At 39.7% G+C, this 144,179-nt stretch overlaps 3 protein-coding genes, 9 non-coding genes and 1 pseudogene across 34 annotated transcripts; 9 read left to right on the top strand and 4 right to left on the bottom strand.

The window, feature by feature from the left end:
* Positions 1-24,713: 24,713 nt before the first annotated feature.
* On the bottom strand, positions 24,714-46,789 carry LOC109676306 (ester hydrolase C11orf54-like). The gene is given in 10 exon segments (XM_074056264.1): positions 24,714-25,039; positions 26,105-26,221; positions 32,997-33,143; positions 34,767-34,943; positions 36,507-36,608; positions 36,766-36,839; positions 38,925-39,002; positions 39,163-39,261; positions 41,162-41,314; positions 46,700-46,789. Coding segments are annotated over 9 exon segments (1,062 nt in total). The 5' UTR covers positions 41,217-41,314; positions 46,700-46,789; the 3' UTR covers positions 24,714-24,826.
* Positions 46,790-46,821: 32 nt separating this feature from the next.
* Positions 46,822-57,074, top strand: LOC141410410 (TATA box-binding protein-associated factor RNA polymerase I subunit D-like). 23 transcript variants are annotated; one of them, XM_074056269.1, is made up of 11 exons: positions 46,847-46,995; positions 48,595-48,691; positions 49,425-49,815; positions 50,654-50,829; positions 51,108-51,190; positions 54,508-54,528; positions 55,451-55,621; positions 55,835-55,882; positions 56,266-56,346; positions 56,636-56,664; positions 56,865-57,074. In XM_074056269.1, exons 2-7 carry the CDS (start codon positions 48,621-48,623, stop codon positions 55,489-55,491), a joined length of 783 nt encoding a protein of 260 aa, XP_073912370.1. In that variant the 5' UTR covers positions 46,847-46,995; positions 48,595-48,620; the 3' UTR covers positions 55,492-55,621; positions 55,835-55,882; positions 56,266-56,346; positions 56,636-56,664; positions 56,865-57,074. The 23 variants fall into 23 exon arrangements, with proteins under 23 accessions (XP_073912367.1, XP_073912370.1, XP_073912372.1 ...); XM_074056271.1 differs by having other exon boundaries at positions 56,875-57,074; XM_074056270.1 differs by having other exon boundaries at positions 56,266-56,664; positions 56,875-57,074.
* On the top strand, positions 52,881-53,000 carry LOC141417761 (small nucleolar RNA SNORA40; annotated as a pseudogene).
* LOC141417721 (small nucleolar RNA SNORA18) lies at positions 54,067-54,200 on the top strand. Its single transcript, XR_012442362.1, has one exon. It is a non-coding gene; the product is annotated as a small nucleolar RNA SNORA18 (small nucleolar RNA).
* Positions 54,337-54,408, top strand: LOC141417775 (small nucleolar RNA SNORD5). Its single transcript, XR_012442403.1, has one exon. It is a non-coding gene; the product is annotated as a small nucleolar RNA SNORD5 (small nucleolar RNA).
* On the top strand, positions 55,245-55,382 carry LOC141417691 (small nucleolar RNA SNORA8). Its single transcript, XR_012442335.1, has one exon. It is a non-coding gene; the product is annotated as a small nucleolar RNA SNORA8 (small nucleolar RNA).
* Positions 55,609-55,741, top strand: LOC141417709 (small nucleolar RNA SNORA1). Its single transcript, XR_012442353.1, has one exon. It is a non-coding gene; the product is annotated as a small nucleolar RNA SNORA1 (small nucleolar RNA).
* LOC141417688 (small nucleolar RNA Z40) lies at positions 55,976-56,032 on the top strand. Its single transcript, XR_012442332.1, has one exon. It is a non-coding gene; the product is annotated as a small nucleolar RNA Z40 (small nucleolar RNA).
* Positions 56,381-56,501, top strand: LOC141417714 (small nucleolar RNA SNORA32). The gene has a single exon (XR_012442358.1). It is a non-coding gene; the product is annotated as a small nucleolar RNA SNORA32 (small nucleolar RNA).
* On the bottom strand, positions 56,638-93,846 carry LOC141417257 (centrosomal protein of 295 kDa-like). The gene is given in 27 exon segments (XM_074055409.1): positions 56,638-58,194; positions 58,478-58,788; positions 58,791-58,839; positions 58,841-59,115; positions 59,765-59,942; positions 60,359-60,480; positions 61,053-61,298; positions 62,034-62,136; positions 62,556-62,574; positions 62,576-62,657; positions 66,744-66,896; positions 71,975-72,121; positions 72,240-72,417; positions 73,621-74,795; positions 74,798-74,943; positions 75,031-75,570; positions 75,572-76,262; positions 76,265-76,291; positions 76,294-76,804; positions 76,806-77,061; positions 77,340-77,437; positions 78,101-78,238; positions 86,045-86,138; positions 86,775-86,899; positions 88,335-88,535; positions 90,110-90,243; positions 93,625-93,846. Coding segments are annotated over 27 exon segments (6,306 nt in total). The 5' UTR covers positions 93,764-93,846; the 3' UTR covers positions 56,638-58,026.
* LOC141417697 (small nucleolar RNA SNORA25) lies at positions 56,697-56,828 on the top strand. Its single transcript, XR_012442341.1, has one exon. It is a non-coding gene; the product is annotated as a small nucleolar RNA SNORA25 (small nucleolar RNA).
* Positions 62,224-62,293, bottom strand: LOC141417750 (small nucleolar RNA U2-30). The gene has a single exon (XR_012442385.1). It is a non-coding gene; the product is annotated as a small nucleolar RNA U2-30 (small nucleolar RNA).
* Positions 62,386-62,465, bottom strand: LOC141417751 (small nucleolar RNA U2-19). The gene has a single exon (XR_012442386.1). It is a non-coding gene; the product is annotated as a small nucleolar RNA U2-19 (small nucleolar RNA).
* Positions 93,847-144,179: the final 50,333 nt, after the last annotated feature.

Below are 144,179 nucleotides of genomic sequence, written 5' to 3' on the forward strand. Positions count from 1 at the left end.
AGGTGGGGCTGGGAGTGGAGCTTGCACAAGGTGTCCCCATCCTCCCCATGCCCAGGACGAGTGACCCTGTCTGCCCAGGCCCACTCTTGTGGTCTGTCAGTCCTTATGTATCGCACCTGTTTTTTTTCCATCCTCCCCTTGTGAGGGCGTGTTTGTGGCATGGCTGCAGTTTCCTGCAGGTGCTTTCACCTCCATAGGCACCCAGCAGCCAATTTAAAGTTGGTGTGGACTGAGGAGCATGACAAATTTGGTGTGGGAGTAACTTAAGAAAGTCATCAGGTACCATGGTACAAGTTTCCCTCTTCTTGATTCACCCCCAAGCCCTTCGCCCTCTCCTTCAGCCTGGTCCAAGACCTTAGGAAACTCAACGTGGCCATAGTCCCAACCCATCTTGTGGTACCCAACCCCTGCGCCCTTCTGTTTACCATTTCACACACCACCACTCATTTCTCTGTCCTGGACCTTAAGGATGCCTTCTGCACCATTCTCTTGCACCCTTCTTCCCAACTGCTGTTTGCTTTTACTTGGACAGATCCTGACACTCAAATGTCACAGCAACTAATATGGACAGTACTACCACAAGGATTTCGGGATCACCCCCCACTACTTTGATCAAGGTCTCCAAAGGGACCTCTTTCCCTCCAACTTAGCCTCAGTCATTTAATTCAGTATGTAGATGACCTCCTTCTCTGCAGCCCCTCAATCCAAGTATGCAAAGCCCTCACCATAACTCTCCCAAATGCTTTAGCCTCATGGGGGTACAAAATCTCCAAACAAGAGGCTCAGCTTGTCTCTTCATCAGTCACTTAACTGGGCCTCCACCTTACCCTGGGTAAGCACTCCATTCCCCTGGAACTACTATCTCTTATACTAACACCCCCTTACCCACTACAAAACAGGAAATCATCACTCTTGGGTCTTTTTAATTACTTCAGAATCTGGATCCCCAATATCTCACTTATAGCACAACCCCTTTATGAGGCTACAAAGGGATCCCCAGAAGAGGCCCTGTTGGACCCCTCTTCCTTTGATTCAGCCATCCACTTCCTTAAAACCTCCCTCAGCAAAGCCACTTCTTTATACCTCCCTAGTCCCCTCCAATCTCTTTTTTCTCTTCCTCCACTCTATAAAGAACAGCCTCTAGGCCTCCTCTGTCAAAAGGCAAGTGATACCTTTCATCCCAAAGCCTACCTCTCCAAACCACTTGACCTGTGTATCTGCTATGTCCTCTATGCCTCTTGGCCATTGCTGATCTTATCCCCAAGGCCAACAAGCTAACCTTACACAACCCCCAGACTGTCATAACTTCCCACTCTGTCCAGGACTTATTAAGCCATCAGGCGTTTCTCTCTCTTCCTCCCTCTTGACTCCAACTCCTCCATGCCTTCTTACTAGACCCCTCAGTAATCTACCAGCAATGTAAAAACCCTCTACCCAGCCACCTTACTCCCAATTCCTCACCAGTCCAGAACCCCCTTACATTCCTGCATTGAAACTTTAGACCTAACTCTAGGTATAAATCCTTTCTCACACATTCTAGGTCAGCACATTGTGGGAGCTCCCAACTGGTTCATCGATGGGAGCTCACATAAAACTTCCCTGAATCAGGTGGGATATGACATCATTGAAGGATACCATGATGATCACTCCTGTTTCCCTCCTCATTACTACCTAAAACTTCATCTCAAGGGCAGAACTGATAGCTGCAACCAGAGCTCTCACCCTAGCAAAATACAAGGTTATTAACATATATACAGACTCCAAGTGTGCCTATAACATCATCCACTCCAACAATCTCATCTGGAGGGAGAGAGGTTTCTTAGCACAAAAGGGAACACCCATTATTAAATGTAAAACTCATAGAAAAACTCCTAGAGGCAGTTTTACTTCCCTCAAAGGCTGCAATCATTCACTGTAGAGGACATCAACACGATGGTCACTACATATCCCAGGCCAACAATGAAGTTGATAAACTAACCAGAGAAGCTGCACTGGGGCTCCCTATCCCTCATTATCTCTTCTTGGCCCACCCTCCTACAGCTTTCCCTTCTTACTCCTTAGCTGAACAGGACTTTCTCTCCTCAAACCAAGGGAGTAATATAGAAGGGCGGTGGTACCTACAAGACAAAGTGGTCCTTCCCCATAACTACTCAGTCTGCTCTGCAATACCTTCACAACCTCTTTCATCCCAACTTACAGTCATTTCAAATATTTCTCAAATCTCAAATCTGTCTAACACCTCCGGACCAGTTAACTTTACAGAATCTGTCTAAGACCTGCTCTATTTGTCTAAAGGCCAATCCCACTTCTAATATCAGACCCCCATCTTTCCCCATCCATCAAGCTCTAAGGGCCCTCCTGGCCTCAGACTGGCAGAGAGACTTTACCCACACACCCCCTGTTAAAAAATTTGAATACCTCCTGGTCCTGGTAGATACCTTCTCGGGGTGAGTGGTGGCCTTTCCTACCACTAATAAAAGAGCCTCTACAGTGGCTTCCATCCTAATATGGGACATTAGTCCCCATTTTGGGATACCTACCTCTGCAGTCAGATAACAGGCCCGAGTTTACCTTCACAATCACACAAGAGATAGTCCAATATCTAAACATCCCTTGGAAATACCACATTCCCTACCATCCACACCAATCTTCTGGTAAGGTGGAACACATCAATTGGACCTTAAACCACCCTAACCAAACTGACCTTTGAAACCCACCTAGATTGGATTAAGCTACTACACTTAGCCCTCCTCAAAATAAGGGCCATGCCTAAGAAACCCCTCCAAATCAGCCCCTTTGACATTCTGTATGGGCAACTTCTCCTCATACCAGGCTTCTACCCTCTCCCCCAGCCACTCTGCCCCCACCACTGCTTCAACCACTCCTATCTCAGAGCTGCCCTTTGGGCCCACTCAGATTCTCACTATCCCCAGTCTCTGCCCTCCACCAAGACCCCTTCCTCAATCAAAATAGGTGACTTGGTCTGTATCTCCACACCTCACTCTAGAACTTCCCTAAAACCCAAATGGATGGGACCGTATAAAATTATCTTAGCCACATCCACAGCAGCCAAATTGAAAGGATACCCAGCCTGGGTCCACATACCTAGACTTAAACTATATCCCCCTCATTCATATCACTCCACCCTTATTGGTCCTACTTCCCTGAAGATCTCTTGGCTTCAGTCCATCCTGGACAAGAAACCCCTAACTAATGTTCTCTATTTCCCACTTTCTACAATTCCTAACTGACCTTAGTATTGACCTTCAAAACCTCTACTCTCCTTCCCTCAACCTTTCTATCTATCTCACAGACCCTAGATGTGCTTGAGGACTTATGGCTCCAGGGAACTTTCCTCTACTGCACCCCAGACCAAATAACCTTCTATTCCCTTTGCCTTATATTCTTCTTGTTTTCTCACTCAGTGCCTCACTGTCACCAAGCAATGCATAACCAGCACCACCACTGCTTCCTGTCCTGAATTCCTCTGCATCATTATTGTTTGAAACTAACCCCTCCTGGTCAACATGCTGGATTTGCACTGGGCCTTGACCACCAAATGGCCCTTTACTCCCATACTCCCCTGATGTCTGGACCACCTCCCTCTTTGCTCTTTCCTTTCCAGATCCATTCTCACACCAAGACTATAGGTTACTTCCCAACACCCCCTCCAATACCCATGTTTTCCTCCACCAAAAAGAACTGGAAGACTGGTGTCAGAATAGCTGGTAACCTCCACCAGCTCACCACAGGTACAACCCCTCACGGCAGCACATCTGAACTCCACCTTCAGCTCCTACCACCAAGAGAGCAACACAGACTAGGTAGAATTTCTTGTTGAGATCACATCCTGGAGCTGCCTGGAGTTAAAACAGGGAATATTTTTCATTTGATGATATCAAGCTTACATATGACTGCCCTCTAACTGGACAGAAACCCATACTCTGGCATACTTACTTCCCCCTTTATCCTACACCACTGATGCCTCAATCTTCCCCAAAACCATCCTCATTTTTTGAGACAACAAAGTGCCAGCTCCCTCACTATTTTTGGTAACTTTCCCCCATAGCTCCTGCCTGTTATCACCCCTCTCTTTGTAATCTTGTTACTATTAACTTTTCTTCCTTGCTTTATTAGCCTTCTGCAAAGATTTTTGATCAATCGAGTGACTGCCATATCCCAGACCACAACAAGCAAATAAGTCAAGATCATGATCCTCCTCCAGACTTTTAGGGATCCCCATGAGTCATCTGTGCCCCTCGATCAGGAGGAAGCAACCAGAATATAATGCTGTCCCTGCTCCTTCTTATATCCCTTTAGAGTCTGGAATAATAGAAGGTTATAAAAGACTTGGACAATCAACTCCCTCCCTGAGGCTACCTCAAAATTCCTCTCCTCCCCTGAACTGTGGCACAACTTGCAAAACAACATATTTCGCCCACCAGACATCTGTTCTCCCTTCCTGGAACCAGCTACCTAGTGACCTTTTTTCCCTCCTCCTTCCCTACTTAAGGACTGCACTTTACCACGACTGAGCACCACTTTTGGATTTGTCTGGGCATATTTGGTGCCCCTCACTTGCTTTTAATAAAGGCCTGTCCAGTCGTTGAGGTAGGTTCATTTTCTTTCTCATCTATCCTTGCTTTGTTGAATAGTTTGAACTTAACAAAAAAAACCCTTGTAGGTAGATGCAATGACTTTCTTGCAGTACTGGGGCTTGAACTCAGGGCCTCATGCTTGCTAGGCAGTTGTCCTTACCGCTTGAGCCATTCTGTATGACTTTCTGAAATAGGACTTCAATAGCCCAGGAAACAAGAGCAAGAATTGGCAAATGGGACTGCATAAAATTAAAAAGTTGATGCAGTGCAAAGGAAACAATTAACCGAATGAAGAGATAGCCTATTAATGGAAGAAAATCTTCACCAGCTATCTGATAGGGGACTGATATCCAGAAACTATAAAGAACACAAAACATTAAAAAGCAAAAGAACAAATAATCCAATAAACAAATGGGCAGATGAACTGAGCAGACTGTTTTCAAAAGATATGCAAATGGCCAATAAGTACATGAAAAAATGCTCAGCATCCTTAGCTATGAGGGAAATGTAAATCAAAACTATATTCCATCTCACCTCAGTCATAATGGCCTCCATAAAGAAGAAAAAAAACAACAAATGGTAGCAAGGATTGGGAGGTGGTGACCCTTATGTACTATTGGTATAAATGTAAATTAGTGCAACCATGATAGAAATCAGTATGAAGCTTACCTAAAAAAAGAAAATAGAGAGCTGCCAAATATAAATTTTGCTAAACCACCCCTGAGTGTATACCCAAAGGAATATAAGTCAGCATAAAAAGAGATACCTACACACCCCCAATATTCATAATAAGCACAATAACCAAGTATAGAATCAGTCTAGATGCCCATAAATGAATGAAGGGATAAAGAAAATGTGGTATATATACACAATGGAGTATTATTCAACCATAAGGCAGAAAAAATGTGTGTCATTTGTAGGAAAATGGATGGAACTGGATGGAGATCATTATGTTAAATGAAATAAGCCAGACTTGGAAAAACAATACATGTTTTTCTCATCTGCAGAAGCTAGATTAAAAGAAGGCTCAGATATGAATCCATGTAGCTAAGCTCACCTGATTTTTGACAAAGGTGCCCAAAACATATGATGGAGAAAAGATGGCCTCTTTAACAAATGTTGCTGGGAAACTGGATATCTGCATGCAGAAAACTGAAAGTAGATCCATGTCTTTCATCCTATACAAATATCAACTCAAAGTGGATTAAGAACCTAAATATAAGACCTGAAGCTTTGAGGTTAGTGCAGAAAAGAGCATTGGAACTTATAGGCATAGAAAATGACTTCCTAAACAGAACTCAAATGCCTCAGCAGGTAAGAGAAAGTATTGACAAATGGGACTGCATGAAACTAAAAAGATTCTGCACAACAAAAGAAATTGTTACCAGATTGAAGAGGCAGGTCACAGAATGGGAGAAAATCTTTGCTAGCTATACATCTGACAAGGGACTGATAACCAGAATATACAGGAAGCTCAAAAAACTAAACTTAATCAATGAGTCAGTGAAGAAAATGACAAATGAATTGAACAGAGATTTCTCAAAGGAAGAAGTCCAAATAGCCAAAAAACACATGAAGAAATTATTCACATCCCTGGCCATATAGGAAATGCAAATCAAAACCATGTTAGGCATCTATCTCACTCCTGGTAGAATGGCTACCATCAAGAACACAAACAACAACAAATGTTGGTGAGGATGTGAGGGGAAAGGACACTCATACACTGCTGGTGGGAATGTAAATTATTACAACTATCATGGAAAACATATGGAGGCTCTTCAAAAATCTAAAAATAGAACTGTCATATGATCCAGCAATTCCACTTATATTCCATAAGGAATATAAGTCAGGTTACAATAAAGGCACCTGCACATCCATGTTTATTGCAGCATTATTCACAATAGTCAAGCTATGGAAACAACCATGATGCCCCACAACTGATAAGTGGATTAAGAAAACATGGTATTTATATACAATGGAATTTCATTCAGCCATAAAGAAGAATGAAATTTTATCATTTGCAGGTAATGGATGGAACTGGAAAACATTATCTTAAGTGAAGTCATCCAGGTTCAGAAAGCCAAAGCCTGCTTGTTTTCTCTCATATGAGGAATATAGACCTCATACAAATGCAGCAATATTATGAAAAACAGATTATACTAAGGGGAGGTCACTAATGGGAGAGAGGGTAATAGAAGAAAGTTAAGGTCAACATGGTTGATGAACTTTCTATACAAGAATGAATATAGAATTTTTAAACCTGTTGAAATCAACATAAGAAGGGGAGTAAGGTAGGAAGGAGAAAAATAGAGGGGATGAACCAATTTGGGTTATAATACATAAATATATGAAATGGTACCTGTATAGCTATCTGAAACAAACAAAAAAAAGTCTTTTTTTTTCAAAAACAGAGAATAAGAAGGCAAAACAGGTCCTGTCTGGGAGGGTTGGAACCAGTGTATGTGTGTGAGGGGGATATAAAGAAAGGGCAAAGGAGGGTGAATGTGGTGGATTTATTATGTACTCATGTATGAAAATGAAAAAATGAGACCTGTTGAAACTATTCCAGGAATGGAGACAGGAAGGGTAAAGGAGAGTGATGAAGTGGATGAATTCAACTATGATATATTGTAAGAACTTTTGTAAATGTCAGAATGTACCCCCAGTACAACAATAATATGATTAAAAAAATAGAATAAAAAAATTTAAAAAGACATGACAGTAGAAGGGAATTATTTGAGAAGAGGAAGGGGGAGGAGGAGAAAAGAGGGTACTGGGGTGAATATGATCAAAGCACATTACATACATGTATGAAAATATCATAACGAAATTCATTACTTTGTACAAGTGATAACATGCTAATATGAAATAAATGTTACATTAAATAACTACTTTGTAAACTTCTTATAAATTCCTTCTTAATGATATAAAGTTAGAAAGCTCCTATCTATTTTCAATGCCATTGACCAAAATCTAGGCGATTATCTCAAACTGAAATTTATGTAAGAACTTCTAACCTGCTTTCAGATTTTTCTTTTCAATGTATTCTATGTTCTGTGCTAAATTAACTTTCCAGTATAAAAGACTGACAGAATAGGGCTGGCACTCTTAAAAACCCACTCCAGCAGCAATAGACCTAGCAGTAGTGCTATGGTCCTTTGCCTAGATGCTCCCACCATTTTCTTCTCTTTTAAATGGTGTTTTAATAAATCTTTGGTTTCTCCTAAAAAAGACCCATTCTGGGTCTGAAGGCATGACTCAAGTGGTAAAGTGCCTGCCTGGAAACTGTGAACCACTTACACAGCCCTTTTGGCGGGGACTGAAGAGGGAGAGACCAAGGTTTGAACTCAGGGCTTCATGCTTGCAAAGCAGGCACTCTAGTACTTGAGCCATACCTCCAAGTTCATTTTGCTCTGGTTATTTTGGAGATGGGGCCTAATGAACTATTTGCCAGGGCTGGCCCCGAATCATGATCCTAGACTCTCAGTCTCTTAGGAGCTAGGATTACAGGTGTAAGCTACCAGCACCCAAGTCATATGTGGACATTAGATCAAGGGCAAACACAACAAGGGGATTGGACTATGAGCACATGATAAAAGCGAGAGCACACAAGGGAGGGGTGAGGATAGGTAAGACACCTAAAAAACTAGCTAGCATTTGTTGCCCTTAACGCAGAGAAACTAAAGCAGATACCTTAAAGCAACTGAGGCCAATAGGAAAAGGGGACCAGGAACTAGAGAAAAGGTTAGATCAAAAAGAATTAACCTAGAAGGTAACACCCACACACAGGAAATCAATGTGAGTCAATGCCCTGTATAGCTATCCTTATCTCAACCAGCAAAACCCCTTGTTCCTTCCTATTATTGCTTATACTCTCTCTACAACAAAATTAGAGATAAGGGCAAAATAGTTTCTGCTGGGTATTGAGGGGGGGAGCGGGAGGGGGTGGAGTGGGTGGTAAGGGAGGGGGTGGGGGCAGGGGGGAGAAATGAACCAAGCCTTGTATGCACATATGAATAATAAAAGAAAAATGAAAAAAAAAAATAAAATAAAATAAAATGTAAAAAAAAAAAAAATAAAAAATAAAATAAAATCTAATATCAGAGCTTACCCACTGGGACCTGCCTATCCTCCTTCTACTTTCACCCTGGGCATTTGTCAAAAACAGATGCAACAAATAGGAAAGTGACCAAAATACTTAAGCAACAAAGCTGGGAAATGAGATAGCTCCTATTGGCATTGAAAAGCTCTACCACAGACCACACAATAAGTATAAACCATGCTCATAGCAAAGCATGGTAGCTCACAGGAGAATAGCAGTTTGAGGCCAGTCCAAGTAAAAAGTCCAACAAAGAAGCAGGACATGGTGGTTCACACCTGTCATCCCAGCTATACAAAGCTATGCAATAGGAGTATTGGACAGCCTGGGAAAAAATATGAGATCCTACCTGAGAAACAACTAAAGCAAACAGGGCTGGAGGCAAGGCTCAAGCAGTAGAGCACCTACCTAGAAAGTTCAAGACCCTGAGTTCAAACCCAAGTATCACCAAAAAAAAAAAAAGTTAAAAAATTATCTCAATAGATGCAAAAAAGCATTTAACAAAATTCAACAGCCTTTTTAATAAAAACACTCACCAAACTAGGAACAGAAGCGAACTGCCTTGGCCTCATTTAAGTAGTCTGCAAAACACGTATGGTCAACATCATCCTTAATGGTAAAAAACAAATGCTTTCCTCCCAAGATTGAGAGCAAAGACAAGGATGTCTGGAGTGCCTATACTCAGCACATCTATTCAACACTGTACCAGAAGTTCTAGCCAGAGCAATTAGGCAGGGGAATGAAGTAAAAGGCAACCAGATTGGAAAGAAAGAAGTTTTGCAGATGATATGATCATGTATATAGATAATTCTAAGGAATCCACTAAAGAAAGCACTAGAACTAATAAATAAGAATCTAAAAATAAAAATTAAGAAAACAATGCCATTTATAATAGAACCAAAAAGTATCAGACCTATGTACTAAAAACTATAAAATATTATTGATAGAAATTAAAGATTTAAGTGTACATGGATCAGAAGACTTAACATTTTAAAATGAGAATATTCTTCAAGTTGGTCCACAGATGAAATTCACTTCCTACCAAAATTTCAAGAAGATTGACATGCTCATACACACCTGTAATCCCAGCACTGAGGAGGGTGAGGCAGGAGGATCACAAGTTTGAGGCCAGCCTGGGCTGCATAAAAATGACCCTGTCTCAAAAGAAAAAAAACAACAACAACAAAAACAAAAAACCCTCAACTATCTATCTTTCTTGCAGTAAGGAACACACTGATCCAAAAATTCATGTGGGAATGCAAGAAACCTAGAGGAGGCAAAGCAAGATGAAAAAGTTCTGATTTCAAAATTTACTACAGTCAAGTGCCAGGTGGGTGGCTCTTGTCTGGAATCCTAGCTTGTAGGAAGCAGAGATCAGTAGGCTAGCCTTTGGAAACTAGCCTCAGGCAAATATTACTAGAGACCCTATCTTGAGAAAACCCATCACAAAAAAGGACTGGTGGAGTGGCTCAAGTGGTAGGGCGCCTGCCTTTCAAGCATGAGTACCTGAGTTCAAACCCCAGTGACACACACATACACTTTACCACAAATCTTCCACGGTATTTTCATAAGGATAGACATACAAATAAATAGAAGACAATTGAGAGGTTAGAAGTAAGGTGTCATATTTGTGGTGTTTCAGTAAGTGGAGGCAAGATAACTCAATGGAAAAAATAATCTTCAACAAACAGTCCTGAGAAATATGGACATCCACATTCAAAGTAATAAAACTGGACCCATAACTCATAACATTCACAAAAAATTAACTCAAAATGGATCAGAGATCTGAACTAATAGCTACAACTTTAAAAGTGTGAGAAGAAAATAAGCCAATCTTTGTGACAATGGTTTCTTAGACATGAAACCCAAAGCACCTACAAAGAGTAGGTAAATTGGCTACACCAAAATCAAAAGCTTTTGAAAGAATCACTAGAGGTATCAAGAGGGGCACATCTAAGAGAGTCATCAGGATGAAGACCCTCCTGCTGCACTCAGTAATTGTGGCCTTTGGTGCTATGCCGCCACTATTGTTGCTATGGCAACCTTCTGTGCTGCAAACCAGGACAACAGCTGTGTGAATGTGATAAAAATGCTGCCTAGTGTTTTGCCAGAAACAAGAAAACCTATACTAAGAGGTACCAGTTCTATCCCAGCCTGTGGTGCCCCTTCCTCCTAGAAGCTTTGTTATCCAATGCTGAATCTCCTCTAACACACTCCCTCCCTCCTTCACAAGCTCTCTGGCAATAAAGAACACTGCTCTCCCATTCTAGTACAAGACAGGAGAGGAGCCCTGTCTTCCCCACCCAAAACAGAAGTCCAAAGCCTGGATCAGGTCTCCCCTTTCTACCTTGGGAGGCTGGACATTTCTCCAGTTCCATTCCACTGTTCCACTCCATGTCCAATTTCCCGCTTAGAATTAAAGCTACATACCTAGGGTTCTCTTCTGAATCATACAATTCATTTGTGACCATTTGTGTGTGTGCACACACATGCACCCTGTGCATTATTAATGTAAGAACATATGGGTATCACACCATATACTGTAGGGGTTTGAGAATCTGGAGCTAGGGACGTAATGCAGTGGTAGCACTTGCCTGGCATGTCCAAAGCCCTGACATGGACAGAAATCCAAAAGTGTGACAATGTGCTCCATTGGCAAGGCTGTGTGGGAAACCAGCACACCATAGGTAGCTGGTGGGAGTGTGAAATGCCCACAGCAGGCAAATTGGCAATAGCCATTTAAGATAAAAATGTTTTTTTTTAATTAAAAATTTTGGCCAGCCATGGGTGACACATGACAATAGTCCCAGCTATTGAGGAGCCTAAGGTGGGAGAATCATTTGAACCTGGAAGTTCACTACCAGCCTGGGCAATAGAGCGCAACCCCACCTCAAAACAAACCATGAAACTTTTATAGTGCAAACCATACCATTGAGAAAGTAAGAAGAGTGCCTGCTCTCAGAACAAAATAATAAAAGGTCAAGAACCCAATTATAATGTGGGCAAGAGCAGATATGGTTAGCAGCTTCTAAGATGGCTCCCAAAGATCCCCAACTCTTACATTCAAGCCCGGTATTATCCTGTCCTTTGAGTATGGGCAGACTTATGATTTGTTTCTTTTAAAAAATATTTCCTAGGGCCAGTGGGGTGACTTCAGGGGTAGAGTGCCTGCCTAGCAAGTATGAAGTCTTGAGTTCAAACCCCAGTGCCACCAGAAAGTAAATAAATAAAATATTTCCTTTTTAAAGCTTTTACATACAAAAAGCTATACACAATGAAATCTATGAAAAGTTGTTTAAAATGTGGGGGTGATAAGACAGAGTAATTGAGGGAGTGAATTTGATCAAAGTATGTTGCATGTATGCATGGTTATCACAATGAAATCTCTTTGTACAATTAATATACACTAATAAAGAAGAGAAAAATGTAAAAGAAAGCTATCCACAGCTAATGTGTACAACTTGATAAGTTTAGAGATAAGCATACACCCATGAAGCCATCACCAGAATCCTATGCCATAAGCTTATCCGCCCATGTCCAAAAGTTCCCTCCTCTTATCTTGATCATTTCTGTGCAAGTGTGTGGGGATTTGTTTCTAATGAATGCAGAATTTGGATGTCATTTCCAATACTAAGTTATATTCTGATTTGAAGACCTCTGCATACATCTTGCTTTTTTTCTCTTTCATTCACTTGTTTCATGGATAGATGAGATATCAATTGACTTGTTGAGCACTGCCCTACAGAGATGCCTTAAGCGGTAAGGTATTAAAGGTAACAGGTTTGGAGAAACTGAGGGCGTCAGTCCAAAGACCCACAAAGAACTGAGTCATGTTGACCCGCTACACATGAACGATCTGGGAACAGGATTTTCCTTGGCTGAGACCACACACCATACTCCAACACCTTGACTGCAGACTTGTGAGACACTGAGCCACAGGTGCATTTCTACTCCAGACACACATAAATTGTGAGGTAATAAATGCTTGCTGTTGTAACTTTGAACAAAGGATCTGAATAAACATTTCAAAGAAGATACACAAATAGCCAATAAACAAGATGGTGGATGAAAGGAACCCAACCCTAGAATCTCCAGGGAAGTAGCTGGAGAACAGTTACCTTAGAAGGTGGGTGACAGCAGGAAGACATTGAGGTTTCAGGAGCAAATAGAACCAGATTTTAAAAAGGAAGGAAGACAGCTTTGGTAAGCAGAACAGAAGGAGAGATGGACCACTCCACTGCAGGTAGAGAGTCCTGTGTGAAACATGGAGTGTGGGCAGCTGCAAAGAATAGGAATTGAGCCAAAAGAACAAATAAACCAAAACTTCAAAAAGCATGCACTGTGGTTTCAGCGTAAACAGATGGAATTTAAAAAAAAAGAGGGGGGGATAGTAGAACTGGGAAAGACAGCATCCACAAGTGGTTTGAGCAGAAGTGTCATGGCACAGAGGAGTAGAGAGTAAACAGAAAAAATAAGAGACTTAGAAAACATAACAATGAACATCAAGAAGGATACTGGAATCTGCAAAGCATTTAGGCACCAGGAAAATTCTCTGTTCTCTGAATTCAATCACAGATCACTGGTGGGAAGCCATTGTGTAAGGAGCCTGATCCAGCAATTGATATTAGAGATTAGAAGTCTGCATCATCTGGTGTATGTGAACACACAGCAAGGACTGGGAACCATTTCTTGTTGACTTCGTTTTTATACACTTTCTTTTTCTCCTTTCCTTGCTTTTATAGTTATGTTACTTCTACATTTAATGATTTCTTTGATTTGTTCATCCAGTTTTTTTTTTTTTTTGTGGAACTGGGGCCTTGAACTCAAGACCTTGCACTTGCTAGACAAGTGCTTTATCACTTGATGCATGCCCCTAGCTCTTTTTGCTTTATTTTCAGATAGGGTCTCATGGTTTTTGCCAAGGGCCGGCCTTGGACCACCATCCTCTTACCTGTGCCTCCAATTGGGATTACAGAAATGAGCCAGAATACTTACTTTGTTTGTTGAAATGAGTCTTGCAAACTTTGCCTAGGCTGGTCTCAAACAGCAATCCTCCAATCTCTGCATCTCAAGTAGATGGAATTACAGGTGTGTCCCACCATGGCCGGCCTTTGTTGGTTCACCTTTTTTCTGTCTTTGAGATAGTCTCTCCCCATAGGGTATAAGCTGGCCTAGTTTGTGATCTGCCTGCCTCTGCCTCACAAGTGTAGGGGTTGTAGCCAACTTGTCTTGTAATATTCAATATTTTAATCTTCCTTTCTTCCTCCTTTCTCCCTCCCCATCATTTTCAGCTGGGTGTTTGTTTGCTGTGTCTTTTTTTTTTTTTAGTTTCTTATCCCCCCCACCCCAAATTACATCTTTAACTAGATCTCTATTCTCTTCTTCTTTCTCATTCCTCCCTTCTATTTACTTCAGCTTCTTCTTCCATTTTTATACCTGTTTATATTCTCTAACTATTCACTAGTATAATTCTTCCTGTTTTATTTCCATTCCTACCCTAAATGAACTACTATCATCTTAATTTATATAGTGTTACCTTTGCTTCTTATTCTGTCAAAGTTACTAGAGTTCTGGTGGTAATTGTTCTTAATTAGTTATCACTGTTCTTCCATATTATCACATACCCAGTCACTTCTGCAGCTAGTTTTCTTCTCTCAGAGTCGTCCTGGAGTGCCATGAGTATGTTGGGTAAGTGTTTGGCTACTTAGATGAACTCTCAGTCTAGTGGTGAGAAACAATGGCTCACCCATCACTACCCAGTCCTGCATGAACATTGCAAATACTTCAACTGAAAGAACAAAGCATATAAAACATCCAATCAGTGATGTGGCCACAGACACATAAATGTCAATGTAGAAACACAAGTAATATGAAAAAACAAGACACAAAACTCTTCCAAACATCAATAATTCAACAATAATGGAATCTAATGATAGTGTTTAAAAAAATCCCAAAGAATTCAAAATAATGATTATAAGAATGATCAATGAAACTAAGAAATAAACGCATGAATGAATTCAAAGGGAATACAAAAAGCAGCTTAATGAAATAAGGAAAACAATGTGGGATATAAAAGAAGAATTCAATAGAGGTAGGAATTGTGAAAAAAATCAAAATGAAATTGTAGAAATGAAAAGCTCAATAAGTCAAAAACCTCAATTGAAAGCACCAATAAACTGGATCAAGTAGAAAACAGATTATTAGTGCTTGACCACAGACAGATGAATTAGAACATTCAAACAATAATGAAAAAAGAAAGACAATTTGAACAGAACATGCAAGACATCTGGGACACCAGTAAAAGAAGAAACCTACACATCATGGGCATTGATGCAGGATGAGAGATGAAAAAAACATATTGAGTACAACAATGACTGAAAATATCCCAAATCTAAGGGGGAAAATGGTCATCCAGATATAACAGGCTTTTAGAACACCAAACAGATTACGCTAGAAAAGAATGTCTTCATGTCATATTATAGTTAAAACATTAACTATACAGAACAAGAATATTGAAAGTCACAAGAAAGAATTGATAACTCAAATATAAATTTAAAGCCATCAAAATAACAAATTTCTCAACAGAAATTCTAAAAGCAAGATGGATGTCAAATGATATACTTCAAGCCCTAAGAGAGAAAAACTGTCAATCTAGTTTACTGTATCAAGCAAAGCTATCCTTTATAATTCAAGGAGAAACACAAACTTCCATGAAAAATGAAAAATAAATGGGGCTTGTAGAGTGACTCAAGCAATAAGAGCACATTTGTAACAAGTGTGAGGCCCTGAGTTCCAACACCAATGCCCCCCCTAATTAATTAATTAATTCAGGACCACTAAGTCTGCACTTCAGAAGATACTTAAAGCACTTCAATACTCTGAAGAGGAAGATAAACACAGCCATGAGATTATGGGAAAGAATAAATCCCACTACAAAAGTAGATCAACAAATGAGGAATAGGAAAGAACTAAACATTACAAAAATTATAAAATGACAGGAATTAGGATATACATTCAGTAATAATTCTGAATGTTAACAATCTCAATTCTCCAATTAAAAGACACAGAGTAGCAAAGCATGACTATATATAGATATAATTCCAGCTACTTGGAAAGTAGAGATCAGGAAGCCAGTGTGGTGGTACCCACCTGTGGCCCTAGCTATAGGGAAAGCATAAGTAAGAGGATCACGATCTGAGGCCAGCCACCAGCAAAATGCATTTGACTCTAAGAGCAAAACAAAAAGGGCTGGACATGGCTTAAGTGGCAGAGCACCTGCCTAGCAAGCATGAGGTCCTGAATTCAAACCTAGTACCACACACACACACACACACACACAAAAAGGATAAGACAGGCAAATTAGATTAAAAAGCTGAACCATTTGTTGCCTGCAAGAATTGTACCTCACTGGCAAAGACAAACAACTTTAAAGTAAAAAAGATGGAAAAGGATTTTTCAAAACAAATGGGACCAGAAAACAAGAAGGAGGAGCTATACTCATATATGACAAACCAGATTTCAATCCAAAATTACTCAGAAAACACAAAAAAGTCATTTCATCCTGATAAGGGGAAAAATCCATCAAGAGGCTATAGCAATTGTAAATATATATATATTTACAATTATATATATTGTATACAATTATATATATTGCTAATGGTTGAGATTATATATATATATATATATATATATATATATATATATATACATATACATATAATCAGCACACCCAGTTTCATAACACAAGTACTACAGGACATTAAGGCACAGATAGACTTTCAATATAATAGTAGGTGAGTTCAATACCCCAATCTCACTGATAGATGGCTCTTCTAGACAAAACAAAAAGAAAATCAAAACAAGTCTCTTCAGAATTAAATGACATACTATAGATCAAATGCTCTTAACAGACATCTACAGAATATTCCACCAAACAGTCACAGAATACATTCTTCTCAGCAGCTCATAGAAATTTCTACACAACAGCTCATGTTTTAGGACATAAGCCAACTTTTGCAATTAGAAGAAAACTGAAATAACTCCTTGAATCTTATATTAGAAATCAACATCAAAGAGCTGGGTGCCAGTGGCTCACGCCTGTAATCCTAGCTACTCAGGAGACAGAGATCAGGAGGATTGCAGTTCAAAGCTACTCCAAGCAAATAGTTCCATGAGACCCTATCTTGAAAAAACCCTTCACAAAAAAGAGCTAGTGGACTGGCTCAAGGTGTAGGCCCTGAATTTAAGCCCCAGTACTACAGAAAAAAAGAAGGAAAAAGGGAGGGAGGAAGGAAGGAAGAAAAGAAAGAGAAAGAAAGAAAGAAAGAAAGAAAGAAAGAAAGAAGGAAGGAAAGGACACTACAGGAAATATACAAATACATGGAGACCAAAAAAGAAATACACTTTTGAATGATCAGTGGGTTCTCAAAAAGTGAAGGGGAAAATTAAAAAATTGCCACAAGCAAATAAAAATGAAAACACAGTATGTTAGAGCCTCACTTTTTTGTGTTTCTCTGTGCTCTCTTCTCATTGGCTCTTCTGTAGGTGGTCTCTTCTTCAATATCCAAACTCTTATTCTTGGGCCCTGGTGGAGAAAGCTTCTACTCTTCCATCTTTTCCCCTCAAAAGGTCATTATTTTACATTTTACACATAAGTAAGTTTATAGTCACACATAAGTTCCTAACTTTATATCATATTTTATATTTTCAAATAAAACATTTTAGTAATTTTAGTAAGCTATAAAGAGATAGTGTTTTGAGAGTCCTAGTGCCAGGAACCCAAATTTGAGTGAGTTTACACAGAAAGGAAAGGAAAGCAGCTGGGATATGGCAAAAACAAGACCCATGAACTGAACACCTCCCTCTAGGGGGAAGAGGTTCCTGCCCCCTCACTTCTAGCTTCAGGCAAGAAGCCTGAAGTATGCAGTGCTAAAATCCCCTAATAAATGGGAGGGAGTGACCTGGAGCACAGTAGGTGAAGAATCAACTGCACAAAGTGGAGGCATTTGCTTTGATTAATGAACACTTCATCACATGATAGGAGAAAAAGTATAATCCATGGGGATGTGGGTACATTAGTTTGATGACTTAAGGTTCAAACATGGAGGCTTTTATGAAGAGGGAAAGGATAATTTTCTGGAAATAATGAGGACACTTAATGAACATCAAGATCCATTGGTGTCTGATGTGCAGCTCTGGTTTCCTGGTACTATTCTAGTCCCTTGATCACATACAGTCTGGTTCTACCATATACCTAAGAAATTCCCTACTGTCCCCCCATCTGCCTGCTCTGGTTACTCAACTATTTTCCTCTATTCCTGTAGTTTAAAGGCATTTTGATCTACGTGGTTTTCTCTGCCAATGTTGCCTGCTTTTCCTCTTCTAACCAGTATTAGTGAACTCAGGTTGCCATGATGAGTACCAGAAACTCAGTGGCTTGAAAAATTTATTTTCTCACAGTGTGGGAGGCTAGGAAGTCCAAATCAAGATGCCAACTGATTCAAGTACTGGTGAGGTCTCTCTGCCTGTCTGAGAAACAGAAACCTTCTCATCATGTCCACATAGGAAGGAGGAGGAGGAAGAGAGAAAGAGAAAGAGAGAAAGAGAGAGAGAGAGAGAGAGAGAGAGCAAGCTGTCTCTTCTTACAAGGCCACCAATCATATCCTCAAATCAGATTGTGCCCCATTCTTATGCTACTATGACCTTGATTACCTCTCAAAAACCCAATTTCAAATATAGTCACATTGGGAGTTAGTGCTTCACCACATAAATTAGTGGTGGGAAGGGGGGGATTGCAATTCAGTCCATAGCATTATCCATCCTTTTATAGAGTCATTAGCCTCCAGAAACCAGTTTTTTTAGACTTCCACACTGGTATAAATTAAAAAATGGTCTTGAGTGAAGTAGGCAAAATAAGCTGCCTTACCTCATTCTGTCTCAATGAGGTAAGGCAGCTAACCTGCCTCATACATGGATTTATTACATGTGGTTTTGACCAAGCATGATCCAAAAAATATGAAGAAGAAGAAGAAAGTCAAAAGAAATTACAAAAACAAAAAATTTAAGTTCCTGCATGCACATTGTGTAGCTCAGTGCAGAGAAGCTCTCAGTCAGCCCTGTGTTACCATCAGTTGTGTTTAAATCATTGTGTGATCTGCTATTTCCCTGCTCTTTGTTTTGTGAAAATCTCCCTCCTCAAAAGCAAATGGTGCCCAAGAAGAAAAGTAAAAGTTAATGTGCTTAATTTAAGTGATAAAGTGACAATTTGAGATTTGTTGATAGTGGACATGTCTTTAGCAGAAGTTGGATGGCATTATGGGAAAAAAATGAATCAAGTATCTTAAGTACATCACTGATCATTGGAACCAGGTACCCCTTAGATACCAAGGGTGTACTGTATCATTCTAAGGGAGCTGAGATGATTGCCTGAGACTCATGTAAGATCTAGGTTTATTGTACTTCTGTGGAAGGAGCACTGGCTTTGTATCAACAGAGCTGCATTTGAATTAGAAATTGTGTGAACTTTGATAAACTACTTATCTCTCTGTCTACATTGTAACATGGTGACCAATTTAATAGAAAATTTGAGAGAATTAAATGAAACAAAGTATGTAAAAACTCTTAAGTGGGGCTGTAATAAATTGCCATTACCTTTTAGTTTACAAAAACATAAAATTACAATAAGACAAGCTCACTCTATTTGGAATCAAAACTTAGGTGTTATTGGGAAGCCATTTCACACAAATGATAACATTTATTTCCCTCAGCCTTTGAGACATTTTAGGATCTAGGAACAGATTGTTTACTAGCCATCTAACATGAGAAGAAACAGAAAAGAATGAACACCATTGTTCTGATTATAACTAGATGTTAGAGGGCTCCTATTTCCAGGAACTGCATATAGGAAACAACTTCCACAAGGTAAAAAACAGAAATACTGGGCTTTGTCCCCTGCTCATGTCTGTACCCAGAAGATGGCTGAAGGTGGACTGAGTGCTTACTCTGCCTCTTCCTATGACACATCCCAATTATAATAAGAGAAATTTAGTAATACTATATACAATTAAAAGTAACTAGACTGTTATATTAATTACTAAACTGGTAACCAGTTTAAGTTTTGTCATTATAGTTCTAATCTTACTGGGACATTTAAAGATAAGCCCATGAAAAATGACAGACATTCTTAAATATTGGGATCATTTTGCATTTTCCTTGTACAAACTTCATAACCGTTGCCTGCTGACACTTTACAGCAACTTAAAGGTGTCAGTACATCCTCCACGGGACAATTAGATTTAATTAAGCCTACCCTAAGAGCCATTTTTAATAAATCTCTTTGTTGCTTAATTTGACCAGAAAGGTTGCATTGATTTGTTTGATTTGTTATTTTTCCTCCTCCGTGGAACAAAATCTGACTTTCTAAAAGAAGCTATGACTTTGCACGAGAGGCTACTCCTGGGTTTGAGGGACAAAACTGCCAAATTGGCAGAATCTTTATAGATGACCGTTCAGAGAAACAGTTGAAGAGGATGAGGCCCCTGAGCAGTTAGCTTAGCATCTTAGAGGGACAAGTGGTGTTCAGCCACCTGAGACAGTTCAAAAAGACTACACAAATGAGGGCACTTCTCCAAATCTAGATGAAGTCAATTATGCCAGACCTCTGAAAGTAACCAAAGCAGAGAGATTTTTAAAAAGGGGCTCTTACACATGTGCTCTAATATTTAAGCCCTCTAGCTTCTGGCAAAAAGCAAACTCACGTCTTTGGCTAAGGCCTTCTTTTTAAGCAATGGCAATAGAACATTTAATGTTATCTAACTTCTGCTTAGGGACGCTGTGAGTCTCCTTTCTGTGTTGGGTATTTTTGACATGGAGTCTTGAGAACTATTTGCCTAGGCTGGCCTCAAACCACGATCCTCCTGATCTCTGCCTCCTGAGTACCTAGGATTACACGCCTGAGCCACTAGTGCCTGGGTTGGCCCCACTTCTTAAAGGCCCTCTTACCTCCTAAAATAGTGCCATCAGCTAGGGATCATGGCCTCAACACATGAAACTGTGGAGTACTTTTCATATTCAAGTCCTAACACACAACCTTGTCCCTATGTATTCTTAAATCAGTCATCAATTGCTATGTAACAAAGCACCCAAAAAGTCACAGGCTTAAAACAATGATAATTCTGTTTGTTGAACCATCTGCAGGCCCTGGTGGGGTAGGTAGGCTTCCATTCTGTCCCAGATACTCATCTAGCAAAACTTCACTGTAACTCTTTGGTATCTTCAGGAAGGTATTTTTTTGTTTTTCACATTTTAAATGTTTTATTTTATTTTATATGGTACTGGGGTTTGAGCTCAGGGCTTCATGCTTGCTAGGCAGATGCTCTACCACTTGAGCCACTGTGCCAGCCCCTCAGGAAGGTACTTTTTGTACTTCTCCAGTTTTTAAATGGTCTGTAATGAGATGGTTCACCTGAGTCATCTAACTCACTATTACTGGAAATAAAAATCTTTTAATATTTAACATTAGTCATTGGTTTTTCCTCTTCTGCCAAATGCCAGTTCATACTTTTTGCCTATTTTCTATTGTGTTCCTCTTTCCTTATTGATTTGTAGATGACTTAATGCATTCTGAATACAAGCTGAATTTCATCAGCTGTTTTGAAAACATATTTTCTGACTGTGGTCTTGTAAGGGGAGCAATGACAGAGTGACTCAATTTTGGATGAGAGAGGCACTTTAAGAGCAGACATCTAAAGAGGCATGGGAAACAATGGACGTCTCAGAGAAATAACAAGCTTCTCACTAAAATAGCAAGATGCAGCTGCGCAATGTGGATAGTGGGCCTCAAAGCCAGGACAAGTTGAGCAAACTTCCAAGGATGAGCTGACCAGGCCCTCTGGAATGTCCAGTTTGATAAGGAGAGGGACAGGTGGTCGGATTTAATGAGAAGTTGACTAGGCGCCAATCAAAAAGTATAGTTTCAAGGTAGAATAGTTGTACCTAAGCCAGTTAGTGCTCTTTATCATCTCCTAGACTTCAGCCTTTTTTTTTTTTTTTTTTTGATTTGGCTCTTTCACTAAGTCCCATCTTCAGGGTTCTTTTCTATCCTATTAGAAAAAATTGTGCTTGCTTTACACTTAACTTTGGTTCAGTGTCTTTGATCATCGACCATGCTAGGACACACACTTGGGATTTCAGTATCAGTCTGACTTTCTTTTTGAGCTATAGTTTGACAACAAAAGTTTTATGTATTAATGTCATAGTATCTGTCTTTTATAGCTCTTACTTTGTTCCTTAGGAAACATATCCAATGTCATAAAGATATACTTATGTATTTTATTGTAAATATTTTTATTAAAGTGTCAGCATTCATTCACATCTAGGTGTTTATCTGGTATTCAGTCCAATGCAAATGATTTTTCAGTGTAAGTAATTGTGTCAGCCATACTTGAACACAGTTTCCTTTCTCATTGATCCTATGGAAAAAAATCCAGTCTTTGCATGCAAGGATCTTTTCTGGCCTTGGTTTTCTGTTTTATTGGCTGAATGTTACCACTACTAAATCTATACCGTTTTACTTATAATAAGTTTAGTTATTTTTGTTATCTATATATCAAATCTCCCTGACCTTGTCTTCAAAATTATTTTTGCTTAGATTAGTCTTTTGCTAGCTCACATATTTTGAGGTCAACTGGTGAGTCTATGAAAATCCCTACTGGGATTACACTGGCATTGAATTAGATTTAGACTTGAGAAGAATCTAAGTGTTATCTTCCTAGATATGAATATAATTATTCACTTTTTACATTTTCAATAACTTTATAATTTTTCATAAAGGTTTTATATATATAAATATGTACTAGGATATAAAGTGATCCTATTTTGTTTAAAATGGTCTCCTTGTTGGTGAGACTGGGGTTTGAACTCAGGGCCTTACACTTACAAAGGAGGCGGTCTACCACTTGAGCCATGCCTCCAGTCTGTTTTGGTCTGGTTATTTTGGAGATGGAATCTTGCAGACTATTTGCCTGGGCTGGCCTGGAACTCCAATCTTCTCGATCTCAGCCTCCCAAGTTGCAAGTGTTACAGGCGTGGGCCACATGCACCAGGCCTCTGCTGTTTCTTGAATGTACGAAGTACTCTCTTGCCACTGAGCCTTTCAACTTGCCAGGATGGACATCAAATAACTTCATGGTTCAGTCCCTAATTTTTTCAGGTTATTGCTTATGTGTCTCTTTATCAGAGAAGTCTTCTCTGTTGTCCTATAGAAAATGTGCAATAGTCTGATTTCATTTTGATGTTTGCTGACAGCTTTTAAACCTTACTCTTTCTCCTTTCCCATCTGCCTCACACATTGGCAAGCAAAGAGTCTGATGCTCCCTTCTTTGATACCTGTGGGAAATTCAGACCTCATGTAGGAACCATCACGTTGGCTTTACCATGAACCTCCAAAAAATCCTAAGCCAGTCTCTTTCCCTATTCTCTCAAGTCAATTTTGGACCAATTTAGGAGTTGCCCTGTTGTCCCCAGAAAATTTCCTTACATGAGGACTCAAGCTGTTGGTCTGTGACTTCATCAGCTTTGACATGCAAACCAAGTCACAGCAGGGAGTGTGAGATCACCACCACCAACCAGCACCCTCCTTTATGTCCATCTGTACCCCTTGATACCACCTCATGTGTATTTGTTTACTGTTTTCTCCCACTACCCAGATCCTCAGTTTCTAGTCAAGTGTCTGGCATAATCATCCATTTATTCACTCATTCAACAAATGTAGTGAGTGCCTACTTTGTCCAGGCACTGTTAGTGGCACTACTGCTAAAGTGGTAAACAAATACCTTGCTACCATGAAGTTCATACTCCAGAGGACAGAGTTAGTGTACTGACCTATTTGCTAAATAAAATAATGCTAGTGCTGTTTTTGTCTGGAGGTGAGATACATCAACTTTTTCTTTCTTTCTTTTCCTTTCAAAATAGTGCTTATTTTAAAATAATACTTGGCGGGGGAAGAAATGACCCAAGCCTTGCATGCACATATGAACAATAAAACAATAAAAAAAATAAAATAATACTTGGCAATTTATACTATCAAGACATGTTATAGTTAACACCCAAAGTAAATAATCAAAGTTCATTATTTGAAGATTTGCTTAGTATTAAAAAGTCCTAAATTTGCACCTTGTTGATGCTAGCAAGATTGGAGAATTGACTTCTGGCTAATGATTATTATAGAACATCCAGGTAAATTTCAACCATTATAATGAGTAGAAGAGTGTCATTTTCATTTTTTTTTCTGGGGGCAGGATGGGGTTTGAACTCAGGGCTTTGCAGTTGTGCAGCAGGCAGTCTATCATTTGAGCCATACCTCCAGCCAAGAGGGTCATTTTTTATTTCATATGGACAGTGGTCAACTTCAGCAAGAGCCTGAAAATAAAATATGCTCCCACCAACATTGTATTTTGATACTGTTTCTTTTTCTTTCTCTTCCTGCAAATAACCAATAAGGTACAAACTGCTTCTGACTGGCAACAGACAAGGGAAGAATCATGGCTAACCAACTCTTTGCTAATGCTTGTGAAAGGCAAATTACAAACTCTGAGTATGGTTTAACTTCACAGAAAGGGTGAAGGCCTCCTCCTGCCTACCCTGTTCAATGAAAAAACTATGCTCATTTCTAGAATGGATTTTTAAAATTCAGTACAAAGATTCAATGAACATAAAGATTTAAAAACAAAGACTTTTCTAAAACCTGGAAATAATCCACTTAGCTGTTGTGGGACTAATTTGAAAATTTTAATAATGTTACTCAAATGTAAGTTATTATTAGATAGTAGGAATAATTACATTATTCCTGTTCATGTTTATATTTAAGGTATAAACATTATGTTTATAAAATAGACTGATATTATAGAAAAAAAAATGAAGTTGGTTCAATAAATGTGAGTATATAAAAAAAGAAAATGAACATCTCAATTATAAATTTTGTTCCCAATAATCTCTTTCAAAGAGACTGTGAAATAATCTACAATATTAACATAATCCTTTATTTTAAATCACAATAAAATAGGATTTCAGTACTGAGATAACTTCTAATAGATTTTGTATTAATACCAAGCATTGAGTTAGTTAATTAACCTTAGTTAATCATTTCTTTTTTAAACACACATTGGCTGATGTAATCTCTCCCAAATGAATAGGTCTCTTTCGGTTGATCAATGCGATGGAGAAACTGGGTGGGAGTGAAGTATCCGAGATATTCCACTGTATCTGGAGTAGTGTCATGGTGGTAGTGTCCACCTTCTCCATGACGACTAAAATAGTGGGTGTGTTCCAGCCGCAAATCAAACCCCTAGGACAACATACAAGTAGTTTGTTAGTAAACACTCAAGTTACCTTTATTAGAATCTGTTGAAGGGGGAAGGAGAAATTTTTAATTTTTGTTACAAAGTTTTTTTGTTAATTATGCTTTTTTTGGTTGTTTTTTAAAACGGTCTCAATGTAGCCCAGCATGGCCTCAAACTTCCTATCCTCCTGTCTCTTTTTCCTGAGTGCTAGGATTACAGTCCTGTACCATTCCTTTCCCAGAATTTTTTTTTTGCAGTGCTAGACAAGTACTCTACCACTGAGATACATCTCCAGCCCCCCCCTTTTTAAATATAGGCAATTATAGTCACATGACTCTAAAATTAAAGGATGTAAAAGGTTATATTCAGTAAAATGTTCCCCTCTCCTTCTTGCATATCCTTCCAGAAATATTTACTTCCATTTTTTTTTAACTCCAATTGTACACTCTGTACACATGGTTCCACATGCCGCTTTTTTTCACCTAACAAGACCTTTGTTTATCAGATAATAAGAGAGCTTCCACATTCTTTTATGTACATAGTATTTCATTACATGTACATAAGTTCTCAACTGATATTTACATTATTTTCAACTCTTCTGGCATTACAACAATGATGTCATTAATAATCCTTTAACTACTGATTTTATATAGTTACACATACATCTAAAGATAAAATCCTAGATATGGAGTCACTGGGATCAAAAGGTCTGACCAATCAGTATTTTGGTAGATATTTACTTTGAATTGGTCTATATTAATTTTTTTTAGTGTATAGAATTAGAAAGTGAACACCAAATAAGAGATATGAATCCAATTTGTGTTTCTACTATTTAATAGCATGAATTTAGGTGTTACTTTAAAATGCCTATTTTACCTCCTCAAAGCTAAAATCTGATCTTCCAAACTCATAAGGTAGAAAGCCACATAGTCCTTTCACTTTAAAGAAAATTCTAAAGACTTAGGTCTTAAACAATAGAAACAAAAAAGTACCTAATTCTAAAAGAATACTTGAACAATGAAGCATTATCATTGTAGTACATTGTAATATAAAAGACAGCAAAGACATACCGGGTCTCTGGAGACAAAAACTGGTAGACAAACCAAAGGAGCCTTCATCTCATAAAAATTCAACCATTTATTCACCTGTTCATCAGTGGTCAATGGGCAAGGAGAAAATTCTGCAGGCTACAATGCAAGATCATTAAACAGGTAAACACACTGAACTTTATTGAAAATTGAGAGTTTTTAAAGGTATGATTTGAGTGTTACAAATTTTAAGCTCTGTTGCATACTCTACTGACTGTTTTTGGCATCAATTATATATCCTAGTTTTCAAAAGGATAACCAATCAATTAGTACAAACTAAAAGTTAGAAATAAATAAATGAAGAAATGAGTCAATTACTATTTTCCCTTCCTCCTTCCCTCCCTCCCTTTCTTCCTAGCCCCCCTTTTTTTTTCATAGCCTCTCAGTTTTCCTATGTGTATGTGCCCATCCTAATCTTTAAAAAAGTTTTTTTTTTTTTAATCTGGGGAGCAGGAGATTGAATCCAAGAACTTACACATACTAGGCACTATCTACCACTAAGGTAGATTTCCAGCTCTTCCATCTTAAACTTCATTACTGATACCAGGAATGATGGGATGGAATGAGAAAAGCAAGGCACTAGAATTAAGTAGAAACATCAAGAACTGTAATAAAAGACTTTGGAATAAACTTGACCAAGGAGGTAAAAGACTTACACACAGAAAACCGTAAAACACTGCTGAAAGAAATTAAAGAAGATTCTTATGGGGAAAGACATTCTGATTTTAGGGACTGAATGTCTTAATATTAACACATCAGTAATACCCAAAGCAATCTATAAAGATTCAGTGCTGGATTAGGCACAGTGGCTCATGCCTATAATCTCAGCTATTAGGGAGGTAGAGATCAGGAGCAATACAGTTGGAGGCCAGCCTGGGCAAAAGTTAGTGAAAGTCCCACCTCAACCAATTAAAAAGCTAGGTGTGGTGATACATATCTGTCATTCCAACTACCTGGGAAGTGTACATGAGAGGATTACTGTCCAGGTCCACCTAGGAACAAACGTTAAGATTCTATTTTAAAATAACCAAAGGAAAAAGGGCTAAGGGTGTGATTCAGGTGGTAGACCACCTGCCTTGCAAGCAAGAGGACGAGTTCAAGTCCCAGTACTGCCAAATAAATAAAGAGAAAGAAGGAAGGAATGAAGGAAGGAAAGAATAAAAACTCAATGCTGGGCTGAGTATCTCAAGGGTAGAGTGCTTGCCTACATGTGGAAGGCCTTGAGTTCTATCATTAGTACCACAAAAAAAAAAAATCATCTCATCACGGAATAGGGGGCTATAGCTCAGTGGTATTAGTGGTAAAGTGCTTGCCTAGCATTCTAAGGCCCTGGGTTCAATAACTAACAGAAAACACTCAATGTAATCTATATTGAAATTCTTTTTTTTTTTTTTGGGCAGTAATGGGATTTGAACTCAGGGGTCATTCTTGTTAAGCAGGTGCTGTACCACCTGAGCCACCCTACCAGCCCTTTTTTGTGTTGGGTATTTTCGAGATAGGGTCTTGTGAACTATTTGGCTGGGCTGGCCTCAAATAGTGATCCTACTGATTCTCTGCCTCCCAAGTAGCTAGGATTATAGGTACAAGCCACCAGCCCCCAGCTCTATTGAAATCTTAATGACTTTGTTGCAGAAATAGGAAAATCCATCATAAAATTCACATAGAATATCAGGAGACCTTGAAATTTTCAAAACAACCTTGTAAAAAAGCTAGAGGTCTTAGTGTGGGACTCAAGAGGAAGAAGTGTTTGCCTGACATGTGTAAAGCCCTGGGTTAAATCCCCAGTAACTAACACACACACACACACATACACACATACACACACACACACACAAGAGTCTCATATTTCCTGACTTCAAAACCAACTACAAAGCTATAGTAATCAAAACAGTGTACTACTAGCATAAAGACAGACATTCAGACCAACAGAAGAGAATAGAGAGGTCAGAAATAAACCCTTGCATATAGGATCAAGTAATTTTCAATAAGAGTATTAACACCATTCAATGGGAAAAGGAAAGTCTTTTCAACAAATGGTGCTGGCAAAATTGGGTATTCCTTGGGACCTCATAAAACTAAAAAGCTTCTGTTCATCAAAAGAAATGGTCTCTAAACTGAAGAGAACACCCACAGAGTGGGAGAAAATATTTGCCAATTATACATCAGACAAAGGACTGATAACCAGAATATACAGGGAACTTAAAAAACTAAATTCTCCCAAAACTAATGAACCAATAAAGAAATGGGCATGTGAACTAAACAGAACTTTCTCAAAAGAAGAAATTCAAATGGCCAGAAAACACATGAAAAAATGCTCACCATCTCTAGCAATAAAGGAAATGCAAATTAAAACCACACTAAGATTCCACCTCACCCCTGTTAGAACAGCCATCATCAGCAACACCACCAACAACAGGTGTTGGCGAGGATGCGGGGAAAAAGGAACCCTCTTACACTGTTGGTGGGAATGTAGACTAGTACAACCACTCTGGAAAAAAATTTGGAGGCTACTTAAAAAGCTGGACATCGATCTACCATTTGATCCAGCAATACCACTCTTGGGGATATACCCAAAAGACTGTTACTCCAGAGGCACCTGCACATCCATGTTTATTGCGGCACTATTCACAATAGCCAAGTTATGGAAACAGCCAAGATGCCCCACCACTGACGAATGGATTAAGAAAATGTGGTATCTATACACAATGGAATTTTATGCAGCCATGAAGAAGAACGAAATGTTATCATTCGCTGGTAAATGGATGGAATTGGAGAACATCATTCTGAGTGAGGTTAGCCTGGCTCAAAAAACCAAAAATCGTATGTTCTCCCTCATATGTGGACATTAGATCAAGGGCAAACACAACAATGGGATTGGACTATGAGCACATGATAAAAGCGAGAGCACACAAGGGAGGGGTGAGGATAGGTAAGACACCTAAAAAACTAGCTAGCGTTTGTTGCCCTTAATGCAGAGAAACTAAAGCAGATACCTTAAAGCAACTGAGGCCAATAGGAAAAGGGGACCAGGTACTAGAGAAAAGGTTAGATCAAAAAGAATTAACCTAGAAGGTAACACCCACGCACAGGAAATCAATGTGAGTCAATGCCCTGTATAGCTATCTTTATCTCAACCAGCAAAACCCCTTGTTCCTTCCTATTATTGCTTATACTCTCTCTACAACAAAATTAGAGATAAGGGCAAAATAGTTTCTGCTGGGTATTGAGGGGGGGAGCGGGAGGGGGTGGAGTGGGTGGTAAGGGAGGGGGTGGGGGCAGGGGGGAGAAATAAACCAAGCCTTGTATGCACATATGAATAATAAAAGAAAAATGAAAAAAAAAATTGGGTATTCTTTAAAAAGGATAAAGATGAATTCTTACTTTATACAATATATAAAAATTAGTTTAAAATGGATCAAAGGCCTAAATACGCTAGCTAAAATTTATAGAAACAAAACAAAACAAACAACAACAACAACAAAAAATAGCTGGGCACCGGTGGCTCACACCTGTAATCCTAGCTACTCAGGAGGCAGAGATCAGGAGCACCAATGTTCAAAGCCAGCTGGAGCAAATAGTTCATGAGACCCTATCTCAAAAATACTCAAATACTTGAGCTGGTGGAGTGGCTCAAGGCATAGGCCCTGAGTTCAATCTCAGTACTGAAAAAACAAAAAACAAACAAAACACATGGGAAAAGTTTCAGGGCACTGGGTTTGGTCATGATTTCTTGGATATGACAACAAAAGCACAGGGAGCAACAACAAAACAGATATATAGGAACATGGAAAAATTATAAATTTTTAGGCTAGGAATATGGCTTAAGTGATAGAGCATCTGCCTAGCATGTGTGAGGTTCTGGGGCTGCAGATATAGCTCAGGGGTTGAGTGTTTGCCTAGCACATGTGAGACCTTGGGTTTAATTCCAAGAATTGGTTTAATCCCAAAAACTGAGGTCCTGAATTCAAACTCCACTACTGCAAAAAAAAAAAAAATCACAAACTTTTCATCAAAGGACACTATCACTTAAGTGTCCATGAAATAATGAATGAAACTGAAATAGAAGTGGCTGACTGTAATCCTAGCACTTGGGAAGCTAAGGCAGGAAGATTGTAAGTCAAGCCCAGCCTAGGCTATACAGTGAGATGTTGTCTTTAAAAAAAAAAAAAAAAGCCAGGTGCCAGTGGCTCACACCTGCAATCCTACCTACTCAGGAGGCAGAGATCAGGAGTACTGCGGTTTGAAACCAGGATAGTCGTGAGACTCTATCTTGAAAAAAACCCATCACAAAAAAGGGCTGGTGGAGTGGATCAAGGTGTAGGCACTGAGTTCAAACTGCAGTACTGCAAAAAAAACCCAAAAAACAAAAAACCAAAACAAAATGTATATATGTACATTACACCAAAATGTGTATGTATATATATGTACATATATATATATATATACATATATATGTGTGTGTGTATGTTATACCAACATACAGATATACATACATACCGTGGAATATTATTCATCCAAAAAATGAATGAGGTACTGGCATCTGTGACAACACAGGTGGATTTGGAGGTAATTATTTTAAGTGAAATGAGCCAGGAACAAAAAGATATGTATCACGTGATTCCACTTATGTGGGATATAAGGAAGTTGATCTCAGAAGGTGAAAGTAAATAGCAAAGGATGAGAATTGTGGGTGAAGGACGGATGGGGAAATGTGATCAATGGTTACCAAGTTACAGTTAGATAGGAGTAAGTTCTGGTGTAATATTACACAGTAGGATAAGTGCAAATAATGATAATGTGCTGTATGTAGCCAGAAAAAAGGAATTTAAATGTTTTCAGCGTAAATGAATAATGTCTGAGCAGATACTTTTAACCTGATTTGGACAATACACAATGCATATATGTACGGAAATTCAGAAATATGCATTCTTGAAATATGTATAATTTTTATGTTATCAGTTAAAAAATTTAGTAAAAAAAAAGCATGTGAAAAGATGTTCAGCACCTTTACTAATCATTAGGGAAATGCAAATTAAAATCACAATGAGAATCCAGTAAGACTGTAATTATAAAAACAAAGCAAACAAACAAAAGATAAGTACCGGCTAGGATGGATAGAACAGAAATCTTTGTGCACTGCTGACAGGAATGTAAAACGGTACAGCCACTATGGGAGATGATATGGTGTGCCCTCAAAAAATTAAAAACAGAGCTGAAGCCATGAAGAAGAACGAAATGTTATCATTTGCTGGTAAATGGATGGAATTGGAGAACATCATTCTGAGTGAGGTTAGCCTGGCCCAAAAGACCAAAAATCGTATGTTCTCCCTCATATGTGGACATTAGATCAAGGGCAAACACAACAATGGGATTGGACTTTGAGCACATGATAAAAGTGAGAGCACACAAGGGAGGTGTGAGGATAGATAAGACATCTAAAAAACTAGCTAGCATTTGTTGCCCTTAACACAGAGAAACTAAAGCAGATACCTTAAAAGCAACTGAGGCCAATAGGAGAAGGGGACCAGGAACTAGAGAAAAGGTGAGATCAAAAAGAACTAACCTAGAAGGTAATACACACGCACAGGAAATCAATGTGAGTCAATGCCCTGTATAGCTATCCTTATCTCAACCAGCAAAAACTCTTGTTCCTTCCTATTATTGCTTATACTCTCTCTACAACAAAATTAGAAATAAGGGCAAAATAGTTTCTGCTGGGTATTGAGGGGGTGGGGGTGAGAGGGAGGGGGCGGAGTGGGTGGTAAGGGAGGGGGTGGGGGCAGGGGAGAGAAATGACCCAAGCCTTCTATGCACATATGAATAATAAAAGAAAAAAAAAAACAGAGCTCAGTGCTAGTGCCTCATGCCTGTACAATCCTAAATACTTGGAAGGCTGAGATGAGGAGGTGCAAGTTTCGAGGCCAGTCACAACAAATAGTTCACAAGACCCCCATCCAAACCAATAGCTGGCCACAGCGGTGTGCACTATCATCTTCAGGAGGCTGAAATTGGGAGAATTGTGGTTCCAGGCCAGTCTGAGCAAAAAGAAGTCTGCAACGCTCCATCTCAACAGAAAAAAGATGGGCCTGGTAGTATGTGCCAGGCCAGCTTGCGCAAACAAGTTTGCAAGAACCCATCTCAGTGGGAAAAGCTGGGTGTGGTGGTGTATGCCTGTCATCCCAGGCATGCCTGGGCAAAAAGTGAGACCCTGTCTCCAAAACAATCACACCATAAAAAGCTGGAGGCAAGGCTCAAGCAGTATAGCACTTGCCTAGCAAGCATAAAGCCCTGAGTTCAAACCCCAATACTACCTCCTCCCTCAAAAAACTAAAAATAGAAGGGTAATAGCTCAATAATAGGCATGAGGCCCTTGGTTCAATCTGAAGCACTGCAAAAACAAAACAAAAACAAGCTGTTCACCACTGGCTCATGCTTATAATCTTAGCTACTCAGGAGGTAGAGATCAGGAGGATCACGGTTTGAAGGCAGCCTGGGCAAATAGTCTTGAGAGACCCTATCTTGAAAAAACCAAGCACAAAATAGGCTGGTCGAGTTGCTCAAGTAAGACAGTGCCTGCCTAGCAAGTGTGAGGCCTTGAGTTCAAACCCCAGTACCATCAAAAACAAAAAAACTCCAAAAACAAGACAAAAAAGTACATCAGAAAGAAAACTTCTAATATGTTAACATGAAAAAGAACTCTAACCTCACAATTTGACTGGCAGTATGGTTTGTCATTTAAATTTTAAAGTAATACACTCACAGTAAAAGAATTTGTTGAGGGCATCTTTAAAGGTATAAATATCTAAAAATCCTGAGAGCATAAGCGCATACACACACATCCCAATACATGCAGGCATACACCCAAGGCCCTTACCATAATGTGAGCCTTCACGTTTCCCTTCTGCACTATGAAAGTGCCTCCCATCCCTATGGGCTTGTTTCCGTAATGTTCTTCCAGAGTCTGTCTCATACAAGTCACAAAGTTGAGCTGTCCAGTTCTTTTGGCTTTTACCTCAATGACCTACAGAGGACATAAATATACACACCACTGGGTAAACTGTAAAATTTTGTGTCAGAAACTACCAAAATGTACCATATAATTTAGTGGCAGCAAGGTAAACATTCTCTTATTTGCTTAGTGTACCCAGATCTGAGTTGAAATGTCTCAGTCCTCTGAGTCTTAATGACATATGCACCTGCACATCTCTCTCTCTCTCTCTCTCTCTCTCTCTCACACACACACACACACACACACACACAGACACACTTTAATAATAAGTCTCCCTTCCCTTCCTTTCTTACTTCCCTAGGATATGGCATATACCACCACTCATCACTTATTAGTTGAGATGGGGTTCTCACTAATTTTTGCGCTGGCTGGCCTCAAACCACAATACTCCTGATCATTGCCTCCTGAGTAGCTGGGAATAAGGGCATGAGCTACCATGCCTGGTCTTTATTTATGCTTTCTTCATTTCTCCTAAATTGAACTCTAGAGATTTAATATATATGTTATGGTGATAAAAGGTTAAGAATTCCCTGGCTTAAAGAGATTAACATGGGGGTGAGGTAAAAATGATTACATTTTCCTATAAAGTTCTGGACTATGTTTTGACTGTTATGTATTTTTACTTCTCTACCTCATTTCTCAAAGTAGCTGAAGTAGCTATCTCACAAATGCTAACACTGAAATCATCCTTTCTGCATACAAACAGAGAAAAATATGAAATTCTCCTTATTTTCTTGCTATAAGTTTTTGTTACTACCATTTCTATCTAGCACAGTATGTGATTAGTCAGAAATAAGCAAATTAAATTGCCTATTTGTTACCAAAAAATAAGCATTTTTTTTCTGCAGGGTACATATAAATGTGACTAATTCACCCCCCAAATTAATACCTTGTTATCATTTCATTATTCAGAAAAAGATATTGCTAAGTATTCTTTAATTTGAGACAGGGTCTCACTGCATAGCCAGGCTGGCCTCAAACTCCTAACTTCAGTTTCAAATTAGACTTTCAGATCTTTCATATTCAGGGCAACATGACACTGGGCTATGTAAGAGCTTTCACTTTGGTATCAATGATTTTCTTAGGAAAACTCTCTTCTGAGAACATCCGAAGAATGCTGTTTTTATGAACACAATCACCTTGCCAGAACACAACAAGGGGATTGGACTTTGAGCACATGATAAAAGCAAGAGCACACAAGGGAGGGGTGAGGACAGGTAAGACACCTAAAAAATTAGCTAGCATTTGTTGCCCTTAACGCAGAGAAACTAAAGCAGATACCTTAAAAGCAACTGAGGCCAATAGGAAAAGGGGACCAGGAACTAGAGAAAAGGTGAGATCAAAAAGAATTAACCTAGAAGGTAACACACACGCACAGGAAATTAATGTGAGTCAACTCCCTGTATAGCTATCCTTATCTCAACCAGCAAAAACACTTGTTCCTTCCTATTATTGCTTATGCTCTCTCTTCAACAAAATTAGAGATAAGGGCAAAATAGCTTCTGCTGGGTATTGAGGGGGTGGGGGTGAGAGGGAGGGGGCGGAGTGGGTGGTAAGGGAGGGGGTGGGGGCAGGGGGGAGAAATGACCCAAGCCTTGTATGCACATATGAATAATAAAACAATAAAAAAATCACCTTGCCAGGTTGGCCCTCACTGGCAAAAAGATTAGCCAGTAATGCACATCCAAAATCATGATGTTTTTCACTGTACTTCTCTAGAAGGCACCTTCCATCTTCAGGGTTAACACAGGCAAAGTAACTCCCATTCACAGGAGGGTTGTGCTCACTCTCTGCTTGTACAACTGGCATAAACTGAAAAGAACAGAAGACAATTGGTCAATCTTGGTATTCCTGTGTAGAGAGGACAGCTTAACACAATGACATGTTTTATTTCAGACTTCAAGTATTTCCCATATATACACAAACACAGAAATTATTAGGTATTTAATTTTCTATACAAAAAACTGGAAAAAAATGCTACAGTTTTTGTCTTAAATGTTCCCCAAAAGCTCATGCTTGAAGGCCTGGTCTCCAATGTAGCAGTGTTCCAGAGGTGGGGCCTTTCGGAGGTGATTCGATCACGAGGGCGCTGACATCATGAACAGATTAATTCACTTATTGATTCATACCTTAATGGGTTTGGGGGGAGGGGCTTTGTTATAAAAGGGATTCCTCCCTCTCTTTCTCTTTCTCTCTCTGCTTACTAGCTGCCATGCCAAAACCTCTAAAATTGTAAGCCAAATAAATCTTTCCTCATAGGCTGGTTATCAGGTATTTTGTAATAGCTATGGAAATCTAAAATGTTTACAGTAATTCATTTTCTTTCCTGTCTTCATCCCTTCATCCACCCCTTTTACCTTCCTTCTTTTTTTTGAGACAGGATCTCACTTCGTAGCCCAACATGGTCTCAAACTCACAATCCTGCCTCAGCCTCCGAAGTACTGGGATTACAGGTGTGTACCATTACACTTGGCTATAATATCTCTTTCTCTGAGGGCCTTACACTTGCTAGGCAGGCACTCTACCACTTGAACCACTCCACTAGCCATTGGCTACAATATTTCATACAATGGTTCTATGACATTGAAATATTTGCTTTAAAATTTCTAATTTATCTTTTTACTATCCTGAACACTATGGAAATTAAAGCTCTGGACAAGAACTTGTATGTCTATTGATTAACAGTTATATCTGAAGAGGTTATAAGAGAAAGGGCAGACTGAAGAGGTCATTTACTCTTGTGCTCATGAAGAAACAGTGATGTTTTATTAGCATGTTTACAAGTACATATTGCTAGTATAGTCATATATGGTATAGTATTTAGTAATAGCTATTAACTTTTTTAAGTCACCATTGGATTACTCTTTGGTATGCAAGAAAGAGTTGACTAGATCACTAAATATTCTATTCATCTTCTAATCCAAAGCTGCCTTTATATGAATAGGAAAGATTTATAGAGAAGTGAGGAATCCTATGATATGTAAGAATTGTCAGGTGTGGTGGTGTATACGTGTAATCCCAACACTCAGGAGGCAGAGAGAAGATGATCTTGAGTTCAAGGCCAGTCTACATATTGAGACAGTGTCTCAAAAAACTAAAACCTTTTACACTTCGAAATACATTTTAAAGTCTTCACAGAATTCCCCAGGATCTTGGATATATCAAAGACTGAACCTATTCCCTGATAAAATCTGAAACTAAAGGTTAGTGTTCCACTACAGTTAGACAAATTGGAGCATGTACTATAAATTGTAGCAAATCTGTAGCAAGATATGACATCAACCACTTATAATTCACCAGAAAGGATTTTAAATGGGTCAGAAAAAGAAGGATAAAACAAATGTGAAATCAACATAATGAGATATGGATGCTCACCTCAGAAGTGAACCCAAGAGTCTGAAATGGGCCTGCCCCCGCTCCAAGAATAAAAGCTCCAGGTAACTAGATTTCTTTTGCAATCGTGTTCAGATCATAAACCTATAAAGAGGAAAAAATTATTTAAATCATAACTCACACAAATTTCCTGATTTACATTTTATAACTGAGTTCAGTAGCACTTGCCTGCCACATAATAAAGAGGAATAAACCACCTTCTACAATCTTCATGGAATGTGAAGCGTAAATGCACACTTACTTTTTTTTTGTTTACCAGAGGCATTAAGTAAGGCACATCTCCTACTTCTGCAATTCTAGTTTTCCCACAGATGCCTAAAAAACACAAGCCATCTTACAAACACACAAACATATAATTCAAGTATAAAATGACAAAAACAGTAATTTATTAAAATTAACTTCTCCATTCTCATACAGTTTTACAAATAGCAGGGGTTGGAAGATGTATAAGTAGCTAGTACTCCTGTGCTATTTTATTTATTTATTTATTTATTTTGAGGTGCAAAGTGACAGAGTGTTATTAGGAAAGGAAGGAAAGTAAAAGAAAGAGCAGAAACTCCTGCGTGGGGGGGTGGCGCTAGAGAAAAGCAGTCAAGCCCAAAGTCAATTTATTACTGTTATTTTGTTTTGTGTGTGGTACTGGGGTTTGAACTCAAGGCCTTGAGCTTGCTAGGTAGGCACTCTACCACTTGAGCCACTCTACCAGCCTCTTCTGTCCTATTTTAACTGTGTTCCCAATGTCATCATATGGAAGCATGGCTTGACATAACTGACCTATAGGGCAACTAATAGGGCCAAAGTTTGGTTTGGGTAAGGTTTCTAGAATTAATCTATAATGCCTTACTCCCTTAAAAATCTATTTTGTCTGGGGGTGTGTGCTTGTTTCTTATTTTGGCTAAATTTGTTTTTAAATTTAAATCATTTTATTCCTGTAGAATATATGTTCTTTAGATCCACATTGGGAAATTCTCTCCTAAATTGTTTACTCCCAAGACTGTTATGCAAATGACAACCAATAACAGATAAGTTTAGAGGCTAGGAGCCTTCTACTTGTTTTTTTTCTTTTTTGTGCTGGGGATTCCTGACTCCAAGCCTTGAGTCTACTGAGAACAAGTTCTACCACTGAATTACACCTCCAGTCCTCTGCTTACATTTTTAATTATTATCATAATACAGCTAGAGATGAGTTGGGCAAAGGAACTTTTTAAAAGTGTAAGGTGGCAAATAATTATCATTTGTTTGAGAAAAAGTAGTCTTGCCTCTTTTATGCTAACATATTACACAGCAAAGTACAATTAATTGCTCTATTTCTTCAGCTATGCAGATAGGTACATAAAAGTCTTATAGGTCCCTTTTGTAACTGGGGATTTAGAAAATGTTTTCCATGGAATCAGCAGAAATGCATAGACAAGACTTTCATTAAGTGACAGTGATGCTGAAGTGTATAGAAACCATTAGGGAATTCTTTTAGCAGTGCAGAGAAATAATAGCTAACCATGATGACTGTAGAGATAAGAAGAGGAAATTACAGGTGAGATATCCTACAGGCAGCCAGAAATACTGATTTATAACTAAGAAAAAGAGATCTATTACACATATGATTTAAAAATGATTTTCTCCAGGTAATGACTGAAACCACAAGATAAATGGAAAAACCTGGAGAGATTATACAAAATAAGAAGCTGAAGAAAACAATACTATTCCAAATAATTTCAAGGTGCTAAGAGAAATTGCTATCAGATACACAAACATTCTAGAATGCAAACATGTAATTATAGAATGTTTAAGCTGCAAACACCCAAGAAGGACAGTCATCTGAAATCCCTAATTTTAATCTATCTGAGGTAAGCTACATTAAGCGGCTTATTCCGGGTAATGAAATTTGTATGTGTCAGAACAGAACTAGGCTCCAGGAATTCTATGGCAAATAACCCTTAAATAAAAGATGTCAATTTCATAATAAGAGAATAATGCGTTTACCTCCAAACTCATCATAGTAAGGTAATGGGAGAAGATTAGACTTCTGAAACAGATAGACCTGCATTAAATCCTATGACTCACATTGAGTCTTCTCAGCCTCACAGCTCTCACCTATAAAATGGAGTTAGTATTTTACCTTGCAGTATCACTGTAAAAACTAAGCCATCAAATATAGTTATCTATAACACTGACTATTTTACTCAACCAATGTTATTTTCCTTCCCTTCTCACTTCAAACAGTGGATGGTAACGTGGCAAATTTGTTAAAGGGTTAGAAGTATTTAATAGATGAATCAAATATAGCCAGTATTGAATAAATAATAAAACTAAAAAGTAAAGTTAGTTTCCATAAAAGTCACTTGAACAATTAAAAACAAAACTTTCATGTGGTATCAAGATTGTAGCCCATTAAGTACCTACTATGCAGCCAGTGAAGGTTTTGAAAGTACATAAAACACAATCTTTTCCCACATGGGTATAAAATGAAATTTCCAACATCTAAAAGCAATAAGCATAGAAATTAGTCAAAATATAGCCTAAAAGTTGTAACAATATAGTTTTTTTATAGATAAAAATAACACTGGCTTTAGAAAAAGATTATGATTGAAAACCAAAAGCATGTAAAAACACAACAAACAAGAAACAAAAACCTGCTTACCTTTTACAGGAAAGGTAAATGGTTCTTTAGTCAAATCAGGGCAATCAACTACAGAGACCTGCACATCAGCAAAGTTATCTTTTAGCCCCTTTTGCATAACTAATAAAGACATAAAAAAGGATTATTTAACATTAGGTAAAAATATGGCCACCATATACCAAGTATTCCTTTAAATTTTCTATGTGTCACACTGTTAGCCTAAATTTATGTAATAAAAAAAGGGGAAAAAACTTTTTTGTGTGTGGTACTGGGGTTTGAACTCAGGGCCTATACCTTGAGTCACTCCAACAGCCTTTTTTGTGATTTTTTTTTTTTTTGAGATAAGGTCTCTAGAACTATTGGCCTCAGCTGGCTTCGAACCAATATCCTCCTGATCTCTGCTTCTTAAATAGCTAGGATTACAGAATCACTGGCACCCGGCTCTTTTCTTGTTTTGATGGTGTTGGAGATGGAACCTAAGGCCTTAGCCATGTGCTTCAGCACATGTGCTACCACTGACCTACAGCCCCAGAAATGGTTTTATTAATGAATATAATTAGACTTTGGTATAATTAGAAGATATACTAAAGCACATAAATATTTTATCCACAGTGATTACCAACCACTGAAGATAAACAGACTGCACACCTGTGAGGGCTTTCTTTGGGGGAAGGGATTCTAAAAACCTATTGAAATGTAAATATTTAAGTTTTTTAAAAAGTAAGGAATCACATGCCACAACTTCAATGAAGGTTACAGACAAATGCTGAACTAAAGTAACCAGACATAAGCTGGGCATAGGTGGCTCACACCTGGGAGCTACTTGGGAGGCTGAGATCATGAGAATCATGGTTTGAGGCCAGCCAAGGCAAATAGTTTGAAAGACTCTATCTCCAAAACAACCAGAGCAAAATGGACTGATGGTGTGGTTCAAGCTGTAGAGTGCCCTGAGTTCAAATCCCAATACTACACACACACATACAAAAGCGAGAGAGAGAGAGACAGAGAGAGAGAGAGAGAGAGAGAAAGGAGAGAGAGAAAGACACTGAAAGAAAAGATCCCTAGCTATATTGAAAGGGAAAACAAATGACTGGTAGGTCAAAAAATACTAGCAAGATGGATTATTTACTAGCTACTACTCAATTAGTAAACAAAACAGGAAGCTTGTAAGAGGAAAGCAACAACAAAGCAAAAAATGAGTATATTTCTTGACTTCATTCTTATTAGGAGAACAGAGAACTGATTAACTATCTGGGAAAATACACTCTTGAGAAATAAGGGAGAGTTATACATAAAGCTTAAAAGGCTGTCAGGTAAATGTCAGAATTCTAACAGACATTACAGTTTTGGATTAGTAGCATTCCTGGCTTAATTTTATGTCCCCATTTTTCCTTTTCTCATCTATCTCCCCTCCTTCTAAATGATCTCGGGAAGCTGCTTTAAATTGTTTAACAAGGTAAAATACATAAAACACACAGAGAGGAATCTAAGCAGAGTACTGGCTGTCTCTCAAATCAGAAGGAGGGGACTAGAGGGTGTCTCTCTGCAAGCTCTAAGCCCTGAGTTCATTCAAACCCCAGGACACCAGGAAAAAGAAGCATGCTTGGGAACATGATTAAAACACAATAGGACATTATGTATCTGCAGAATATTGTAACTGGCAAAAAGTTATCGCAAAATTCTGCAACTCTTTGGGCATTATACTTACTTAAACCTTGGAGTACTATAGTCATTTTCATTGTAAAAGTTGGTATCAAGAATCTATAAATGGTGAGTTTAGCTTTTTTAGAGGGACAGAATTTTGAACTTTCCCATCCCCCTAAAACACAACCCCAGAAATTGAACTTTCTCAGTAAAATCAGTACAGAACAGATAATGAAATGGAAAACTCTGTATCAAAAGTGCCATTCCAATAAGTAAAATACAGGTAAAGATAAGTAGTAGGCTACATATATATGTTAGAATCTTTTAATTTTTTTCTTGGACTACTTCTTAGAAATGCAGTTAGTATTGTTTTTACCTTCAGCAAACTCCTCTAGACTTGGCATATGAAAAGAAAATTCAGTACAAGCCATTTTTCTTTCTTCTTCAGGTGTGAGATTGTACAAATAAAGCTATTGCTGGAAAATGATCACAAAAGCTCACAGTGCACCAAGCTTGATCAGTCACTGCTCTGGAAATGAGCATTTAAGAGTTCAGTTACCCAAAGACAGCAAAGGGCATTTAGACTCTTCTATCCTCACAGAGTCTAATTACACAACAAGGGAAACCATAGATGCTAGCATTCAGTGTTCCAAATGAGCAACAGACAAGTGACCTCTCTTAATACTTCTGTTTTCCTTTTTGTAGTGCTGGGATAGAACTCAGGGTTTCATGAACACTAGGCAAACACTCTACCACTGAGCTATACTTCTAGGCCAATACTGTTATTTTAAATGATTAATATTTAAAACAGACTGACAAGAGAAAATGCCAAAGGAGAAATAAAAAAGAAAGCACTTACGATTCATTTCTTTGGTCACTACCTTGATAGAACCTGCAAGTTTCTAATGGATGACCTAAGGAAAATGAGTCAGTCTTTTTTTTTTTTTTTTTTGGCAGTACTGGAGTTTGAACTCAGGGCCTCATGCTTGCAAGGCAGGCACTCTGCTACTTGAGCCACTTCACCAACCCAGGAAAATGGGTCGTGAAGCAAAAAGTACTTACTAAAGATTATGAATAAATGTTTAAATGGTTGTAACAAATGTATGTTTTAACATATATGAAATATATACCTATATATATATGTAACAACAGATATATAAGAATTTCTATAATAGATAATTTGTGTATCTTATCTACATTTGACTTTTAAACTAAAAATTAAGTTTCTTAAACTATTATTTTTACAAAAGAAATTTTAAGTTACCAATAAAGATGTAAACCTATGGCACAATTAGCTTCTGAAATTCAAATTTTTACTTTAAGTTACAAATAAATATACTTTCATGGCAAGCAGATTTAATATTCAATTTTTCTGATAATATAACCAATTTGTTATCTTACACTAAGATAGTAAATAGGTATACATATATAAAGATTATAGCAAATAGGTATACATATGTAGAGATTAAGACTTACCTGAAGTGTTCAAGTGATGAGGTATATAAGCACAGTAAAACAAATAAAATGAAACAGGGAAAAGAAAAAAAAAAAAGAGGTGGGTGGAGGAATTTCACCCCAGACCAATCACAACAGGAAACAAGGTGCACAGACAACTCTTAAGGGCATTTGTTTCTAAGAGCACTGCTGGAACATGAGCCAAAATTGTTAATAGAACACCTCACTAATCTGAGCAGTCTCAGTTTTATCATGCTTCCTCAGCAAATGTGGTCCCTCACAATCACTTGAAATAGTCTTGCAAACTTTTTTTAAATCTTCCAGACTCATAGGTTCTTAGAAACTGGATTTCTACTTTTGATGACGTTTCCAAACAATGTATCATCCATAAATTTGCTATGGCATACATTAAGGACTTGATATTTAACTTGTTTTGTTTTGTTTTGGTAAGAGACAGATCTCCCTATGTTGCCCAGGTAGCAGGAACTCCTGGACTCAAGGCATCCTTCTACCTCCTTAGCCTCCAGGGAAGCTGAGACAAGTGACCTTTACTTTAGCACTTTATCAACCACTAGTTTTTATTGTCCTTTTGTTATTTAATATACATAAACTGAGGTGGGCATAGTGCATTCCTATAATCTAATCTACTCAGGAGGCAAAGATCAGGACTATTGCAGTTTGAGGCTAACCCAAGGAAAAAGTTAGTGAGACCGCCTCTCAACAAACAACATGGGCATGGTGGCACAGACCTGTAAAGAAACACGGGCAGGAGGATTGCTGGTCCAAGGCTAGCCCTAGGCAAAATCCCTAGACCCTATCTGAAAAATAATTAAAGCAAAACTCTGAGGGCGTGGTTCAAGTGGTAGAGTATCTGCCTAGCAAGTGCAAGACCCTGAGTTCAAACCTCAGAACCAACAAAAAACAAACAAATAAATAATAATCTGTCTTCTAAATTAAATATAAATAATTATTGATTATAGACCCCAAGTGCTATATAATCATATTTCAATTACCTTAAATACATTTTTGAGTTGAATAATTTAAAATTGTTTTTAAGAGTAAGACATTTCCATTTTCTTCTGAAACACTTTCAGATTGACATATTACAAATAATTCCTATAAAGCTGCTGGAGTGACTCAAGTGGTAGAGCACTGCCTAGCAAGCCTTAAGGACCTGAATTCAAATCCTAATACCACAGAAAAAAATTCCTGCATACTTTTAACTCAGATTTCCCAAATGTTAACATTTTATTATATTATTTATGAGGCAACCAGCAGGTACTTACTTATTTATGAACATGTCAAAGTCTACACTCTATACAATGAATAGTATATTCATTTAGTGTCTTTTTTTTGGAGACAGGGTCTTGCTACCTAGCAATGACTGACTAATACCTCCCCCAACCAGTGCTGGGATTATAGGCATGACACCATGCCTGGTTTTAATATATTTATCCATAATGAGGTTAATAAAAAGCACTTTAGAGCTGGGCCCTGGTAGCTCACACCTGTAATCCTAGCTACCCAGGAAGCAGAGATCAGAAGAATCACAGTTTGAAGTCAACCCTGTGCAAACTGTTTGTGAGACCCTATCTCAAAAAAGCCCATCACAAAAACATGTTGGTGGAGTGGCTCAAAGTGAAGGCCCTGAGTTCAAACCCCAGCACTGCAAAAAAAGAAAAAAAAAAAAAAGGTACTTTATGTATTTATGCTTAATACATACATGTAGAAATAAGAACTGAAGTTAAATTCAGATAAAATCCTTTATTATCTCTAAAAGGTCAGTTTACTTGTTTTATTTCCATTCCAAACAGAAACAAAGTTCAACCCTGGGAGGTTACAGCCTGCATAACTGGATTAGAAATGCAGAACTTCAGGTAGGCCAATGGCAAACAGGGCAGGGTGGTAGTACAGGTATAGCACTCTTGAGTTTAACTGTGATTATGTTTGCTTTGCTTGTTCCCCCTAGACTGTGATCTCTTATCAATCTTCCATGTACCTAGCATGAAATGGGTACTAGTTCAGTCTCTTTGTCTACTTATATTTTTACTTTTTTGTTTTTAGGCAGTACTTGAGTTTGATCTCAAGGCCTTGTGCTTGCTAGGCAGGTACTCTACCACTTAAGGCCATGCCCCCAGTTTGTGCTTTTTCAGATACAGTCTTCTAATTTTGCCCTGACTGGCCTCAAATCACAATCTGCTTGATCCCTGCCTCCTGAATAGCTGGGTTTATAGGTATAAGCCACTGTGCCTGGCTCTCAATTATTTATTAAATGTTCACGATCTACCAGACTTGTAAGGCTCTAAGACAGGGCTCTTTGTGGGTATGTAAGTAATGCAGTCAGTCATACAGGGTCACCATATTTATATATGAATATGCTGTCACCGTATTAAAATTCTTAACTATGCATGAGTGTGCACAGTTAGATAGGTAGGTAGGTAGGTAGATAGACAGATAGATAGACAGATAGATTGTGTGTATGTGTGTATGTGTAGTGCAGGGGATCAAACTCAAGGCCACACATGCTAGGCAAGTGTTGTATCACTGAGCTAAACCCCTATCCAACAATGTTACATTTGAACTTGGTTTTGTCTAAGTGAAGTCTGTTAGGTCAGTGAAACATGAGCAGGACCCAAGGACAGAGGTGCAGTGTGTGGGTCTTCCTATGGTTGCCACCCCATTCATATTAGGTGACTGTAATGCCCCACTAGCACAGAATGCTGTTGGATCTACAAGGTGTGGAAGCTCATGAAGACTCAATGTTGTCAGGAGCTGATGGCTCATGTCTGTAATCTACCTACTCAAGAGGCAGAGATCAGGAGACTTGTGGTTCAAGGCCAGCTTGGGCAAATAGTTTGAGAAACCCTATCTTGAAAACACCCAACACAACAAAGGGTGGTGGAGTGGCTCAAGTGGTAGAGCCTTTGCCTAGCAAGTGTGAGGTCCTGAGTTCAAACCCCAGTACTGTCAAAGAAAACCCCAAAAAAGACCCAGTGTTGCCAGATTCCATAGAATGTTGATAGAATGTACCTGTATCAAGAAGTAAAATTCTTTTGAAATAAAATGAAAACATATGGATTTAGAGTTTGAGACCAGCTGGGGCAAAAGATAATGAAACCCAATCTCAAAAACAAAATAAAAAGAAAAGGGCTGGGGACTTAGCTCAAGTGGTATAGTGCTTGCCTAACATACAGGAGGCCCTGGTCCAATCCCCAGTACTGCAGGAAAAAGAAGTAAAATAAAAACAGGTGAGTTAGTTGTGTACTGCATTTCCACTGTTATAGCAAGAACAAAATACATATGCTTGTATGAGCTATGAAATACTGGGACATGAATACTGTGACATTTCAGTGATTATGCATACAAGCTAAATGTCCTTATACCTGTATTTAAAACTAGTATTACATAATATAAAGAAAATGGTAAAGTAATGATAATAATTTTAATTTTTCTTTACTTGAAAAGGCATTAAAGTAGTACTTTTTTTTGGGGGGGGGGTGGGACTGGAGTTTGAACTCAGCTTGAGCTACACCTACAGCCCATTTTGAAGATGGAGTCTCGCAAACTATTTGCCCAGGCTGGATTTTAATGTCAATCCTCCTGATTTCAGCCTCCCAAGTAGCTATGATTAGGTGTTGAGCCACTGGCACCAGGCTAAAATACCAAATTTTAAAACACCAGAACACATCAGGGCAATTCCATAGGTGAAGGAGCTTATATTTTAGTACGTTTCTGGGGGGACAAGACCTCACTATAGGGCAGCTTTGATCCTCCTCAGCCTCCCAAGTGCTGGGACTATAGGTACCCGCCATCACACCTGGCTATTTTCGTACCTGTAATGACACTTCTCCCCTTCTTTTCCATTGTCATTTAGCATTGGGCCTTACAAATCACATGGCTGGGCCTGCAGGCAAGCGTTCCTGCTTGTGACTAGTGTGAATGTGACAGCGGGACACGCGATGACGTCCTAGAGCTGACAGTGATTGCAGAGTGGATGCAATGCCCTGGTCTGTCCGGATCAGACTTTTTGTCCTGGAATTGTTCAGTATTTGAAGCAAAGAGCCCGTATTTCTTTCCATGTCTGTCCTATTCTAAAATGACATTCGCTATTAAACTAATAGACAATAAACTAAGAATTTCCTGCTTAATTGTACAAGAGGCTTCAAGGGCAAAACAAACCAGTTTATTCCTGCATTAAAAAAAACCAAACTGCTTTTTTTCGGGGGGTGGGGGAACCGACCTAAACTAAGGTAGTGTAAAACTTACACTGTAACCCAGAAGCCTCAGGGAGGGCTGGCTGGGCTCCGGCCGTCCTGGAACGTACGAGCTCCACCTAACACGGACTGCGTGCGGGCGCCGCGCACACTCCAGAAGGCCGGCCTGGCACAGGCAGGGGCCCGGCTCCGTCAGGCTCACCTGACCCAAGACTTGTCAAAACATGACTGTCAACTGCACTTACCGCATCGGCTAGAAGAGCCCACGGCCACAGAGCGGCCTCCTCTGCTCAGTCAACTCCGCCCCCTCTGGCGGGGGCTTAGACTCCGCCCCTCATCGCTCCTCCCCTTCCGCCTCCTCTCTCCTCCCCCTTCCCGAAAGCTGAGTAGTCTCGCGAGATTTCGGGGGACGTCTTAACTGGGTGGCAGGTGCTGCGCGTGGTTTTCTTCCGCGCGGTCTGAGGAGATTGGCGGCTGCGTGCGCGATGGCGAGCTGAGGTGGGTGCGGCCTGGTTCCGACCTCCGCGGGCTCAGGAAGCAGGTCAGCCAGCTGCCGCTACCGAGGGTGCGCCTGGGGGTTCCCGTCTGGGGAGGACGAGGCGGGGCACCGGGACTGCGGGCTCCGGGGCACTAGGGGTGAGCTGAGCCCCCGTGGCGCGATGGCGGTGCGGGCGTGACTCATTGTGCCGCCCAGGTGGTAAATGTCTTAGGTCTTAGTTGATTTTCAGGCACCATTATCGGCGCCGTATTCCTTGCAAGAGGGTAGGTGCTTAAGGGAGGCTTTTGCCCAAGGTAGTACTTGATAGCTCCGGGAAGGTGTCACTTCTGGACACGTGGCCTGTAAAAATCTCACAATTCCAGAAGAGGGTTTGAGCTAGTTCAAGGTGTATTTGTCATATGCCTTTAAAAAGAAATGTAGCCACAGCTATTCCATTAGTGCTAACGGACCAAATGTTAGGGGTTTTTTGGCGGCACTAGGGTTTGAACTCAGGGACTCATGCTTGCTGGCAGGCGCTCTACCACTTGAGCCACTCACTAGGCCTTTATTGTGATAAAGATCTTGCCAGCTGTTTTCCCGGGCTGGCCTCTAACCGCGAGCCTCCTGATCTCTGCCTCTTGAGAAGCTAGGGTTATAGGCGTGAACAGTTGGTGTCTCATAACTTTGAGAATTTTGCCTTTAAAAAAACTAATAAAATGCCCAATGTTAAAATTGTTAAGTGACCATGTCGTCTTCCTGTATTTGGAATATTTTGTCATTTTCCAACTTGTTAGGACTTCAATGTAAATTTTCAATTACGTTAAAGAATAAACCATTACAAACACAAAGACCTAGGGAGATGCAATAGTGAAATAGTGACCATTAGCTTTAAAAAACTTGGATTGCAGTGGGAGGGGGGAGGGCGAATATGGCGGATGTATTTTATATTCATGTTAGAAAGTAGAACAATGAAAGCTGAAATTGTTTTAAGAAGGGGAGAAGTGGGATGAGAGAATGACGGAGGGGTGAATGTAATTAAGATAATACTGTAAGCACATTTGTAAATGTCACAGTGGCTCCCCCCACAGCTGTTACATGCACTGCATTGGGTACAAGGTGGAGACAGAAAACATCAGTATGATTAGTTTGTGGAAAAGTTATGAGCTCAGTTTCTGTCAGTAACAGCAAAGATATAATATGACACAATTCCATACCAGAAATTTTAAAGTGCATTGGATGGATATTCAAACCTAAGGATATTTCCTGGTATACAGCAGGTCCATTGTGCCTGTAAGTTTTTCCTTGGAGTTCCCCTACCTTGGAAAATAGCTTTTTGGCCACATTATCGTATTATCAGTAATTGTACATTACATTATGGCTGGTGATAAAATCTTTTGTACTCAGATACATTTCTTGGAAATACAGGACTTGGATTGAATACATTTAGAGAACAAAAATGGAAAGAGCTTGTGAATGGAAATTCATCTGAAGTGGACTGTTCTAGATCTTGCCTAGGAAATGATTTTGGCCCTGATTCACATAGTCATTTGATCTGCCTTTGCTGACCTTGACCTTGAATATTAGATGTGTTCAGTACTACTGGTATGCTTTAGCATTTACTTATTGAAGCTACATCATGTACACTGTGTTTCGTAATTTCAGAAAGCTTCAAGGGTAAAGAGCAAGTGATGGTTAAATCAGAAATGGATTCTCTTGACTACATGTCATCTGATAGAGCTGTGGAAATTGAAAACCAAAGGTAAATAGACATTTACAAGGACTGAATAGCTCAGTCAACATTTACTGTATTTGATTATTAGGGAAAGTACATAATTGTATATGATTGGTGGTAAGGAATTGGGAAAGAAAATAGTGGGTAACACTGGCCTTTCTAAGTTTAATTATGTCGTTTAGTTATGACAAACAGTTTAATTCAAAGTCTGAATATATTATAGAGGAACACATTTTTAGCTTAGGGAATCAACACATTTTCTTGGTTATCTCTTCCTGACTTAAGCTTCGCCATTTACTGTGCTGTTGAGAAGATACTAGACAACTTTTAGGGAGGTTGTATTCCATAAAATAGTCTTTGTGGAGGGAGGAGGAGCAGTACTGGTAATTGACCTCAGGGCCTGGCAGTTGCTAGGCAGGCAGTCTACCACTTGATTGAACCACAGGCCCTTTCCTCCTGTTTTGCTTTCACTGGAGCTGGCAGGTGCATGCCCCCAAGGTTTTAATGGTTGAAATGGAGTCTCACTGAACTGCAGATGCTCCCAGTCTCCACCTCTTGAGTAACTAGGATTTACAGACATGAGCCACTACATCTGGACAATTGCTGTGTTCATTTTGGTTATGGTCAGTACACAGTGGCTGGTTGGTTCTCAGCCCATTGTTCTAAAATTATTTATTCTAGGCATGTGTTAATGAATTGGTCTTAGAACTATAGACGTGGGATTGAGTGATCATTCAATAAAAAACTTTTGTTTTTCTAGTGACAGCTCTTCATCTGGTAGCAGCTTATTTAAAACACAATGTATTCCTTCCTCACCTAAATGGAGACAAAGAAATTCCCTTAGAAAATTTGATCATTCACCTGAAAGTCTTCATACAGATTCATCAAGTGACTCATCTTTAGAACCAAGACCATTGACTTTAAAAGCTATTTTTGAAAGATTCAAGAACAAGAAATGTAAAAAGAGGAAATACAACAGACAAAATAGAGGAAAATTAAGACCAAGAGGAAGACCAAAAGGAAGTAGACGCACTAGAAGGTCATCACAAATAGATTTGAAACAAATTAAAGACAAAGGAACCGGATTCCCATTTTTACAGTGTGAAAATGGAAGAAAACCATTACCATGGAGGAAAATTTTAACCTTTGAGGTGAGTCAATATTTATTTATTTTTATATATATATGGCTAGATTTCACATAGGTAAAACGTCTGAGGTCATGGACGTTTAAAGAATTGGCTTAAGATACACGTGGGACGTAGTCTACAGTTTTGAGACTACTTTTTCTATATTGTTTTTCATGTAAAGCTCACTCAGCCCTTCAGCTCAAACTTCATTTGGCTGTCTGGGTGAAACAGGAATTTAAAAAGTAGTACTCCAAGTTTGTTTATATATAAGACCCCTACCCTCATCCTGTTGTTTTTTGTTTTTTCCTTCCCCTTTTCAGTACTGGGGTCTGAATTCAAAGCCTCACACTTACTAGGCAGGTGCTCTACCACTTGAGCCACTCAGCCTTTTTGTGTGTGTTGGGTATTTTTGAGATAGGGTCTCCGTGAATTATTTGACCCTCCTGGGATCCAGGATTGCAGGTGTGAGCCACTGGTGCCTAGCCCTGAAGTATCTCAAGTCATTCATGTTCAGCAGATAACTTTTTGATAAAGCTTGGATGTTTTTAGCAGTTCCTTGATAAGTAACCTAATTACATTAAGTTTGGCCAAATATCTCAAGCAGTAAATGTTGAATTAGTGTATAGTTAATATAGTTTTCTTGACAGAAACTAATTTTGTTTCAGAGGATTAGTACTTGAAAACCCTTGAAGCTTAAGGTGATTATAGCAAACCATTGATATGCTGTCATCCAGAACTCTAGAGTGGTTAAGTCAAAATTCAGGTGTAAGGATATGTTCACCTTTTGTTGAAAAGCATCTGCTGATTCTTCAAACAAAACTTTAATTTTGTTAAGACTAAGGCATAAAAGTGTTTTTAATAGCAAGCTGTTGCAAGAGGATTTTTTAACCACATCGAGAAACTGAAGTATGAATACCACCTCAAGGAATCCCTGAAACAAATGAATGTCGGTGAAGATTTAGAAAAAGAAGATCTTGATAGCCGTAGACATAAATATTTGGATGATGATGGATCCATTTCTCCTATTGAAGAGTCAGCGTAAGTTGAATCACGTAAGAACACTGGTCATTGGTTTTTGTCTAATATAAACTTTACTGTGTATTGCCATCCGTGTTTCTGATACATAGATAGGAAACACAAATAGGCAAGTTAGAACTATACTTGAACCTGAGCTCAGGGCATAAGACATCCATTTTAGGTGTTAAACAGAATACTGTGTTTTTTTGTTGACTAGTATTCGTGTTACAGTTGTATGTTGACAGTGTCTAACTAGGTCAGAAGATTTGTCATTTAAAATACACATTTCCATGTTACAGAGCAGAAGATGAGATGGCACATCCTGAATATGATGAATGTGATATCAAATTGGTAGTAAGTGACTTACTCTCATTCAAGGAAGGTAGGAATTGTTGGTACAGGAGGAATTAACATTCAGTAGTTTTAAGTTTTAGTCCACTTAAAATTTGAAACACTGAATAAATTTAATGCAGGAAATGTAAGAATACACATGCTATTTTTTCAGTAGTTGCTAATACGGGCTTTTCCCTGGGGAGCAATCCAAAGGCCTTAAGCATACTAAGCAAGCACTTCACCCTGAGCTATCCCAGCCCCCAATTTTATTTATTTATTTATGGTATGGGGAGGTTTCAACTCAGGGCCTTCATGCTTGCAAAGAAGGCGCTCTACTGCTCGAGCTACAAATCCAAACCATTTTGCTCTGGTCATTTTGGAGATGGGGTCTCACCTGCATGGGCAGAACTCTGAGTCCTCTGGATCAGTGTCTCACGTAGCTAGGATTATAGGCATGAGCCATGGGTGGTTGGCATCCCTAAATACTTGTAATGAATATTGCAATGTGTAGTGTTTTTAAACCATGAAATGAAAAAATATGTAGATGTTGACTTGGGAGTTTTTAAACCTAGGTATAATTTACAGTTCCAAGTAATTACTATAGTTATTTAGTTTATTTATTTTTATATTGTTGTACTGGGGACATTGTGACATTTACAGAAGTTCATAGAATATATCATAGTTGAATTCACACCTCCTAGCTTAGTTATTAATGGTGTTTGTGTGTGTGTGTGTGTGTGTGTGTGTGTGTGTGTGTGTGTGTGTATGTAGGACGACAGTTGTTTCATAATAAGTTCTGAATTCCCAAAGAAGATGAAGGTATATTTAGAACAAGAGAATGACAACGTTACAATGTCTAAGAGAACTTCTAAGGCTAAAAATACTGGACAGAGTACAGAGTGGCCTAAAAAGGAGACAATGTGAATATCAAGCAGCATGCAGTGAAAGTGACTTCATAGGAAGAAATGATCAAAGGTTAATGCCACCCTGGGGATGAAGAAGTTTTAAACCAAGAACATCCTAAGAAGAATGAGAACCTTCTGAAGAAGATGGTGAAAACAACTAAAGAATCATAAACTTTAAAACACTAGGAAAAAGCTGAGACATTGCTTCCTAAATAATAGTCTGGCTGTTTTGTCAGTGCTTATTGATTTCAGTGTAAGAAACTTAACAGGTTTTACTAAACCATTGAAACAACGAAGAGATTTTAATCCTGAAAAGAAAATGCTAGTTAAACATGACTGACATCCAGCCAAGTTCTTCTGGTTTGTTTTTTCATATTTCAATTTCTATTTTTGGCAGTATTGGGGTTTGGACAGTGTTTGGAGCTTGCTAGGTAGGCACTCTATTGATTAAAGCTGGGCCTCCAGCTCACTTTGTTTCTTAAATGAGACAAGGTCTGCTATGTAGCCCAGGCTGGCCCTGGCCTCATGATCTTCCTTGCCTTAGTCTCCTGAATGCTGGAATTATATGTGTATGTGCCACAATGTCCAACCTCTACCAGCATCCTATTATACCAACTTTTTTCAGATGAAAGTAACATTACTTTAGTAAGAATTGAATTTTGGCTGGGGATGTATTGTGGTGAATTACAAGATCCTGAATTTCAAGGTCCTGAACTTAATCCCCAGCAGCATAAAAAATCATCTTAGCTTGTTTCAGTCACCATTTTTCTTAACTGTGATCATCATTGTGTAGCTGATTAAGGTTAAATGTGAATGAGTAGTGCACGGTTAGTTAGCACTTGGGTGTGTTTTTGTTTAATTTCTGGACAAAGACTCAGGTGCAAAAAATAAATTGTCTTTAGCAACCCAGAACTCATGGTTCAGTATGAGTTTTGATACACAAGAAGGTGTAAGGATACCTAACAGTTTAAAGTGATGACCATTAAGGTTGACTTAAAGAATAAAGTGTAGGATAGGAAGATAACTTTCAGCTGTGTTCAATCACCATTCATGTTGTGATGCATGAAAAAAGCTTCTCTTAAGGCTTCTAATTTGAGACTTGTCTGAAGCTGAAGACATCTTACTGTGAGTGGATCTTGCTTGTCTAGATGTAGTAAGTACACAAGTCTCCAAAGTTTCATTTTATAAGACTTAGAGCTTTAATTTCCAATTATATTTACTAAAAGCAGATATGTAGTTATGTAGTATCAGGTTCATTTTACTTGAAAGGATTTGTAAGTAGAGCTTTTGAGTTTCCAGGGTTTATGCATACATTTATCTGGAATTAATTTCAGGTGAGCTAGGGGATTTAAATTAAATACATTAAGATAAATCTGGTAAAAATTAAGAATTACATATTTTCTTATGTGAGACTGGGGTTTGAACTTGGCCTTTTTGCTTACAAAAAAGGCATTCCACCTGAGCTACACCTTCAGTCCATTTTGATCTGGTTATTTCGGCAATGGGATCTCAAAAACCAGGGCTGGCCTGATCTCAGCCTCCCAAGTAACTAGGATTACAGGGCTTGAGTAACTGGCACCTTCCTGATTTTTAAATTATAGCCACCTAAGTTACTAACATTTTAAGTACTTTTCCATTTGTGAGGTGAAAATTCATTTCAGGTAAAACTGGTGATCTGGAGTGGAATATGGGAAACAGTGAAAGTAATATTTAAATCTTTAGTTCATCTGAAGTAGCTGGTTGATGGTATTATTTAGTAGCCTACACACTCCTGAAGAGCTTGATTAAAAAGAAAATACTTTGAGGTTTTTTTTGTCGGATATGGACAATGCTAAAAATTGAACCCAGGGCCTCACGTGGCTAGACAAGTAAGTTTTCTACAAGATACAGAAATGATTTCATTTTTGTGATTAAAATAGATTTTCCTGTTCACAGCTATTCTTGCATAATTTTGCCAGAGCTTATCAGTTCTTGATAATTACTAATTTTTGTACTTAAATTTATTAAAAAGTAAATAAACATTGAGGTCTATCCCGACGGGGCTTCTGTACTATAGCCACACATCGTTAGAAATGCCTCATACAGTAATTGTGTGGTTTTGCTTTACTCACAGGGCCATTTCTTAGGTCTGTGGGAAGTAACTACAAGACAGTTACAAAGTTTAAAAGAACTGCTAAAATATATACATACATATGTTGTTTACCTTTGGTATTGGCAGAAATCCACATATCCTTAGTGTGTAATAGGTAAGTTTTTAGTTGGTGATTAATGGACAATCTTTGAAAACACAGTTCAGATGATGAATTTGACTGTTCAACTGCTGAATGAAACAGACATGAACTAAAACTTAATTCTGACAGAGCTGGAGATAGCTATTAAGGTCAAAGAGTAAACTTAGTTTTTTTTATAGTGAAGTGTTTGAGTATCCTTTCTAAGTCTTTGATTTGGCACTTTTTTGTAGGAGAACTCATTGATGAAATGGGTAAGTGAGATAATTTCTAACTAAACTTGTCAAGGAATTTTTTTTCTTGGTAGGAGGATTGAACTCAGGGAACACCCCTAAGTTCTAGGATTTGAAATTATAAGAATTACAAATTTGCAAGCATAGCATTCCAATACTGTTAAAAGTACATTATTTTAGGTATAAAACAAGAGCTCAGCAAAAATATTTGGTACCATATAGGACATACAGTAAGATAACTCAGGCTCAGTGTTGTGTCCCCATACCTTTTCAACAGGAAGTGGAACAGGAGAATCAAGCGTTGAGGTCAGTCTGGGCTATATAAGAAGACCTTGTTTAAACTGTCAAGATTCTGACTAGTGTGCCTTTTATTTTATGGCTCTACTGGGATGAGAACCTATTGCCATATTGGGCAAGACCAAACTAAAGCTCTATAGTGATTTGGCTTAATTCGATGTGCATATTATGTGGAGACCAGATAAAGATGACTAGGATTATATAGTTTGTATTTAGATACTATTCTTTTCAAGGGGTTACAGCATGTGGGTAACTGGAGTTTGAACTCAAGGCCTCATACCTTCGAAGCAGGTGCTCTACCATTTCAGCAATCCCTTCAGCCCAGGATTATATAATTGAAAAAGTTCTGTGGTTCCTTAGAATGACAATTTGGAAATAAGGGTCAAATTAAATTTCTCAGCTGCAGTGCAAACCTAAGAAGGTTGTTAAGTGTAGTCAAATGCGCTGTGGTATCTGCACTCAGCAGTTTATTCCTGCTGGTGTGTTCAAAGGACAGTGCAATAGAAATTCAGTACATGGCATCGTTGGTTTTCTTGCCTTTGTGCATGTTAAACCTGGTATTTAATATTGACACATTATTTTTATGGTTTCTTGCTAGAGTTTAGGTTGATACAGCTATAAATAGTAAATGCTTTTCTTTATCTAGGGTGTCAGCACTTGAGATCCAGGAAGGTCCATCTACTCTAAAAATGTAAGGCTTTCTATTGCTTCCAGCTGCTTGTTTTCCTCCTGGCAGCGTAACAGAAGAACTTGGATAGAGATTCAGAAGTCTTGCATGTTGCATGAATCCTCTTGAAAGGAATTTGCCTCATTCCAGGTGAGAGGGGGCACTGCTGATTGGTGTACTAGATTGGTCAATGTGGCTAAATTGAGACACAGGTCATGCTTCCATCACAGTAAATGCATTGCAGTGGTGACAATGAGATCTGTAACATTTTGCTTAAGCTCATGGATGAAAAGATGCAATGAGAAAAATGTTTCCTAGAAAAACTTGGTATTTATAAAGTGCTTTCTATAATTAATCTCCTAGGACTGAACAATAAATTGCTTCAGGAAATTAAATCCCACAGGTCCTCAAGTAAGTATTTTTAACTTGTTACTTCAAAAGCAGTGTAGGTAGTTTTGTAATGTTGTAAACCATTATTATATGTGTAGTAAATTGCCACCAATAGGATGTTATGATAAGCAAAATGTTCAACTGCTCTGAATTAAGCCTTTCTGAACATCCATACACTGCAGAGGCTCTAAGGAACTTAAAACATGCATGCATTAAAATTAGTGTTCACTGGGCACTTATTTTCCCCTCATACCCTAACTGCCCTTAAAGTAGCAAGCCCCAGTGGTGGGATTATTCCAAAATACATTCTATAATTGAATTAAAACCATTGAGAGAACCTAAGTTAGGTGCATTTTCAAAGTTGTTTTGTTCTTTCTGTTTTTGAAACACAAATTTTTCCACAGATGGGGAATTTTGAAGTTGCCATCAATAATTCCAATCTGCAATTCAAGTGGCCACATTAAAGACGAAGCCCAAATTTTGTGGCAAGTAATTTTTTAGATACCTACAGGGATAAAATGGTCATTACCAAGGCTTTTAGAATGCAGTTTCTCATTTGCTGTGGACATGACCATAAAGAAATTTCCCACTAGGTTTTCTATATGCTACTTTGTTAGCAATCAACCTACTGGGGACACTACTGCCCAGTAAAATAACCACGCAATGATTTTTCTAATGGTAACTTCATTGCTAATGAGATTTTGTAACAGTCAAATACTGTGCAACATTGCAACATTTGTAATTGTCTTTCTTGGTTATGTTTTTGTCATGCAGGACAACTGGATTAAGCATCTTTTAAAGAGGTATGCACACATGAGAGAAATCTAATGTATGTAGGTCATTTCAAAGAGGGCTTTTAGGGCTATAAAACCAAGAGCTCTTAACGCTGTGACCTGAGATTGAAGTTCTCTATGGGATGCCACAGTCACTCAGCAGTAGTGCTGTGCTTTGTTGAGGAGAGACAAAGATGGTGAAATGGAAAAGTGTTGTAATTCTCTTTCAGTCTCTTTTAGGGCTATCCTGGAAGAAAAATCAACTTTAAAGGTGACCTTGACGTGCAGTAAAACCAACCAAAACATGTAAAATTATTAAATAATTTATTGACCTTAAATAATTTTGCCTAAAAACACTGTAAAAAGTCAGTCGCCATGTATTTTTGGATTGAAGTTTCTCTAGTGTTTTCTGTGGAGGGAATAAAAATTAAATCATTTCAGTATACTTTTTACTTTAAACATCATAAACTGGGGGATACCCTGCTCACATTATGAAATTCTTTTGCTCTTGCTCTGTTTTGAGCATAAGCTTCTTGTTTCACTTTCTCTTCCTTTTGTTGTTTCACTTCAGCTAGTTGATCATACAATCTGTAAGAAGCTGATGTAGAATTAAAAGAAAACAAATATTGCAGAACAGTTAATCACAGTGAAACAAAAACTACCTGAGAGCCCCTTGATGTCTGAGGACTTGTGTCTTGCTTTCCTCAGAAAGCAGTGCTCTAACTTTATTTACACCCCTGAGGTGACTTACAGATGAGCCTGAAAAAAGATGAATAAGTAAACAAAATAAAAGGGCTGGCAGATATTGGGCAGGGCTCCAAATTAAAGGTTACTTAAAGAAGATACTGTACCTGTACAGGGTTGAAAATTTACAGTTTTACTCTGTATTTCCTTCTGCCTCTGAAAGGCTTTCTCCATAAATGACTTTTTTCTTTTTACAAATGGTTCTTGTAAGTTCCCTGATATGGCTGCAAACTTGGGAAGATTTTGTTAAAATCTTGCTGAATATTTGCACCTCATTTAGCAGTTATATATAGAGGTGAATGAAATACCTGTAGGCTTGTTCTCTGATACAGCTAGACAATCTGGGGTTTCTGATAGAAGAGGCAGAAATTCACCCACCTAGTTGGAAAAGTCACAGATGAGTTTGTATAGTTCGTAGTTCATAGGCCAGTTAGGCCTTGAATTACCCCACACCTGGCTTGTTGGTTCTGTGCCTGCAGATCATCCGCTTTCTCATCCTTTTCTTGCTATTGCTGAGAATATTTACTACACATGCACATATTTGACAAATACTTTCTTCCAGGTGTGTTATGAAAAAGGTAGATGGTCGAACTATATGAATCCTACATACATAGAGGGGTTTTCCTATGAACTGTCAGTTTCTGCTCTCTAATGTTCAAATGCTAATAAATTTATCTGAACAAAGCTTTTTGTCTCATTCTCTCTGTTCTCTTCTAGCGTTAAGTTAGCAAAATCTGCTTCAGCAATACTGATGTCACTGGTGCTTACTAAAGTGAGTTCTGGTTCTTCCATTATACCACGGCCAGATTCTGTTTCCTGGGCAATGGAAAAAAGGAGGAAAAAAAGCCTTAGAACATTTGGTACAAAAGAAATACTAGAGGGGACTGTGGGGTTTTCTCTGCTTTTGTTATTTTCAGTTTGAGGGCCTCATGCTTGCTGGGCAGGTGCTCTACCACAAAGTCCTACAAGTGACTTGGAGAACCAAGCAGGTTAACAATGAATTCATTTTGGAGTTTTTTCATGTTTGTTGCTTCTCTTAGCATTTAAGTTTCTCCTGAAAAGGAGCTTGAGTACTATTTACACGAGAGATGTCACTTACCCAGACTGGAATTGAGCTCTGGAATGAAAATGACTCAGGACTTCTAAGGGGCTCTAGTTGTGCTAGTTGAGATAGGCTTCTTAGGGCTTTCGGAGTTTCCTTAGTTGAATTCTCAAGATATTTTTCAATTGAATATGGTGTCTGAATTGAAGTTCCCATTTCCACTGTTCTTAACCCATAATTGAGAGCAGTTTCTTCTCCATGTGGATTTACAGCTAAAACCCTACAGGTTATATTTTTATCTTCTGTGAGTCCTTGACTTTGTAATACTGTATCAATCTCTCTTTTTGAAAGTTCTTCAAAGCCCAACCTTCTTTGCTTTCTAGTTTTATTCAGCTCTCACTAGAGGATGAACCACATGGAAGTACTATGCTGTACTCGTAACTGATCTAACACAGTAGTGTCATCAGATGAACTGCACATGGAACTTTGGAAGTGAATGCTTTTTTTCTTATTTTGTAATGTTTCAGTCTGTTCAGAGGGACACTTGTGATTATCCCTGCTTTTGGAAGAATCTCTTGCTTCAATGCTAAAAATACTTGGTAGGTCAGCAAGCCTACTCCCCTCCTGAGAAGAAAATTCTGGCAGAAGTTATTGAAAAGATTGTCCAGATCCTGCATGAAGAAATTTTAAAGTTACTCATTAAAACTTTAATAGATAAATCCCACCTAATGAGGTCACCTCCTGCAATATTAGTGAAAATCTGTTTTTCAGACACTGAAAATTGAATTTAAGAGCAAATACTCAGCCTTCAATTGAGTCTACATATTAGCTTGAACAAAAAGTTCTAGAAGGTAAGTTGAGGGACAAGGGGCAACTCTTTCATTTTGAAGGTTAATATTTCAAATGTAAGCAAACTGAACACCAAGGACAAAAACCAACAGGTTCAAAGAAGTGGAACCATGAAGTCTTTCCTAATTTAGCCATACATACCCTCAATGTTTTCTATAGCAAAACTGAGCTGCAGCATGAGAGTCAGGTTGTCTTGTGTTAGGAAAAGAATGTAAGCTGGTTCGCCTCAGTGCTGTAAAAGAAACTGTTCTTCTGGATGATGAAGTACATCTTTCAGTTGAAGAATCTGAGCTCTGTCAGAAACATGTAAAGGCTTGAAATCAGTTGAATCTATCATCACTGTGTTACCTTAATATACTAGCTTACCCTAATTCTAAAGACTTGAGTATTAGCCAGGTAACATGAACATAATTCTCTGGCAATTGGGAACTGTATAAAACACCTTGGTTGTCAGGTTTGAAATCGGCTTTACTAAGTGTAAGAAGGCACATTAGCACATTAGAAATTTTATAAAATCATACCTATCAAAGTAAAAGGCCAACTCACAGCAGCTCCTCCCCAACAGAGTAACTTGGGCTGGTCTGGAACTTGCCCAGGGTGGGTCTTCCAAGTGCATAAGCCACCACACCCAGCAGATGTAGAGGTTTTCTTGTGAAAGAGAGCCACTGGAGAGCTTTTAATAAAACCACAGCAGTGGGAGTTTTTTTATCAGTACTTCCAACTAGGAGCCTCACAACCTAAGCCATGCCCCTAGCCATTTTTTTTGCTTTATTTTTCAGATACAGTTTTAGATTTTTTGCATGGGGCTAGCCTTGGACAGCAGTCCTACCTAGGGGTTCCCAAGTGACTGGATCATAATTAACCATAGTTAGGAACCACCAGTTTGTTGAGATGGGGTCTCATTAACTTTATATGGGGTTGTCCTTGAATCAAGATCCTGATCACCTCTTGAGCACCTGTATGAGCCAGTTTTTTATTTTTTTTAAGAGTTCCATGTGATTCTAACAGGCTGAGAGGCCACCAAGGTTTCTTTTCTACAAAAGAACTATTCTTTGAGATTCACTGTAATGGAGGAGCTCTTTAATATACCTGGTAAAAGTCCCTGTTGTCTTGAGAAATCACAGAGGAAGATGACGATAAATCAAAGTCTGGATGAGCTTCTGAGCGTTTAAACAGCTGACGATGCAAATTTGGAAAAATGTGTTCCAATTCTGGAAAGTCGAGGTAGACTGTTAGAATTTTGGGGGGGAGGGGGAGGAGACATTTAAGTTTAAGGTTTTTTGTTTAGCACCTAGAAAAATACTACTTTAGAATGCAACAAAATTCTTTTTTTTCATGTTTAGCAGATACTTTCAAATTAAATCCTATATGATTATCTGCAAAGTAAAAGCAGGGATCCTTTCAGTGATCAAAGCTTTGGACAAAGTACCAAAGCCTGATGAGATAAACTAGGAGGAAAGGAACTTTACTGTTCTTACTAAACTTATTTCAGGACTTAACAAGAAAAGGTTCACTGTGTTCAGTGCTATGGTGGGCCAAACATGTCCTTTAACCTCCAACATCTTTCCCTTATGGAAGATGAATGAGTTAATATGCCCATGGTCTCGCTGAATCCAGGCCTGAGCTAGAGCTCAGCCATAGTAGATGAAAGTATCTCCTCATGCCCTCTCACAAAATGCCCTCAATATTTCTATGGTAAAACATGAAGCTCAAACAGTAACTGCTTAAAACGTAAAAAAATCATATAAAAGAGGACAAAAGTTTTCCTTTAAGATAATTTTACCCCGGAAGTCTGATTTTTCAGGTATCACACGTACTTCCTTTATGTGCTTGTCTGTCATCTGCCGGGAGTGTATGTGACCAGATGTAAATTCTTCCACATAGGCAAGAGATTTATGAACATCTGAAGAGTTCTGCTGCTGATAAATAGCTTGTGTTGAAGGAACTATAGAATTTAAAATACTTGTTTCCTTTTGTTTACTGGTGATAGATTCTTGTTCCTGATGGTCTGTGTGCTCCAAAAATGACTCTAAAAATTGAATTAAATGAGAAGATTTAAAGCACAGTAACACTATTGAAATCAGGGCCTCCTGCTTGCTAGTTAGGCACTATACCCCTTGAGCTGCGTCCTCAACCACTTGCTTTAGTTATTCAAGTAGGGTCTTTAGTTTTTTCCCAGGCCAGCCTGCACTGCAGTTGCTAAGATGACAGAAGGCACCACCACCATGCCCAGCTTTTACTGGTTGAGATAGAGTCTTTCTACCTTTTTACTTGACATGGCCTCAAACCAACAACTCAGCCTAATATTTAAGTACTTTTAATGGTTGGGTAATTTCTTAGAAACATATTCTAGTAGAGAAGCATGACTATGTAAATAACCAAGAGCTCAGTGGAACAAGATAGATTTTCCATATATGGGAAAAGGTGACACTAGCAGATACTTCCAAATGTGCTATGGACTTACAGACCACACCCGGTTTATGGAATGCCATACTGTCCAATAAATTCCACTCAACATAAAAACTTTCCTTTTGAGGTGAGCTAATCACTTGGAGCCTGAATTCAAACCCCAGTACAGCACCGCGAAAGCCAAAACGAGCAATCAAACAAAAATCCAAAAGAACAACCAAATCAAAACAACAAAGCTTTCCTTTTCAGGCTTAAAGACTCCCCACCCATGCGTTGTGAAAAACTAGTGCTTTCTCCCACCATTATACTACAATTTAACTGTTCTTTCCATTTGCTTACAGTTTGATGCTATTACCTGGATCTGTAAGGCTCAACTCTGTGTTTTCATAACTTAAAAAGCTCCCAGTAGACACAGTTACTGAAGATGATGGCTCATGAGAAATCTCTTGTGTTTCAGTCTAAAAGTTAAAGGGAAATATTAGTGCATGATTATCAAGCAATACCCAGAAAAAGTTTAAATCACCAACATGAGCAGTTGTCAATTCTGAGCTCAGGTCAAGTGTAGAAACCTTCATAGTTAGAAAGGTCAGTAGTAAAACCTTTTCATTATTGCTCAGAAAGGACTAGCCTTACACACACATGCGCCCCCCCCCCCAAACACACACACACACACACAAATCTATTTTAAATTACTTTGTAGTTTTGCTTCTCAGTACTCTAGAGATCATGTGTCAGGCAGACTGAGAGGTCTTCTGATACTCAGATTTGGCTATTTTCATCATTAATCCACTTCAATAAAAGCAGATCTCAGAGAACACAGATTTTACTATTTTGTAAACTAGAGAAAGAATTCAGCATACATGAAGACATTACTAACCTTATCACATGGCTTCAGTTGGACTCAGACATGTATACTCTTCTTCCTCCAAAGCATAACTTACTACTGCATGATTCTCAACATCAGGTTTCTGAACCTTGACTAAAAAATGGGTTTTGAAGTTCAAAATGGAGGGGGACAGATTAAGACAAATTAAATTCTTAGCACCAGAGTCAACATTCCCTGCTCTCCTATAATTTCCTTTAATATTTTGCTTCTTAAAGTTGCTTTATCTTAGACCAAACAAACTCACTTTGGTTTTTTAATGAAACAGCAGTCACTGCTTTAATAAAAACAAAAGCAAACTAGTTGTCACTGTTACTCCATAAATAAATAAATCCCTATAAAAACACCTAACTACAGCCTAAAAGGCAGAAAAGACTCAAAGTAGTGGGAAATACTTTTGTCATTTTAATGTGGAGAAGCAAGAACAACCATAAGTACAGTTTAATACATGCAGAATGATAGAATAATGTTGTCATTTTGTGAATCGGCAGCCATTTTATCCTCAGGCCTCACTTCTTGAGAAATGGAGCCTCCAGGTAGCCCCACCCCCAACAGAAATTCCTGTGCTCTAGGACAGCTCTGTCCCTAACAGAGACTCCTACACCTGTGCTAACTTTCTTAAGCTCCCTCTTCTATAAAAGTCACACCTAGCCCAGAGTCTGGGCTATGCCATCTTTCCCTGGCCAGCCTGGCAGTTTGAGCCTGCTATTAAACCTTGCTCTTGGACATGAGACTTTTCTCATGAGCTTTCTTTGCAAGCAGCATTTTTCCTAACACAGAAGAGACACTGAAGAAAAATACCAAAGTGTAATCAGTGTTAATGAGTGATAGGAAAATGAGTAATTTTTAATACATCCTCCACTTTTTAAGATGGGATCTCGCTATGCTGCCCAGATTGGCCTCAGAAATCCTAGGCTACAATAATCCACTTGCTCATCCACTGAATTGATGAGACGAAAGATCTATACCACCAAACATGGCTTTGATTAAATTTTTACTTATTGCTGTTAGCAATCTAATCCAGGGCTTTATGTATGCTAAGCAACCATCCTATTACTGAGCTATAACCCCAGCTTCAAATTTTACTTTGTTTAAACCTTTTAGTGCTTCCTAAACTCACAATGAGCTTAAAAATTATTCCTAATTATATTTGACATATTAGAACATATCAAATGTGTACTTTCTGCTGGGTGTCGGTGGCTCAGGCTATAATCCTAGTTACACAGAAGGCAGCAATCAGGAGAATCACAGTTTAAAGTCAGCCCAGGCAAATAGTTTGCAGGACAATATCTCAAAAATATCCATGCAAAGCAGAGCTGGTGGAGTGGTTCAAGTGGTAGAGGACCTGCCTAGCAAGTGTGAGACCCTGAGTTCAAACGCCAGTACAAAAAAAAAAACAAAAAAAAGTTGAATAGTAATATGTGTTTGAATTTGTGAGAAAGCTCTGAAACAAAATAAAAATTGTTCCACTGAATATAAAAATTTTGGCCTTATTACCACCATATTAATTAAGAGGTCACATATGCTAAAGGTGTATTTTCTTAAATGTTTGTGTAAAATATTTTTAAGTGGAAACCCAATACATAAACACGTACATTTACATGTGTATGTGTGTGCATATATTCACTCATAAAACATTACAGGGCTGGTGGAGTGGCTCAAGGGGTAGAGTACCTGCCTAGCAAGCATGAGGCCCTGAGTTCAAACCCCAGTACTGCAAAACAAAACAAAAACTGCCACAATTATATCATGGATAAATAAAGCAGAAACAAAATAGCAAGTATCATGTTCATTTCATAAATGGTCTATTTCAAAAGTGAGTTAGGAGTGAGAAGTTAGTCTGAAATTTCTCAATTCGATCACAGGTATTCACTATTATCTATAATATACCAAAAGACTACCTCAGAGGAGAGATGAGTGAAGAGGGTATCATTTGGGTACCAAGAAGAAGTGAAAAGTAAAAGAAAGAAAGAAAGTCAGACATTCAAAAATTCACTGGATAGAACCCTGGAAATTGGAAGAGAAATTAAGTGTTATCAGTTTAGATTTGGTTCTAAAATGGGGAAGTAACATGAAAGCCACACCTTGAATATCTTCCCAAAACATGCACAAGGCACGATTTCCTGCTGTCCTACAAAAGCAAAGGGTACAAACTCAAAAGTTGGTGAGTACAACTAAAAGGCTAGTAAGAAATCAAAGTGTGAGGTATTGACCAGTATTAAGTGGCAGGGAGAAAATGGAGAAGTAGTAATACAATTAAGACACTTCTAAAATAAAAATAATCGAAATTGAGGCAATACTTTCAGAAAGAGAAAAGCAGCCCTTATAGAGTAAGGGGCCAACCCAGAATTACTAGCTAGGTCTTGGTGTTCTCCTGTTAAACAGCAACAATTTCATGGAATGCCAATGCCAGAAAAGGCTGCTCTCTTTTGTGTTTTGACAGGGTTTACTGTGTAGCCAGGCTGGGGTGGGGGGAAAAAAAAGCCTCTCTGTGATTGTGGAAGGCAAAAATAAGACCACTCATAATCATGTCTAAATGCAGACAAAACCACAAGTACTGTCCAAAACACAAAAATGATCAAGCATCCCTTATCCTGGTGACTGCTGCTGCTTCACTAGTTACAACTTTACCTTACTGCATTCTTCCTCCCTTCCAGATAAGACTTTCTTATGGCACCCCATAACAGAATTACCTCTGCTTCCCGACAGCACCCAATACAAATACGCAAAACCTTGTTTCTTCCCCTGCAGCTAACAAATCTGTGTATTTTCAAGTGCCTCCTATAAAAGGGCATAGTAAAAAAACTTACACACATTCTTTGGATATACTTTGGATCATCTATAGATTGCTTATAATTCCTAATATAAAATAAGTGTTATTTATGTAAATAGTTGTTATACTATATTGTTTTGGGAATAATGACAAGGGAAAAGTCTGTACATGTTGATATAATTTTTTCCCCCTTTTGGCAGTGCTGGGAATCAAATTCTGGGCCTCATGCATGTTAGGCAAGTGCCCTACCACTGGGCTATACCAGACTTTCAAATTATTTTTGATCTGCAGATAAAGAACCTTTAAGATAGACAGATAATTGTAATTTTTTTCTAATACCCTTTTATTAAGAAGCCTCATGTTTGCTTTTGGTGTGCATTTTCCCTCAATGCCTGAACAGGTCAAGACACCCAAGTTCTGTTCAACTATAGTATGTTCCTGGTAGTCTTTGGCTAGAGGACATATAGATAAAAGGAAAATACAAGTACACGCTGGCGTAATCTAAAGGAATGATGTAACAGTTTTATTTTAAAATGATAAGAATTATAATGTACTAGAAATTCTGTATGTTACATTTACTTTAACCTACAGTTTAAAAAGCAGATGCTAAAGTCAACTTTTTTCTATAAACCCTCAAGAAGAAAATCTCTCATCTCATTCTATTTAACTACAGATATAGCTATGATACCAATTATCTGAATATATGTGACAGCTAAATTAAAGAAATCTGGGTAGAAAGTTAACCATTGAAGAGATGTGTCACATATAACAGAGCAGGGCTACAACTCTGTAAGGTCAGTAAGCAATATTACACAGGAAATAGCTTTCTGTATACATGTATACACTCAAAAGCAAGAAAATTAACATCAGTTATTACCAGGTTGTAGCATTAATTGATTTAAAGTTCCTTACAATTATTTTCCAAATATTTACAAATGAAGCAGTTCATTTAGAATCCCACAGAGAGAATTTTTTAAATATCTCATAATACTTGACTTACAATGTAGACTCTTACAAATAGGCTTAAACATTAAATTTATGGAGCTGCCAACTACATAAACTCATCCTGATATACTTCCTGTTGGTATTTATTTAATAAGACATTTTAAAAGCAAAGCCACTTATTTTCAATAAACTTCAAGTCCCTCAATTTTCTGTACAAACATAAATACATGCTTATTTAAAAAATCTACAATATATGAGCATACAGAATAGAAAATGAAACCACATCTCCAACAAAGGTAAGCCTGTATCAACACTGATGACTACCAGCCCAGGTAATTTTTTATGCATAGAACAACAGAGTATGGGTGTACCATACAGTCACTATCACAAATAACCCTACAGCAATTCTTTTTTGTCCATGTATCCTTGTGCACAATTCCACTTTCAATTTCTTTACCTCTCACCTGCTTTATCAGAGTCATCACTTTTGATGCCCTTCTGGACAAGTAGTTGTTGACAACCAAATGGGTCATAAGCAAGTGAACTCCCAAGGAAACTTTGTTCTTGGCTTATTGAGACCCTCACGGGGTCTCTGTCTTGAAGAAAATTTGGTTTACCTGAGAAGCAGTAAAAAAAATTTACTTACTAAATTTCCACTTAAGTTTCCTGAGTGAGTTAAAACTAAAATGGCAATTTAGATAATTAGGTAAAAATCTAAACTCTTAAAGACCCCATTTATGTAGTAGAAAAATAATGACTATTTATCATTCAGTCAGGCCTTTATTTTAAATTTTACTAAGATTTTAATGATATCTCTACTACCTAACTTGATTATATATCAGTGGTGATTAATCACATGAAAAAAATACCTGGATAATCTAGTAACTATCAGTAGTGTTTAAGATATAATATGCATAAATGATAGAGATAAAGATCAAAAATAGCCACAATAAAATAGGAGCTTAGGGAATAGTAATTAGGAGGGCATGAGGAAAGCCCTATAAAGGACCCTCCAATGTTCCAGTTCTTGTCCTGGGTGTTGGTTACATGATTATTTCAGTTGTTTATCTGATTTCAGTGACTTATTTTACTGATAAATCACTGAAATAAGCACCTCTGAATGTTATGCTTTGACACAAAAATAAGTAATCAAAGGAATGTGCAATACTGTAAGGAAGTAAGCTAATTTACTGTGCAGAACCCAGAAAAAAACTTGGGAATTAAAGGCACCAGGTATTGCAAAAGGAAGACACTCATTTTCAGGGACAAAAAAACACAGATAATGTTTAAAACTATGTACTTGGAACATTAGATCTTCTGGTCTCCTGCTGTCCCTGTCCTTCAACATCATCTCCAGAGGAGACTGAAAGTTTATCTTCTGGAGAAACTGAATTTAATACGCTCCGAGTTCAGGGTGATCAGGCACAGAAAGAAGGAAAGTGTAGAAGGGAGTGACAGAATGCCATAAGGAAAATCAGGGTTAGTAAAGAAAGTCTGCATCAACTCAGGCCCCCAATTCTGGCTCTATAACACTTAAGTCAGGCTTTTGCTGTCATTAGAGGATCTTTCTTTACAAAGGAAAAAGAACTATAGATATTGCATTGAGGGTCCTTGATGAAAAAGTCACACCTTTCCCCATGAAGTCCAGCAATTAAATAAGGTTCCATCCATAGGAACTCCATACAGTCATCAGCATCTCACTCAAATATACAAAGATATAGAAGAAAGCCTGTAAACTATTAGACACAAGTCACACACACACATACAGGGGGGAAAAAAAAAACCCACCAACTCAAAATGAGAAAAGCAGAACCCAAATCAACAACTAAAAATGTAAACATGAGGCCCTCTTGGAAAAGTAACTAAATCAAAAAGGGCTGGGGCATGGCTCAAGTGGTAGAGCACCTGCCTAGCAAGTTCAACATTTGAAGTTTAAAATCCCAGCACTCTCAAAAAAGAAAAAAAATGTAAATATTCTGCATTCATGAAACAATAGCAGAACATTATACATGAAAAACAAGAGAAAAAAAGAACCTCTTGAAACTACAATTTGATAACCAAAATAAATTCCAGCATATTGGGATAAAAGAGTTAAGGAAATCTACACAGACAGCAAAAGCAAAATAAATGAACTACTAGGGAAAGGAAGACTTGGAAGATTATACAGATCAACATTTTCAACTTTGTCAACCCCCAAAGAGTCTACTTAGATTTTTTCCCCCTCTCTATCTGGCCTACCCAAATCAAAGTTTAGTAACTACAGATACAATGTATAGCTGTGCGTTTTAAATGTACACATTTTAAAAAGGTAAGTTTTCTCACCTCCACTCCCAAACCAGTTTTATATCCCCCCTCTTCAAGCAAATAACACTTTGCTCTAAGAATGACCTTGCTTGCCACCTGTAATCCCAGCTGTTCAGTGCAGATCAGGAGGATAACAGGGCAAAAAAGAGCAAGATGTCCATCTCAACCAGCAAACTGGACATGATGGCTCAAGAGAGCATTGATCCTAGCTACAAGGGAGGCCACAGGGAGGATCATCTCTAGGTCTGAGGCACCAGGCAAAAATGCAAGACCCTATCTGAAAAAATAACTAAAGCAAGCAAAAAAGGACTAAAGGCATAATTCAAGTGCCTGCCCAGTAGCATGAGGCTCTAAAAAAAAAAAAAAAAAGAACCTTGGTAAAGCCATCCAACTTTCAACTAAAAAGGTTTTCATGGCAGAGGAAACAGTGTCAACTTCACAGAAAATTGTATTTAGAGGTGTAGGTATTAAGAGAATGTAGAAGGATAGCCATCCATTCTACAGAAACTTTAGGCAAATGGAAAAAAGGTGATTTACAACAGGACAAAAGGTTTATGGAGAGAAATGTAATCATACTGTACCAACTGTCAAAGCAGTAAAAAATATTTATACTAAAATGATAATTTAGCTGAATTTTTGCTTAAATCCAATACAATCATGGTGGTAAATCCAAGAAGGACACCTGAGAAGTGATTGTTGAGTAGGATTCAGAAGAACTGCTACTTATGGTATATGGCAATGTTTGGCTTTTTAAACTATTTGTATGTAATACTTTGATTAGAAGTATTACCTGAAGATGTATTACCTAAAGATGTATGATACCAGCTATCTTATGAGAGCTCTCAAAGGGCACATGAAAGGTAAACTTGTCAGTTCAGGACAAACTTACCAGAGAAATGGTGCCAGCAAGACCATGAAGGGCTTGGCAGATAAAGCTAGGGTCTTTGATTTATTTAAATTTACTCCTCAAATACAAAGAAACCAATGGAAAGTTTAAATGAGGAAAGGGAAGGAGATTACTCTAAACATAACATGGGAAAATTGGTTTAGAGTAAAGCAAGACTGGAAACTAGGAAAACACTGGGAGTAATGGTAGTCATCCAAGAAAAAAATGACTGCCTGAAGTAAGTAAGTACTAGTGGAAATGGAAAGAACTGGGCAAATTTAGGAGTTCACAGAGTGGAATTGAAATTTGGTGACTTATTTATTGGGTGTTGGAGAAGGGTATAGCCAAGGGAAGGGCCAAGTCTTCCCATCTGAGTTCTATTCACCAAAGGTGGTAGAGAGGAGCTGAAAGATAAAGGAGATAAATTGATTTTCCTTTATACAAGATGACATTTTTGAGGATTCCCTCATAGCCATTCTGAATTAGGCGAACTGTTCAATTCCTGAACAGCTGTGGTGTATCAAATACAAAACAGTTAAAAAGGCTTCCAAAGCCTAGGAATAAATAAAATCATTACTCCGTAAGTTCCACAAGATACAATAAAAGAGCAGACTTACTCTGAATTTCCATCTTCCTTAATTCTCTCAAACAGAAAAAGGCTGAAGACCAAAATAGTTAATTGTAACACAATACTTCTATGTATGTTGCTAAGAAATATAAAAAAGCTCATTTACACACACGCCCTTTAAAAAAAAAAAAAGAGATTTGCTAACCTGGCACAATGCCTCACATCCTAGCTGTTTCAACTTGACATCACTTAGGCCATCATAAACTGTTTGACCTCCCACAGAGACGGACACTCCAAGGGAAACATCTTATTTCCTAGCACCTGTGCCAGAACAAAAGCCCTAGCTCCTTGACTGCCCCCACCAACTCCTATTCTTGCCATTGGTCTATAAATGAAATGCCCTGGTTCCTAGCACCTGTACCAGTACACAAGGCCCAGTTCCTTGATTACCCCTAGCAATGGACAATGGACAAGTCACAATGGGAAATCCTCCCTGACCCTTTACTAGGTCCTTCCTTTCCTATAAAACCCCCCAGTCTGTAAGTGACAGTGGACTCTAGCTCTCTGGCTGGAGAACCCCTCTGCAGGTTTCTTCTCCTGAATGAACGTGTGCTGATGTTGAGCCATGTCTTTGTCTATCTCTCTGTGCTTTTCAGTCTACTTGGAAGGCAGAGCTGAGGAGGACAGAGGTTCAAGGCCAACCCATTTCAACCAACAGCTGGGCATAGTGATGCACGTTTGTCATCCCTGAGTCATGGGAAGCATAAATAGCTCTTGGTCTAAGCTGGCCCTGGCATAAAGAAGATCCTATTCAAAACATAACTAAAGCAAGGGCTGGGGGGTGCAGCTCAAGTGGTGGAGCTCCTGCCTGCAAGTGTTAAGTCCCTGAGTTCAAACCTCACTACTCCAAGAAAAAAGATTTGCTTTAATAACTCTGATCAAGAAAATTATTTGATTGAGTCTGAAATCTAAAAAAGATTATGAAATTCAAAGAACTGCTTACAAAATACTGCAGGTTGGAATTTTTATAGGTAAGAAACATGGTAAGGGAGTATGGTTTGTTCTAATTATCCTTAAAGCCAGGATTCCTTTGGGGTTTTTTTGGCAGTAGGGAACTGAGGGCCTTGCTTTCCTTGGCAGGTGCTCTACCACCTGAGCTATACCGTCAACTCTTTTTTGTTTTACTTATTTTTTGGTAGGGCCTTGGCTTTTTTGTTAGGGGCTGGCCTCCGACTGTGGTCTCCTTCTACTCAGGGCTTGCTGCCTAGCTGTGATCACAGGCACATTACCACAAAGCTCCATCATCCTCTGCTTATTTGTTGAGATAGGTCTTGATAACCTTTTACCCAGACTGACCTTGAACTTTAATCCTTCCACTCTCCACCTCTGGAGTAGCTGGGATCACAGGCTCAAACCACCACGCTCAGTTCCTAAGGATTTTAAACATCATAATCAGCAGTGAAAAGAAAATCAGGAAAAGTATTAAAAGTAGAAAAGTGGCAAGGAAAAAGAGAAAAAAGAACTGAGTCACATCTTAAACATGTTTAGAAGAAAGGGAGGAATGGAAGCAGAGGGAATAAGTGTCAGAATATGGGATATAGAAGATTTTCGTCTGCTGTAAATTGGTCTCTCCTTATATGAAATAAAAAAAAAAGTTACTTAATGGTACATTTTTTAAATCCAAGTTTTAAAAACTATTTTAAGTAAAAAAAGTTTCTCCTTGGGCTGGGAGCATGGCTCAAGTCGTAGAGCACCTGCCTAGCAAGCACAAGGTCCTGAGTTCAAACCCTACTACCACCAAAAAGAAACAAAAAAACCAAACTTTTCTTCTCACAAGTAGTCAAAGACTAAAGTGTCTTAGATAAATTTTGGTATCCTGAAAAAATGCCGAAAACTGGCAAACCATTAAAAAAACTTTCATCCAACCATCTATTCACCTGGTGTAGAAGGTCTGCCACTTGCTGGTGATTCCACTTCCTGTATAGCACTAAGTTCATGTTGGTTTAAGTCCAGTCCACAATTAACTTTGGCTACAGGTGGTTTTGAGGCATTTCTACTTGGTTCTTTGTCTAGATGCTCACCTACTGAGAGAACAAGTTAAGCACAATGAAGATCAACAACCATATTATTCTCCAAACAGCAGACTGCAGGGGATGAAAGCAAAAATAATCAGCAGAATTACGATAAATGCAATCATTTTACTCCGTTGTGAGGCACTAGCAGCTTCTGAAAGCAGATGGTTTTTATCAGAGGTGTTCCGATCTGCGTAACTATTGCTTTCCTGATCATCTCTTGGTAAGTCTTGAATATTCGGAAGGCACTCTCTGAGCTGCTCCATCTTCTGCATTCTTAAACCATTTTCAACTGTAGGCTGACTTGCCTGAAAAAGTGGACAGATGAGAGTGGGGATGACACAGGTTGAGATTATGTGAGGAGTGCACTACATTTAGACCTCCCTTCTTACATTAGAACCTCCAGCAAATAAGTAGTTCCATCACTCACATGATTACAATTTTATTCATAGATAAAACATGAGATATGATTCTAATATTAAAAAATTGATCTTCCCATTGAGAAGTACAACCACTCACAGCCCTGGACATAAAAACTTAGCTTCCTCTATACCTCTCCATAAGAGATTATACCTGGGTATTCCTCTCTGCTTTTCATTTGCATTACTTTTTCTTTAAACAGGCATTAACTTCTCTTGGACTCAACCCAAGTTCTCCCGAACTTCAAAGAGTTGTAGAACTCTGTTTACACTTAAATAATGAATTTAAGAAATGGCCGACTACAATATGGATACATTCATATTCAGGAGAAAGCCCTCTTGTCTCCCAAGAACTATGGTAACTGTCTGAGTGACTAAGCCAGTCTTCTCAACAATTCAGATGCAGGTCCAGCTCTACATCAGCCTACAACCATGCTAGCTTTTAAAAAAGTGATAGCAATGTCAATTAAGAAAAAAAGAGTATTGATTTTGATTCACATATAATGTCAACAAAGTGCTATACATAAAGAACCCAAGGTTTGCTATGACATAAGAAACTTTCTGCTAACCAGTTAAGTCTACAATTTTAATCTATAGTAAACTTAAAATTCATTATAACAAAGTATCAAATAAGAAACTATACACAAGGTGTGGCTCAAATGGTAAAGTACTTGTCTACCAAGCACAACATCCTCAGTTCAAAACCCAGTACAACAACAACAACAACAAAAAAAACAAAAACCAAAACAAAACCTCTATTCTTACTGGGAATGTAGCTCAGTTTACAGTGCTTACCTATCAAGCACAAGTCCCTAGGCTCCATCCCAGCACACAAAGGCGAACAAACAACAAAAGTTTATATTCTTTCATGGTGTTAGCATTTAAAATTAGTTGGGTTCTAACTATTAATCTCATAAACACCATGAGGTAGATGAATTTTAATTTCCACGTTGCTTAGGGTAGAAAATAAAAGCACAGGTGAGATCAAATCACTTACTCTCAATAATTCAACACTTGTAGGCCGAGAATTAAATGTGAGTCAGGTTTAAACCTCTACTGTTTAATACTAAGGTATTTAAGTTTAAAACATACCTGACCATTATTAAAGAAATCCTTCAAGTTTTCTTGATGTTTCTGTATCTGCTGTTGCAATGCTGTTTGTCTCAGTACAAGCGATTCTTCTTGGGCTTTCTGACTATAATGCAAGACTCTTTGTAGATCCAACTGCTTCTTAAGACCCATGTTATCTTGCTGAGCTGAGAAAGGCTATGAATAACTCAAAAGCCTATCTTGAAACACTGGTGTCACAGAATCACTTGAGGGAGCTGCATGTTCATTTTTAGAATACAATTCACAAATGCTTTTAGATTTAGCTTCTGCAAAAGGCAGTGGAATGAATGAATGATCTGTTTCCTTGGATAGCAATAAAGAGGGGACAGCATACCCAGCAGATTTATTTTGTTTGTTTAAAAGGAGCTCTGCCTGGGGCTTCTCATTAGGACACACCTCCCTTTCTAAGTCCAACAGCACTGTCCAATTCCCTTGCTGAGGCAGAATAGGCTGTGAAGGGCTCAAAAGCCTATCCGATTGCCTTGGCATCTCGGTATCACTGCTTTTGGTTTGGAAAGACGTTTGGGTTCCTTCAGAGTCAGCAACAGGCAGGGCTACCTGGGATGAAAATGAAGAGGAACTGACTTGCTCCGATGATACCCTTTTCTCCAATTTACTTAATCTTTGCAAAAGCAGTTCTTCTTGGAGTTCCTGTCCAGATCGAATGGCTTTCCTTTGTACATCTAAGTGCTGAAGCGTCTTCAAATCACCATGGTGAGACTGGATAAAATGCTCAGAAAATACCTTTTCCTCAAATTTAAATTGTCTGGGCAACACTAATTCTTTCTGGCTTTTTTTAACAGAAGGAAAAGAATTTGTCTGTGCATGCAAGTGTTCTTGAAGTACAATCAAATTATCTTGTTGAGATAAAACAGTATGTGATAAACCCAGCAGCCTATCAAGCGAAATCAGCATCTTGGAATGACTTCAGGAGGTTGTATTATTACTGTTAGTTGGACAAAGTTCTTGAGTTCTTTCAGATTCAGTAAGAGGTAATGAAGCAAATGAATGTTGTGAGGAAGAGGTACCAACCTGTTCAGGAGACAGTCTTCCCTTCCAACGTCTCTGTTTATGTAAAAGTATTTCTTCCTGAGCTACCCGTCTAGATTGAATGATGGCTTCCCTCTGTGCAGCTGCTTGTTCTTGAAGTGCCTTAAATTACCTTGTTGAGGCTGGATGCACTGTGCTATCTTCAAAAGCCTGTCCTGCAATTCTGGGATCTGAAAATAGCTTGCAGTTATTTTATTATTACTGTCTATTGAAACAGGTTCCTGGGTTGTACCAGAGTAAGCAGAAGTTAATGATGTAAATGAAAGCTGTCCTGACTGAGGTATGAATGTAGATAAGCCAGTTTATTCCTGGGTTGTACCAGAGTAGGCAGAAGGTAAGGATATAAATGAAAGCTGTTCTGATTGGGGTATGAATGAAGATAAGCCAGTTTGTTCAGAAGATGTATTATCTTGGGTTTTCTGGCTAAAATGAAAGGCTTCTTTCTCTGTGGCTAGACATTCTTGGTGTTCTTTCAAATGACCTTGTAGAGGTAGTGTATCTTGTGAAAATCTCAAAAAACTTTCCTGAAGTTTTAGAATCTTAGAATGGCTTATAGGACCTGTACTGTTACTCTTGATCGACATAAACTCCTGTAAACCTTCAAATTCAGCTGCCTGGGATGAAGAGGAGGTGCCAGGCTGCTCAGAAGAAATTCCTTTTTCCAGTTCACTTTGTTTATATACAAATTCCTGAGTTCCTTGTCTAGCTCCAAGTATTACCCTCTGTACATGTGACTGTTCCTGGAATGTTGTCAAATTTTCTTGCCTTGGCAGGCCATGCTGTGGAAAGCTAAGAGACTTATCCTGAAATGTTGGAATTATCAAATGGCTTGAGGGAATAATGTTCTGAAATCTCTGAGGCTCAGCTTTGGTAGAAGCTTGAAGAAGCGTCTAAATGTTGAGCTGGTGAGACAGGCATATTGTCCCTCAAATTCCTTTGTCTATGTAAAAGTAATTCCACTTGAGCATCAGGTCTAACCTGAAGCATATCCCTCTGTGTGGTCTGCTGTTCTTGGAACAACTTAAAGTTATCGGATAGAGGTGGGAACTGCTGTAGGAAACTCGAAGATCCATCCTGAGATCCTGAGATTTCAGACTGGCTTGAGAAAAGCCCTTTCTCTCTAGATTTTGTATTAGTGAAAGGTAGTAAAGTAAACATGTGCTGAGTTACTTGCTGTGGCAGAAAAGAGGGCTCAGCCTGTTCAGAACATATCCTTCCATCCAATTCATTCTGTTTATGTACAAATAAGACTTCCTGGGCTTCGTGCCTATCCTGAAGGACATCCCTCTGAATATTCACATGTTCTTGGAGAAATTTCAAATTACTTTGCTGCAATACCATAGGCTGTGAAAAATGCAAAAGCCTGTCCTCAAAATTGTGCAAGCGCAGGATTACCTGAGGGGAGCACAGAAGCTCTGTTGGCTGGAAAAGAATCCTGGAATCTCCCAGGTTGAATCTCCCAGGTTCAGCTTTGGCAGAACTCAGTGAATCTATAGTCACCACTGGGTGGAGTGCAGAGTGACCACTGTGTTCTTCCAGTTCTTTTTGTTTATACAAAAGCAGCTGCTCCTGCTTGCCTGAAGAATACTCTTCTGTAGTTCTATTCTTGAAAGGCCTTCAAATGACCTTGCTGGGCTGCGATAGTCTCTAAGGATGTCAAAGGATGATCATGTATTTGGCTGATTGCAGAATGGCCTATGGAAACTGTACTTTTGTTTATGATTGAAAGGGGTTCCTGAGTTTTTCCAGACTCAACTTTAACAGGGAGAAAAGTAAAAGAATGTTCAGGTGCCAGTGGTAGGAATGAAGATGGTTCAGTGAGCTTAGAGGATATATTTTCACTATCATCTGATAATATTTGTTGAGATTCTAAAGCTTGAAAAGTTGGTATCCTAAGTGTTTCAGGTATTTCTCTAGCACCCTGTAATACCTGTGGCTGATCATATGACGAAGCCCCTGAAAGTTTATGAGAATCTTTAGGGACCAATTTATAGTCTCTCTGTTGTGTTTCAGTCTTAGAGAACTGCCTTAGATATTCCTGTGATTCTATGTTGGCTAAAACATCCGAAGTTCTTACTATTTCTGTTGTTTTTATCTGTCTTTGTGGAAAGTGATTTTTGTCCCAGTACCTGAATATGATCTTGTTCTAATTTAGAAATCTGTATGGGTTGCATGTTAAGACTTAACTTGAGTCTCTGACTCTGATTCCAATGCTCTGATGTAGCAGTATGTTTTTCAGATTTCTGTCGTAGTATTGATATAACAGAATCAGATATCAAAGATGTGGCTGACATGGATGGATACCTTCCTTTTAATATAGTTTGATACTCTAGTAATCGTTTCCTGGCAGTTTCAACAGATTGCTTGTGTAACCTATCAAAAACAAGTAGAAAAACAAGTATATTATTTTTTTTTTAATGAACGAAAAATGTCTTACATTCTCAAGTGTTTATAAATTCAATTTAATAAACAGCAATCGAGGACTGTCCATGATCATGGTGGAAAGGGAACACTCCTACTGCCCTTGGGGAAATCTCTATCCCAACCTATCTTGGGATACGGAGACTCCCAGCTAGAGTCTCACATAAACCAAATAATAAATCCTGAAGACACAGCACACTGTCACACAGAAATTATGCTTAAACTAATACCTGTTTTGTTGTGAAAGCTGCTGTTGATAGTTACGAATCATCTGCCTATGTCCATCTTCATCAGAAATAACAGTGCATGATGCCAGAGCAGTGCCAACCTAAAGAAGAAAAAACTAATTACAAGACACACTTTGGAAGCAAGTACTAAAATATCTCATATAATGTTCTGTAATTATACATTTTCATGTAGCTTTGTACTTTATAATTAGGCACGTGGGACTAGGAATGTAGACTGGTGGTAGAGTGTTTGGCTAGCATGCACAAGATCCTGGCTTCAATCCCCAGCACTGTAATAATAAGTAAAAGCACCAAGTGTTCTTAAAAACAAACTTATCTAGTGGTGATGTCTGCTCAGCTCTAAACATTACAAATAAGTTAATTAAATAAAAGAAAAAACATAAAAAAGTCCAGCACAGTAGCACATGCCTGAATGCAGCACTTGGGAGGCTGACACAGGACAATGGAGAATGGAGACCATGCTGGGCTACACAGCAATACCCTACCTCAAACAACACCTCAGTGAGACCAGCTAGTACAACTAGTGCGGAGTCCAAAAGCTCAACATACACGTTTCCCACAAATCAGTCTTACCTATATTAGCGCTCAACAGAAACTAAAGAAAAAACCCATAGGTTGTTGCAAATGTAGGTTATTAAACGGTCAAATAAACAGAAAGGCATTTAATTTTCTGACTGTCATGACCATATTTCTTGACCCCCACCCCAATGGTTTATATAGGGATGAGATTTCCTGCATCCTACCTTAGTCTGTTGGATATTTTTTCTTTTTTCTTCTTCCAGCTGAGCCCTCAAGCAATCAGTTTCTAATCTTAACTTCTGTTGTTCAATTTGTTCCAGTAATTCTAACTGCTTTAGCTTTTGCTCTTCTATTTCCATTATCTAGGTGATAAAAAATACTATTGATCTGTTAACAAGTTCATACAAAAGAAACTTCATATGCATTACATTAAAAAAGAAATAGGTCTTGTCAGCAAGTGGATCTATTATCTATGAAGTGTTGCTAGCACTGCCAAAGGATGACAGGAGGAAGAGATGGGAAAAGAGGAAAAGAAAAAAGGGAGAGAAGTGTAAAGGAGCAGAGAGAAAAGAAGAGATAAGCATATTAACTACTTCTGTTTTTTGGGAGTGTGGGAAAACCATGATCACCACAAAGACCCACCTCCAGAGAAGCTACCAACACTGAGCAGCCAAATTCCATGTTCACATCTATAAACTCACTTCTTTATTTGTATGAATGATGACTAAAGAAATTAAATACTGAGGCCTTCTGTAATACTTTGATTTCTATCTGGAAGCCAAAGGACTAGTCTTTTGTTGCCTGCCAAATGCAGTACTTAGTGTAGTCTCTGACACATAAATGTTTACTAAATAAGTGGAAAAAGGAATGCATTTGCAGTTTTATAAAGAGCACTTCTATTAGAGTTAATGAGGAATGATTTTGTTTTCAAAATAAAAAATGTCTCAGCCTGATCCCTTCCTTATTCTCAATCAGGCAATAATGGCTATAGCAAGCTCCTCTGCGACAGGAGCCACTGAATTTAGACTGTTTACAGGCTTGTGGCAACTCTAGAACTGTATTATTAATAGACATCATTAGCTAAATAGGACTATTTAAGTTTTTTGTATGTATGTTTTCTGTGGTGCTAGGGATGGAACCCAGGGCTTCATGCATGCTAGGCAAGCACTCTACCACTAAGCTACATTCCCATACCACATGTGACTGTTTAAATTTACATTAATTCAAATTAAAATTTAAAGTTCGGTACTTCAGCTACACTAGTCACACTAAGTATTCAACAGCTCACCTGGTTAGCAGCTACCACACTGGGCATATGATATGGAACATCACATTATCATTATGAAAAGGGCTACTGGATACCACCATTCTAGATTAGAAAACTTCTAGGAAATACTAGCTCAGAGAATCCTACTTCTCAATTGAAAAGAAATCATTTACTACAAGCAGAAGCTGGAAGCCAGTGGCTTACACCTGTCACCCTAGCTACTCAGGAGGCAGAGATCAGGAGGGTGAGGTTTCAAAGCCAGCCGTGGGCAAAGAGTTCTCAAGACCCTATCTCAAAAATAACCAACACAAAACAGGGCTGGTGAAGTGACTCAAAGGTAGAGTGCCTGCTTAGTAAGCGTGAGGCCCTGAGTTCAAATCCCAGTACCATCTCAATAAATAAGTATAGATGAAACCAAATCTGTAGTTGTGGAGGTTGGCATGATGGAACGCGACTGTAATCCTTGCACTCGGGAGGCAGGAGGATCATGAATTGAAGTTCAGCCTGGACTACAGAGCAAGACCACGTCTCAAGAAAACAAAACAAAGCAACTCCTTCCTCCAGACTAAAGGGGAGTACAGACATGACAACTAGATACAGTATATGATCTCAGACTGGATCCCATCCCAGAGGGAAAGAATCCTATAAAAATACTGCCAGCTGACTGAATTAGAAATGAATATAGATTAAAGTACTGGATCAATGGTAAACGTCCTGAATCTAATATCTGTAGTATGATTATGTGACAGGATGTCCTTGTTATTAAGAAATACATATTGAAGCCAGGCATGCAGAGGCCACATGAACTTACTGTTCAAGCCCAGCATGGGCTATGTAGAAAGAACCAGCCTCAAAAAAAAAAAAAAAAAAGCATTTTATAATGTTGAGGAACTTTCCTTCTATTCCTAGTTTTCTTAGAGCTTTTATCATGAAATGATGTTGGATATTATCAAAGGCTTTTTCTGCATCTATTGAGATGATCAAGTGGTTTTTGTCTTTGCTTCTGTTAATGTGGTTTATTACGTTTATTGATTTTCGTATGTTGAACCACCCCTGCATCCCTGGGATGAAGCCTACTTGGTCATGGTGAATAATCTTTTTGATGTGTTGCTGAATTCGGTTTGCCATTATTTTGTTGAGGATTTTTGCATCACTGTTCAGCAACACCACCACCAACAGGTGTTGGCAAGGATGCGGGGAAAAAGGAACCCTCTTACACTGTTGGTGGGAATGTAGACTAGTACAACCACTCTGGAAAAAAATTTGGAGGCTACTTAAAAAGCTAGACATCGATCTACCATTTGATCCAGCAATACCACTCTTGGGGATATACCCAAAAGACTGTGACACAGGTTACTGCAGAGGCACCTGCACACCCATGTTTATTGCAGCACTATTCACAATAGCCAAGTTATGGAAACAGCCAAGATGCCCCACCACTGACGGATGGATTAAGAAAATGTGGTATCTATACACAATGGAATTTTATGCAGCCATGAAGAAGAACGAAATGTTATCATTCGCTGGTAAATGGATGGAATTGGAGAACATCATTCTGAGTGAGGTTAGCCTGGCCCAAAAGACCAAACATCGTATGTTCTCCCTCATATGTGGACATTAGATCAAGGGCAAACACAACAATGGGATTAGACTATGAGCACATGATAAAAGCGAGAGCACACAAGGGAGGGGTGAGGATAGGTAAGACACCTAAAAAACTAGCTAGCATTTGTTGCCCTTAACGCAGAGAAACTAAAGCAGATACCTTAAAAGCAACTGAGGCCAATAGGAAAAGGGGAACAGGTACTAGAGAAAAGGTGAGATCAAAAAGAATTAACCTAGAAGGTAACACCCACGCACAGGAAATCAATGTGAGTCAATGCCCTGTATAGCTATCCTTATCTCAACCAGCAAAAACCCTTGTTCCTTCCTGTTATTGCTTATACTCTCTCTACAACAAAATTAGAAATAAAGGCAAAATAGTTTCTGCTGGGTATTGAGGGGGGGAGGGGGGATGGAGTGGGTGGTAAGGGAGGGGGTGGGGGCAGGGGGGAGAAATGAACCAAGCCTTGTATGCACATATGAATAATAAAAGAAAAATGAAAAAAAAAAAGGCCCACAGTATCAGGACCCTTTCCATGTCTAATCACAAAAATTCTACTGTAATTCAGATTGGTCTACTTCTCAATGTTTAATGATGCAATTTAAGCTATACTTAAGAGCACCAATTCCAGAACAGAACAACTCTCAAAAAAGAGGAAGTAAACTACTTCCCCCCTTTCCTGTAAGAGTGCATTTGGTCATCGACCACAGTTTACTATGTACTAGTACCTAACTAAATCAAGTGAACTAATAAGAAGTTTCTTAAGTGTCAACTATGTGTTAAAATGGTAAATGATACTGAAAAGTAAAATAATGGCCCCTGCCTTCAAGGAGCTCAAATGGTTCTGATAATCAGTTATATCAGTGACGTTTTGTACACAACACAATGAGAACAATGTTCACGAAGGAATGCTAATACTTCAGCTGAGTCCCTTCTGCACGAGACTACAGCAGAGTTCTGTAACCTCTCTGTTCCTCGTCTTCCCAAGTAAAGTAGGTTCACAGCAATCCCTATAACTTATGGCCATTGAGACAGCTATTGTAGCTATCAAATAATGTGTGAGAAAACACTTGTAAACACCAGATAAACTCTGGTTCTCTCACATTAAGGACTGTGATCAGGTTAACACTTGATTTTCAATTTTCCTCACCTGTGACATGGGATAATTTCTACCATGCAAAGCTATTGTGGTGATTTAATGAGATACAACTAAAATAATAAATACAGTTAGTGCCCATTCTCTCCACCATGGGAACAGTTCTCTCGTAAGATTTTAGTCTATAAAATAGTGTTATTTTCTTGGATTGCTTGAAGATTTTCTTCATTTGTGAAGACTAAAAAGTTCAGATTCATTTCCCCAGGTTTCTCAGCATTCCTATTTTTATATGCTTAGAGGAATAGTGGTACAGATATACCGATCTCCTGAATATATGACATAAGGTACTTCTAGGGTACACCTCCTTGGTCCCTAAAATATTTTATAATCTAGTCTTTCCTAGACCAAAATCCTTTACTTCCCTGCCACACCATATATTCACATCCAACTCAAATTATATAGAAGACACTGCTTTCCCTAACACCTTTATAGGCATGGATAATGGACCCCTTTCTAAAATAATGTTTTTTAAGTCAAATATGAATACAACCCAGATCTTAGTTTATAAGTGTCATTTCTCCTCTAAGAAGAACCAGGGCTCTTTGTAAACACCAGAAATGGGATCCAGTAAGTTCATAGTAAAGAAGTGCTCAAATAGGAAGGAGGACACAGAGCCAGCCTGGAAAGTCTCCTACTAACAAAATTTCAGACACTATAACATCAGAAAGAAAAAGAATAATGACTATTATAATATTATAATAACTATTAATAATGACTATGTAATACTGAGTAAGTAAAAATCCACAGGTCCACAGTGATATTCACAAAAGAGAAAAAAAATTGCCATCACTGGATTATTCCACCGATCCTTTACTCTAAAAGTTGGTTAAGGGGAAAAAGTATATGCCCGTCTTCTTAAAAGAGCTGAACTCCATTCTACTGACCAAAGAGAGCTCTCTTTCTTCTTTAAAACAAAAGTAGGCCAATTAATAAATGCAGAAGGATGACAGATACCTAGCCAGTTACCAAAGCATCACCTCACAAATTACTTGGTAACTGGAAAGGGAAACATATGACTTTCTGATGGAGAGCTCTCACAGTTGCAGCCATAACTAGTGATCAAACGGGAGCAACTAGCCATTCTGTACTTTCTGATGTGATGCATAAAACTATTCAGCCTCACCTGTATAGTATTATCGCCAAAAGACAATCAAACCTTTAAACCTAACTTTCAGTTTCATGAAAATGCAGTGCACAATTTCACATGAAAACAAGACAAGGGAAGAAGTGAGAAACTAGTGTAGTCTCTTCAAAGTGTCCGAAATAGGAAACCCACTAATTTGTACAATTTAAGGCACACTAATGAAAACCATTATTTTATACAATTAACATATGCTAATGGAAAAAGATTCTAAAATGAGAATTTGGCTAGCACTGCAAAGAAAATGTTCTAGTCTAAGATAAACCAAAGAGATAAACCAAACAGAAGCAATGTGAGAGTCTAGAGCACAGCCTCATTTAAAAACAGGGAAAAGCTGTAAGGCAGGACAATCAGAGTTTAGATTATGGATGGAAATTAAATGGAATTGAGGCATTAATGTTAATTTCTTAGTGTGATGAATGTATTATGATTGTGTAAGAGAATCCCCTATTATAAGAAGCATGCTGAAGTATTTAGGATGAAACAGTACCTCTGCATTCACATTAAATGTGTACACATATATATACAGTTATCTGACTGAAGTCTATACACAATACAAACAGGCATTGGTTGTATTTTTTTTTTTTTTGAGGTACTGGGGTTTGAACCCAAGGCAGGTACTCTACCATTTGAGCTACTCTAACAGCCCAATTACTATATTCTTAACTTTCCTATACTTTGAAAATTTTCATGAGAAGTTGAAAGAAAAAAGGACAACAACGTATCTGCATATAATTCATACCTACAAAGTACTTACACACAGACAATATTTTGTTTTGTACATTTTTAATCTTGGCTTGTTATGAACATTAGGAATAAGACAAAGGTAATCAAAAGGCATCATGAATAAAACACTGCCTGCCTTTTTATAATCCTGCCTGGCGCTAAGGGCATGGCTGAAATAGGACTCCTCCATCTGAACCTTGTTGGACCAAATGCAACACAGCAGATGGCTCAACACAAAAGCAGAAAGGCTGACAAAGTGGAAGACCTAGAGAATATCTGGGACTTATGCTAATTAGACACACATAAAATATACTTGTATATACAACCACATTAGACATCCCTGTAATTGTGAAGGTATTCTTTTACTTCTGCTTAACTTTTCAGATAACTGCAATTTTGACAACCATATAAATAGCCATGTCAATAACCACAAAAACCAAATATGAACAAGAAAACCACTTTTTTTTGGAGATGGGGGCTGGTCTTGAATTCGCCATAATCCTGTCTCAGCCTCCTGAGTGCTGGGATTACAGGCTAATGCCAACGCTCCGGGCTCCAATACTTCTTAAAGTTAATTTCTATTGTTATTAACAATTCTCTTAAAAATGAGTTTCAATCACAAAAGCACACATTTTACTCATATAAGTAAATCCCTCTCATTATCTTATAATCTTGAGCAGATTTTTAAAGTATCTGAACCGTAATTTCTTTTTTCTTTTTTTCCTCTTATTGGTGGTACTGGGGTTTGAACTCAAGGCCTTGCACCTGCTACCCAGGCACTCTACCACTCGAGCCACGCCCCTAGCCCTTTTTGTTTTAGTTATGTTTTGAGTAGGGGCTAAGGTTTATGCCTGGGCAGTCTGAACTGCAATCCCAGCTAGGGTGATAGGCAAGCGACACCATGCCCAGTATTTATTGTTCAAGATGGAGAGAAGGGGGGGTCTCACAACTCTTTGGCCCAGCTGGCCTCAAAATGCTATCCTGTGTTCTCCGTGTACTAGGATTACAAGTGTGAACCACCACTCCATAATTTATATCTTCAGAGCAAGAAATCCAGAGTGTGGAAAAGTCTGCAGGAAAATGAATGCAGTTTTTTTAATCACAGTACATGAGAAAATAAAAGGACAGAAATGTTAATAGCCTTCAAAAAGCCAACACCAAGCCACATACTGGTGGCTCATGCCTAGCTACTTGGGAGACTAAGATCAGGAGGATCATGAGACCAGTCCAGGCAAATACTTTGAGAAGGCCCATCCCTAAAATCATCAGAGAAAAACAGACTGGATGTGTGGTGCAAGTGGTAAAGTGCCTACTTTGCAAGCATGAAGCCCTGAGTTCAAACCCCAGCCCTACCAAAAAAAACAAACAAACAAAAAAAAAAACGGAAAATCATAGGTGTAAATACACGTCGATAATCCTAATTACTCAAGAGGTCTAGATCAGGAGGATCGTGGTTAGAGGCCCACTGGGACACAGATTTTTAGAGACCCCATCTCAACAAACAAGTCACACATGGTGGTGCGCACTGTATCCCAGCTATGCAGAAGGCTTAAGTAGGAGGCGCAAGGTCTGAGGCCACCCTGAAAAATACTTAAAAGGGCTGGGGGCATGGCTCAAGTGGCAGAACACTCACCAAACAAGCACAAGGTCCAAGTTCAAACCCAGCACCAAAAAAAAAAAAAAAAAAAAAAAACAACAAAAAAATCCAAAACCACTAGTTTTTCAAATAAGCAAAAAAACTGAGCCCATTGGGGAAAACTGAACACACACTGGTCATTAAATAATATTGAGCAAACTATGCATATTATGTTTTTATTTATCTATCTATCTATCTATCTATCTATTTATTTTGGTGGTACTAGGATTTGAACTGAGACTTCACACTTGCTACACAGGCATTCTACCACTTAAGCCATTCTGCCAGCACTTTTTTTGTGTTGGTATTTTCGAGATAGGGTCTCAAGAACTATTTGCCCAGGCTGGCTTCAAACCACGATCCTCCTGATCTCTGCCTCCTGAATAGCTAGGATTACAGGTGTGAGCCACAGGCACCCAGCTGTTTTTGTTTTATTTTTAAAAAGTCTGTACATCAGAAGTACATACTGAAGGTGAAATAATACCTAGGATTATTTTTAAATACACCAGATACACTCGTATGTTACTTATACAACTACAGATTAAGTTTAAACAAATGATAATTATGTTTACATCCAATAAATTTTAATAGTAGAGAATTATTATATGCTAGTGCTTTTCAAAACTCAAAGCAATTCACCTCAAAAGGAGCTGGAAGAGGCAGTGGCAGACTTGTTATTTTTGCAGATCTCTCTTTTTCCACAAGCAGTGCTTGCTTTCAAGCTTGTATATGCCTTAAAAACATGAGATGTCATCAATTAGTCTCGCAGAGTTAAAAACATAAAAGCCATTGACTGAAGATGTCCTCCAGTCTGATCCCACCAGCTCAGTATGCTGTTTAATAAAGTCAGTATGTGTGAGCATGTTTACCAACTGAAAGAGGCATCTCTAAAGACACAAAGCTCCAGGGAGGAGACCCGCTCAACAAACAGCTACTGTTCATTAGAACAGTTACAGCATAGAAATGTTGATAAAGATGGACAATTGCATAGAAGGACCACGGCACACCACTAACAGACTCCTAATTTTTAAAACATGCATGAAATACTAAAGACTTCCTCAAAGTCTACAACCTCATTTAGTATTCTTAATCACATAGATTTTATGTTTCTTTTACATCAGGAACAGATATTAGGAGGTACGTGCTCTGAACTGGTCACAGAAGCTCAGACCACAACTGGAAGAGGAAGCTCACTTTGCATGTTCACCTAAGTAAGCCATTCACCCACTGCATTATTTTTAAATCCAGCTTTAACAAATGCAATGGATATACTACATGACTTCTATCTAATATCTGCGTTCACAGCATCCTGTGTGCCCTCTATTCCAGCTCTCTTACTTTCAGTAGAAAATAAGGCAAAAATTATTACCAGGTTTTCTGTTTCATTAATATTTCCTTTTGATTTTTTTGTACTTTCAGGGCTTCCTTATGTCTCACTTCTGCTTTTCTTTTCCTTTCTGCTGCCTGCTGTGACAGAGCATCCAAATCAGGTTCCTAAAAGTAAACACCACTTAAGATGCTACTGAAACAAGATGAATAGAAATGCATCTATTTGGCATCAGAATAGAAGTGACTTTTCGATTTTGTCGCTGCTCCCTCCACACTACTACAGTATTTCCCAAAGCATGGCAATGGTACCACAACATGCCATATCAGGAGGGACAAACAGAAACAATTTAAAATTAATGTAGTCATTTAACTTACTACAAAAACCTAAATAAAAGATAATTCTAAATACTTAGGACAAGAGTTAACTAATAAAAGAATCCACTTAAATTAAAATGCCAAATACATAGTAACACGCATGGCTCCCCAGCTAGGGAAGTATCATATAGATGCCACTTAAATGACTGAGGTTCAGGACTGGAGGCATGGCTCAAGTGATACAGCACCTGCCTAGCAAGCATGAGCACCAGGCCCTGTGTTCTATACACAGTATTAACTTAAAATGACTGAGGTCTAGGGGGAAAAAAACTGCACTAAAGCACAAAGTTAGAGGTGGCATGCATAAAGCCAGAAAAATTTGATGTCAGAACTTAGGGCTATTACTGAAAGCATAGATTAAAACCAGGGGCAAAGACACAGGCTGCCACATTTAAAAAAGATTTGTATTTGTTTTCTTTGCTAATTGTTATAAAAGATTTGTCTATCTTCGAACCAGCCTGTTTATTGCGTTATTGACTCTGAGACCATAAATTTTCTTTCTTCTTCTTCTTTTCTTTTTGGTGTTAATGAGGTTTTTTTTTGGTTGGGGGATTTTCAAGATAGGGTCTAACTATTTGCCTCAAACTGAAATCTCCTGATCTTTGCCACCCAAGTTGCTAGGATTACAGGCACGGGCCACCAGTGCCTGGCAGTACTAGAGTTTGAACTCAGGGCTTCAAGCTTGCTAGGCAGGCATTCTATCACTTGAGCCACTCCACCAGCCAAAATATTTTCTAACAGAAGTCAAATAAACAAATGAAAATAAAGTCAGTGAACAGTCTTAAATACTGAGTTTTACTAAGCAATTTAGTAAAAATTACTAAGTAATTTTTACTATTTGTGAATGAAATCCAAGTGTATATATATTCACCCATACATATTTGAAATTGGTAATCCAAATTTACTCTCCTGAATCTGTCCAAAATGCTTAATATGAACAACTTCTACTTCAAAAGGTTATACAGATAGATAAGAATTGGAAGGGAATAAGGCTAATTTAATCATAGGAAGAAATATTTTACTTGACATGGATTTTACTTAACATGATTTTCTAAGAAATGAATATATTATTATCTTCAAATTATATTAAATTAATAAAGAAGTCTCAGGCTGCCCAAAACAAATTTGATACACAAAAATATTCTTATCTTGAGCATTCAACAAATGCAATTTACCTTGAAATGATATTACTGCTACAATCAGGTAGTCAAAGAGGCTCACTCACATTTTCTTTGGCTTGTCGATGTCCTTCTCCCATATTTCTTAAACTTCCTAAGTACAGTTTTTCCAAGTTTTGTATTTTCTGAGTGTGTGAGTTTTCCCATTCTGCCCTTAGCTTGTCTGCCAAACGAGTAAATTGTTGATTTCTTCTCTGTTTTATGCCTTCTCTTATTTGCAAAGCAATGTCCCTTTCTTGTTCTTGAACCTGAAGGATGAATATTTCATGTATTATGAAGGAGGCTTAACCCAATAACCTATAAAAGGCTAGAATAGTAAATGTGACTTGACAAAATTCACAGCTCAGAGTACAGCTAGAGTCAGACAAGAACTTCATTTCTGGGGTACACCATCTCTGATTCTAGACAGAATAACACTTAAAACATGCTTCACAAAGATTTAACTATTCTACACTGCAGGATAATAACCTGTAACTTCCCAATAAATGCTTCTTAAATACCTTCTTTAAAGTCATTTTAAGCTTTCTGTTCTTATCTTTGCTGACTTCAGATCATTTAAAATCATGTAAAGAACTATTTCCAGTATTTATTGAGTCAAATGATACCTGTCCACCAACTCTTCTTCGGTGTACCTACCTCATCAGCTTATCTTTTTTTTTCTAGGAAGAAATTTTTATTGCTTTTTAAATAAAACCAGGATAAGAATAGTAAGAAAGGTGGACATTTTAATATAACGACCACTCCAGGGGGACTAATTATCCGCATTCTGATTTCAGATAAGGTGCTGGCTTCAGCAGCATGCTCACTCCCCACACCTGTGGGAGCATGTGTCTCCACAGACCTGACAGGTAGTGTTTGTGGCTTGCATTTGGGGAGGAAGGGTAATGTTCTACGTGTATTTTATGCACAATCATTGCAAACCATACCATGTGGAAGGCAGTTGCTACGGATCTCGGATGAAGCACACAGCCAGTTGGCTGCCCTTTCCTCCCAGGTGAAACAGCACTGCATCTGACCTTACCTTGTCCCTCCCAATCGGAAGGGGCATGGCCGTGTACAGATTCTTTCTTCCATCAAACACTGGTTTCCGATCCCCAAAGATCTGTGTTTTAAAGTGCTGGACCATGTGTTCTACTATTTCCCTGTTAACTCTCCTTGGGCATTTCTCTGGCTTGATATCCAATTCATAGTGATAGATGTCCATTTCAAAGAAAGTGGCCTGTAGTTTGATTGTTCTCCCGGAGGTCCCAAAGTGGGGCCGAGGTGGGGGCTTGAAGGCGTATCCTTGCATGGGTGGTGGGGGCGGCGCAGTTGGCGCAAGCACGGGCCGGCTCCCGAGTACATGGTGGCGTCGCAGAGGGGCTCCGGGGCCGAGGGCCGGCCGCACGATCCGCCCCGGCGGGGCCGCCTAGCCAAACAGGTTTCACATCAGCCTATCTTTTGAAATGTTCCAAACCTGGTTAATACACAAGAACCAGGACTCTATACAGTTTTGTTTTTTTTTTTAAGGGTTTGAACTCAGGGACTCCTGCTTGCTAGGCAGGCAGGCACTCTACCATCTGAGCCCCTTGCCAGCTCTAATTTTTTTGTATTGGGTATTTTCAACATAGGGTCTTGAACACTATTTGCCCAGGTTGGGCTTCAAACCACAATCCTTCTGTTCTCTTCCTCCCAATTGGCTCAGATTACAGGCATGGGGCTCCCCCGCACTGGCTTTACACAGCTTTTAAATACAACATTTCATTTAGAATACTCTAATGTAAAAAAGAAAATTATTTGAGGAAGACAAAGAGCTTAAGGCTTCATTCCAAATAAATCATACCTGTAGCAATCTTAGTTTTCGTCTTCTTTCATAATCTTCCTTCAAAATGCAGGCTTCCTCCTTAGGACTCAATCTTAGCTTGTCAGCATTCACTACCTTTCTTTTCATTTCTGTGTACTTTAAATAAAATGGATCTAAATTTTTTAAAAAAGAAAAATATCAGTAAAGAGATATATTATTGAAATAGGACAACAGAAGTTTAAATTATTTTGAATTAATATTCTTTTACTATAAATACACAATCAATGTGGGTGAATAGTAAAAAGCCAGCTTATTTACAAATGGCAATTATCAATCCAGTCTTCAGCTCTCAGGTTCTCAGATAGGTGGGAACTGCTCAGGAAAGTGTTTCCCCATCTGTAGCGCACTGTACTTAGAGTATCTGGACCTGTCTTATTCCTGACTGGCATTTCCAAAGTTTACTTAGCTAAAACGGAAAAACGCAAAAAGACTTAAAGAGATGTGTTAACACAGAAAAATGTTCTCTTACCACTGACAACCTGTGATGACCAACAAGAGTAAGGTAATTTTAGGGGCTCCTGGCTGCTAGACTCAGCTCCTGGGTCTAGATAGATGTAATTTGATCACAAGCATCACTGTATCTCATGTAATCATATCAATGCCATGACTTACTCTGTAGTAAAAGATTCTTCAATAATTACAATGGTGTGATTTTTAAAAATCAATGATATTAGAGCCTGTGTTACAATCATTCTGTTTGGACGCATCAAGTGTTTAGATTTCCTTATCTATTCTACCACTACTTTTATTCTCAGATGCTCTCATCCTTAGATTTTCTTTTGATGGTCCTGGAGTTTGAACTCAGTGCCACACCCAACACTGGTTTTGCTTTAGTTACTTTTGGGATAAGGTCTAACCTAGACTTTGAGTCTCCTATCTATGCTTCCCATATAGCTAGGTTGGCAGGCATGTGCTACTATGCCCAGCTTTTATTGGTTGAGATGGGATCTCACAAACTTTTTGCCCAGGTTAGCTGTGAACCTCGATTCTCCTGATCACCATCTCCCTAGTAGCTAGGATTACAGGCATATTTAGGCCAGCCCTCTCTCTCCTAGATTTTACTACATCTCTCTCTGGGGGAAGGCGGTGGGAAGAAATGGAAAAAATGTGCATCTATGATTTGTATAATTTGAAAACTTTTCCAAAGTAATCCTGATATCAATTTGTTCCCATTATCACCATTTCCAAAAAATCCACATTAGAATAGTTCTACTTGGATAGTTAATACACTCCATGATTTTATCTGAGATAAGTGAACACTTTGCGTATGTAAAAATTCCTCAAATGGTACAATTAGATCTGTGTATTTTATTCTAAATTATATCTCAATCTAAAGGAAAAACAAAAAAACGAAACCTTGCTTTTCAGGTTGTTTTGAGTATCCATTATCTCATTTGTAAGAATTATAACAGAATGTATGCACATTTCTTATTTTTAGAACCTAAGACATTTCTTATTTTTAGCACCTAAGATATGAAAGATGTTTTGTGTATAATTAAAATGTTTTAACTTATTTAACAATAACTTTAGGCTTAGTATTTCCATATAGCATCTCCCCCATTCTGTAAATATTAACATCTTACACACTTATAACCAGGAAAGAACACTCACATAATACTTTTAAACAATCTGCACCTTATCCAAATGTCAATTATCCCACTACTGTCTATTTTCTGGTATCCAATCTTGGACATTTCATTATTGCATAACTCTGGGTCCTATAAGAAGCAAACACCAAATTGGATTAAACTCACAGGATTAAGGGAAATGCCTGTGTGAGAGAAAATGGGAGGGGGTGGGGGGTTGAGAAAAGCTGAAAGCACTCTGGACATCAAAGCAAATCTGACACTGAGTAAAGGAAAGAGAGGAGTACCTCTTAGTGATGCTGTCTAAGAAAGGTTCAGAGAGACCCTTGGGAAGTTTCTTGAAAACAAGCCTGCCTTAGCATCCCTGTCACTGACACTGGCTAGGAACAGCCCATGGGATGTGCTGCCTCCACACAAACAGGTTTTGGAATACAAGAACCAAAGTTGTGAGTTACAGTCCCATGACTGCCAAGATTGTTGGTCTCCCCTAATATGAGACATTTCCTCAGTCTTTCACTTCAAAACCCAGACATTAGAACAAACAAAAAAAAACAGCAACAACAACAAACACCTGGCCAGTTACTTTGTTCAGTGTTCCTCAATCTGAATTTGTCTAATTTTTTCTTGTGACAAGGCTGAGAGTACACATTTCAGGTTAAGAACTATGCATTAGTCAGCCCTGTGCAGTGGATTACTTACACCAGTAATCCCAGGCACTTGGGAAGCAGACTTCAGGAAGACCGTGGTTTGAGGTCAGTCTGGCAAAAAGTTAGAGACCTCATGTCAAACAATAAACTAGGTATGGTGGTCACTCCCACTGTGTAGGAGCAAGAGGCATACATAGGAGGACAGATCTAAGGCTGGCCCTGGGCAAAAATGTGAGACTCTATCTGAAAAATGAGTAAAAACAACAAGGGCTGGAAGTATGGCTCAAGTGGTGGGCTGCCTAGCAAGTGTGAGGATCTGAGTTCAAACCCCAGTTACGCCCACCAAAAACAAAACTGCACAGAAGTGGTGATGCACCTTTCCCAGTGCATCATGTCAGGAGGCAAATGATGTTGGTATGTCTTACGAATGGTGATAAGGCAGTGTCTAGCAGGTTTGTCTACTCTCATCACTATCTCCTTTGTAAGTATTCAACGGACAGAGAGTAGAGGCTACATCCAAATGTCATGCCTCGCATTACATTTTTGCACACATTACACTCAGTACCCGCTGAGGACTGTCGACTTAATTACAGGGGTGTTCATCAATGTATTTTCTATTCCTGTTACGTCTTCTGTACCTATCAATTACTACTACAGGTATCCCTACTTCCTTAAGTTTTCCCTGCGGCCCCATTTACTTACTAAATTAATTATTCCCAAACACGGATCTTTAAGTTGTTTTCTTACCCCAGTATCAGAGACGATACCACTGATCTGGCAAGATTTCATCCTGAGGATTTAACATTAACACCAGACTTAGAGGATGCGGGGTAAAGACCCAACACTGCCGCCCATCGGCAGGAAGACACTAGCTGGGTCACTTAGTCATTTTGGTTTTCTTAAGCTGCGCAGCGGAGCAATGCCACCACAACAGGATACACGGGACTGCGCGGCGCTTTCACACGCGTTCCCAGTGAGAAAGGCTGATAGTGCGGCTGTGAGAGAGGAATTCAGGGTGGCAGCCCGGACCCCGATCCCCACCCCCGGCCACGCGCCGCGGGAAGCCCGCGCGCCCGCCCACCCCGGGAGGCGCGCCACGCCGTGCGCGCGGAGGGCCGCAGGCCGCGCACCAAGGAGCGGCCGAGCCTCCTCCGCGCGCCGCCCGCGCCGCGCACGCCCGCGGCCCGCCGAGGCCTGAGCAGCCCGGGCCCCGGGGGTCGTGCACGCCCGGCAGGGTTGGGGGGTGGCGGCGCTCTCTCACCTGAGCCCCAGGAGCGCGAAGTCCGGAGTCCACAGGAGGCAGCTCCCCGCGACCCCCGCAGTGCCCGACGCTCAGCGTCCCAAGAGCCGTTTGGGCGCCTGCGGGGCGGCCATCGCCACGCTCTCGTCACTTCCGTCATTCAAAGCGCCCGTCAATAGCTGAACCAAGCCGCGGGAACCCGCCCGCTTCAGCCACCCCAGGGCCGCCGGGAAGGCTGCGCGCGTCGCCGCCCCGCCCCGCACGCTTACGCGCACGCGCACGCCAATCTTACGTAAGGCCCATTATTTCTCCTGGCTGTCCTGGGGTTTCTAGCATCTGCCTCTCTCGCGCGCTGCTCCTTCCACTGCTCCGCAAACCGAGGTCTAGGAAGGCGAGCTATGTGTTTGCCGGTAGCCGTGACGGAAGCCTTAGTGTTACGGACATCATTGGGTTGTAAACCCTTTAATGTACTGACTCCATAACTCATTGGTTCTGTTACGTGCACTTAGTGAAAAGCTTTCCGAGCAGGGCAGCAGCGAGCTGCCCGCTGCCGCCGGAGGTCTGTTGCCGCTACAACATGTCACAGATTGATCTGCAGTAAATAACCTGCAATCACAGAGCGGGTGAGCACAGGGATTTACTGAGCATCTGCTGTGTGACAAGTGTATTGTGCCAGGTACAGGGAGACAAGGGTAAATGGATGACAACTTTCCCAGATTTTGCAGTATTTTACATGGTAAGGGGTGGAGATGAAAAATTGCTGACATCAGATTTGGCTGCATTGTGGACATGTCAAAGGGAGTGACGATAAAAGTCAGGGAAACTGATTAAAATACTAAAGAAAGTTAAAGATAATAGCAATGAAAATGACGAGAACTGGGTAGATTGAAGAGGCAAATGGGAAGCCAAATACCAGGAATTTGTGATCACTTGGTTATAAGAGATGAAGGAATGGGAGAAATCAAGGATGACACCCAAGCTTGAGATTTGGCAGCTGATTGGAGGGGGATAACATCCTAGTAGAGCAGAGAAAGAGAACGATGTTTGACAAGAGAAAGTAATGAGTTAAGCTTTGAATATTTTGAATTTGAGCTGTTAAGGGGATATCTAGACAAAGCAATAAACTCCAGAAATACTTAAGATGCAAAATTAGAAGTTCCTGACACTGCTCCTGAGGTTGAGGGAAAGGAGGGTGAAGCTGGGTATGGTAGCACCTGCCTATGATCTCAGCACTCGGTAGACAGAAGGACTGAAAGTTGGAGTGCAGCCTACACTACATAGGGAATTTGAGGGTAGCCTGGATTTCAAAAGCAGGTGGTGGTTGGTTTGGGGCAGCGGAGAGTGTCACTCTTACAGGCCACTAGCTTGTGTAGCAATGTTGACTATTGATTCTCCAGAGAGAAATCGAAGTAATACTTAAGTGGATGTGGTGATGAGGTCAGCTCTGCATATTTTGAATTTGTGTGCCTGAGGAACATCAAGCAATGTGCATTGGGAGACAAACCACAGAAAGAACTGGGCTAAGCATGTAAGGGTTTCATTGTACGAGTAATAAAAATGGGATGAGATCACTTAAGGAGAATTTGCAGCGTGAGAAGAGCAACAGATAAGGACCAAGCTAAGGAGAACCAGACTTAAAGAATTGGAGGACTAAGTTCTCAAGTACAGAAAGAAGAAATAGTGCGATCCTGTCTTAGCTGTGTAGGCCAGGAAGCTTAGAGGTTCAGCAACTTGGCCAAGATGAGGACTAAAACTTCCAAATCCTTGGGTTCTTCTTCTCTGCCTCCTTCCCCATTTCTATTACATTTGTCTTGATAAATAATTCACTAAAAATGTATTCTTCATCATCCTCAGCACAAATTTAGAGATACCCTTCTACACCCATCAAAAGATATGCCTATTAATTCATGCTTTGGTGCATTTCGTGCCTCATCACGGTTTTCAAAAGCACCTTGCAGTTTGTCCATCATGGCGTTTGTGATTTTTCATTGAGACGAGGATCCCTATTGATTAGACTTTAAGTTCCTTTGAGAACCAAAAGTACATTTTATTCTGTTGCTTGGCACATAGAGCTTCTCAAATGTCTGCTGACCAGTTGAATGAACAAATTATATGCCCTACTTCCCCAGTTGGCATCCTGGCAGAAGTTCTACAAATGAAGATTCTGAATTGAAATTTGTTCTGTTTTTTAGTTAGAGGCAATGAAGAATCAATGCCTTGTAGGTTTAATATCAGTGTCCAGCTTAGCATCACAACACTAACACTTTCTAGCTCTGTCACAGGAGACCACTAGAGTCTTAATTTTTGCTTTGGTTCTATATTATTATAAAACAAAACCATCCTGCTATATCCAGAATGGTTCCTTTGTGGAGGCAGCTGGGGGGTGGGAGGTGTGAAGGGGGGGTATCTGGCAGTTGATGTTGACTGTCAGCTGAGAGTTCCCCTAAAACTGTTGACTAGAGCATCTACCTATGCTCTCTCCATGTGGATCAGACATCTGCCTGATGACTGGGTTTTGAGAGGAGTATCCTAAAAGTGAGCATTCCCAGAGAAAGTGGATGCTGCAATTGATTTTGAAGGTGAGGCTGAGGAGCACTACAAGTTTTTCCACATTTTATTGGTTAAGTATTACAGGGACAGCCCAGATTCAAGTGAAGAGGATATGAAGTCCACCTCTCAATGCGAAAAGTAGCAAAGAATTTGTTACATCTTAAGCCACTGTTGTTTCCTTAGTAAGTCTTTACCTGCCCTCTTCACAGGGTCTCTGTGAGATTCAAAAGGCAAGACTCACATAAGAGAACTTTGCAAATTCTAGAGGGATGTACACATACTATGTAGGTTAGCAGTCCCTCTTCCCCACCATCCAGCACCTTTCTCTTTTCCTCCAGTACAGACCCAACTCTCCAAGCTACAGAGGTAGGCATGTAACCCAGTGTGGACAAATTGCAGTTCACTATCAGCCTTGCCATTGTGACTGATCCCAGGATGGGTATGTGACCTAAACTGGGCCAACCAGAGTCTTTCACAGTAATTGTTTTTATTGGAACCGACAGAAACGGGACATTTTCTCTCTGCACTCGTGTTAGGATATGAATCTGGAGCTTCCCTAAGGTGGTTCTCTGCTATGTGGTTGCTCACAAGTTCTGAAAGTATGAGTCTGACATACAGCAAGGAGTACAAAGCGAATCCTGACAGTGTTCAAGTTCCTGGATCTATTCATCCCTGAGGTCAGCAGCATACCTGCTCATTCTCTATCTTACTGACGTGAATGCCTCCTTTTATTCAAGATGCTTCAAATAGGAGTTTCTGTGTTTTTCAGATTAAAAGAAGATACAGATTTATGCTTAAATCCTCATGGACATATTACATCTGGGCATTTTGGGAAATAAAACATAGTAACAGTTAAGATTTTGGACTGTGCCAACTACTTGGATTTAAATTTCTGGGCTTATGGATTAAGAAAATGTGGTATTTATATACAATGGGATTTTACTCAGCCACAAAGAAGAATGAAATTTTGTCGTTTGCAGGTAAATAGTTGGAACTGGAGAACATCATCTTAAGTGAAGTTAGCCAGGTTCAGAAGGCCAAAAGTCGCATGTTCTCCATCTCATGTGTGAAATATAGACCTACTACAAATACAGCAATATTATGAAAAACAGGACACACACACGGGAGGGGTAGGGTAAAATAAGGAAACTAAGAACTTGAATGTGGGTGATATATTCTCTATATAAGAATGAATATAGAAATCTTAAACTGGCTGAAACCACCATAAGAGAGGGACTAAGGTAGGTAGAATGAAGAAAATTAGAGGAGATAAACTAATTGGAGTTATAATACATACATGCACGGAAACATTACAAGGAAATTCCCTTTATCTCAAACAAGCAAAAATGACATGTTTTTCTTTTTCTCTTTTACAAAATCCAAGAACAGGAGGGTGGAACACGTCCTGCCAGGGAGGAGGGTTGGCACCAGTGGGAGGAGGAAGGTGGTGGGGAAAAGGGTAGGAGGGTAAATATGATGCAAAAAAAAATGTGTATACATGTATGTAAATGCAAAAATAATACCTGTTGAACTATTCCAGGAATGGAGGGGGGCGGATAAAAGCAAGGACAGAGGGAGTGAATTCATGTATGATATATTTGATACATTGTAAGAACCTTTGTAAGTGCCACAATGTATCCCCACCAGCACAATGATAAAGGACAAAAATTAATTTCCAGGCTTACTAACTAGCTAACTAATTAACCTTGAGCTCCTTACTGAACCTCCCTAATAGTCAGTTTCCTCCTCTCTGAAAGAGATGCAGTAGAAGTACTCAAAAGGTTGTTGTAAGACTTAAAGTGCTTAAGAAAATGGCTAGTACAAAGTGTTCAACAAATGTTATCTTTTTTGGCTTTTCATACACTTGTTTTTGACTACAGGAGGCAAAAAAGAGAAACTTTTAAATGTGTTTATTGGTGTTTTGGGTTTGATTTTTAGTTAAGTCCTTATACATTATAGCATAGAGAAAGGTGGGCATATTTACCTTCCAGTGCTGCTAACCCATTGGGAATGAACATTAATGACCAGTGATCAAGAGAAAGATTTGTCTGTAGGCAGTAATGATATTAATGTGACTGCTTTCCATGAAGTGCTGCCCTCTTCAAAATGCAACTGAAGTCAGTTGGGGGGCAGGGGCAATTGAAGATATTTCTCTGATCATAATGGTTTCACTATTCTTATTCTACTTTAATTTTTAGCTACATATAAGATGGAAAACTAACATTTAAGTAGTTGGGGGGGTCACTCAACAATTCTTATGTATAAAATTCAAAAGGGAATTTCTACAAGAATAAAAATAATTGAAGAATGTACATCTGACTGTCTGTCAACTGGCCTCTCCCTTCCTGGCATAAACACCACAAGAGTTGACAAATGACAGTGTCTCAGTAGGAGTGAGAATAAGAGTGCGAGAGAGGAAGAGGGAGCTGAGAAAGACTCTTTTCTTTGTCTTTGATGGGACTGGGGTTTCAACTCAAGGGCTTTGCACTTGTAAAGCTGGTGCTCCACCTCTTCAGCCACACTTCTAATCCTAAAAACTGAATATACTTTTTGTAAGGGTGGAGCAGGGATTGAACCAAAAAAAAGCCATTTACTTAAGGGGTAAGAAATTAGAAGATAAAATTCATTAGTTGTGTTCCATCTTTTAACTCTTTCTTGGCATATTATTAATATGATATTTGTCAAAAACACTAATACTTATTAAGCCAGAAGTATGTAGTCTGTGTGCTACATTCTTAAAAAGACAGGGAAATCTAGAAAAAAAGGAAAAAAGGGGGTGGGGGTAGAGATCATTAACAATCCAGAAAGGTACATAGCAGTTGACGGGGTTTGGGAAAGGGTTGGACTAATAATCAGCAGATGTAGGTTTGAACATCTGTTTGACAAACAGTTGATGTCTCTGAACTCAGTCTCTATCTGTAAAATGGTAATAAGGATGCGTGAACTTTATTAGGCATTGTTGTGAATTGTGAGGAAATGTGTGTGCCAAAAACATTAATATCCATCCTATCTTATAAAGATTATGTAAAGATCAAATAGAAAAATTGTAAATATTCTACTCAGAAGCATATAGTTATAAAAGGCCATACTATGACTTAGCCATTGATACAGACTTAGGGCAGGTGACTTCCATGCTACCATTTCTTTATTATTGGCAATTGACCTGCTTTAATTGATCCAGCACAAGAACCAATATTATTTGCTTAATGTTGTCTTCATCCAATATTATTTCTACTTACCTGTGAACATAACAGTAATCTACACACTTGGTACCCAGAGTGTGGCCCAAGGACCAGCGGCATCAGCCTCACCTGGAAGCTTGTTAGAAATGCAGACTCTCAGGCCCTGCCCCAGCCTGCTGGACAAGAATTGGTAATTATTGAAGTGCTAGGCATTAAACCTAAAGCCTTGTGCATGCTAGGTAAGCACTCTACCATTAAGTGACACCTTAATGGTAAGCACTCTACCATTAAGTGACCCCTCAGAATCTCTATTTTCACTAGATCTCCCCAAAGTTTGTACACACATTAACAGTCAAGAAGCACTGCTATATACAAAGCCCTGTGGGAAGTTAATAAACTTGGTGCCATACCACACATTTGGGGATCAATGGCTGAAATGATACTGTATTTCCTAATCCCAGTCTTATTTTTCTGATTGATTGTTTTAGGGTTGACCTCTCAGTTCCAGTCTTCTATTTCCAGATCTTGTCTTGTCTTCAAAAATCATTAAACCCATTGATGTTTATTTATAATTTATTTTATTTTTGGTGGGACTGGGATTTGAACTCAGGGCTTTATGTTTACAAAGCAGGTGCCCTACCACTTGAGCCACACTTTTAGCCCTCATTGCTTTTTAAAGTCATTTCTTTTCAGGATATTTTGTCTGTTTGATTTCCACCCTCTTGGATCCATACATCTGCTCCAGGCCTTAGACATGCATCTCAGAGTGTGGCTTTCTTCAGCCATCTCCCTTCATTTTCACCATGGGCCTCTTTGCCTTCCCCAACTCTTGCAGAGTATTTAACCCTTATTTCTATCCCAATCTTTTTCTCCCCTTTCTTGAAAACCTTAAAGCCTTGTATAAATTTGCTAAGGATGTTATAACAAAGTTCCCAAAATGGAATGGCTTAAACCATGGAAATTTATCATCTCGCAGTTGTGGAGGCTGGAAGTCTCCACAACTCAAGGTGTGTCTTGAGATCAAGGTGTCTGTTGGTGGGACCATGTTTTCTCTGAAGGCACTAGGGAAGGATCTGTTCCACGTCTCCTAGCTTCTGGTAATTCCTGACTTGTAGATGTGTCACCACAGTCTCTGCCTTCAACTTCACATGGCATTTTCCCATGGGTGCGTACATGTCCATATTTCCCCTTATCATAAGGATGGGTGTCATTACTGGATTTAGGGCTCATCCTACTGCAATATGATCTCAACCAATTACATCCACAATGACCCTGTTTTCAAACAAGTTACATTCTGAGGTGCTGGGGCTTGGGATTTCTGCTTATCAATTCTTGGGGACACAGCTCAACCCATAACACTTCCTCTTGAAGCTAGTGCAAAGATTGTAACTTACATGAAAGATCATTTGTCACAACATAAAATCATAATATTGTAGATGTACAAAGTATGTGTGATTCCTTGCTTCTTGTTAGTGTTTAATCAGCACAGTGAGACTCCAAGTATTGCATTCGTCTGCCTAGCATGCCTTCTGTGCTGCTTGTGTATAATGTGAACTTCTGAATGGATAGGATAACTCCTTAGAGCATCAAGTCAAGTATGTATTCATAAGTAATGGAGTAAAAATGCTCTTTCTTTCACTTCCACAAATTCTAAACCCACCCATCTTTCAAGGCTGATGTAGTCTTAAAAATTCTAATGTCTAAGGGCTGTCAGAGTGGCTCAAGTGGTAGTGGGCCTGAGTTCAAACCCCAGTACCACCAAAAAAAAAAATCTTGCATTCTTACAGCAGTAGGAAGCACATGGTGTTGAAGCACAGGTAGCCCTCAATAAGTATCTGATGAACAAATGAATGTACATACCTAGAAATATTAGACATTGGACTGTTTTTTATACTCTGATGTAGCCTAACTTAAAAAAAAAAACCAAAAAACCCTGGCTTTAATTCATTGGCCAATATTTTTCTCCCTATGTCTTATGTGATAAAACTTTGGCTGTAAGAGTATCCCTGGTGCATCATCTTTTACTGGACTCGTTCTTAAATGAGTACCACTTGATGACATTATTTTCAAGTTAAATCATTGAAAATGGTCTGACCACCACTGTAGTCGTGTATCAGCATCACAGATCTACCTTTTCTCCAGCTTCTGGAGCCCCCCCCTTTCCCTGTCCCACTTCTCTGAAACCATCTCTGTGGGTTCTAAGGTAGGGTGCCTATTGACATTTCTCCTTTAGATAAAGCTTTTATCTTATTTCTGGGAATTGAAATATTTCACAGACTTCTAGCATTGACGCTCCCTAAACCTTTTCTTCCTATTTCCTCCCATCTTTGCTTCTAAGGCTTCACTGTTGAGGTTCTACTTTTGGAATGTCCTGCAAGTTCTCCAGTAGGGATCTATTCATCCTGCACATTCTCTCTGTGGCTTTTCTAAAGAGGTAAGGACTGCATAACCTACCCTAGAGTCATTGAGCTGCCAAGCCCAGGTCAGAAGACAAATATTTCAGTGCATGTCCCTTTTGGACCCTCAACATCATTAGAATACACGACTCCTAGGGATTTCTAGAATAAAAAATAAAACTGTTACATAATCTGTGGTTCCACAAGCATTTCACTGAAAGCAGAATTATCCCCATCACAGGAGAACTCCTGCTCTGGGTAAATGTTTCACCTGATACAATACATCTTGTCAGTAGCAAGAGGGGCATTCAAACCCTGGTTTGTTTGGATTTTTTTTTACCCAAATCTAAGATTTGATGCCAGCATGTATTTATGTTAATGAGAGTCACTTTTGGGGCTAGGAAATTTTGGTGCATATTTTCCTTCAGGACCTATGTTCCAGTTTTATTACACCTACTGACATTTTGTGGTGTTACTCTTAGATAAATGATTGTTACCTTTGAGGAAGCAGAATCAGCATTTTGGGCACTTATGTTTTCTGATCTTCAGCCTTCGAATAGCCAGGACCCCACTGTATGTCACCTGTATTGTTGAGGGAAATTACGAGCTGAGATATGGGACACTGAGGCAGATCAGCAGGAAGCAACATTTTATTGTGCCGGCACAGACCCAGCAGTCTTGTGTCCAAAGGCTGAGCCCCAAGAAGAAAGGGGTCTCCCTTGCAAGCAGGTTACGGAGGCAAAAAGCAAAGCTCAACCCACTTGTGGGTGCATGTGACTTCACTGGCTATTTCATTTTCCCAGTGCTATGTGACCTTCATGTTTCAATTCTTTAAGTTTTACCTCTCTGCTTTGCCATCCCTTCCCCCGTTTCGTCAGAACACAGCATGTCTGTTTCTTTCGTGGCCCTTCTCCCTGCTACATCATTACTCCCTTTGATGCTTGGACCCAACTAGGGTCAAAGAGCATCATCTTGATTTAGAGGTTTGTATTTTTATAGCATCATTACATGTGTGGCTGTTCTGCCAGCAAGTTGAGAGCTCTTGCAGTTTCATTAGTTATAATTTTAACAACAGCCTGCAGCCTGATGATGTGGTTGAGCATATATAGGGCTGCAATAGCCCCAGGACTTGCCTTCTGCATAGGTGGCAGGACCATAGTGTTGGATGATTCACTCAGGCCATTCATCATCTTTCCAATTGCCAATTTGTAAGGCACCCCGTTTTGTCAGTTTAATTTTTCTTTAAATATGGGGACTTCCAGTTGTTGGTTTTTTTTGCCTTGTCTGAGGGGATGTAGGAAAAAGGATGGTCTGATTGAACCTAGCAAGTAAGACCCAAACTAGCTACTAGATAGCACTGTATAAGCTTGCTTTTCACAGATCCAATATAGCCCCTGGGTGCTTGCCAATCTATGTTTGTGGTAAGATTGTCCCAAGCTTTTCTGAAATTAGAGAAGCTGGCCAGTGGGTGGGGTTGGGATTTTATATGGTTAGGAGCTCCCCCTCATTTGGTTCTCTTGGACAGTGTAATTGTAACACTTCTGTCCTAAACAAGTTAATATCCCACTGAGGTGGAGAATTGGCCTTTTGGGCAGGAGATACAATAATTTCCGATGACGAAAGTCTTTAGGAGCCAGATGTCTTTTCTGTTTTTTGGAAAAGCAGTCTCATTAAAAGGCTCATGTGGGTTCAGCTCTCTTGCTTCCCATGGCCAATGGTCTCCCATGATGGTCCCCCCACAAACAGAATGAAGTGACATTCGGTGTCTGGGCTGTAGACTCAGCCAGTGAGAGGAACAAATTTTTAGCTTTGGCAGAGATTGAAAATTCATTCCTCATTTCCTCATAAAAGGAGTGAAAAACTTGGTAGGAGAACACTCACAGGTAGCAGTTACTAATTTGAGGTACATCAGAGTCCAGGGTCGAGGCTCTTTTTGTCTATCCTTATGTCAATTACATGTCCCTGTGACTAATCAAATGGCTTAAGTATAGTGAAATTTTCAAGATTACAGGTCCCAGGAGTGCAGTTTGGGGCAGTTGTCCCCTTGTGAAGGAGGGCTGCCTATTTTGTCCTTTCCTATGTAGCCCATAAAACATAATCCCAGAAAGGGCAATAGTAAGAACCTACATCATCACATGGCCAAGAGTTGTCTCTCCTGTACATATACTTATCATTTGATTCATAGGCTCTTTTCTAAGCTAGACCCCCACATCCATAGCCTATACCTCCACACCCACCTTGGTCTATGGCTGCACATGTATCAAAGAACATAGACACTGGTTTATCAGGGCTAAACACCTGAGTGTGGCTGATGAGGTTCCCAGGGTTACAGATGCTCTGGATCTCTATCCATTGGTCCTGGGGATGGTAAGTGGAGTTGAAGCAGATATGCTGATTACCATGGGAGCACACCAGATAGGTGGTATGGCTGTGGGTATATGACCTGATGACAGAGCCTCCAGGAACAGTAAGGATGGAAAAGCAAAGTCCTAGTGACAACACTTTCTGCCCAAGAAGTATGCATACATAGGTCACAGGATGAGGGCTCTGGGACCATGAAGGGAGACCATATCAGTAACAATAAACAGTAACTATGTATCCTGCCCAAAAGAGATAGAAGAGAGCTAATTAATCCAATTATCTGAGGCAGTTTCTGCCAAACCTATGGCAAACACTAGGGTGAGAACTACAGCAACAGGTACAGACAAGGGGTGACAATGCACCACAGTGAGATAACTGGCGTGGAAGACAGTCCGTTCGTCCCCTTGGAGAGTTGACTCCTCAAGCTTTAGCCATGTGTAAATTAGTTAGCTTCCTGGGGTGAGTAGAGCAGGGCTGTTGTCCTGCCGTTCTTGGTCCCCTGTTGTTTCCTGGGAAGCTGAGTCCTGCCAAGGGAGGGCACTCAGGTTCTAGAAGGTGATCTTACATGGTGAAGCCAGATCAGGGATGCACTCCCATTCAAGAGAAGCTGGCTTGACTCAACTGTGGTGGATCCAAAGAGCAATCTCTGCTACTTTAACCATAGTGGGGATAGACAAGACAACAAAAGGGCCCCTCCAATGGAGTTTTAATGGCTGGTCATTTTATTCTCTAACCCAGGCAATGTCTTCTGTTTTTGGTTGTTTTTTTTTTAACTGAATAGAATTACCGTAGCAACAATATATTATTAGTATATATGTCCAAGATGACACATTGTTTTAAAAAAAGTTAGAATTACCATTTTTAAGTATTAAAGGACATGTTTAGAGCCAGTGAAAATAGTTATTTTGTCTCTATTTAAGTAGAAGACCCTGTCTAAAAAATATGAGTTTGTATCTGTCTTTAATGCCAGATGGCCACACATGCATAAGAACCATTTCCTCAATGCTCTCAGCCTTGGTTATTTTTGAGAGGTCCAGCATGAGTGACTCCATCTGAACTTTGATGGCATTCCCCCCTTGTCTCCAAATTCTTTGTCTCTGAGCAGTCTCTTCTGAAGATTTGTCTCCCATCCAAGTACTTACTAATCAGGCCCAACCCTGTTTAGTTTCTGAGACCAGACAAGACTAGGCACATTTAGGGTGGTATGGCCATAGACTGAAGATCTTTCTTGATTGGTCTTTTTTGTTTGTTTGTTTTCACCATGAGGATTTGTTTTTTCCTGGATTTTGTTTGGTTGGTTGGATTTGATCCTATGTGGCAGGGGGTGGGGGTGGGGTGAGGGGGAGGATTGGAATAATAAGCAGATCAGGTGGGAGTCACTGCCAACTAGACCCTTTTGGCCAAATTTAAGCAATAAAGAAGCTTAGAAGGAGTGACTCTTAGGCAATGGGCTTTTAGACGACAGTATAAAACAAAATCCAATAAAAGCAGATGTTTAAAAAGTTAATCTGGTTGACACATAAGCACTTATTAGAGTCATTTTTTATGGGCTTGATTGTAAATGCACCAGAAGGATCAGAATTGTAATGACAAAAACTTAAGAGTCATGCTTAAAATTTTGATGGACAATTTAGCAACTGACAGAACAGTATATTAGTACCATTAACTTTTTTTTACTGTGTTTAAATTTTGTATTTTAGAAGGCTTTACTTGAAAAACGTAAATATATTTATTATAAGGAACCAGCAATAGCATCAAAGCTCTATAGAGGAGCTATGTATATAATATATCTATTACATCTATATGTTTAGTTCTTTTATAAGTTGTATGGGGGGAAGAACAGTTTTAGTAAAACGCAATAGTCCAGTCATAGACACATACTATGAGGTCATCTAGAAAATTTTATATTAACTGTTAGAAAATAAGAGGCATGGAAGAGGCAGAGAGATAGCTCAAACACCAGCACAGGGTTTATTATTTAGGCAGGAGCCCTGTGGAGGGGGACCCCAGCAAGAGAGCTAGAGCCCATTGCCACACACAGGCTTGGGCTAGATATAGGGGGCTAGTGGAAAAGTACCAGGAAGGTCACTTAGGGATACTGTTAGTGGGTAACCAAGAAAGATAAGTTGTAGTTAGGTCACTGTCTGCCCAACTGTCCTTGGCATCCATCCAGGGAGATAAAGGTTAACAATTGCCTCTTTGTCAGTTTTTGGGGTTGAGTGGGGAGTTTCTAGTAATCCATTTGCAAGCGGGGGAGAGGACATGGCTGTTCTCATTGTTAACCCCAACATAAACCAACTCTTAAATGAACATGACTCAGTTACCTTAGTAGTTAAAACTCTGACAAAAATCACCAGAGAACACAGGTAAATATTTATGGGGTCTAAGTGTGGAGTTAAGAAACCTAATGGCCAAGAATCATGGCTCAGATGTTGATAAGTGATCATATCTCAGATTGTTGAAATTAACAAATGGCTCAGAACTTATAGCAGGAGCCCACCAACCTGTAGTCAATGGAGGCCCCATAAAATAACAGGCCCAATCTGGCCATCCCAGGTCAAAAATTCCCTCTGCCTGACATGTGGAAGGAGTAGGACTAACATCTCCACTCTTTTGACTCCAATAAAAACTGGAGGTCTTTTTTTTTTAATTGTTTTATTATTCATATGTGTATACAAGGCTTGGGTCATTTCTCCCCCCTGCCCCCACCCCCTCCCTTACCACACACTCCGCCCCCTCTCTCTCCCCCAAAACTGGAGGTCTTGACTTTCAGTGTAGTGCTCCTTTTTGAGTTTTTATTTTTTATCCTATCTGGAGGGTGCACTTTGACCTTTTTTTTTTACTTTGTTTTACATAAGTAAATCTGTCTCAACCCTCATATCAGTGCAGCAGTACTCCCTGTGCTCAGCTGTGTCCCTCTTGCTTCTCTATGTTTTAATAAACTCTTGTTATCTTGACAAATTTGTGGATTAACCTGTAGCACCAAAAATTCCTGACAGTTATCTTGACAAAACAAAAACCATTTTTAAGACAGTTTTTGTAAATGTTATTAAGAATAATATATTTAAAATAGCCTTGTTGTTATGATCTTAGAGAATTAAGTTTTAGTTTAACATCAGTACATTAAATTTTGACCTTACAAAACCTTTAATGTAAATGGATTTTAGTCAACTCAGTTACTTATGTAAGCATTTATAAGCTCTATCCTTTTATGACAACTTACTCTATACCTTTATGACAACTTATTTTGTATCTCCTGGGGGGATACATCTTTTTTTTTTTAATTTAAAAGTATTTTTTATCCTTTTATTTTAAAAACCATATCTTTAATATCATATCTGTATGATATGATATATGTTACTTCTTGAAATTAACTTGTAAAACCTTTTAACTTAGAACCTTATATTTATATGGAAAAAACCAGAAAGAAAGCAACCTTAAAATTATTTTTTGTAAAAAAACAATTTATAGAAAGCTCATTTGTTAATAGACCCATGTATTATAAGAGAGAATTAAATCCCAGATTTTATTTATGACAGAATGTAACAGGCTAAGGTCATTTTTAACTACCCAAATTTTAAGATTCCTGTTGCAGACTGTAGCCTTGCTTTTTTTTTTTTCCTCTCTCTTCTGGTCTAAGCCAGAGTGTTAACCCCTGAATGCCTGCATCCTGGTGAGACCTGACTGAAATAAGTTTGAAAACCTGTTTTCTCAAAAGTAGCAGTAGAACAGAGTAACAAATTTTTACATTTACTTTATAATAAGAACCATCTTTAAGATGTTTACATATTTAAATGTAAAAAGCTTAAGTATTTTGTAACAGAGATCTTTAAAACAAACACCCTGGTTTTTTGTCACCTTGAATATCGTATTAACCTTATAACAGCAGTTTAAGAAGCATTTTGAAGATGCTTACATATACACACACACATAAAAGTTTTATAAATTAAGTATGGCAGGAAAAAATGTCAACTTAAGCTCACATAAGGTGAGCTGGAATTCCAGGAGCAACTTAATTTTGCCCAGTTCTTTAAACAAATTTACATACATATGCACACACACACACACAATTAGAGTGCACTCTCAAAAAAAAGAAAAAATGTTTAAATTATACCCAGGAGGGCTATCTGCTGGAATGGTGGATGATGTATCTGTTCTCTTGGGAGTCTCCCCCCTTTGGAATTGAATTTTTTGTTATCCATCCCTTATCATCATTTGTGATTATTTCCCAGGAAAAGCTCAACCCCTCTACTCTCAGAGGTGTCATACACACTTTTGCCCCTCTCCCTTAACCTGAGAGACCAAGTTTTACCCCAAATAGGGTTATTTGGGGGTCTCTGGGAGGTGATCAGTCTCCCCTTCTCCCTCCTGAGGCAGGCCTGAATTCAAACCCAGGTTCTCACCAGTCTGATGAGTGGTGCTCCCAAGTTGGTTCCTGCACCTCACTGGGGTTCTGTTGTGCATCTGAGGCCAACTCACAGGAAAGATGAATCCCCATCCTATCAAGCTGTCTATTGGTGTCTAGTGGGATCTCCTCCTGGTGATCCAGGGGATGTACCCCAGTGACAAGGGAGGTGATAACTCACCATCTCCAATCCCAGCAAACAAGCCCCCAAGAAGTGTTGCAGAAAATTACAAGCTGAGATACAGGACACTGAGGCAATTAGCAGGAAGCAACGTTTTATTGTGTGGGCACAGACCCAGTGGACTCATGTCCAAAGGCTGAGCCCCAAGAACAAAGAGATCTCACCTTATATAACCTTGCAAGCAGGTTACAGTAGCAAAAAGCAAAGCTCAACCCACTTGTGGCTGTATGTTACTTCATTGTCTATTTCATTTTCCCAGTATTATGTGACCTTCATGTCTCAGTTACATTTTATCTCTCTGCTTTGCCATCCCTTCCTCCATTTCATCAGAACACAGCATGTCTGTTTCTTTTCTGACCCTCTTCCCTGCTACAGTATGACTAACTTCCCATGGACTTTCCTGATCCTTATCCTTGTCCCAATGGGAAAGTAATCTACACTGAATTTTTTTCCTCAGACTAGCTCAATTCAAGTTAAAGGATTCACAGACTATGCTTCCTAAGTAAAGTTTGCACCTTACAGATGCTGTTCTACCTTTATGTGGTGGTGAGGGAAATAATAGGAAGTGAGACTAGTATCTCACATAGCACTCTGGCCATTTTCTTCAATTTCATTTCAACACCAATCTTTTAGTGAAAATTAAAATGTCTGGCACTAGAGGACAGAAAACCCATACTTTGGTGTTTGTTGGCAACCAAGATGCTGGGGGAATTTTTTTTTTCCTTTTCTTGTTTTCACAAACTCTCCTGCATCAAACAGCAGGATGAGAAGAGGGGGTGAAGGAGGGGGAGGAGGGGGAGGAGGAAGTTTCACTAAAAATAGGAAGAAACCCAAAACAAAACAAGGCAGGATCATTGCTATTGATGAGATGAAGCAACAGGCTTATAAAAGTTAAATATATTGCTCAAAAGCCAGCTGCTAACAAGTGATACATTTGGGCTTTGAATTGGGAATAGGTTGGGGAAGGGAGGAGTCTTGAAAGAGTTTGAAACTCCATGAAAAATCATTTAAAGCTTCTAAAAGGATTTCAGGGAAGGGCATTGTCTGACTTATGTTAGTACCTCTAAGTGGAGAAAATAGTTTTAAGTAAATTATTTGTGCTTACTGTAAAAAAATAGTCAATATAGAATATTATAAAGAAGAAAGCAAAAAATGCTTTCAAATCTTATATACATAAAGCATTTTAAATCCTTTTTAGTCAGGACCTACAACACTGTTTTTTGTTTTGTTTCAGTTTGCTATTTATTGGGACATATTACAGGATAAATGTAGAATCTTCACCTTCAATTTCAGTCATTGAGTTTTATTCTGTTGTACTTAGACCCCTGTTAATCAGGTATCCAGTACCTACTGATAAACATTTCATTCATTTTCAGTTTTCAAAGCACTGTAAACAATTGGTTAATGAATTATTCATGTCTGCTTTTGTCCCAGTATCCCTTTTTCATTAATTGAGTTAATTCTACCTCCCTTAAGCAGTTGCCCCTTATTTTTCCTTTGTCATTTTTCCCTTTTTGCAATATGGTTTCTTTAGTATTGAAATGCTAAATACTTGAATACTAAATATTGAATACTTGAATAAAACTGATATGTAGTAATAACCCCCATCTTTAAAAAAAATTATCCTTCATATTACACCACTTCCAGCTATAGCCTATATTCTTTGTTTCCTTAGGCACCCAGAGGCCTGAGATTGCTGTAATAGTACCTCTCCTGCTTCTCTGCACCCACTGCAATCAGGTTTTCATCCACATTCCTCACTAGGTTCTTGGCCCAGTGACCAGGGACCTCTATGTTACCAAGCTCAGCCCCTGTCCTCCTCCCTCATATCTCTCTCCCCTCTCTCTCTCCTAACTATATGCTTTTCCCCCTTTCAGAACTGGGTATTGAACCCAGGGATTTGCCATGCTAGACAAACACTCAAAGCATGGCCCTAGCTTTTTTGTTTTTATTTATTTATATATTTATTTGTTTATTTATTTACTGAGACAGGGTCTCACTATGTAGCTCAAGCTGGCCTGGAACTTGCTATATAGCCCCAGCTGGCCTTGAATTCATGATCCTCTTTCTGAAGGACAGACCACAGGAGGTCAAGGAGACACTTCTCCCTAGGAAACACCTATTTGCATCTGAAAGGCATCTCTGCCCTCAGGCAATGCAAAAATAAGCTATAAAGCCCACTCCCCACCCTGACCCATGGGATCATTGGTTTCCAGGTCCCCCTGCATTCCCCAATATGCAGTATTTCTCTTCTCTTTTCTTTAACTAAAATTTCTACAAATAAAATCTTTCTGACCTCTGCTGTTAGAGTCTGTCTGTGCTTTCATTCTCAGAGCAGGCTCAAGAATGCTGAGCACCTGAAATTCCTGCGCATGTCATCCGTGCATCATATTTGGTGATGCACAAAGGGACCAGCCATCACCTGAGGTCAGTATAGGTTGTGCCAAACTGGGAAAGACTGCCTAGGAATGTGACCATGAGCATCTGGCACTCTGGTGGAGTTTGTTTTCCAGGAGAGACCCCCCCCACCATGGCCTAGCTACGGTGGAACTCTCAGGTTGACCTTTTCTCCCTCTCTCTCTGTCTTGTTAAGGAGGGTTTCTTCCTTGGGAAACTGAGGAAAAGGTCCGAGCCCACTACAGCTGTACGGCAGGCAATCTGAGGAAACTCAGAGGCCAGGCAGGGGTTTATACTGCACTGCCAATGCTACATGGGTGGAACTCGATTTCAGTGCACCAAGGCTTTTTCTTTTTTCCTCTCCTTAAACACTAGCACTCTCATTCAAGATCTGACCAGCTTAAGGGGAGGTCCAAAAACAGCCGGTGGAAAGGAAAGTTTTGTCTTCATGCCACAAAAGGTGCTCTGGCTGGGGCACTCCCCAGTGTCACCCAAAGGCTGAAGACACAACTTCCTGACCCACCCTGAGGCCCCAAAGGTGGCTAAGTCTCAGACCCCTCCAGTCATGTCCACAGCAAACAGACGATAAGATCTCTTATGCTTCCTTCATGGTTTCTGTGGCCCAAGAGTGGAGGTCACCTTTTGCTTCCAGTGCTCCAGTACTGCCGTTGGGCAGGATTGACCTGGACAGCAGGGATGATCAATAATCCCTCATGCGCTGAGCCTGGAAGCTCTCTTTTCCCCAACCCTCAGCCTCTCCTTCCCCTTTCCCAGGCAGTTCAGGATGAGTGTCCCCCTCCCTGCCTTTGCTATAAATAGCAGTGAGCTTCTTTCTTCAGGGAGTTTGGGAAAAATCCCTACAGGCATCAGAAAGTGATAGTCTCCAATTTAGGTTTAACTGTCTTTGTCAAGCATCAGATTAACTGGTTTAACAGTTCCACAGCCTGCCCTCAGGGAAAGAAAAAAAAAAGCAGTTAAAAGGCAAAAACCTCAGGTCCCCGTTTTTGCCCCTTATAGGAGCAGAAGCCTCCAGATGCTCTCTCTCTCTCTCCTTTCATAGAAAGCATATATGCCTCACAGGATATATAGGGGAACAAAAGTCTACTTCATCAGGAGTCCCCATCCATGCCTCTAAAGGGGTCCTCCTTCTGGCCATGCAAGCCCTCTTGGTTACTTTGATAGAGTTATTTTTAATTACAAGCGTTCAGCTGATAGAGGAGAACTAGGCCTACCTGGGTCACAGGGCAAACAGGCAAGTCAAAATAGATGACAGATTGGTCAAAGATCATCTCAGGGGGGTGGGTGCAACTGAGATATCTATCTGTAAATCCTCCATGACTCTACCCACAAGTGGCAGTGGAAGGAGCAAGGGAGAGCGGGATGCCCTCTCTCACTACAGTTTCTCCTCATCTGGGGACGCTTAGATAAAAGGAGAAACCTCTGTTAAGGTGACCAATTTTCCCTTGTTTCCCTTTTTAGATGGGAAATCAAGCCTCAAGGATCCAGGAAGGTTCCCCCCTTGCCTGCTTATTAAAACATTGGAAAGATCTCAATCCAGAAAGTCTTCAGCAAAAGTGACTCAAGTTTTACTGCACCCAGGCTTGGCCACAGTGTCCTCTGGGAGATGAGGAAAGATGGCCAGAAGGAGGGAGCATGAATTATAATACCATTCTTCAATTAGATATGTTCTGTAAAAAGGAGGGAAAGTGGACCAAAGTTCCATACATTCAATTGTTCTTTTTCCTAAGAGACCACCCAGAATGGCTAAACAAATGCAGGCTAGATACCCAGACCATGATAACCCTTTGAAAAAGCCCCCAAACTCCCATGAACCAAAAATCCCATCTAATGCTCCATCAGCTCCCCTCTTCCCCCTTACCCAGCTACCTCACACACTAGACACTATCCCACAGGACTCTTTACCCCCTCCAGTTAATTCCTGGAGGGGACAAAGCTCATGTTCCTTTTAGAATGAGTGAACTTAAAGAAATAAAAAAGGATTTAGGAAATTACACAGAAGATCCAGATCAGTACATCCAGGCATTTATAGAAGTCAGCTAAAACTTTGAACTGAGCTGGAAAGATGTAATACTATTGCTATCTCAGAACCTCACTTCTCTGGAGAAACAGTGGGTACAAGATCCGGCAGTCACAGCTGGAGACCATTGTCACTTAGATAAAAGTGGCCCTACAGGCCTGTCTCATACTGGGCCCTCACAGGAGGAGGAGGGGGAGGAAGAAGAAAGACAAAGGCACTGGATACCTAAAGGGGAATTCTCAATTCCAACAGGAGATCAGGCAGTGCCTAGATATGACCCTAAGTGGGACCCTGAAAATGACAAGGATGAATGGAGATGTAACCATTTCATCCACTGCATTCTTGAAGGTCTAAGGAGAGCCAAGGTAAAACCTCTTAATTACTCCCAAGTCACAGCTGTACAGCAAGGACCCTTAGAAACTCAAGTAGCTTTCCTACAGAGACTTAAGGATGCTTTACAAAAGAATACCAACATTATACCAGAGTCACAGGAAGAGGAAATCATCCTAAAAGATAAATTTCTAACACAGTCAGCACCAGGTATCTGTAAAAAGCTTCAGAAATTGGTGACTGATGGGAGCAGAGATCTGGACCAATTGGTCCATGTAGTCACATCTGTATACTATAAGAGGGACTTAGAAAAAGAAAGGAAGGACCTGGAAAAGGAAAAAAGAAAAGATAAGGGGTAGGAGGCTCTGATCGCAACGCTCGGAGAGGCTCCCCCGGGGCAGAGTCCAAACCCGAGGACATGCTTTCAATGTGGACAGGCAGGCCATTTTAGGAGGGAGTGCCCCCAGAGAAAGCTACCTCCAACCCTGCCCCATTTTTGGGGGAAAACATTGGAAGGCACACTGTCCCTGGTTCCCAGGGGAACCAAGGTCAGAGCCTCCCACCTAATGTCAGGTCCCAGGGCCTCCCATACAGGCTTCTGTGACCACCATAAGAAAAGTGGAGCCCCAGGTTTTACTCACAATTGAAAAGAATTGTCAGCCTCCTTATCGATACTGGAGCCATCATCTCAGCTATTTCTTTCTCTCCTGGACCCAGGTCCTCCAAGAAAATTACTGTTTGAGGCATATCAGGCCAGCCTCTAGAACATTATTTCACTCAGCCTTTAGCCTGCTCCTGGGGAGATTTCCATTTCTGTCACTCCTTTTTAATTGTCCCAGAAACCCCTACTCCTCTGCTAGGGCAGGACCTTCTATCCAAATTGGGGGTACAGCTACTTTACCCCCAGGAGAATACTTTTGACTGCCCCTAATAGAGGAACAAGTAGACCCCAAAGTGTGGACAGATGGACACAGTGTGGGACAGGCACAAACAGCTGCCCCAGTCCTAATTCCTCTCAAGGACCTCTCCTGGTTTCCCCATCAAAAACAATATCCTTTAAAGCCAGAAGTTAAGGAGGGGCTAATTCCCATAATCAAAGACTTAAAGAGACAGGGACTGCTGATAGAATGCTCCAGCCCTTATAATACTCCTATTCTTGGTGTCAGGAAGGGACCTAACAATGGAGGCTAGTCCAGGATCTCCGCCTGATCAACGAAGCAGTAGTGCCTCTCCACCCTGTAGTTCCAAATCCCTATACGCTTTTAGCCCAAATACCTCAGGGTACTACTTACTACTCTGTCCTGGACTTAAAAGATGCCTTCTTTTGCATTCCCTTACACCCTAAAATCCAACCTATCTTTGCCTTTGAGGACCCCACAAGAAAGTCTGCATAGGTCACTTGGACTGTCCTTCCCCAGGGATTCAGAGACAGCCCCCACCTCTTTGGGCTAGCTCTACCCAAGACCTGGCAGAATGGCAATATCCACAAGCTACTCTGCTACAATATGTAGATGACCTCCTGCTCTGTGGACCAAATGAGCCTGTCATTTCATGAGCCAGTGAGTCCTTACTAAAATTCTTAACAGATAGAGGTTATAAAATCTCTAAAGAAAAAGCCCAATTGTTTCAGAAAGAAATGAAGTCTCTAGGAGAAGATAGAATCTATCCAATCTGGATGTTTCCTCTACCTAAAACTATAAAGCAATTGAGGGCCTTTTTGGGGGTCACAGGATATTGTAGAATTTGGATCCTGGGATATGCAGACCTAGCCAGACCCTTACATGAAATCCTTAAGGAAGTGCAGAAGGATACCCAGCCCTTTATTGAATGGGATGACAAGTCAGAAAATGCATTCCACAGGTTAAAGAAGGCTCTTATGACAGCTCCCACCCTGGGTCTCCCAGTACAAGACAAGTTTCAATTATATGTCTATGAAAAGGAAGGCCTGGCCTTGGGCATGGTGACTCAGCTCTGTGGCATCACTCCCCAGCCAGTAGGTTACTTAAGCAAAGAGTTAGATCAGGTAGCCAAGGGATGGCCGTGATGCCTTAGAGCAATGGCCACAGTAAACCTTCTAGTGCTTGAAGCTCAGAAACTTATCCTAAACCTCCCCCTAATGTTTTATACCCCACACAACCTAGGGGGAATTTTAAACTCAAAAGGAGAACTTTGGCTATCTGACAGCCGTCTACTTAAATATCAGGCCCAGCTTCTGGGAGGGACAGAAATAACTTTAAGGACCTGTCAGAGCCTAAATCCTACATCCCTTCTACCAGAGGCAGAGGGAAATCCTGAGCACTCATGTGAGGAGGTACTTATGGAAAATTATGCTGCCCGACCTGACTTAACTGATTGGCTCTTAAAAACCCCAGATCTAGAATTATACATTGATGGCAGTTCCTTTGTCAAAAATGGTGTCAGACATGACAGAATTTGGCATCCTCAAATCAGGTCCTCCTCCTCCTAATACAAGTGCTCAATTGGCAGAATTAGTGGCCCTGACAGAAGCCCTAAGACTGTCAAAAGAACAGAGAGTAAACATCTATACAGATTCTAAGTATGCCTTCCTGATCCTGCATGCTCATGCAGCCATCTGGAAGGAAAGGGGAACGCTAACTACAACAGGCTCTTCCATTAGACGTGCTTGTGACATGCTCACCCTCCTAGATGCTGTTCTGTTGCCTACAGTGGTCTTGGTGATTCATTGTTGAGGTCACCAAAAAGGGGAAGATAAGATAGCAAAGGGAAGAAAAGCTGCCAATGAGTCAGCTAAACAAGCAGCCATGCAGGAGAGAGCTGGCCCTCTCCTCTGGGAGAGGACTCTCCTTCCCCCAGAGAGACCACATTATTGGTCAGAGGAACATAAACAAGCCTCAGACCAAGGGTACGATTAGATCATCAAGGCTGGTGGGTGTCACCCGGAGGAAAATTATGGCTCCCTGAGGCACTCCAATGGAAAATTCTTAAGACTCTCCACCAACTCTACCATTTGGGCTTAGACAATACTTTGGTTTTGGTCAAGAAAATGTTTGGGGGGAACTAAATTAAGGGACAGTGCCCAACAAGTTATACAGGGATGTGAAATGTGCCAAAAAAATAATCCCAATAATAAAAGACTCCAGGTGCCAGGAGCACAGAGACAGGGATCCTATCCTGGGGAAGACTGGCAACTAGACTTTACCCATATGCCAGGGGAACCAAAGTCAAAACTACTCTTAGTACTTGTGGATACGCTCACTGGGTGGGTGGAGGCTTTTCCTTGCAGTATGGAACGTGCTAGGGAGGTGGTCCAAGTTCTAATCACAGAAATAATCCCTCACTTTGGCCTCCCCAAAAGCCTTCAAAGTGATAATGGGCCTGTATTTAAGGCAGAAGTAACTCAGGGACTCTCTAGAGCACTAGACATAGAATACCACCTCCACTGTGCCTGGCGTCCCCAATCATCTGGAAAGGTAAAAAAAAAAGTGAACTTTTAAAAAGACACCGGCTAAATTGGCCCAAGAAACCCACTCCCCCTGGACCAAGCTCCTTCCTATTGCTCTCATCAGACTCAGAAACACTGTAGGCAAGCAGGGACTGACCCCTTTCGAATCTCTATATGGAGGCCCTTCCTAACCAATAACTGAGCTCCTTCTTGACCAAGTGACAGCTCAGTTAATTTCCCATGTCACTCAACTTTCTAAATTCCAACAAACACTCTCAGAGATCAAACAAGCCACCCCCAGGGAGGATATAAGGGGACCCCCTCTCTTTTGTCTTGGTGACCTAGTCCTAGTAAAGTCTCCAAATCCAACCTGGGATTTGAACACCCCGCTCTGGGAGGGGCCATATCCAGTTATTCTGTTTACTCTGACGGCAGTGTGAGCGGCTGGCCTGGATTCCTGGATCCATCACTCAAGAGCCAAGGGTTGGAATTCCTCTGCAGATGTCACATCTCCACTTCCAGACCCAGAATTGGAGCCCGCCTCCTTCTCATGTGAACCTTTGGATGGATTAAAACTGTTGTTCAAAAAGGAAACGGCTACAAATACAGCTAAGTCACCTCCATGAACCTTCTTTATCCAAACCTAATCAGTCTGTTCATTCTGCTTATAATTACTTTAGAAATAGGGTTAGCTCCCCCTAGCTAGACTAGAGCCCCAAAAAGACAGCATCAGCATGTTCCTTTTATTTGCTAATTGTATTGTTATGGGGCTTGGTCTTCTGGGTACACTAGCACCCCATATAGCCCTTTATGGAAAACCAACGGGTTCTTAAATCTCTCTTGAGCATTTACCCTTCCAAAATCTCCACTAAAGGACTCCTGGGATTACTATGAGAGACCGACAGCCGCTCACCTACCGGCATGGGTCCTATTAAATTTCACTCAGGGTCCCTTCCCTTCGTTGATATTCAGGCCAGATAATTTCTCCTATGCCATGGTTCCTCTCACAGGAGTCCCATGGAAGGACCAGCCTACTATGTCTTACTCTTGGCTTGAGTTCATTTCTCCGATGAAAATTTGGATGTTTAACATTTCTGTCCCAGACAACTATATACAAGTTTGTCATTCGTCAATGAAAGACCTAGGGACTACATCCTAAAAAGACATTTTTGACTTCACCAGCCTTAAAGGTGACTATCATCTCACAGCCAGCTGGTGCTGTGTGAATAACTCTAAGAGCCCCACTTTTATGAGTCCCGATATGCTTAGGGCTAATGCTTGTAATGGGAGCCTTGTCTCCCAGCTAGACGAGTCCTCAAACCTCACTGGTAAAAACTCTTATTGCGTACTTATGACTGGCCATCACAGATGTATCTTAACAAAATATACGACGGGATTAGGCAAGCTCTATAACTCTACCTTTCCACCCCCTGCGTCTCCATCTTTTACCAGAAGCCTTAATGTCTCTGACTACTTGTTTCCAGGAGACACCTCCCAGGCCCACGCTAACAACACCCAAGGTATTTTATGCCTTGAGAAAGGGTATCTCTTTGTAGGGAGGTCATGGAAAAAGGACCCGGTATGGGGGCTGCCATGTCTACACCCAAACCATACTAGAGGAAATTGGGCAATTGCCCAACTAATACCTAATCCTGAACACATCTCTTTTTGGAATAATACTATAATACAACAAACTGAATTTTCCCAATGAACAGGAACAGCTTTCCATAGAGATAAAAGGGAGGTTACTCTACTAGTTTTAGGGATAACAGCATTAGTTGCAGCCCTTGCTGGAATCAGTTCTGGGGTGATTACCAATCATGCAACTGCAAAAAACCTAACCAAAGTAGTAGAGGACACCTCAGACCAGGTAGGCCTTGCTATTAAAGACATGCAAAGGTCTTTGTCGTCCCTTGCCTGTATGGTAATAGACCACCGCCTGGCCCTAGATTTTCTTTTGGCCAAACAAGGCGGGGTATATGCCATTGCCAATACCTCCTGTTGCACATACATAAACACTTCAGGCATTGTAGAGGAACATGCAGATTACATTCTCCAACAGGCTAAATGGCTCCGGGAGTGATCTCTTAAAACTCAGGTTTCTACGCAGGTATGGGAACAAATAAAATCCTGGCTTCCCTCCAGGACTTGGGTCCTACCCTTTCTGGGGCCTATAGTTGCCATTATTCTCTTGCTTGTGTTTGGGCCTTGCATTTTAAACTTACTTGTCAAGTTTGTTTCTTCTAGCCTAAAATCTATCAAACTACAAGTGCCTCTGGTGGAAATGAAAACGACCTACTACTGCGGTCCCCTTGAAAACCCCTCTCATGGTCAGCCCTGATGCTGTGGGCCCCTCCATCACCCCCTGTCAGCAGGAAGCAGTTACTGAACAGACTCATTGTCCCTATCCCTAACAGTAGTTAGGGTGGTCACTGAGAGGGGGAACTTGAAGGACAGACCACAGGAGGTCAAGGAGACACTTCTCCTTTCTAGGAAAGGCCTGTTTGCATCTGAAAGGCATCTCTGCCCTCAGGCAATGCAAAAATAGGCTATAAAGCCCACTCCCCACACTGACTCAGGGGATCACCAGTTTTCGGGTCCCCCTGCATTCCCCAATATGCAGTCTTTCTCTTCTCTTTTCTCTAACTAAAATTTCTACAAATAGAATCTTTCCAACCTCTGCTGTTAGAGTGTCTGTGCTTTTATCCTCAGAGGAGGCTCAAGAACCCTGAGCATCTGAAATTCCTGCGTGTGTCATCTGTGCATCACTTCTTCAGCCTTCCCAGTGCTGGGATTACAGGAATCATCACCACCACCATCATCACCTCCTAATTCCTAATTTAATGCCTTGCACATATAAATGTCTATTGAATGAATGAATGTTCATCTTCTTGTGAAAATATATTTTTATGGTCCCTTTCTGACCTAAGAGATTATTGACTGTAAGGATATGAATTTTAAAGGTACATTAGATATATTTGAGCAATTTATATTCCCATCAACAGTGTATATAGCAATTATATTGGTTCACACCTCACCAAAATATGTCTTGTTAATATTTTTTATCATTAGCAACCTGAGAGGCAAAATATTGTCTTTTTATTTGCAATTTGAAATTATTTGCATCTTTTATGTGTGTAGTTACCAACCATTTATATGCATTTTTGTGAATTCCTAGTGTCATTTGTCCACTTCTTGTTATTTCTCTTGTTGACTTGTCCTTTGTGTATTAAATCTTTGTTTAAATTGCCAGCATTTTTTCTAGTTTGCCATTTGTCTTTCAACATTGCTTTTTGTTTGCCAAAAAGAAGTTTAAAAATTTTAAGCAATCAAATTTATTCATTTTCCCTTGAGGTTTTTTTTTTATTATTCTAATGGGAATATAGTTATGTGAATGAATATTTAAATCCTAAGCCTACTCAGGCTTTGTAGATAATATTTATTAAGTATATTCTTCTCTTGTGGATAAATGTCTCAATGAAATCTTATATCATGAGTCCAGGTAAAAAGAGGTGTTAAAACACTACCTGACCATCAAGCATGAATCTGAGAAGCAGGAATGCTAAACCAAGTCAGATTGCTATGCAATCAATTACTTGGGGGAGTTCAAGGAAGGGTGAACTGACACAGTTTGAACATCTATGCATAAAGCAGGTGCTAGAAGATCACTGTGCAGTTCCTGGAAGCTGTATACTCACTCAGTTTTCTGCTCTAAGGAGAAACATGTAAATGACAGTTATTCAGTCCTGGAGAAGTGGAAAGGTTTTACATAGACAAGTTTCTCAGTTTGTAGACTATGTATCTGCCTGCCGCAGTATTTCCCTTCCTCTTCAGCAGTGTTGGCTGACATAAAACCACAAAGTGTACACAAGTAAGGCAAGTATCTTATTTACCCAGCTACATGTGCAAGTCTTTTGGTGCAGGAACAACATTTTCTGGACCCAATGTTCATGAGATAAATTAGGGTAACCCATTGTGGCACAGATGGGTTCAGGTATACTGAGACAGGTAGGGCATGGGGGGCCCTGAATACCCAATCCCTTAAAACACTGTTTGCGTCTAGCAGCTTGGGTATCTTCTGAGATCTTGCAGAAATGCAGAATTCCAGGCCTTATCTCAGAATCTACACTTTCACAAAATGCTCAGACGATTGTCTGACTACTGAAGTTCTAGAAGCTGCACCCAAGATAATGGACTTTGGTCTTAAACAACCACATCATTTTATTCCACTTCAATGTGTATGTATTATCATTATCTGTGAAGACATTTGAAGAGCACTGATTACGATAACCAGAGCTGGAAAGAGTGTCAAATGATGTTGTCAATGACCACTACTTAGCACTTGATTTTGTTGCCTGTGCACCATCTCTAATTGTTTATTTTATAATATAAGGCTTGCTCCTTTCTCATGAGACTGTAAGATCCCAAAAGACCAAGAACTATTTCATCTTATGACTCCTATGATTTTTTTTTTAGTACCACAAATCATTGTTTTACAATCTTTGCATAGGAATCCCTGTGTTTTGTGAAAAAGTAGATTCTTATTCAGTAGATCTGAAATCCTGAATTTCAAGCATTCCTCAGGTGATGCTGATACTGATGGCCCCTGGACCATACTTTGAGTAGTAGGAAACAATGTGTTTGTGAGGTAGGCAGGCTGGAAATCATCCCTATATTACATGTGCAGCCTCTGAGGAACAAGGATTCCACAGCTATCAGGTGATGGAGTTGGATCCCCATGGTGTTTGCCCTTCTTCCTAGAAGGGCCATGGAGACTGGTCATAGAATTGCTAGAGGCTCCAGAGTAACCTGGGGTCTACAGACATAACTTTCTCTCTCCTCTTTTGGTGGTCATGACAAGCCAATTGTCACCACTTGACAGGCATCATGGTGAATGAGCATTTTGAACCATGGAAACCTTTGGATACTGCCTCAGTGCCTAAAAATAAACTTCACTCAAGACACTTATTACTTCAGGTCCCATGGTTCTCTATATTGAATCACTTGTAACACTTCAAGAACACAGATTCTTGGGCTCCACCTAAAGATAGGTATTGGACTCTTCTGAGATGGGAGCCCACAATCACATTTTTCAAACACTACATATGACTCTAATGAATGATGAGGGTTTAAAAAATCACCATGTAGGTCGGTCATGTTGATAAATGCTTGTAATCCCAGCTAATCAGGAGGCAGAAACAGGAGGATTATAGTTCAAAGCCAGCCTCATGACCCTATCTGAAAAACAAACTAAAAGGAAAAGGGCTAGTGGCATGCCTTAAGTGATAGAGAGCTTGCATAGCAACCATGAAGCTCTGAGTTAGTTAAAAAAAAAAAAAACTCAAAAGACAAAAACGAAAAACAACTCACTGCATATTATCTTTCTGTCTTCAATAGCTGAATAATGGAAGAGATAATGACTATCATCTGCTTTTTGATGTGTCTAGTAATTAATTACTTAAGGTGCAGACAGAGGACTGGCAGCATCGGCTTTACTCAGGACCCAGCTTTTATCCACTGAATCAGCATTTACATTTTAACAAGATCCCAGGGTGATCCCTGTGCATAGAGTCTGAGAAGCACTGCTTCACATGCACCATGTCAGTTCCATTTTGCCTTTTCAACTACAGGGTGGTTTTCAAATGTATGGATGCTGAGGTCTAGAGAAGTTAAGCTACTTGCCTGAGTTACATACCCAGTAAGAATCAAACTTGGCTTCCCCTGACTCTAAAAGCCATGTTCTTAACCAACATACTAGTGGTTCTCACAATTTAACACGTGGGAAATTTACTTACAGGGCTTACTTTTTAAAATATTGATTACTGAGCTTCTTCCTGAAATTCTGACCCAACTCATCCAGAGCAGAGCCTAGAAATCAGTCTTTTATCCCATTCATCCCAGGGACATTGATGAAGGTGGCTGCAGAACACAATTTGCAAAGTATTTTACTTACTGAATGTGCTTCTGAGGAGACAACTACTTTGTATTTCCAGAGCAATTCAAAATGAGGTCTTGACTGATAGTAATAAAGATTTCCATCAATTCCTGATCAAGAGCTCCTAGAACTGTCTCCATTCAATCCCAAGCTCTGGGAGAAAATACGGCATTCCAGCACAACTGAACAATGGCAAAGGAAGGTTTGATTGGACACTATACAGATGGAGAGCCCAGGTAAAGGAAGATATCTTCCTTTAATATCTGTTCAAGAACAAACCCAAAAGTTTGTTATTTTTCACACTCTACAAAATTAAATGCAGGCAGGGATGTTGGTTACCTTTTAAATTTTTTATTATGATTTCATGTATAATTTAAACCACTGATGACTGTAACTTCTGCTAATAAATTGTGTACACCCTGAAAACAGTATCAGCCAGCAGAGCAGAAAAGATCTGTTCATTGCTGGACCCCAGGGCATGGTCAAGTTAAAGAGCAATGAACAATAACTAGCCACAGGTGCAGAATGTCTCTAGAATCTTATCTCAACAAAAGATGTTTTTAAACATGCTTTGACATAATGCTCGTCTTCCAAAGAGCTCAGGGGTCTGCACGCACATGCATTCACATTCTCATCATTTGATGATTGCCACAAGTAAGCACAGGACTGATGGAAAACAGAAAGAAAACTAAAAGAGAAAAAGTGGAAAATTATTTTGTAAGATTCACTATTCCGGATCTGTACATTTATTATTTTGCTTAACTGTGTATTGAACATTTATTTTGCTCCAGGCTATTTGGTGTCTACTTACAAGGCAAATAAGAGTTCATTAAGTCTCTGCCCTTCAGGTGCCATGGTCTCCGGGAGCAGTGGAGTCAGGGAATGGAGAAAAACACATATATCCATAATTTAACACTTCAGCTTAATGAAGGAAACACCTTTCCAAAGCATATCTCTGGAATTTACCTGTTATCCATAAGGAGGAGCCTTGGGGCTTGGAATGTGTGACAATAGCATGTAGCCACCGTATTTGGAATGCCTACTGAGTGTCAGACATACCTCACAACTACTGGCAAGGGCAAAAATGTCCCCAAGGTTAGCTGAAGGAATGCAGCATAATCAGAGAGTAGCTTTCTCAGCCTCTAGCATTCTTTTGCCCTTGCCTCCTTATTTCCATGGTTGAAAACGTGAAATGAAATGAAAATCCTTATGTGAAGAAAATTTGACATAGAAAGTAACACCTCTAATGATTACTGCTGGGTTTTAGAAATTCAATTTTGGGTATTGGGTAGAGTTTGGTAATTTAGTACAGGAACAGTGGCGTGGGTAGGCCACATAGGTGATTTCTTTTAATAAAGTCTAAAAGAGATTTATACAACGAGTCTACTGTGGTCGTCTTATATGGTGATGCTTAGTTTACCTAAAGGGGACTGTGGTTTCAGGTAGGGTGCTAGATTCTGAGGCCTTAACCCCTAAATTCTCAACCCTAATTAACCCAGAAAAACAAATGAAATGAAGGAACTCAAAACAACACTCCCATGTGCTGAAGTCATCACACACACTTTGCTTTTCCCTGGCTGATGGGTCTGTCCTTCTTCTCTGAAGATCATGTTGTGTTTGTGCTACAGTCCAATCTAACAGTTTAAGTCAGGCACTGGTGGCTCATGCCTGTAGCCTTTGCTACTCAGGAGGCAGAGATCAGGAGGATCACAATTCGAAGCCAGCCCCAGCAAATAGTTTGAAAGACCCTATCTCAAAAAACCCACCACAAAAAAAGGGTTGGTGGACTGGCTCAAGGTAAAGGCCCTGAGTTCAAACCCCAGTACTGAAAAAAAAAATCTAGCGGTCTGTGTGTCTCTCTGTTTAAACTTTCTGTAAGAGATAGGAATCCAGGGCCAGGTATGGTGGTATACACCTGTAATCCCAGCTGGGAAGCATAGGTAGGAGGATTGCAGTCAGAGGCCAGCTCTAGGAGACTCTATCCACAAAATAAGTAGAAAAGCAAAAAGAACTGGGAACACAGTTTAAGTAGTAGAGTGCCTGCTTTAGCAAGCACAAAGCCTTGAGTTCAAACCCCAGTATCAAAAAAAGAGAAACTCAAGGATATGTGAATCAGTTATGTCCCAGTAATAAATGAGACCCCCAGATCTCCATGTTTTAAAGACAGATGTTTATTTCTCACTTCTGTGTTCAACATGGGCCAGCTGTGACTCTGTTCTACATCTCTGTGTTGTGATCAACTTGTTCCTGGAACATTTCCTGTCACTGAGAAGAGAGAAAAGGAAGAAAGAGAGCAAATCATGCTCTAGTTCTTGGTGTCACTTTTATTCACTTTTCATTGGCCAAGTGAGACCATAACTATTCTAGAGTTCAGCAGGACAGGCTTTTAAAATCCCCCTACAGGACAAAGAAATAGAATATTTGGTGAAGAGTAAACCTAATCTATTATGAGTTAGAAGTTCTGAAGATCACATTTGGGATCTAAATTCAGGGATGGAGTATAAGGCATGAGGGTGGAATCCATGAGAACTGAAGGAACACAGGGATTCAGAGCAAAGATGGGGGATACTGAGTGGGCTCTCTGGGTTGTGTGTGTTCTCAGATCAGTGGCTAGCCAGCTCGGCTGGTTTAGAGGTTCATGGATATACAGACTTGGGTAAAAGAGCTAATTAGGATCCACCGTCATTCTGTGTTTTTTAGATAAATTTTGTCCACCATTATGTTATCTTCAGCCATCCAGACCCTGATCATCCTGGGGAAACTGACATAGCATGCTACACCTGTGAGGGATTCTCTAGAACCATGTCCCTGGTCTACAGCTTTAAAAGATCATTTTTAGGACCTTTGAATGCTTTTTTCTTAAAATAGGTAACTTACATTGGACAAAAGCTTTCTAACCCACTTTAAAGGACCTTAATTTTTTTTTAAATGACAGAATTAAGACAGCCTTGAAGATAGCTACTTATCTGGACTAAATGATGGTTTATAAAGATCAATAGTCAAGAAACTTGGATTTGCTTTATTTGTTTTTCCCATTACCTGGAGAAATATCGAGCTAAACTCTGCTACAAAGAGGAGAAGACAAATAATTGGCACAAACAGGGACTTGGCTTCGGCAAAGGAACACAGGATCCAGTTCTTCTTTAGCTCTTGAGAAAAAGTAGAAAGTGAGTTTTGTTCAGTACTCTCTACCACTCTCATTTGGTGTCCATCCCTCTAGTTTGGGACTCTTTCTTCCTAGGAGGCACCTGAGCTGCTGGCAATGCCACTTCAATAGGTTTGCCTCTCAAGGCTATGTCTCACAAAGATTATTCACCTCTGAGAACTCCTAGCCTGTCCCTAACCCTGGAAACTAGTTGTTCTTAGTGACTCCCCAGAATTCTCACTTCCAGCCTTTGACTGGCTAGATTCCCCCATTCCCTCTTTGGCTCCTGCCTAGATTTTTGGGGTATCTGACTTCTGTCTCTTCCTATCCACTGATATCTCACTCTCTTGGGTCTTTGACACTCCTACATAGCGATCTGGCTAATATCCAGAACTCAAATGCCTCCTACTTTACGATCTGTCTGGCTTGAGGGAGTCCTACCCTGTCTTTTGGGGTGGAAGTTCAATATTAAGCATTTTTGCCTCAGTTGAATGAGTTATATTATAACAATTGAAGAATGGGAAAATGATAGAATTTTCTTTTACTCTGTGTTATCCTTGTCTAGATGAAAGTACCCAACCATTCTCTGTAAGGTTTACAATCCAGGAAGAGGTCTACATAGCATTAAGAAACCCACCTGTGGGCTGGCAGAGTGGTTCAAGTGGTAGAGCACCTGCCTAGCAAGTGTGACCCTGAGTTCAAACCCCAGTACCACCAAAAACCAAAGAAACAAACTAACCTGTAATCCCAGCACTCAGGGGGTGGAGGCAGGTGAATCTCAAGTTTGGAGCCAGCCTAGGCAATATAGTGAGTTCCAGGCCAACTTGAGTTATGTAGTAATACCTGGTATCAAAAAAAAAAAAAGAAAGAAAGGTAAGAAGGAAAAATAAAGGAAGAAAAAAAGGAAGGGAGGAAGGAGGGAAAGAATGATGGAAGAAACCAATATATCAGGTCAACGTATCAGAGTGACCCTCACCCTCTTCCTAGTTAGAAAATGAATTAAGCCCACAGAGAAAGTCAACAAGTATTTTCACTACCTTCAAGATTCTCCAAAAAGTCCTGTGGCTCAATCCTCTAAATATTCAGGAGGTACTGACATACTGGGTTGATTAAGGTCTGATTCCTGCATGAAGAAGGAGCAACAGAGAGCTAACAAGTGAGAGAGTCCATGCCAGCTGTATTTATCTTTTTCCTGACCTGTGCACCAGATCTGAAGACTGTTTCTATTTTGCCTGGGTGCTGGGGTGTCCCCACTGGATTAGAAGTCTCTATGATGGAGACAGCAGCTTACTTATCTTCATGCCCCTATGCTAGGGCAGAATCAAGCACCTAGTAACAGCTTACACCAATGTTTGGTGAACAAATAAATAGCACCATTGTGAATCTTAAGTATTCCTTCAATTGATAATATTTGAACTCAGTTTGATGGTCATTAACAGAGGTTAGGGTCCCTTTCTGAAATGTTGGCTCAGGAGACTTAAAATTTTAACTAAAGTAATGATTCTCCTTTTGTTCAAGCAACCATAATCTTTGCCAAAAACACCTTAATTTGGATTCAACCAATTTGTATAGCAGCATTCTTTTCTTAAGATTGATGCCACTGAGCTGTGACACTTAGATATTAGTTTAGTGTTTAGAAGCTGGAGTTTTAGATTCAACTAAGATCTAGAGCAACCTGTTGAATGTAATTGACTAAGAATTTTTCATGTGGACAAATTTCAAGTATTCATGTAAAAATTATGTTGAGTTTTCTCCTAATACTAATACTAATGGAGAGGGAATCAAGCATCTCTCTCTCTCTCTCTCTCTCTCTCTCTCTCTCTCTCTCTCTCTCTCTCTCCCTCTCTCTCTCTCTCTCCCTCTTTCTCTTTCTCAGCAATAATTCTGAAGCACTTAACTGGAATCTTGAATAGCAATGATGACTTGGATATAACTTTTGAAGTGGTAACTGCCTAAGGGTCACTACCTGAGACTGTCCACATCTCTCCTGCATGTCTAGGATTTCAGACAGCACTCCATGTACACATGGGACTTTCTGAAGATTAGTGGAGCCAGGACTCAATCTGATGGGAAATGTTATATTTTCCTAAAAAACACTAAGCCATTCTCCCAGAGATCATGCCAGGATTCAAAGAGTTCTGAGGCATTTTCTAAACCTCTTAATATCTCCAAGTCACAAAACCATTCTCTACAGCATTTGGTCTAAATTGCCACATTGCTCATCAAGTCTTGGCAGCTTCCTAGGGCAAATTGACTCCAGAAAAATCTGTGAATATGTCCAAGTTTGTCTTTGTAACTCTACACACCACTCTACACCTTTCCCCAAACCTTCTGCACCACCTCTCTCTGCCCAGCTACCCTTTTGATAACCCAGGCCCACAGATTAACATTCCTCTTTTCACAGGAAAGGCTTGACACATGAATCCAAGTGACTAGATATTCTATTCTTAAAAACACGCTTTCCTGGAATGAAACTTTCCTCTGGTTTGAGTGGAGGGATGGGAGATGGGTACAGGTTAGTGTGTGTGTACCTGTACAAGGCCTTGACTAGTGTCCTTCATGACCAACAAGTGAATTTTAAGCACTTTGCAAAAGTAGAATGGTGTGGACAATGCTGTGAACCTTGATTACCCTTTAGGATCACCTGGGAAGCTTCTCAAGCACACCAGCATCTGGGCCTTAATCCAGCCTAGGTAATCTGACTCCCAGCCACTAGCAGGAGGGAGTACCCTGGGCTTTGGTACTGGCAGATGTAGGTTCAAATTCTAGCTCTGAATTAAAATGGCTTGATTTCGAATGAATTACTTAACATTGGCTTGGTTATTGTCCTTTTTTGTAATATGAGGTCACAGTACCAATCTTACTACTAAATAAATGACCAGTAAGGACACTAGCTCATAGGAGGGGGCTCAGTAACTTTTGTTGCTTTCCCCTAGTCTGCCAGGTATTTGGGCTAGCAGTCAGAAATCACACCAAGTACACAAAGATAACTTACCCTACGTAAACAGATACTTTTTGATTTTGGGAAAAAAAGGAAAGCTCTTCCTCTGGCAGTTCCCAAACGTCTTCTTCCAGAACAGTGATTCCTCCCCTCTACCTGCACATTTGAATCACCCTCAATTTTAAAAGATTTTTCTGAAATGCAGATGCATATTGGGTCTACCCCAAAGATGCAGATTTTATTGCTCTGGTGTAGGAGCTGGGTAACAGTATTTTTACAAAGCTTTCAATGTAAGTCCAGCATTGAAAAGACACAGTTCTAGGACAAGGACATACGTTGCTTTGAAGACAACAATAAGTAAGTGGTTTGCCCTCCAGTTCTACCACTTATACTATGACCATGGACATGCCAAGTAAATTCTCCAAAGTTGAAAGTGGAGATTTTATTTGGCCTAAAGGATGGTCGTAAGGATTTAATGAGATAATGTGAGTGAAAGTGCTTTTAAAACCATAAAGCACTGGACAATTTTAGCTTACTCTCAAGTTAGCTTCATGATTGGTTTGCACCTTTTTAAAAAAATTTCTTTTATTCATATGTGCATACAATGTTTGGGTCATTTCTCTCCCCTTCCCCCCGCCCCCTCCCTCTCCCCCATTACCCCCTCACTACCAGGCAGAAACTATTCTGCCCTTATCTCTAATTTTGTTGAAGAGAGAGTATAAGTGATAATAGGAAGGACCAAGGGTTTTTGCTAGTTGAGATAAGGATAGCTATACAGGGAGGTGACTCGCATTGATTTCCTGTACATGTGTGTTACATTCTAAATTAATTCTTCTCAAACTGATCTTTTCTCTAGTTCCTGGTCCTCTTCTCCGATTGGCCTCTGTCGCTTTAAAGTTTCTGCATTAGCTCCTTTGCATTGAGGACATCAAATGCTATCTTGTTTTTTTGGTGGGGTTTCTTGCCTATCCTCATACCTCCCTTGTGTGCTCTTGCCTCATCATGTGATCAAAGTCCAATCCTCTTGTGTTTGTCCTTGATCTAAAGTCCACATATGAGGGAGAACATATGATTTTTGGTCTTCTGAGCCTGGCTAACCTCGTTCAAGATGATGTTCTCCAGTTCCATCCATTTACTTGCAAATGATAAGAGTTCATTCTTCTTCATGGCTGAGTAGTATTCCATTGTGTATAAATACCACATTTTCTTAATCCATTCATCAATAGTGAGGCATCTTGGCTGTTTCCATAACTTGGCTATTGTGAATAGTGCTGCAATAAACATTCGTGGGTTTGTACCCTTTTGAGGTTGTCCCGTACTTGGGCAGTAGGATGAGGGTTTAGATGTAGGAAGAAGTCCAAAGGACATGATACGCACTATAACAAGATTTTTACTCACTTCTCTGAATGGGAAAAGAGACTTATCTCTGGGTCAAGAATTCATCGAACTTCAAGGCAAATTTGAAAGAGTAATTTTCTCACCATCCCAGTTTATCAGCTATGTAAATAGTTACTAGGACTTCTTATTTTCTGAAATGCAGTTTCTACTTCCCCAATTTGGCTTCTTCCTGCTCCTACAGAACTCTCTCACTGACTAGTTAGCTATTCTAAACATGTAGGTCCTAGGTATCAGGTTTAATTTCACTGCCTGTGCAGTAGGAAGCCTTTAGCCCTTGGCACGGTAAGTCAGTCTGAATGTCAGCCGAGAAAACTATTGAGATGGAAGTTACCCTGTGTCTGTAAATACCATTCATTACTTCTGTAATAAGTGAAAAAAAATAAATGTTTCATTTAAACCCCACTTTGTGGCAGGTTGTAAATATCCAGAAAGATGAATTGGGGAAGATATCTAAATGCTGCTGTGATTTCTTCCCATGCCCCCCCGCCGGTGTTCAGATCCTCATTGCAGCCATAGCCACTGGCTGTTCTAACATTCTTTATTCACTGGTTCTCAGTTGGATCACATCATTTGGGAGTTTTCAAGCAATCAGCATCTCAGGCCCCATCCTAGCCATGCAAATTCAGAATCTGCATTTTAACCTCCATTTCTCATGGGTGAGTCCTATGCACAATAAAGTTTGAGAATCCCTGTCTGACAAAGTCATCCTATCAACTCCCTCCCACTGAAGTTAATTGGTGGCAATTAATGATCTCCATCTCATAGATGAGGCAGCCGAGACTCAGACAGGAGCAATTTCATGATGAGGTCAGAAGCACACAGCTAGTTACTGACAAGACAAGACCCAGACTTGCTGTTTCAAAGAGCATAGCTTTTTTCACCTCATGACATTAGTCTTGAAATAGGGTTGTTTGTTTTTTGTTTTTTTTTAAATTGTCATCGAGGACACAGAGTCTATGAGTTGTTTTGCATCTTCTGCACAAAGAAGCTTCTCAGGGGTTATTATGAGCAGATTAATTGCGAACAGAAGTAAAAGAGAAAAGTCGTGAGAGAAACACCATCCAGGAAAGGAAGATGATGAAAAGATAAGGACCTTCACAAGAGAGCGGAAGAGAGGTTTCAATCTATGGATTTCTGGTAACCCTAGAAACTTGTACCTCTGTAGCACAGGGATAAAAATCCTCAAAGGATTGGGATGAAGATTAGTAACATAATTAGGTAGAAGACAGATGGAACCCTTTGAGAAAGAAATCAATACCCACACAGATGCAGAATACCAATATTGGAACATACCACCCCCACCCTGCCATAATGCCCCACAGCAAATCCCTGTGGCTGTGACCCAGGCCAAACTTGAGAGACATGGACTGATGACATTGCCTCTACCATCTTGTGTTCCTGCCCTGCCTGATCTGAACTCTAGTCACCAAGGCCCAAGCTGTGCCAGAGGCTGAAAGAGTAAGACAACACAAAGGGAAAGCCCTGGTAGAATGCGTGTGGGTAAACTAATTAACTGTGTGAACTTAGATGAGCCACCTAACCTCCCCAAACCTCATGTTCTACATCCACAAAGTGGGAGATAATAAACTTGCCCCACCTACATCATGGACTTTGTGACTATTTCAGAGGTTAAGCTATGTGAAAGTGCTTGAGAAACATGGAGGCTGATGACAATTATAACTAGTGTCATAATTACTGTTTTTTTTCCTGGACTTACAGCACAAACACAGGAGACCCAGATTCCCACTATGAAACTGAAAGTGGCCAGCACTATGCAGAAGCCATCAGCAGCTGGGATGCTTGAATTGTGTGTCAAGCTGGGTGATCTAGAGGTTATTTAGAAGAGACTAAAATAAGCTGGGGAAGGTGCCATGACAAAACAGTCACCCAAACTACCCTGCCTTAGACTCACTATCATGGCAGTATTTACCTAGCTGAAGCATTGCCCTTGGGAAGCTTTGAAATGCAAATTTTCTTAGGAAAAGTAATATATTGACTGGTTCTTAATCGTATGTTAGTCTAAATTAGTTTATCCACAGATTCCTTACACTCATTAAGGGAAATAAAGGGACATTTTGAGAGTGGAGAAAAGAGAATTCTAGAGACTGAATTCTCTCTGGGCAGCTCTCTGGGCAGAATAATGTCAGCATTTGGTGACACATCCAAAGATGGGACTGAGAGGTGAAAAAGGTTTGTAGTTAGTTGGTTAGGTCCGAAGACAATGGAGGCTGCAGGCTACTAGATAGAAAGTTGTTTCTACTCACAAATGCAGAGTAAGCCCTTCTATACATATTCTAAACCTTAAATTGCACTGAGGTTAGTATACCATTTTTTTCTATATATGGTGCTCCCCAGTAGATGTCAGTGTTTGCAGGGCAGGGACTGCAAGCTGGCTGGGCATAGGTTCCACACACAGTAGATATTGTTTGTTTTGCCTGACTCTTAATTCAGGTTCTTTACCTTCCCCTCGAGGTTTCCATATGGATGCTTAAACCCATAGAAATGGCATCTCTAAAAATTATCCAGGTTCTTTCTCCACAGTTGCCTCTGATACTAGTCACAGTGGCTTGAAAAACAGTGACAAAATGCTAGTAATACACAACGCTTACGTCTTCTGCCAAGAGATCCTACTGAGATACTATTTAATAAGAGCTGCTGCAGGTTTGGCTCTGTGCTTTATGATGCCAACCTCAGTAAAAGTACTCAACTGTGTTTACCATCAACCTGGCTGATTAAGTAGCCATGCCCCAGACACAGCTTTTCTTGCCTTCTGACTTGTGAGCTGCTCTCTGGTGGTCCCACTGATGCTGTCTCAGGTCTCTTTCCTGCATCCTTTGCCTAGGCTGCCAGTCTGCAAACTCCTCCAATAAGGTTAAAGCAACATCATTGTTTGATCTGTCTAGCCATTTTCATAAACAAGGAAAGAAAGAGTAGAAAAAGGAAACAATCCGGTTGGGGATGTATCTCAATGGTTAAGTACTTGCCTCATATTCTGGAGGCCCTGGGTTTGATCCCCAGTACAGCCAAAAAAAAAAAAAAAAAAAGGAGACAGGATGAGAGGAAATTAAAAAAAATATATGAGTTTTTTTTGATAGTTTGAGTTTTGCCTTATCCAGAAACCTGTTTAAATCCTTCAGTTTCTCTTTAAAGCCAGTCTCCTGGCAGACTTGAAACATCTTTTTTTTGTTTGGGACACAAGCTGTAGGAAACTCAAAAGATACAAAGATACCTATCTAGATAATTCCATTACTAAGGTTCCACACTATATGTGTGCGTGTTCTTTAGTAAGGCTATGGCAACGACAGCTGAGCGTAAAAACCAAAGACAAGCTCTCATTTCCCCCAGTACCTAGGTTTTGACTGGTTTGTTTTATTTTCTCACTGTGCAATGGCTTTTTGGATGGCTGAGAAGACAGTCATTTCGTTATTTATTTATGGACTAAATGTTTGTGTCCCCCCACCTCAACTCCACAGGTTGAAATTCTAACCTCTGACATGATAATTTTGGGATGTGGGCTCCTGGGAAGTAGCCAGGTAGTTAAGATCATGGGAGTAGAGCCTTTATGATAAGATTAATGCCTTATAAGAAGAGAGGCAAGGGAGCTTTCTCCCTCTCTCTGTGCTCTCTGCTGTGTGAGCACACAGTGAGAAAGGAGTCAGCCATATGAGAACTAGGAAGCCTGATCCCACCAGACACTGGATCTGCCAGTATCTTGATTTTGGACTTCACAGTCTCCAGAACTATGAGAAATGAATGTTGTTTAATCTACCCAACCTATGGTATTTTATTATAGGACTCTGCTACAGAGTTTGGATCTGGAATGTCCCCCAAAGGCTTGTTAAAGACTTAACTAGTGGGTAAGAGGAGGAGGTGATTAACTTTCTTGTTTCTGTTTCTATGGTTGCTTTGTGAAAGGTGAAGGGGGGAAAAAAAAAGCCCAGCTATGGACTGTTTGTATCCCCTGCCCTCAAATCCCTAGGTTGAAATGCTGATCCCTAATGTATTAGTATTGGAATGTGGGCATTCCAGATCCAAATGGCTTAGAGCTATTGGGAGGTTGTGGAACCTTTCAGGTTGGGCCTCACAGGGTGTCCAAGGTCAGGGTGTGGGGAGGGGTATGCCCTCAAAGAGGATTGGAGGATGCCCTTCCTTCCCTTTCTCTCCTTACTTCCTGTCTGCCACGTTTTGATCTGCTACTCACTCCTGACCGTGTAACTGCCTCACTACAGACCCAGAGCAACAGGAGCAATGAACCATGGCCTGGGACCTCCAAAACTGACACCCCAAACAGACCTTTTCCTTTCTCTTTGTAAGATGGTTTATCTTAGATATTTGTTTCAGTAATGGGAAGCTGACTAACACACTCTCTGAGTGGACTAAGACATATTCCCCTTCCTCCTTTTGTCCTCCTGATCTTCCCTGATCCTGGGTTCCTCCTCACTCACTAGGTAAGTTTTTCCATTCTTTCCAGTAAGACTTTTAGTAATGTTCCTAATAAACAGTGAAATAAAAAGCCAAAGTACAGGGTTCTGGCAATGAAAGAGTGAAATTCTCAACAGTAGAATCTACTGTTTAATATGTATGCTTGTGTATATGAGTGTGCCTCTTTATGCTGGGGGAGGAGCTGGGGATAGAGAGTGAGACAAAGGTACAGTTTGGATGTTCCTTATGGTTATTTTTTTTTCTGATGGTGTTAATTCTGCTTCTTCCACCTTCCCTATGTGCCCTTCCATGGTGTCTAGGATGAAGGTGAGATAAGGAGGACACAGAAATACCATGTCACATGGAAAACTTTAGTGAGTCTGGTGGTTATATGAGACATAAAAGAGCAACAGAGAGGAAGAAAAGGGAGTGTTGTGTTGGAATTAGGAGAGTGGGGTTTGATTTCTTTTCAGATTTGAGTATCAGTGTTCATGTAACCACTTAACTCCTCTTAGTTTCAGCTTTCATATTTGTAAATGGGAAGATTAGATTATGTATTTACACCATGCTATGATTTGAATGTATCCTCTGAAGTTCGTAGGTTGGAAACTTACACTTCAAGCAACAGTGTTGAGAGCTCGGTCTTTTAAGAGAAGACAGGAGAGTGTGGGGAGCAGGGTATGAGAAGCCTGTGAGACTTGACATAAGCACAGCTATGCTGAACAATCTTCAGGCTGAGTTTGGCACAGCCCTAGCCACAGAAGAGGGTGAGAGCAAAAGGCAGCACAGCTGATTTTCCTTGTTTGCCACTGTATATAAAAGAGTTGCTGGAGGAGGACGGGAGGGGGATGTGAGGGGGACTTGTGAGGCAGCTGGTGCTAATGATGGTGCGGGTGTTTGGGGATTGGACTGACTGGCTGGCTGTTGGTTGGTTGGCTGCGTGTGAGGTTGTCTGCTGCTGCTGCTGTTGTGTGTCTGTGAGTCTAAGGCCTGGGACTTCAGGAGTTATGCTAGAGATTAAAGAAAACATGAGACAGTGCAAGTCTGAGGACCGAGACTTTAAAGAATAGAAAAGAAGAAAGGTTTTAAAGAATGGAGAAAAGAAGCAAAGTAAAAGAAGAGAAGTAAAATAGAAGTAACGAGGCTGGTGTGCATCTCCATCCTAGCACCCACCACACCTGACCCCAGCTTCCTGCAAGTTTTTCCATTTTGAGCACAAAAACCAGGATCTTCTGTTCACAGACTGTACCAGCACTGGTAACAAAATCACCTCCCAAAGTTTCCACCTTTGAACACTGCTGCACTGGGGAAAAAGCCTCAAACACATGCGCTGTCAGGAGAACACTTAAGACCTAAACCTTAACACAAGTACTCCTAGAACAAAAAAAGAACATAGGAGTCATTACTCATGAGTAATACAATCTCAGCCACTTCTCTTGGCTCCTGCTATGTGGCCAAGACTTTTTGGCACTGAGCCTGATTCGGCTTCTGAGGCAGGCTAAAATTAGGAAACATTCAAGACTCCTAAGAAAGTATATGGTTTATTACTGCATTTCAGATTGACCACTTCGCTTAGGGACTGCCCTTACCTGGCCTGGGAATCACCCATATCCTGCCCCACGCATTGATTATTGGATGGAAATCACCTGGGTCTTCCCTTCCCCTAGGTTTAAAATCACCTGGAGAAGAGAAGCACACTCTCTCTGCTAAGTGCACTCTCTCTGCTTCCCAGTTTCCACCTGTATTTCACTTCCCTAACTTTTAATAAACTCCATATACACCCAAGTCCTGCCATGAATTCTTCTCCATAGGACACAAAGACTTTGGAAGTCTTCTGATCACAGACTCCACACCACTGCCAACACTTCCACTGCAAACTGGACTAGGGAATCAGGTGGGCAAAGCATTGGCTTGACAGAAATAATTGTATTTATGCCTCGTGCCTGTGGCTCAGGCCTGTAATATTTGCTACTTAGGATGTGGAGATCAGGAGAATTGAGGTTTGAAGCCAGCCCAAACGTATCTTGAAAAATACCCAACCAAAAAATGGCTGACAAGTGGCTCAAGTGGTAGAGTGCCTGCCTCGAAAGGGTGAGTCCCTGAGTTCAAACCCCAGTACCTCCAAAGAAACAAAAAGAAAAGAAATAATCATATTCTGTCTCCTGGAGAGACAGCTCTCAATGTCACGTGATGCTGTTTCCTTCCACAAATCTTCACTCTTGGTTATATGGGTTCTGTTTGTTGTAAGAAAATAATCCCTTACTACAGCTGGGTACTGATTTGGCTCTAAACTTTCTGTATGATGTTCAAAATCTGGAAATGGGGGGTAAACTTATTATTATACTACTGTATGATTTTACTCAAAATTTTCAAATAATATACTCAACCTCCATACGTCTTTGCAATTGTCAATCAGAAAAAAAGTCAAGTATATCAGTACATAACAGAGTGGCAAAAAAGGGGTATTGGGGCTGAGTTTAAAGGTGACAGTTAATCTGGATGAAGAAATTTCAAGCCAGCATAGCATTCTGGCTGTGGCATGGGTATTCTTGGAAACTTTCAGCCAGATTTACTATGAAAATTGGGAGCAAAAAGCAAAACAGAGAGATTCTTTAAATTGCAGTTTGTCCAGTCAGGAAGCTCAGCCAAGGAGGGTATGGTTGCTAAAGAGATTAGTGCCATTAAAAGAAGTCAAATAGCCAGGCTCTGGTGGCTCTGTTACTTGGGAGGCTGAGATTTGAAGGACTGTGGTTCAAGCCCTGCCTGGGCAAGTTGTTTGAGAGACCCCTCTTCAAAATAATCAAAGCAAAGTGGACTGGAGGTATGGCTCAAGTGGTAGAGCGGCTGCTTGTGTGAGGCCCTGAATTTAAACCCTAGTCCCACTAAAAAAAAAAAAAAAGCCAAGTTCTTTGTACTAGAAAAGATGCCCTTAGGGTTAGGGGTGTTGTAGAGCATCTGTCTAGCAAGTATAACATGGTGAGATTTTAAAAAATGCTTTCAGGGCATCTAAGTAATGGGTCAGAACCCACACAGGCTTCAGGGTACACAAGTGCAAACTCATTTGACTTTGCTTTGAGAAGTGAGCCCCACTTTGATATTAGGGGGTTCCTTTCCCCATGTTCAGTCCTCCAGGCCCTCAGAGGCTACTGCCCCTGTAGTCCAGTGAGGTCACTACTCTTCCTGTTGGCAAAAGACCTTCGCATTGTCCATGTGATAACAGACCACCTGTAATGGCCCAAGCATCCATCCAAAGAGCAACCTGCTTCTGTGAGTCTCCATCATTTCCTAAACAGAGTGTCTCCTGAGAACTTCCAGGCAGCAGACTGCGCAGCATGGTGGAGAAAACAATCTGATCTTTCCCTTCAGGAAGGAAACTAACAGCTGTATTGAAAGGGATTCGGGTTAATTATCACTTCATGAGGAAGTTTTAGCCCATTTTTGAAAGAGCATGTGAGGACAATTACTTTTTCCCTATATCCTGGTAGCACTCTCCCACCCCTGAAAAATTGGGAAGAGTGCAGAATTGCTCTGGTATCTAAAAGCAACTAACTTACTCCTCACAGTCACAGCACTAACCCAGCAGTCACCAGCAGCGTGACACCAAACACCATTCTCAGAGAATGCCAGAACACTCCCCATCACTTCTGACAGCAATTTAAGCTTGGATAATAAGTTTTCCTTGTCCCTTTTTTTTTCTGAAACAATGCTCTGCATATCATGTCTATTTAATAAAAAGCCTTGAATAGTAGCTACTGTGATAAAGCCTTGGAGTCAAACAGACCTCACTGGTACAGAAGGCCTACCCACTCCTAACTATAGCTAACTCAGTCCACTCCACCAACATTAACTAAACACAGGCACTATGGTAAGCATGAGAGATGAAAGGTAAATGTGATCAAATTCATCCTTTCAGGAGGCTAGTGGAGACTGCAGAAAAATTAAAAATAAATAATCACCACACAGCATACAGCATGGGCTCTAATAGTAGGGAAATATTTTCAGAAAAGGTGGATAATGACTTGGTGCGTCTTAAAGGGTAAGAAGGAGGTAAACAGATGAAGGACGATGAAAACCAGTTAAGGGGGAGAGTTTTTGAGGTACACATGAAGTGACTATCCATAACATGGGGATAGGAGTATGTAACAATAGGACTGCTGTGAGAATTAATGGGATAAAATGTGCATGTGTTTCTAGCCCAGTCGGAAATAGGTGTTGAACAAAAGCAGTTTTGTCCGGGAAGCCCCTCCTGCCCTCTCAGCCACAGTACTCCCCTAGTTTCCTCTGGCAAGACCAAGCTCTGGACTTAAACTCCCCACGGCCAGTCTGAGTTTAGTGTCTGGCAAAGATCATGCTTTCTTCACTATGTGCAAACTGCCTGTGTTTCTTGCTTCTTTATTGCAGAAGTTGCTAGAGGATTTGGTCACCTTCTTGCATTTCCCCCACTACATGGCATGTACAATAAAAGCACAATGAAAAGATGTGAGGATGCTGGTGCATACGCAGTTATTCTCTGCATGATAATTTCTATCCCTGCAATTATACTCTGCAATTAAAAACTACTAATGTTTCATGACAGCTGAACAATTGGGTTGGGTGTGCTGGTGGGGATGGGTACATCTGTTCTGAGAAATGGTGCCACCCTTCAGGGATATTTGCTATTACAAAATCTTCTTATGTACAGAAATAATGAGGCAAAGTAGCAGCTTAAAAAAGAGAGAGAAGATGAGCAAAAAACCTGCAGATTACTTAGAAGGCCACAGTAATTTATCTGCCTGCTTTTCTTTCTGGGAAGATTTTTATTTTTGTCTGCATTGTCATAAGTTACTTATATATGCTAGAGTCTAAATTGGTTATTAGTTTCTTCCACCTCCATTTGATCCTGTGTAAACAAGAAGCCACACTGGATTTCCTCATTCTCTTTGCTATGTCACAACCCCCAAGAAACCAGGATTTCTGTTTGAAGATCATGACTGGAGCTAACTGAGCAGTGATGGCAGGGAATTGTAAGCAGGTTCCTGGTCCTGCTTCAGAGGGATTCCCCATGCTCCAGTGCCCAGGCCGCCTACTGTCCTTGGTGTCTGACATGTACAAAGTAGCCAGGAGGAAGAAAGCCTTGGAAGAAATCTAAGTTTCATTCTCATTCTCCAGAAAGGAATTTTTTCTTTAGCCTCTGAGGTCTACATCCTGTGAAAGTAAATTAGGTAGAAAATTACTTTTTGACAAACTTGAGTGAAGCTGTGAAAGTTGTTCTGCCTCAGTTTGAAAAGTGATTGGAACTGAAGGGTGTTTTTTTTTTTTCTTAAATGATTCTTTTGCTCTTCTTTTCTTTTAAAGAAAAAACAGATTGCCCAAGGGAAAGAATACAAACTCAGGTAGACTGTGAGCACTTTTGTAGCTTGATTCTTTTTTTTTCTTCAATTTTATTTTATCATTTTTCCATTTACTTGCATGTGTATACATTATTTGGGCCACCTCCCCCCCCACACCTCCCCACTCCCAGGCAGAACCTGTTCTGCCCTCTTGTTCTCCAATTTTGTTGAAGAAAAAAACCTAAGAGAGAATAAGAAAAACAGTGTTTTTGCTAGGTTGAGATGAAGATAGCTATACAGAGAGTTTCCTAGTGTTGCTTCCATGCACTTGTGTATTGCAACCCACATTTGTTCTTCTCTATCAGACCTCCTTGCTATTTCCTGGTCCCCTCCCCATAGTGGCCTCTGCAGGGTTAAGATTACTATATTTGCTCCTATACAATGAGCACATCAACCACATTCAAGTTTTAGGTTTCCTTCCCTTTCCCTATTTCTCCCATGCACGTTCTCCCCTTAGTGTGACCCATGTCCAATAATATTTCTGTATTTGTTTTGGGCCTATAATCCCCATATGAGGGAGAACATGTGATTTTTGGCCTTCTGAGCCTGGCTAACTTTGCTTAGTCTTCAATTCCATCCATTTACTTATGAATAACAAAATTCCATTCTTCTTTGTCGCTGAATAAAATTCAATTTTGTATAAATACCACGTTTTCTTAATCCATTTGTTGGTAGTGGGGCATCTTGGCTGTTTCCATAACTTGGCAATTGTGAATAATGCTATAATAAACACGGGTGTGCAGGTGCCTTTGTAGTAACCTGAGTCGCATTCCTTTGGGTATATACATAGGATCATATGGCAGATCTATTGTTTAGTTTTTTAAGAAGCCTCCATATTGTTTTCCAAAGTGATTGTACTAGTTTACATTCCCACCAGCAGTATATGAGGGTTTCTTTTTCTCTGAATCCTCACCAACATTTGTTGTTGATGGTGTTCTTGATGGTAGCAATTCTAGCAGGTGTGAGGTGGAATCTTAGTGTGGTTGTGATTTGCATTTCCTTTATTGCCTGGGATGGTGAGCATTTTTTCTGCCATTTGGACTTCTTCCTTTGAAAAAGTTCTGTTTAGGTTACTCCAGAGGCACCTGCACACCCATGTTTATTGCGGCACTATTCACAATAGCCAAGTTATGGAAACAGCCAAGATGCCCCACTACTGACAAATGGATCAAGAAAATGTGGTATTTATACACAATGGAATTTTATGCAGCCATGAAGAAGAACGAAATGTTATCATTCGCTGGTAAATAGATGGAATTGGAGAACATCATTCTGAGTGAGGTTAGCCTGGCCCAAAAGACCAAAAATCGTATGTTCTCCCTCAAATGCGGACATTAGATCAAGGGCAAACATAACAAGGGGATTGGACTTTGATCACATGATAAAGCAAGAGCACCCAAGGGATGTATGAGGATAGGTAAGACACCTAAAAAACTAGATAGCATTTGTTGCCTTCAACACAGAGAAATTAAGCAGATACTTTGGGACAACTGAGACCAATAGGAGAAGGGGACCAGGAACTAGAGAAAAGGTTAGTTCAAGAAGAATTAACTTAGAAGTTAACACACATGCACAGGAAATCAATGTGAGTCAACTCCCTGTATAGCTATCCTTATCTAAACTAGCAAAAACCCTTGTTCCTTCCTATTATTGCTTATACTCTCTCTTCAACAAAATTAGAGATAAGAGCAAAATAGTTTCTGCTGGGTAGCGAGGAGGTGGGGAGGGGGAGGGAGGGAGTGGGGGGGATAAGGGAGGGGGTGAGGAAGGGGGGAGAAATGACCCAAACATTGTATGCACATATGAATAAAATAATTAAAAAAAAGAGAAAAAGTTCTGTTTAGTTCAGTTGTCCCCTTCTTTATTGGTTCATTGATTTTTGGGGAGTTTAGTTTTTTGAGGTCCCTGTATATTTTGGTTATTAGTCCCTTGTCTGATGTATAACTAGCAAAGATTTTCTCCCATTCTGTGGGTGATCTCTTCAGTTTAGAGACCATTTCTTTTATTGTGCAGAAATTTTTAAATTTCATATAGTCCCATTTGTCTATCCTTTCTCATAGTTGTTGGACTGCTTGAGTTCTACAGGAAGTCCTTGCCTGTATCTATTGCTTCCAGAGTATTCCCTGCTCTTTCCTGTACTAACTTCAAGGTTTCAGTTCTATATTAAGGTCCTTAATCCACTTTGAATTGATACAGGGTGATAGGCATGGATCTAGTTTCAGTTTTCTGCAGGCAGATAACCATTTTTCCCAGCAACATTTGTTGAAGAGGGTGTCATTTTTCCATCATATGTTTTTGGTGCCTTTGTCAAAAATAAGGTGGGTGTAGCTGTGTGGATTCATATCTAGGTCCTTTATTCTGTTCCACTGGTCCTCATATCTGTTTTTATATAAGTACCATGTTCTAGCTTGATTCTGAAGGTACCTCTTCATTTACATGTCAATACACAGGCACATTGGATTTTTTAGGTAGTCTCGATCAGGATATAGAATATTCTATTATTTCTTATTACAAATGTATCACATTTATGAATTGAGCAGCCTTTCCTGCTAGTTGTAGGAGAATACAACCACCACATTTAAGTGGTTGTTCCAGTGGTTGTTCTTGTTATCTGTTGCTGGGTAACAAAGCACCACAAAACTTTGTGTTTAAAAATAACAATTCATTATTTTCCTCCATTCTGTGGGTTGGTCAGGGAGTTCAGCCTCATGTGGTGCTGTCTGGGCTCCTCATGCAGCTGTATTCAGCTAGCAGATGGCCTGGGCTCTCTTATCGGTCCTGTCCTGAATGTCCTCTGGTGCCAGCCCTCCCAATGTAGTCTCTCTCTCTACACAGGTCTCATCCTGCAGGATGTCTCCCCCTCCAGAGAACAGCTGGTCTTCCTTGTAGCATGGGTGCTGTGTTCTAAGAGGCAAAATCAAAGTATCAAGCTTTTTAAACTCTTTTTCTGTTACTTTTTTTGGCAGTACTGAGGTTTGAACCTAGGACCTCTTGCTTGCTAGGTACTATACCACTTTAGTCGTGCCTCCAGCCCCTGCTTCTTAAACTCTTAAGGAATAAGCCTAGAATGGGCATAGTGTCACTTCCACTAGCTCAGACTCAAGGGGAGAAGAAGCCAGCTCTACCCTTTGGTGTCAGAAGAAGCATGCACAATGAGGATGGGGAGGAGTTGTTGGCAGCCATCTTTAGAGGCATCTACCTCAATGGTAAGACACATCTGAACTAATGCTTAAAAACTTTTTTCCAGAGCCAGGTGCCAGTGGCTTACACCTATGATTACAATTACAGGAAGATCATGGTCAAGGCCAGTCCAGGGAGAAAATAATTCTGCAAGATCCCATCTCAATGGAAAAAAGTTGGGCACGGTGGCATGCATCTGTCATTCCAACTACCGTGGGAAGCTTAAAATAGGAGGATCACAGTCCAGTCAGCCTGGGCAAAAAGCAAAACCCTATCTCCAAAATAACCAGAGCAAAAAGGACTAGGAGATGGCTCAAATGGTAGATCACCTGCCTCGTGAGTACTGCATAGGAATGAATACTAGATAAACTAATAATAAGTGATAATTATAAAGAAAGAGCATAGCTTCTATTCATCATGAATCTTCTTAATGGGTACCAGGCATGGTGATAGGTGCATCATCTCTACCTTTTAGTCAAGAAGAGTTAAGAGAGTTTTGAAGAATTTAGAAGGGTACTCACTATAAGATATTAATACTTATTATAAAGCTACATTAGTTTAACAATGTGATTTTAGTGCCAAAGAAAGCAAATAGGACAGAATAGAGAGCTCAGGTGTAGAAGAAGAATGATACCAACAGAGAAGATTATGAATCAAAGGAGAAGAAATGGACTTTTCAAAGAATGGTTTCAGACAACCAGCCATTCCTATGGAAAAGCACTAAATTAGATCTCTACTTCACACCATACACAGAAATAAATTCCAAGTGGATTAATGCAAACACGTGAAGAAAACATGGAATTATTTTCAGGACCATCAGTGGAAAAAAGATACCAAACCATATTGAAAAACTGATGATTTAAATGACAATACATCTTAAAACTTCTGTGAAGTTGAGGATGCCTATACCCTCCAAGTTAAT

This window comes from Castor canadensis, chromosome 15 (assembly GCF_047511655.1).
Source record: "Castor canadensis chromosome 15, mCasCan1.hap1v2, whole genome shotgun sequence".
NCBI classification, from domain to species: Eukaryota; Metazoa; Chordata; class Mammalia; order Rodentia; family Castoridae; genus Castor; species Castor canadensis.

Excerpts from the sequence above, each read along its gene's own strand:
- LOC141410410 (XM_074056266.1), top strand. The coding sequence starts at position 48,621 with ATGGTTAAATCAGAAATGGATTCTCTTGACTACATGTCATCTGATAGA. Across the intron at positions 50,830-51,107 it reads TCTCCTATTGAAGAGTCAGC|AGCAGAAGATGAGATGGCAC; the intron begins GTAAGTTGAATC and ends TCCATGTTACAG. Across the intron at positions 51,163-51,912 it reads AATGTGATATCAAATTGGTA|GACGACAGTTGTTTCATAAT; the intron begins GTAAGTGACTTA and ends GTGTGTATGTAG.